Source organism: Prinia subflava, chromosome 7, assembly GCF_021018805.1.
Source record: "Prinia subflava isolate CZ2003 ecotype Zambia chromosome 7, Cam_Psub_1.2, whole genome shotgun sequence".
Taxonomy (NCBI): Eukaryota; Metazoa; Chordata; class Aves; order Passeriformes; family Cisticolidae; genus Prinia; species Prinia subflava.
In genome coordinates, this window is record NC_086253.1 from 4952057 (window position 1) to 5079096 (window position 127040).

At 45.5% G+C, this 127040-nt stretch overlaps 4 protein-coding genes across 4 annotated transcripts in view; 1 reads left to right on the forward strand and 3 right to left on the reverse strand.

Annotated features, from left to right (window-relative positions):
* The window catches only part of SUCLG1 (succinate-CoA ligase GDP/ADP-forming subunit alpha), a 16470-nt gene extending 15527 nt beyond the window's left edge, over nt 1–943 (reverse strand). Inside the window, exon 1 of the mRNA XM_063401391.1 lies at nt 796–943. Within this exon, the coding sequence (XP_063257461.1) occupies nt 796–847 (52 nt within the window). The 5' untranslated portion in view covers nt 848–943. The remainder of the gene's footprint in view (nt 1–795) is intronic.
* Nucleotides 944–19951: 19008 nt separating this feature from the next.
* Nucleotides 19952–37857, reverse strand: RPIA (ribose 5-phosphate isomerase A). Its single transcript, XM_063401393.1, has 9 exons — nt 37576–37857; nt 31881–31941; nt 29797–29852; nt 25973–26032; nt 25071–25135; nt 24676–24744; nt 24029–24170; nt 23418–23517; nt 19952–21162 (listed from the first exon to the last, which is right to left on the reverse strand). Exons 1-9 carry the CDS (start codon nt 37756–37758, stop codon nt 21065–21067), a joined length of 834 nt encoding a protein of 277 aa, XP_063257463.1. The 5' UTR covers nt 37759–37857; the 3' UTR covers nt 19952–21064.
* Nucleotides 37858–45125: 7268 nt separating this feature from the next.
* On the forward strand, nt 45126–87111 carry EIF2AK3 (eukaryotic translation initiation factor 2 alpha kinase 3). The gene is made up of 17 exons (XM_063401394.1): nt 45126–45538; nt 52278–52407; nt 66963–67157; nt 68722–68852; nt 70535–70769; nt 71022–71184; nt 72059–72196; nt 72717–72839; nt 73390–73610; nt 73941–74053; nt 75079–75201; nt 76426–76575; nt 77600–78368; nt 82298–82465; nt 83001–83102; nt 85325–85387; nt 86474–87111. The coding sequence occupies exons 1-17, from the start codon at nt 45276–45278 to the stop codon at nt 86648–86650; spliced, it is 3264 nt and encodes a 1087-aa protein (XP_063257464.1). The 5' UTR covers nt 45126–45275; the 3' UTR covers nt 86651–87111.
* A 3045-nt stretch (nt 87112–90156) lies between these two features.
* On the reverse strand, nt 90157–96075 carry LOC134552967 (probable G-protein coupled receptor No9). Its single transcript, XM_063402199.1, has 4 exons — nt 96057–96075; nt 95668–95947; nt 92026–92202; nt 90157–90829 (listed from the first exon to the last, which is right to left on the reverse strand). Exons 1-4 carry the CDS (start codon nt 96073–96075, stop codon nt 90157–90159), a joined length of 1149 nt encoding a protein of 382 aa, XP_063258269.1.
* Between the last annotated feature and the right edge of the window lie 30965 nt (nt 96076–127040).

Below are 127040 nucleotides of genomic sequence, written 5' to 3' on the forward strand. Positions count from 1 at the left end.
CCTGGCCTTAAATATGTTCAGGGACGGGGCAGCCACAGCTTCTCTGGGAAACCTGTTCCAATTTCCTCACTGCAAAGAATTTCTTCCTAATATCCAATCTAAACTTACTCTCTTTCACTTCGAAGCCACTACCCTTGTTCTATCACTACAAGTCTCCTGTTCAAGAGGATGAAGCCAAAAAAGGAAAAAAAAAAAAAAAAGCACACTGGAAAGAAAAAAAAAGAAAAAAAAAAAGGCAGGAGAGAGAAAAGCAGTTTATTTTTCATTGTGATGTTCAGAACAACACATACTAAATGTTTGGGGCTGAAGTACTGGTCGTGTTCTCCGCAAAGGGAAGCCTGTAACCTTATTCTCGGCATCAAAAGAACTTCACCACGCTGTGCTGAAGCCACAGGGCAGTTCAAGGCCCTCCAGAGGCCTCCAGCCCCAGCCCCACGGGCTCCCTCGACCCTTGCCCTTCGGACTCTTTCCGGGGCTACAACGCCGAGAGCAGCCCTGCCGTGCCCCCACGCGTGCGGCCGCCCCCCTGCAGGGGAAAACTTCCCATTCCATTCACAAGGAGCTCGCTGCAGCCCGGCGTGCCCCTGCCCCGCTCGGAACGCCCGGAGCAGCGGCGGGGGCAGCGCGGGGCCCGCCGGGGCCGCCCCGAGTCCCGCCCCGCTGCCCGCGGGCCGAGCGCGCCCGGCCGCGCTCCGCCGTGACCTTGCCCGGCCCCCGCCCTGCCCGGCCCGGCCGGGCCCCGGCGCTGCCCGCGGCCCCCGCGGCGGGGCCGGGAGCGCTCGTCCCGGTACTCACGGCGGAGGAAGCGGCCGAGCAGGCGGGCGGCGGCGGGGCTGCAGCGAGACATCGTCCCGTCCGCAATGACGGCGGCGGCGGCCCCGAGCTCGGTCCGCCCCGGCGGCGGAAGCGGCTCCGCGGCGCCTTCTGGGCGTTGTAGGCGCGGGGGCCGTGAGGGCTCCGCGGGCACCGAGACCCGGCACCGCCGCGGGTCTGTCCTCAGCACCGCCGGGGACCGTGGCTGCGAGGAGCTGCTGACTGTGATCTTTCACTTACAGCCCCGCAGAGAGACCTCCACTGTGAAAAACGAGGTTCACTTAGTAAAATTTTAAAAGTTTAATAAAAAAAAAAATACAAATAGACAATCAGGAGACAGTAAGAACAAAAGTATTCTTTTACAGGCGCCTGGGTACCCTCACATGCGATTCACCATGTGGGTACCCCGTTTAATAGAAGACTCATCCCTTAAAAACACTGGTGTGTTGAATATTCATAGATTACATACAGATTCAAACATTCCTTTCAAATCGTAGGTGCTCCTGTTTAATCTCAATCTTCCCCTTCTCCCTTCCAGTCATAAATCTGGTCTTCTCATGACGCTGGAGCTATGTCATAAATCTTTTCTCAGAGCCTTTTTGGTCATTGCTGCTATCTCTTATCAAGCTAGGATACTGTGAAAAAGTTCTTTGGTTATCTTCTCTATTTCTAGAGCTAATTACAAAAGCATCTTTACATAACATAATTTCTATTTTACTATTATTCTATAACCTAAAAACTACATTTATCATATTACTAAAAGAAACTGTATGAACATAACACATAGGATATTCATTTTAATACGTGCAAAAAGCCAATTATATGCAATTTATAACATTATGCAATAGCCAATATGAATTTATAACATCCACAAATGAGAGCAGAGAGTGAGAGTTAAAAAACACACAAACCAAATTTGATTAACTGAAGAGGAGGAAAAACAGCAAGTTAGTCTCACTTTGAGAGTTTTATGTTAATGCACAAAACCACATTTGTATTTAGGTTTACAGGCCTGAAGTAGCTGTGGGAAGGAAGAGAGGGCTCTTTTCATTAAAATATTAATTGAAGCTTTATTTTAAAGAAGCTCTAGTTCTCTTCAAAACACAGCTCTGAGTGTGGTCTCCAGGTGGAGATGAAATCACATCTTATTGGTGTGATGGGGATGGAGGGACAGAAGGCACTGAATGCTCATAGAACACTGCAAGAACACATTTGCAGAGGAAAAGGTCTGTAATGCACATGGATTACTTTCTTTGGACACCAGAGCACCAAAAGCAAGATGAACCCATGTGCATCATTGAGTGAGGAGCCATAAAGTCAGCCCTGCTTTTATTCAGAGCTCTGAGATGCCCTTGGTCACCTCTTGGATGAGGACTGGAAGGGACACTGAGGAAGTTCCCAGATGATACAGACCTAGGAGGAGCTGTTCATTCCCTGGAAGGCACAAAGGCCCTGCAGAGAGACCCTCACAGATGAGAGGGCTGGGCAAGAGAAAAAGTATTGCTTCAGAACAAAAAAAAAGCCAAGTCATACTCTGATTTCTTCCTGATTTATTAATTAATCATGTCCCTAAACCTGAAGCCAGAGGGAGACTGTAATGAATGAAGCATCCAAATGTGTAGCTTCTTTATGAGGTATATATGATCCCCTTAGGAGGACACACATACACTGATTTTATAAGGAACGCCCTCACTACTAAAAGATTTATGCCTGGATCCATTTCTGAATCAATTTTTCCTTCAGGCTTTCACTAAGACTCTTGCGGAGATTATAGAATTTGAGTTAGATGCTAATGGATCGTCATTCTGTATTACAGAAACATTTTGCTGTTTTGGTGTTTTTAATAGGATTATGTAAGACGAGAGTAGGGGTTGTTGGTTTGCTGCTTTGTTATTTTTTAAACCTCAGTAGCAGAAACATCTCCTCAGTCCTTTGCATTGAAAACCTTACTGTGTATAGAATCTTTTGATTCTGTAATTAACATCAATGCAAGGCATCATCACTCTAACTGCTGAAGTTTCAGGGTATGCAAATGAGCTGTAGAATATCTAACTGGGCAGACATACATGGAATTGAGGAAAAATAAACTTATTTTCAATTGTTTTAATGCAGTGGTTTGGTTCCTGTTAGAGAACACTCTGTCCCACCAACATTAATTTTGCTGATTTATTCAACTGCTTAGAAAGAAACCATTCAGCCCAGGGAGAACAATGCAGCAATTATCAACACTCAGGTAGCAGTGACGGGGCTGCCTCACAAAGCTCAGGTCAGACCCAGTTCTAGTGGGGCAACCAAAGGACTGCAGCCCCTTATGCTACAAACATTGTGGTGAGCTTCTCACCAGGCAGAAATCCTTGGGGATAATCTTGTTGTCCAGAAAAGCTGTGAATTCCCCATCCCTGGAAGTGTTTGAGACCAGATTTGATGGGGTTCTGAGTTGTCGGAGTCCAGGACATCCCTCTGGCCACCCTGGAGGGTTTGGAGACCGGACAGGGGGTCTGGGATTTGCACAAGGGGCTCAGCCAGCCTCACACAGAGCCCAGGAGGACACTGCCTCTGATCCCTGTCCATGGGAGTGAATGCCCACATTGTGTGAAGAATCACAAGCTGAAAGAATTCAAAATAAAAAGTATTTCATTTATCACAGAATGTAAATGCAGAATCTAGGATTTTTAGTATATGGGTTTGAAGAGACAAGATGGAGGAACTGAGGAATGCCCCTGTCCTCCTTGTTCTTGTTCTCATTACCCATCTTCTGCTGAGTTGGATTTCAAGGATTGGTTTAGAGTAGAAATCACATGCTAACATAGGTAGTAAGTATGGGCAAAATTTTGTAAATAAAAAGTACGTTGTGGACAGTGGTTGGGTCAAGGGGACCATACATAAAGTCCGGCACCCTCTGATCTGCCCAGTCTGCTGCGTGTCCTGCTCTGATGGGGACACCTTGCAGAGCTGAGAAAGAACTGAGAGAAAACCTTATTAGCTCAGGGAACAGCAACCCCGAGGAGAATCTTGGGGAATGGCAACCCTGAGAGAAAGCCCTATATACCTTGTGGAACAGCAACCCCGAGGTGAATCTCAGGGAACAGCAACCCTGAGACTGAGTAGCCTGGTCTAGCAGGAGGTGTCCCTGCCTAAGGCAGGGGGTTGGACCTAGATGAGTTTTAATGTCCCTTCCAACACAAACCATTCCTGTAATTCTGTGGCAGGAGTCACACACTTGGTCCATACAATAAACTCAGACATATTAAAAAACTTAAGGTTGTGTTCAGCCTGCCATCTGTACAAACTGCACAGGTGGTGCAGCCATAAAATGGACTTTGTGGCAGGTGTTTAACAGCACCAAATATATCCCTGATTTCCCATTCAGAATCTGAAGCAGGTTTGTCTCCTGGTGCTGGCCAGAGCTAAAAGACATCCCATTGATAATTGTAGGTTCCAATAGAGAGGGTTTAGCAGGAAGGCCATCCTTGGAGGGAAAACCTGTATTTAGGGAATTGCTAAACCAGAGACAAGTTCTTGAGCTGGTTTAGCTCTTACTCACCTCAGTGATGACTCTGGACCTACATTTCTGGCATCAGCTGATGTCTGATTGCTGTCTCCTAATCCTACCCTCAATAAAACAACCCAGCAGCTTGAAATCCTCGTGACTCTTGTTAGTTGTAGTGGCATCATCATCTCCTATCACTGGAACTTAAGGATTTGCAAACAAATTGGTCATTCCCCACCATCTCCCTGGAATCAAGGCAAAAACCCAAGTGTGAAGATAAATCTTGATCTAACATCTATCCAGATTCCAGCAGCTAAGGGGAGCTGACCTTTCTAAAAACAGATAACTTTGTGGATTTCTATAATTTATAGGTTGTAAGTAAAAATAATCCCAGCATCTCAGCCCTGGAAAGTGACTGGGAGGAGCTGGACCACTGCTCTCCTTTCCTTTGAAAAAGCACAGAGAAATTCAGAGCTGAGGGTTCCTTCTGGAGGGACTAGCCACACTTGTGCTTTAACCTGCTTTATTTTTAACCTGCAGCCTGTGGTTTTCAGTAACAGAGCTATGGCTGAGAGCATCTGCTAAGGAATTAGTTACACATTGACTTGCTGGGATTTATGTAACTCCAGAGAGCAGAGATAAGGACCAGTGGAGAGTTATGGCAGGGAGGGTGTAGGTAAAGCAAGAAAAGGATCATCCAGCCTGCTCTTTTTCTGTGCAATCCCCATTATGCTTTCAGCGAACAAATTCTATATTTTGCATTTGAAAAATCCTGCAAACTTTTGTGGTGCTGCTATTAGTTATTTGGGGGTGGGGTTTCAGCATTATCAATGCCAAATGAAAATAAAGAAGCACACAAACACTACCCCTGGTCCCCTAAGCTGTGCAGGGGCTCGGTATTTCTACAGAGGCTGACATTTCCAAGGTGCTTCACAAACAGGAGGTCAGATTTCAGCTTGGCACCCCTGTGGTCACAACCTCAGCATCGGAAGCGCTTCAGTGGGAAGTCCCAAGGATGGACACCTGCAGCCTGCCAGCCCCAAAATTATCCTTTCAGGTCCATCATGGCTTGGATTTCTCCTGGAAGGAAGATGCTTGCCTAAGACCTGTGGTGATCTTCATCTAAACAGTGGGTTTTTTCCTTTGCTCTGTGATTTGAAGCAAGTCTGGCTCTGTCACAGACCAGGGGCTTATCGGAGCTTACTCATTTTATTCAGTAAATTTTGCCAGAAATGCTTCAGCAGCTCCAAGTCTTAGAGAAAAGCTTGACATTTGATGGGTTTTTGCTGCAGTTCACTGGGCTGCAGCTATACACCTCTCACTGCCTTTCTCCCTCCTGGAGAAGGGGTAGCCAAGCACAGCAATCTGGTTTATTAAAAACACAGGTGTCAGACCTGGGGCTGCCCCACAGTGCTGGGAAAGGTCACGTCCTGCAGACCTGCTCTTCCAGATCACCAGGTCGCACTGCTGGTCACGAGGAGTGGAGCAGACCTGAAGATGGGGGATGGTTCACAAAGGGAAAACAGCAGATTGGAATAAATTCTGTTCTCAGAGACCCTGCACGGGGTTTTCCTGGTGTTGGAGCAGGATACAGCATCTTGCAAAGCCTCTGCCACCTGGGAAGAAGCAGGAGTAAAATGGGATGTAAGTTCCTTGAAATGCATGTGCTAGAAAAGCCTCTGACCATAGCTTGTCCCCCTGCTGACAGGAATTGAGTTTGGCTGTTAATTCTTTCATAGAGTCATGGAATGGTTTGAGTTGGAAGGGATTTTAAAAGCCATTTCAATCCAACCCTGATTCTTTGCCCTGATAAAGACTCCACTGAATACCAATTAATCCCTGTGTGATAAATAAACTCAAGTCTTCTTCCCTGGAGGCCACATTGGGGTTTAAGGTTTCAGGATTGTGGGTGCATCTCAGCAGGAGTTAAAACTCTGACATCTGAGGGCCAGAATTGCAGCAGTGGAAGCAGGCACATTTCTTTTGACCTCAGCATCCCTGAAAGGCTGTGGTTTATGTGTCTCTGCATAATTACTCATGGAGCAGTGATTTTTTTTTACCCCTGTGGGGTTTAGGAAAGCCATATTTCTGAAAATCAGCATCAGAAAATAGGAGAGTGGTAAGGACTAGGAGCACCCAAAAGCCAAGGTCTCAACCTGGCTAAATGTAGCACAACCTATAACAGATCAGGTCTGGTGTGGTGTCCCCAGAAGTCACAAACACATGAACAATGTGTTCATCCTCACCATGGAGAGCAGTAAATCCAGCTACTTCCCTTTTGTCCTGTTCCCCCATCGTTGTCATCTGCTATTTCATAGGAGATTGGTGGGGCCACTGCAGGACAACTGGGCTGGCCACAGCAGGGCTCTGTGGTCCTGGAGCAGGAACTGGTGGCTTTTCTTAGTCCCAGGTGACAAACTTCTCCCTCCAGCAGTCCCCTGGGGCTATTCCCTTAGTTCCAGTGATGTTCCCCCACCTCTCCTGGAGACACACACAAAAGCACAAAGCGAAGCTCAGTTACAACTCATTTAATTCTGCATCACAGAGCCATAGAATGCTTTGGGTTGGAAGGAACATTTAAAGGTCCTCTAGACAACTTCCCTGTCATGAGCAGGGACACCTTGCACCAGATCAAATTTCTCAGAGCCCTGTCCAATCTGAATATATGTCAGTGCCTTAAGAAGTGCTGAGCTGACAAATTACACATTTTTACTCCCTTTTATTGGATGCCATCAGCTCATTTTCAGTGGTCAGACAGGTCACCTGCAGTCTGGAAATACCAAAGCTAGCCACAGCAGCTTCACAAACACATCTGCTGGAATTTTTTGCACTAAAATTGCTTTTCTTTTCAGGCACTGTGGGATTGATGAAGAGTAGAAGTTCTCTGGAATCCACCATTTCTTTGGAGGCTTAGCAGCCAAAAATTAAAATATGAATATAGGTTTATTCCATGGCAGGATTTGTCTTGCACCTCAAGAAAAAAAGAATTTTGCTCAAATTCGTTGTTACACTGAAGCCAGCTTTGTCCTTGCAAAAGTAACAGACAACATTGAAAGTATCCAGATTCTTTCTAAAGTGAAGAGTTTTGAGGTTTTAATCTTGCAGAAATCTTGCTGACACAGCAATGCCAGTGTGCAAAGTTCTGCAGGACAAAGTTAATGTTCCACTGAATTCCTTTGCTTTGGGACTAGTTCTTGAATGTCTACAAAATGTATACAAATGTCTAAACTAAATCCACAGGGGCTGATCCAATTTCACATCCTTGCAGTTAAAGTTGGAGCAGCAGTGGTGAAGGCACTGTAATGGCAGCATTTGAGACCTGGTGATCTCTGTGAGATCCCTCTGGCTCTTTTTCCCTTCAGGCACAAAATCAGCTTTCACTAAGTATATCTGGTTTTCATTTTCTGTATTATTTAGTATATATTTTTTCATTTGCCATAGAAGCTGTGGCTGCCCCATCCCTGGAATTGTTCAAGGACAAGGCTCTGACCAGCCTGGTCTAGTGGAAGGTGTCCCTGCCCATGGCAGGGGTTAGAACAAGTCTTTAAGGGGTCTTTAAGGTCCCTTGCAACCCAAACCATTCCACAATTCCCTGAATTTTTCCGTGCATTGTAACAAACACAAGCACCACTAGATGTCACAACTGCTTCACTGTTTGACTGCTCACTCCTTAACAGCCTTGGCTGAAGAACAACTTCTGCAGGTTTAACTGAGGAGCAAAATACAAAGACAATTAAGCAAAACCAAGGTTTGTCCTCAGGAAGTGCAGGGTGCTTTAGGACACACCTTTCATGAGGAAAAAAAAATCTTGTGTTTCTCAAATTCGCTTTTGTTTGGGCACAAAAAGGCTCTGCAGCTTGTTCAGTATGAAGGAAATTAATGGACTGGACCACCCTGAACCTTTGAAACTACAGCAAAAAAACTGGCGGGAAGAAGTTTGATGTGGGATACAAACAACTGTGCTGGAGGCAGGAAAGCAAAGTGACCACGGGATATTGTTTTTGCTTTTATTGTGGTAATTTCAGTGCTGGAAGTGACTTTCCTACACTTTCCCCAGTTAGAGCATATGGCATTTTTGTTGTCACTGTGGTTGTTGATGCTTGATGGTCCTGGAAGACACAAGCACCCGCCCACCTCCTCCTACTGAAACAGTGAAGAAATAGCAATAACATCAACATCAACATCAACTGAACTTAATTAGGCCAAACTCGAGGTGTTTTCTGTTGCAGGAGCTAATTTTAGATGCCAAACTGCCACAGAGGCTGGCTGTATCTCTGCCCTATTTTAGCAGCTCATGGCAGAGAGGCAAATGATTGGAAGGTGAAGGAGTGAGCACAGTTGCTTCAGCCCATGTGAAGGTCAGGGAAGAATATTCTTCCTCTGTTCCCAAGGCAATCTGATTTCTGTCTCTGCTGGTGTCATCCATAGGAACTTGTTCATCCTCAGGACTTGGCACTGAGGTTGCCACAAAAGAAAAATACACCGTTTTTGGAGGGAGGTTCAAAGTAATTATCTCCCACAGGCTTTTTAGAGTTTTTCTCCCTCCCCTAAACACACTGTAGTCAGTGCACCAGGCTGTGCTATCCTTATGTGCATGAAAATAATAGCAAAACTGAAGATAATTAATTCATTTATTCACTCTCTCATGACCAGTAATTGCTCCTGTGGATTCCTTTTTCACTCCAGTGACAACAATTATTGCAAACAAAACCAAAACTGAATTCCTGTGAAATTGCTGTTAAAGCATTCCCTGAAGGTGAAAAAAACAACAACAACAACAAAAAAATTCCACAACCGAAAAAAAACCCAAACCAAACCTAAACCAATAAAACAGTACAAAGAAAAAGAAAGCAAAAGTGATTGTCAGAACAACAGCACCTTACAAGTAGCAGTGAACAGCTTGGTGGGGTGTTCTCACTGCGCTGAACTGTGAAACATCATTGTGAGGGGAAGAGAAAGGGCAGACCCTGATCTCTGCTCTGTGCCCAGGGACAGAGGGAATGGCCTGAGGTTGTCAGGGGAGGTTTAGGTTGGATCTCAGGAAAAGGTTCTTCCCCCAGAGGGTGTGTGGGCACTGACCAGGCTCCCCAGGGCAGTGGTCACAGCACAGCCTGGCAGAGCCCAGGGAGTGTTTGGACAATGCTCTGGGGCACAGGGGTGGCTCTGGGGGATGGTGCTGTGCAGGGACAGGAGCTGCACTGGATGATCCTTGTGGGTCCCCTCCAACTCAGCTTGTTCTGTGATTCTGTGAAGAACCTAGTTAAACTTCATCCCTAAAATGGACACGAAATTGGAAAGTCCAGGAACTTCAGCTGGATTAGTTCATATCCCAGCTGTCCTTCTCTAAAAGCTGAGTGCATTTAACAGCAAAACAGATTTAAAATCCCACAGAAAAAAATGGCATTTTTACCTTGCGTGAGCTTTGAATCAGACCTGCAGTGGGTTCCAGAGAAACCCACTGGAGGTGCTCCCATCTCTCTGGGAGGTGTCCCTTCACAGGGCATTGGAAGCACAGGCAGGAGCCTGTTTTTCCTGAGCAAGAGGCATTTTCAGCTCAGTGGATTTCTGCTTGGTTACACCACTTCAGTGGGTACCACAGAGGAGTGTTAGCTGTCTGCTCTCACTCTCCACTGAAACACCCAGGCACATTTACCCTCTGAAAAAATGAAATATTTGCAGTGTTTAATTTCACTGGGGTTATTGACAGGTTTAGAATGAGACGAGCCCACGTCCTGTAGGAGACCACAGCGAAGCTCAACTTGTCATACACCTGTGTGTGACAAAATATGATTTTGATTTGATTTAGTTGTGCAGGACATGAAATATTTGAAAGGCAAGGTTTTAAATGGCTGATTCTGGCTGTGCTGCCTCCACTTTGGGGTGGACTGCAGAGGAGGGGCTGGGCCATGGCTTAGGACCCACATCTCTCCACTGTAGCAGGAACCCAGAGTGGCCTAAAGGTGTCTGAACGGCCTCAAGCTTGGGCAGAGGGTTCCCAGGCTGTCTACATTCACCTAATTTGCATGATTTGCTTGTCACAAGATTATTTATTACAGTGGCTTTAGTCAAATTCCTCTTCCTCACTTCAAAGCAATTCTTTGTCCATCCGACTTCAGATGCAGCCTAAAACCAACTGAGGCCAATGAGTCTGCTCAAGCTGGCAGGCTTTGCTAAATGAGCATCTCTGTTGGACTCAGTGGTGTTTTCTTTTGAGATAACACCAAATCACAGCTCACCCAAGCCTGATGCCAACTCCCTTCATGACTGGAGGGAAAGGAAACTTGGCCCATAATTTGCCTGGGAAGAAAAGAGGGAAAAGAGAGAAGAGAAATATTTCCCTCCCCCCTCCTATCCTCAGTATGTACCTCAGTTTTTTCTAAATCCACCTAATGAATCCTAGATGAAAACATTAATCACAGCTATAGATATATCCCCTCCTCTGCCCCATGTCAGCTGGGGAAGCTCCCTGTGAGACCCAGGGAGGCTTCCTCCCTTTGGTGAACTTCCCAAGCTGTGCCAATTGGACCAGCCCATCCTCAGAGCCTGGAGCTGTATCAGAGATGCCCCAGCTCATCATCCTCAACTCACCAAAGGTTCCTTGTGTGTTTTGCCTTGACTGCTTGGACTGACCTCCCCAAGCATTGCATGTGTTTGTCTGAAGAGGCCTTTGCCTGATTCTAGAAAAACAGGATGGTTTCAAACCATCTGTTTATCAGTAGGGGTGACAACTGCTATTGCCAGGTGAAAACTGAGAGCCCTCATCTCCTTTGTCTTCTTGGAACTGGGTTGCAAAACAAACAGCCCCATGGCTGGTCAGGTTTGGCCACAACCCAGAAATTCTCTTCAGCAACCTGGCTGTTGGCACCTGAGTGTGTTAAATCAGATCTGTGTGGGTGATGAAGGCAATGACAGGGCTGATACTGGATGTAGGGAGTGACTGGCTGCCTGACAAGCAGCCCCATCCCCAGCACAGCCACTTTCACCATCCCTCTGATGAGGAGGAAAACAACACAAATTTGAGTGTGTTGGCTTTGTCTCACTCTCCAAAAATCACCTGTTGTGTTTCTGCAGCGATCTGGCTGGTTCACAGAAACATCCCCCACTCCCACACAGGTTCCCTGGAATTTTTCAGCACATGAATCTCCACATCCTCCCCCTGATCTCACCTCTGTGTGAGAACAAGCCCAGTGAATATGTCCCATCAGGGATCTTTCTGTGAAACACCTTGATTTTAAAAACTGCATTTCAGTCAAACTTTCAAAACATCTTTCCTCTCCATCTGTGAATCCATCTGCAGCTGAGAGTGATTTCTGGTTCACTGCCTCACTGGAGCTGTTCCTGCTTGGTGTGGTGAGGAACACTCACCATGAGTTTTCACCCTCTCATCAGTGGAAGCCTTTTACCAGATCACATTTTCCTAGCAAGTGAGCAACAGCTTGGGCCAACATGAGGTGCTCTGTACACTTGAGTAGATCTGAAAAATTCTCTCTTCATCCTGCATTGAATATTCTGTGTCCAGCCGTGTCCCCTCAGTTCAGGAAGGACATTGAGGGCTGTGCCCAGCTCTGGCCCCTCAGTTTAGGAAGGACATTGAGGGCTGTGCCCAGCTCTGGCCCCTCAGTTTAGGAAGGACATTGAGACGCTTGAGCGTGTCCAGAGGAGGCAGCGAGGCTGGTGAGGGGCTGGGAACCCAAACCCTGTGAGGAAGGGCTGAGGGAGCTGGGGGTGTTCAGCCTGGAGAAAAGGAGACTCAGGGCTGACCTCATCACTCTCTACAACTCCCTGAAAGGTGGCTGTGTCAGCTGGGAGTTGGTCTCTTTCTCCAGGCAGTTCTGACAGAATGACAGGACACAGCCTCAGGCTGCATCAAGGGAAATATAGGTTGGATATTAGGAAGAAATTTTTGACAGAGAGAGTGATAAAGTACCGGAATGGCCTGCCTGGGGAGGTGGTGGAGTCCCCATCCCTGGATGTGTTTAAAAAAAGACTGGCTGTGGCCCTCAGAGCCATGGTTCAGTTGAGGTTTAGGACTGGGTTTGACTTGATGATCTTGGAGGTCTCTTCCAAACTAGTGATTCTGTGATTCTGTGAATTCAGGAAAATCTTATAGCAATCCTTTCCACTTCTTCATATCCCTGCTAGAACTGCATTTTCTGGTCTAAGCACTGCAGCACTTCCCTGAAGCATTTTCCTAGTTCTCTGGTGTTGAGAGACTTGTAGGCAGGAAGGGACGTGGGTTGCCCTTGTCTGGGGTGGGCACTCCCAGGAGGTGAGGGGTCCTGCCTAAAATAGATGGGATGAATCCATCTGGCTCTTTCCATAGGGCTCCAGGTTTGTCCAAGCTCATGTAGCTTTTTTTTTTTTTTTTTTTTTTTGAGTGGGAAGTTATGTGAGATAAATCCTATTACTGATGTGGGAAAACTAGGAGTAAGTTGGTCCTGGTCCTGCTCTACCCATCTGTTTGATCAGCAAAATGGGTGCAGAGATGGATCAATAAATAAATAAACGAATTATAGCAGACAGCATTTGTCTGTGCTTGGTCAGCCATCTGGCTAAATAGCAACATTGATCCTGTAAACAATGATATCCCTGAAATACCTCACTTACTCCTCAAGCAATGGATACAGGCCTTAGGGTGTGAATTTCTCCACTGAGTTTTTCTTGGGAAAGCAGCCATCCACCACAGACTAACAGCAACATGTGGATTCTCTCTCACACATTGGTTTTATCTTATCTATCTCTCGTAAATTAGGCAAATGAAGACTAGAAAGGCATCAGTTTGTTGGTTTTTTGGGGTTTTTTTTCTGTCTCATTTACTGAATATTCAGTTTGGAACTCTCAGTATTATTTAATCGAGACATGTTTGAGTTTTCTAAGCATTCATTGACCAGACAGAGCTTATTTTCCCCTTTATAACCAAGATGTTCCCAGACTGGATGACTGAAATAAGCTTCAAAAGCTCACATTAGGCACTTAGTGACTGCACTGCCTTTAGGCAGGCGAGTGTAAGAGCTGAGTTAAAACACTGAATACCTGTAGAAATGATCCCCTATGTGAGATGCCCCCTTCAAAGCTTGGAGAGAAATAAAGGCCCGAGGCCAAGTCAGTCCTGGTCCAGAGGGATCCAGAAGTCCAGAGAGAGGGTGTCAGGGGGGCTGTGTGAGAGGGGTGGCATGGGACCAGCCAGGGGCTCACAGGGGAGGGCAGGGGCTGTGCTGGGCACAGCCAGTTCCAGGTGTTCCGTGGTTGCTGGGGGTGCTGGGGTGTCCCTTTGTTCCAGGGCTCTTTGTGACACAGGGGCTGAGCTGTGCCCAGAGGCCACTGTGACCTCGGGGAGGTTTTTGGGACACAGAGCCGGGGATGCCACTGCCCAAGGGCACCTTTCTCAGGAGGCAGCTGCTGCCTGAGAGCCTCTGCAGGAAAGCATGACAGACACACCCAGGGGGGAGAAGGTGAATCTCCGATCCCTGAGAGCCTGAAGAGGCACAGGATGAGCAATGGGACAGGATAGAGAGGCTGGTGGTGGGACAAGGCCGAGCTTGAGGTGTGCCAGGACAGCCCCCTCCATCCCACACCTCCTCTATCCCACAGATGGATTTCGAGCAGCCACAGGTGGGCCACAGGCAGCCACGGAACAAGAAGCACTGCCCAAATGCTCCTCCTGAGGTACAAGCAAAGGCAGCAAAGGGCAAACAGGTGCCATCAGCAGGGGCACAGAGCCATGTCCCACCCCTGCAGAGCCCCTGCTCTGCCCCAGGCCCCTCATCTGCCCAGGGGGCAGCCCGGACCCTCAGCGGGCAATGGTCAGTGCTGGCAGCAGAGTCTGGGGAGGGGGCCTGGGCCAGCTACGAGGAAAACAGGGAAGTCTGCCATCCCCTTGAGCCGTGCCGAGGGGAAGACTACACAGAACAAGAGCTTTTCCAAGAGGAAGTCAACAGAATCCCGAAGCTGTCCCAAGGGGAAAACAACAGCAACAAAACATCAGCGCCTGAGAACTGGAGATGCCTCACGATCCGGAGCGTCTGGGTGAACCCCGAGTACCCGGAGCTCTGCCGGGAGCCCCTCCAGGAGGAGGCAAAGGCAGCAACTCCTTGTGCCTTGGACGAGCAGGTGCCAGCAGCAGGGACACAGAGCCCTTCCCTGGACAGCCCCTGCTGCTCTCCCTGCTCCTCACGGACTCAGCTGGCAGCGCAGACCCTCAGCGACCCGCAGGGTGTCAGCAGACAGCCCTCCAGCCCCCGGCGGGCTCTGCGGGCTCTCTGCACCCTGCTCTGGTGCTCCTGCACAGAGGTGCTGCTGCATAATTAGTGCCCTGCTGCTCAGGCTGCCAGGTCCAATTCAAAGCAGGTCACTTGGGCAGTGTAGACATCAATAAATGTTTTTATATTTGCAAAGAGCTCTGGAGGACCGTCGCTGTCCCTGTTACTGCTCAGAGACTCAAAGCAGCCAACACCAGTCCTGCAGGACACGGCAGTAGAAGGGGCTGATTTGACAGCAGTGCTCAGTGAGCCACCTCGGGACCCAGCTGGGTTCCAGCAGCACCAGAGTTCTGAAAATCAGTGGTTTCATGGTCATTGTGGCCAAGACAGTCACCAGTCACCACTTCACCCATGAGAGGCTCACTGGGAACAAGCAGCAAAGCACAGAGGGCATCTCTCCATTAGCTCCCCGAGGCCCTCTGCCAAGAAGTTGTCATCCAGATGTCTTGGGAGTCTCCTGGATCTGTCTTTTCCCAGTTAACATCTGGCCAGTGGAATTGTCCCACAAGGACAAGGGTGGTAGGGTTGGTGGTGTGCTGAGAGTCCTTAAAGAATAACTCCAATATGCCATGGCCTGGCTGGGTCCCACAATGCCAGTGAGCAATATCCTCTGACTAATGTCAATTCTGGGCACTTGAGGTGAAGAGATGTCACTTTGAGATAAAGGAGCTTGGATAAAATATTCCCTGCTGACCTGGCATGTGGGAGATGTAATCCACCTTACTTTCAGTTCACCGTGTCTAGAACATCCATGATTTTTAAGTCTCAGGTATTAGATTTACTCCACGGGAAAAAAATCCCAGCTAAGTAACCAGATGGGTTTTCCTCTTCACAATTTGACACAGATCAAGCTCAGCTGAAGAGAGGGAGCATGGAACTGTGCCTGCCTGTCTGGGAGCTTAAAAACACGTCCATCTGATTTTCAGAAAAAAAAATCCTACCCTTTTTATCTTTTATACATGACCCACAACCGATTCAGTTGAAAAACAGAAAAGGCAAGAAATTGTCCAGTCAGGATGGATTAAACGATACTGAATCTCTGAGTAATATTTTGATGGGATTGTGACTGTCACATGTGGCAAAACTTCCAGCTGTACAACCCAGTGAGAAGATTTTTCTGATAGTTCTGCAGCTGAGGATGTTCAATCTGCTAAAAGTTTCCTGCTGACTTGCTTCAAAAGTGATAAAAAGCTCTTGGCCAGCCTCACTGGTGCTGAGGCACCGGTGTTGGTGAGGCAGAGCATCCCAGGAACTGGAAATGAAGCCCATTGGGCATTTGTGGGCATCAGAGATTTGAATTACAGCAAAGCAACTCCTTGAGCAGCTTCCAAGGATCAGATGAGGGAGCAATAATGGCCTTGGGCTGCTGGGGAGCTCCTGGAAGGAGGCTGGAAAAGGCTGGTGATAGCCACAGCAGCAAATCCCCAGGAAAAACACAGAGCCCGAGCAAAAATACTCAGTGCAGCCCCCAGAGCCCCAGCCAGGGTCAGCAAAGGCTGCTTGAGCTCTCAAATAAGAATGAAAGAAACTTTTCATAAATGATAAAGCACAGCCCACAGCTGACCTGCAGAGAAACCTGCAAGTACCCTGTCCAAAAAGTGGTGGTCTGTGGCAAAGAGGCAGTTTTCCCAAGGTGCTCATATGCAGTGGAGCATTCCCTGAAAACCCTCTCAGTATAAAGTGTGATTATCTGCTTGCTCTTCAATTACACAAGATTTTGGTACATATGAGCTGTGGGATTTACTCTTCACTTATCTGGTCCAGCTCTCACTAAGTTACATATGAAAGTAAACGAAAGAATTATAGTCTCCTCTTAAAAAAAAAAAAAAAAAAAAACCAAACTCATTTAAGGGTTAGAGGAAGGCAGGACTGTGTTGGGGTTTTTTTTCTAGCAATAAATTAAGATAATAAGAAAAGCATCCCAGTGTACCATCTAGATTTACAGCAGGGATTTTCAATTCATTTGTCATTGCCAAATACATTACACTGGGATTAAACTGTACAGGTTATTAAATACTGATTACAAGAAGACAGCGTGCTGTGGCAGGCAAATAAAACTTGCAGGTTACTGAAATCAAGGCTTTGAAAATGTTTTAAAGGAATTAATGTTTAATTAGAGATTTTGATCTATAAGGCATTCCAGTAAAAGCTTCAACAGGAGATTACATAAACCTGTGAGACATTTATAAGTAGAAAGGGTACTTGATGTAGTATTTTCTTTAATTAATCCTGCACTGGAAGGGAATTTAGAGTTTGTTGCACAACAAAAAAAGACCATTCCAGTCAGGAGGCATTTCAGCCTCTGTGAGGTATTTTTCACATTATCAAATTCACATGCACGTATTTTCAACAATACGGCATGAGATGAACTTTGAATTTAGTGTGATTGAGAATATTCCTAACTCAACATCCCCAGGTGAACTTGGATATTGAAGTATTGGGAGGTTTACAGATCTGAGGTATTTGGCTTAATTGTCACTTTCTTCCTTCTGCTGAATTTCATCCTTCTATTCTTGACTTCCAGAAACAACATAAACCATCAAAAGCATTTTGTTTTCCAGCATAACTGATGGTTTTATCTTTCACTCAGACATTCTTGTACAAAGTCTTCTGTTTTCACTAAAAAAAGCAGTTTATGTAATTTCCTGTAGGCAAACCAAGTGACTGATCCTTTACTGTTCTGCTCACTACATTTAACATCCATGGTCTGACATGAGTTTCACGTGGCTAGAAGTGTCATTAAGTGTAAGAGGTGTTTGTGTTGGTAGGTGTAAAAATACAAACAGAAAAGTCTCACTCTCTGATCAAAAAACCTCCTGGTCCCAGCAACCAAGGTTATGGAGTTGCAGGAATGATAAAATTCCCATTAAAGTTACTGGAAGGGGGAATGAATAAACTTCACAAGTTTTTAGTACAAAAACCCAGCAGTTTTAGGTCTTTAAATTCATTTTTAATCTGAAATGCATCACCTTTCTGCTGATGTATTGAGTGAAATGAAGCTGCAAAGACATTTTTGAGGATTCAAAAGGCTTGATAAATTTGAAAAATCACTTTGAAAATGATGACATCTTTCCTTTTCCTCCTCCTTTCCTGGTGCAGCTGGCCCACAGACAGTGTCGCTACACAATTTTTTGTTAAATCCACACACTTAAAAAAATTGATCTGGCCTTATATTTGAAACATATTAATACATATTACAGCTTGCTAATATTCCTCACAGCTAATTTTTATCACTGGTTCTGCTATGCTGATTTTCTCCTCATCACTTTAGCTGTATTTTTTTTGTTTAATACCCAGAGCACATATCCTCTATGCTGCCTCCTTAATTATTTTCACCTCTTTTTATGCCACATTTCTCAGATCAGTAATTATGTCAGATCATAAATCCCATCCTACACTGACTATAATAACTTGACAGATAGTAATACTTTCTATACAACATGGAACAAGGTGAGTTGGTTTAACAAAACACATAATTTCTTTCTCGTTGGTTTAATTAATTAATTTTAATTATTTAACCTATTAACCACTGGTTAATTAAATTGAATCTGATGCACTCTCTTACTATATTTATATTGCCTTTTTTTTTTTTTCCTGAATGGGACTAGTGTTTCATTACCTCTGTTGCTCATTAATTTTAGTGCTGCTGTTGCTCTTTCTTGAAACGTTTGTTTCCTCCAGGGCCAAGTTAATCCATAATTCAGTGCTAATGGTAAATCTCAGTGCATTACCCACCACACACAACCCAAAGGCAATGGGGGGGGACTGGATCACATCAGGTAACAGAACCCACTGCAGGAATGCACTCTAAATAGCCACAGCCAGCCTGCCTTGGGCATAAAAGGACACCTCCTTCCACCTGCTTTTGATAGCATTTTTTTCCCTATGCCATCTGCTAAAAATATCTAAAAATATCTAAAAATCCCTGCATTTCTTCCCAGGGTGCAAGACAGCAGGGTGGGATAGAGGTGGCCGCTGATTTCTAAAGGCTTCTGGAGGCTCTTTTGAGGAACATCTTGAAAGATGAAAGCCCAGAGCAAATGCCACAGTGAAACCAGCCAAAGGTGGTGAAATCAAATCCAACAAACTCAGACTCGGGAGCTCTCAGGAGCAGCTGCACTGCTTCTACCCAAGGAAGTGACAGGGAGCTGCAGTGCCTGCCCTCAGCTGGACATCTACCACAGCATGCTCATCTTCCAACTGTTACCTCTCCAGAAACATTTGTAATAATGGTGATAGCCTAGAAAAGCAAGGACCAGGGACTAGAAGTACCTCTGGTGCCTGTACACTTCACTTTCTCCAAACGTGCTTGTGGCAAGGCAGCTGAGCATCAGAGTGAGTGGGCTGTGCTGGTGACAGGGCAGAGCCAGGGCACAAAGCCACCCCAGGAGGGGACAGACTCCCTGCAGCACACCTGAGTGTGCTGGCAGATGAGGATGAGGGTGGTCATGACACATGAGGGAGCCTGGCAGCCTCCAAGGGAAAGGACATGACCATTGCCAAGAGCCCCTTAAGTCAAACCCATCTACTGATTCTGCAAATGTCAGCTTGGGGATTCAGATGCTAAATTTTCTCCAGGGATTTTAATTCCACACAAACATTTTAATTCCAGCTGTGTGGCACAGTGCACACCTTGCCCATAACCCCCAGCCTGAAACCCACTCAAAGTCCCACCCCAGCAGGGGAATCTGCTGCCAAAGCCCCTGGGGATCCACCTCAGCACCCAGAGCAGCTCAGGAATCAGACCTGCCCATCTTCAGGCTAAGGAGCCCCTGCTAGGCACAAAGCTGAATGAGATCACGGCTGGTGCAGGGCCAGACAGTAATGGTGCAGTAATGGGTTTATTGGCTTTTTGAGAAGGAGCTGTTTGATTTCAGACAGAGGAGAGTCAACAGCAGCATTCGCTCCAGCTAATCTCATTTCCAGCACACGCTGAGTGAGAAGGCACTTGGGCACAAAGCTGTGCTCGATTGCTCTCTGTTTGTCCAGGATTACATTAGCAGCCCAAGAGCATCTGAAAACAGCCCCCAGCCAGAGCCAGGGCTTTGCAAATGGCTCCTGCAGCGCCAGGCTTGAGGGAAAAGAAACCCCAGTGTCTCCAGCAAGCTGCTGGCATTTGCTCAGTACAAGAGCTGGATTTGGATGCACAGGTTTTAGATGTGTAAATTGAAGACAGTGTCTGTTGAGGAAAGTACTGCAGATAACAAGTGTTGACCAGATAATTTGGTTCATTTTAAATAATTCATTTACCTTAAGCAAAAAGAAATCAAAAGCAGAAGGGTTGTTTGGCCGGAGTGCTTGCCAGGGGGAAGTTAGCAGAAGTTGGCCTGACCATGATCTACCCCATTATCCACAAAATAAATCACTCTGAGAAAAAATTACCACCAAGTCTTGTATAACAGCTCTTTATTTCAGTGTCTAAAACACAGAGAGGGCTTGCATTTCGACATCAGAACCATGCAAAGCACCTATACACCAAAAATGAGATTTTGAACGAGTGTCTCTCTCCTGCTACACGTGGAAAATTTAGGCAGGAAGACTCCACTTTCCTGTGTGTTCTGCTCTATCCTTCCACAAATCAACCAGCCGTGAGGGGGGATGATTAACCTTTATTCCAAACCAAATTATTTGCCACTGAACACTATTCCATACTGCCCTAAGCTGCTAAAATATGCTCCTGTAAACTTCATCAAGCACCCAGTTCTGCTCTTGGTCTACAAGGACGAAGTCCCAAACATCTCCAGCTACAGGACAGACTTTAATCAGAGGTACTGAATTAAATAAGAGCAGAGTTTGGCTCAAAGGATGAATGTCTCCTCCATTCAGAAGCCCAGAAAAGGCCCTTATTAATGTCCCAGAAAGGGAGATGTAGAACCACCCTAGGCTCAGAGAATTGTCATGGTGCACAGAGGACAACCAGACATCCTGAACTATTAAAAAACAGTGGTATAGAAAAATAAAAGGCATAAAATACTGAACCAAAAAGGTTCCAAATAAGGCATCAGCAGGTCCCAACTGGATGTGCTCCTGTTACATACATCACCCTCCCAGCCAGGATAGTTAGGAATGATGCATTAGGATTGTATTTCTGACTTCCATCATTAAGCACTATGAGCAACCAGAAGGGTTCAAGTTCTCTTTGAAAAAAAAAGAAAAAAAAAAACAACAACCCTCCAAACACAAAACCAGGGAGTAATGTTTTGGTAAGTATTTCTTAGAAAAGAAAATAAAAACGTTAAAGCAATTCGTTGAAACGACTCATTAAAAAAAGACGACATTCCTGTAAAGTAAAAATATATATATATATAAATAGAATCTATTTTCTGTTTGTTTCTTTGTTCACGTGGTTTGTTTGTTTGTTTAAAAAAAGAAGACATTCAGTATCACGCCAGCGGGCTGCGATGGGCGCTCCCGCGGGTCTCCTGCGACAGCCGCCGCTCCTTAAGGCAAAACGTCGGGGTTGGCACAGTCAGGATGGCCGAGTGCCCATGGCAGGGCCCTGTCAGCAGGGCTGCCTCTCCCTGAGGCTGACAGAGCCGTCCTCCATCCCAAAATACACCACCTGTGCCATGTCGATGAACAGCCCCGTCTCCACCACGCCTGCAAACGAGAGAGCGCTGGTTACTGCCACGGCCGACCCCGTGCTGTGGTATTTTTGGGGCTTAGAGACTCCAGCCTGCTGGGAGCTGCTGACTCCTTTCCCAAGGGAAAAGTTTCTTAGGAAAGCTTCTTCCCAAAGCAATCTTCCTTTCCCCAAAGCAATCTTCCTTTCCCCAAAGCAATCTTCCTTTCCCCAAAACAATCTTCCTTTCCCCAAAACAATCTTCCTTTCCCCAAAACAATCTTCCTTTCCCCAAAACAATCTTCCTTTCCCCAAAACAATCTTCCTTTCCCCAAAACAATCATTCTCCAGGTGGTGTTTTGCCTTTCTGTTACATTCTATTGTGGCTGTTTCTCTAGCTTGACCAATGGGATTGGGGAGGTGTCATTCCTGCTCACCAATTGTGTTAAGTCTTTGTTGGAACACCTTATAAAATCAGATAAATTAAGGTTTTTTGTGCCTTTTGCTTTCTGAAATACTTGGAGTCTTTCATCTTTTGTTTGTGTCCTATAGCAACTGTGCTCCTGCCCTCTGCTCTGCCTGTGCTTTTGCACCAGTGGCTCCACCAGAGGTTTGGAGAAGTGTCCAACCTGTATCGGCCACACAGGAGCTTCTGGGAAATCTTTTCCATGCAAAACTCTGCAAAAACTCTGCAGAGACTGAGAAGCAACTCCCAAAGCTCCCATGCTGCCCCAGCCACGCTGCTGCACCAACACAATCATGAGAACAGCATTTTCTGCCATCTGATGACCCGTGTGAGCAAGAGGAAGCTACACACTCTCACAGGACTGGGGATCATCTGCAAGACTATCCTGTAAGGGATCAGCTGGCTAACACTTGTTCAAATGTTAAAACTCAGCACCTCTGGTGATACCTCTGCAATTTGTGGCCCATTTGTAAATGTACTTTTGATTGCATTTAATTATGGGGTGCTCCTAACTTCCCAGTGATCACTGAGACACAGCCAGAGGCCAGGAGGGTGGATAGAAACAGAGGACAAGGGCTACCACAAGCACAGGGTGGCCAAAACCCTTCTCCCAGCATTGCATTCAGGCTTTAACAGTCTCACATTTAGGCTCCACTTCTGGGTAGGGAAGAAGCTCCTCTTCCCTTAGCAGGTACATTTCTGAGCAGAAAACAGTGCTGAGACCACACCCACAGGGTGGGACAGGTCCCATTATTTACTGTTCCTTTCTCAACCAAAAAGAAATGCAGGGAAGAAGTTCCTGCTGTGCAGAGCAACCAGGCACTGTCTCTTGCACAGACACAACTCTGGGGATACAGAGATTTGTACAGCCACAGGCACCAACTGGAGTAGGATGCACCAGAGGCAGCCCAGACCAGCAGTGGGGAACCTTCCAAGCCCAACAATTCTGTGACAAGAACTACTGAGGGAAGCAAAACCACTGACCAGAAACAGCCAGAAGTTACTGCCACTCTTCACCCAGCCTACACCCACAGCCTCTGCCTGGTCTGGTGTTTCAGCTGCAGAGCCAGGACAGTATATGGCTGCTTTGTGAGGATGCTGGCGTTTGTGCAACAAGATCCCAAAGTGCTCCTGCATGTTCTGGCAGTGAAGGCAGGGCTTCAGGGATTATCAGGCTTTGCCAAGACATCCAGAGGCTGCTTCCCTGAAGACTCAGAGCCTTCCCTGAGTGCCAGTGCCCCTGGGCAGACCTGGATGATCCAGAGGCAGCTCTTGCCTGGGCAGCAGGTCTCATGCAAGGCAGGAGTCCTTGCAAACAGGTTGTTTTGTTTGCAAACAGAGCACTCAGCCACTGCTGCTCGAGCCCAGCAAGAGCTTGGGCACACTTTATCCTCACAGCAAGGCCAGCAGGGTGGGCTTCCCAATGGGAATGGGATGCAGAGCTGTAAGCAGCTCCTGGAAAATAGCATAATACAGTGCAAGCCCTCCCTCCAGAGTGCACTGGTGTTTCCACTGGAAGTCCCTCTCTAAATGGGCACAAGGAGAGTAAGGAAGAGGACAGGACTGTTGTGCCTAATGGGAAATAGTGTCAACATCAACCAGCATCATTCCAGGTTTTCACCACCACGTGGAGAAAGCCACATGGGCACAACTGCACCAATTGAGCTGACTCTCTCTTGAGTAGAGACAAATACAGGGACCTGCAGGAGGGCAGCCAATACACACACACATTTCCTCATATCCAGGAGGGAGCTGCCACAGTCCAAGTTAATTATCACACACCAAGCCTCAGCCAGCTTTTGTAGTTTTTAAAAACTCAGGCATCACCTGGTATCATCTTTATAGCGGTGTTCACTTCACGCCACTCGTGGACCTTGTCAAACTTCCAGTCCAGGATGAAGTTCCCGTTGTCGGTCACCACAGGGCCCTGGAAGCACACCCAGTTGTCATGGCATGAGCCCTGTGTCCCCTGATCCCAGCCAGGGACTGTCACAGCCCTCACTGGGACCAGCTGTCCCCACTGCAGTGGTTTGGAGCCATCGTTCAAGTAAATTTGGGCCGTTCCCACAACAAACCTGTCAGTGAAACCATCACCCCCAACTCGAGACCTTCTGTGGCAGCTCAGAGTGCCCTGCAGCCCCCCAGCACCCCCCAGCACCCCCAGGGCAACAGGTCAGACCCCAGCTGGCAATCCCTCTGCTCCCTGCTCCGGGATGCTTCTTTAGGAGTCACAGCCAGAGAGGCTTTGTTCAGTGAGCAGCCCCAACACCTAAATACGCAATTCAGTAACCAAAGTGTAATAAGGAGGAATTACACCAGATGTCACTTGTGGGAGTGCAAGCCCAGATTTCACTAGATGAAGGGCCAGACCTCTGGCCCTCCCTTTGCCCAGGTTCAGGAGGTTCCTCAGGGGATGCAGGGCTTCCAGGGACACTCACTGCTTTGTTAACAGCCATCCGCAGCTCCACGACACCGCCGAATTTCTTGGTCAGGGCCCTGGTGACAGGGACATAAGCCATGGGGATGACCTCGATTGGAACTCCCTTCTTCCACTGCTCCCCGAGGCTGTCAGATTTTTTCCTGAGGGCACAGTTTGAGGTGGGATTAATGCTGGACATCACACTGCTGACACCATTAACATCACCCCAGGCCCCTTGCAAACCCCTCAGGCACAAGGCTCGGGAGGAGATAGGGTCAGTCCATGAGTGCCCTGCTGCAGCAAGAGCCACTTCAGTTCACAATGCTCTATCCACTCACAAGCCCTGTTTTGACATGCTTTGGACAAGCAGAACAGGAGTTGTTTTTTCCACAGCCCCATGGCTGGAAAATTTATCCCATGCTGACAATCACTGGGCTCAGAGAGCAGAACTGCCACTTCCCCACAAGCTCTGCTGACTCCCAAGCAGGCCTGCTGAGTTGAAAATTAAGAAAAAAGATAAATTGAATTGCTGAATACGGGGAGCCAGGTTCATTTCCACCCATTCCTGCTTTCCTGTAACCATTGGAATGACAATAATGGCCTAACACAGCACCATCTGAAACCTCCCATGGAGGAGAAAGGTATTATGAACAGTAATATCTTCACCTGTAATCAGCAATAACAATGAAGCACTTTGCAAATCCTGCAACTATCTTCTCCTGTGTCAAGCAGCCACTGCAAGGGGGAAAAAAAATAAAAACAAAACCAGAAAACATCAGACTGCTCCTCACTGTGCCTAATGGCCTTGAAGTCCAGTCCCCTCCAATATGTCCTTGCTGGTTTTAGTGCTGGCATTGCCCCACTTATCCTCCTCATCCTCACCCCTCACTTTGTGTCCTTGTCCCTGGCAGCCTTGGCAGGAGCGATCTCCCACTGTGTGTGCACACACAGCCCTGCACAGGATCCTCTCCAGCCCACCCCAGACACCCACAGCCACCCAGGGGTGCTCAGAGCCCCCCACCAGCACTGGGACAGACAGACAGAGGGACAGCAAGGCTCACCCGCCACCTTTGATAAGGTTGAGGTCAGAATCCACCTCGTCTGCTCCATCAATGGCAACATCAAGCTGTGGGAAGAGGAGAAAAAGGATGTGGAAACCCCTCGTGTGCAGCATCCAGGCCCTGCTCCTGGTGCAGCTCCAGGGGTGGAGCATCCCAAGCAGCAGTCACAAATGTCACCAGAGCTGGGACACCTCGATGCCAGCCTGGCCAGAGACAAGTGTCTCATGGGCCACCCAAGGATACCCTGAGAGCACCCAGGCTCCCCTAACAAGCACAGGCATGTGAGAGGAAGAGAAACCCAAAGCAGCTGCTGGCCTGCAAGGCACATCTCGTTTAAGGACCAGAGTGCAAGATTTTCTCAGGAAAAATCTTTGACAGCTCGGCAATATCCCTGTCTCAAGCCTCATCCTGGGAGAGATGCCAAGCACCTGGAGGCAACACAACTCAGCAGCCTTCCTGCCATCTACAGGGACAAGAACTAAGACAGAACTTGGGGGAAAAATAAACTAAACCTGTTAAAATCATAGAATCATTAAGGTTAGAAAAGACCTATAAGATCATTGAGTCCAACCATTCAGCAGACACTGCCAGGTCCCCACTAAACCATGTCCTTCAACATCAAATCTACATGTTTTTGAACACTTCCAGGGATGCTGATTCCACCACTGCCCTGGGCAGCCTACTCTGGTGCTTAACCAACCTTTCAGTGAAGAAATTTCTCCTAATATCCAACCTGAACCTCCTGTGGCACAACTTGAGGCTGTTTCCTGTTGTCCCAACTCAAGTTCTGCAATGTGGCTGTCCAAACTCAGCCTCAGGGGAGGACTAAGGAGCCTGGATGCTTTCTGAAGGACCAGGTGAGAGGAGGGCCAGGTGAGATCTCCCCTCCAGGTCCCACTTACCTCTGGATTTCGGTCCAAGTCACTCAGTGGTAAGCCATTCTGCAGGATCAGCTGACGGGCCTGTGCACCAAGAAAATAAACACCATTTACCAGTGGCAGGAAAGGAAAAGAGACTCTTGGTGAATTCATTCCCTGGCTGCAGCAAGGATGGAGCCTCCCTGGGAGAGCTCCACTGCTCCCCTCTGAGCTCGTGCAGAGGCTGCAGCAGGAACACGCAGCAAGGAGAAAATGATGTTTCCAGACCAGAGCAGTTTAATCAAAAGAAAATCCTGCTGCTGATTTGAACTGAAATGCTCATGTGGTGCAACAGGACTCCTGGGTTTGGGCCTCTCCATACTAAATAGCAGGAGGCCTCATCAGCTTGGTGGGAATCTCTTGTATCTAAGCACTAACGCAGATACAGAATTTTTAAATCCTGTGTTGTTTCAGCTTGGACATCATTCTCCCTCACACCCATCCAGCCCTTCTTATCTCCTTTGCCTGAAAAATGGAAGCAAGAAAATTAAATATTTACACCACAGTAATGTGGAACTAACAGAGAAAATATTCTTCATATTGGAAACGAGCTAAAAAGTAAACAACAAATGCACAATTCGTGGGAAAAGTGTGGGAAGCTGCTGAAACGGCTGCTTGGTGGCTCTGATCCTCGTTTCCTGCGGTGGCCGTGTGTTTCCCTCTAGTGGCAACACAACACAGGGCATCCAGAGCTGCCCTTGGCTCGGCCCCTCAGCTGAAACAGGGAATCACTGAATTGTTTAGCCGGCTTTACCAACACCAAGTCCAGCTCTTAACCCAGCACTGCCCAGGCCACCACTAAACCATGTCCCCACCAAGTGCCACATGTACCTGGCTTCTACATCCCTCCAGGGATGGTGACTCCACCACTGCCCTGGGCAGCCTGTTTAGTGCTTGACCACCTTCTCAGAGAAGAAATTTTCCCTAATACCCAATCTAAACCTCTCCTGGCACAACCTGGGGCCATTTCCTCTTGTCCTGTTATTTGTTACTTTGGGGAAGAGACCAACCTCGACGTGGCTGCCCCTCCTGTCAGGGAGTTGTGGAGAGTGAGAAGGTCCCCTCTGAGATTCCTGTTCTCCAGGCTGAGCCCTCCAGCCCCTCCTCATCACACCCGTGCTCAACTTCCTCCTCTGGACACGCTCCAGCCCCTCTGTGCCTTTCCTGTCATGAGGCACAAACCTGAGCACCAGGATTTGAGGTGCAGCCTCACCAGTGCCCAGCACAGGGGGACAATCCCTGCCCTGGTCCTGCTGGCCACACCACTGCTGATCCAGGCATTGGCCTCCTTGGCCACCTGGGCACATTTTGGCTCCTGTTCAGCCACTGTCACCAGCACCCCCAGGGCCTTTTCCTCTGGGCCACTCTCCATCCACTCAGCCTCTGGCCTGGAGTCCTGCAGGCGTTGTTGTGGCCAAAGTGCAGACCCAGAACTTGTTGAACTGGCCTTGGTCTGTCCATCCAGCCTGCCCAAATCCCCTGCAGGGCTTTCCTGCCCTCCTGCAGACCAACACTCCCACCCAGCTTGGTGTCCTCTGCTGAATCTCTAACTGGTTGAATATTCCATGTTACAAATCATCATTCGAGTGAGATTCCCTCCTTGCACAGACTCTGCTTGAGTCAAAACTTGTTACCATGCTGCAGCTAGATCAAGAAACCCCAGTGCAATAGCCTGCATCAGCTGATTCCTCTGAATTCTACCCACTAACAGAGTGCATCAGTCACAGGTACTGGCATCCCACAGGCATTAGAATTAGCAGGTGGCACTCCTGGCAATGAGATTTGATTTGAAGAGTTTATCACGGCATTTCAGAGCATGCAGTTTTAACACTCACGGCCTGTGGGGCCCCTAAGGACTCACAAAATGAAAGGAATAAAAATCAGTGGGTGGGCATTCATCACAAGGTGTCCACAAAAGGAGATTCCAGGGATCTGGGGAATTGAAAGCATTGAAAAACACTGTGCTGCACATGCAGGCCAGACCCTGAACAGGCTTAAAGTCCGCGGTGTGGCAACGAGGTGGCTTGGCTCTCTCCAGGCTCTGCAGGGCAATGGGAGCAGGGGGAACCAAAAGCAGAGCTCCACAACTGAGGGGAAGTGGTGGTAACTGCACAGCACTGGCAGGAGCAGCCCCACTCCGTGCTCTCAGTGAAAAGAGACAACGCAACGGGGACAGATACTTACCCTGCTCTAGCTTTACTGATGGTGATGGATTAATGACCTGACAACAGGGAAGGGAGGAGTATAAAAACCCACTGAAACCAACTCTTCCTTGCCAGTGACTCAGGCAGCCATCTACACCTGTGCACAGTGAAAATAAAACACTGTTTTGCTGACCTGGGAGTGCTCCACTTGGAATCTGGTTGATGTCTAAAGGACTGCAAGAGATACAAGGCAGCCCCGTGCTGGGAATTTTGGCTCCTGCAGGTGTACAGTCTCTCTCTTCCCTTTAACAGCAACTTTTTTGTTTTATTGGTAAGAAACTCGGTGTTAAATGAATTATGACAACATTTCAAGGCAGGACAGGCTCCAGCCCACGCTCACCACAAGAGCTCCATCAATATTTTCTTTAAGAACTAATGACTGGACTCAGAGCACTTCTCCTAGATTCAAAGGGGACATGACATTTCAGGGTGGGAATCCTTTGAGACAGATCAAAGACAGACCCACCACAGTCTACATAAGCAACAGAGGTACTGATATAGGTTAATTTTATTTTGTTTTTTAATTTATTTTCTGGCCTTTGCAGCACCCTGCATTATACCCCAGTTGTTTGCAACAGCTGGGAAGAGAGAGCCCTGTCACCCCCACACCTAAACAACTGCAGGGTAAGACAGGTTAGATTTTCCTAAGATTTTAGGATAGTTCAGGTTGGTCTCTATCCAACCTCCAGGTCAAAGCAGGGTCAGCTCCAGGTTGCTCAGGGCTTTACCCACCCAGTCCCTGAAAACCTCCCAGGACAGGCTCTGCCCTGACTGCCCTCACGGTGACAAGGGGGTGACAAAAGTACAGTCCCCAGGCCCACACCAGGACCATGAGAAGGACACATGTCCAATTTCCTGACGGGGGTATTGCCACCCAGCCTTGAAAACCCCTCAGGTGGTCCCCATCTTGTCACCTCTGCCTGCCCAAAAGGAGGTTCCCACTTCAGGGAACAGAGGCAAAGACATCAAACCTAGTTGCCAAAGGCATGGGAGATGCCCAGAAGTTTCCCTAGCAGATCTGTATTCCACCACCAAGCCATGTTCTCCCTCTCCCCCCAGCCCTCTCAACATCTAGCTTGGTATGAACCAATTCCTGCAAAGGCTGCACAGCAAATGAGAGATTAAGCCATTTTCTTTTCTGCAATTTCTTATGAAATCCAGCTGGCTGCATTTGAAGTTCCTGCTGAAAACACAAGAGCTTGCTATTATTCTTTACAGCTGTCAGGGCTGATACAGACTCCAAGGAGACAAAGTGTCTCCAGTGAGCTTTGCACTACGAGTCTGGTTCACCACTAAGCAGCATTTTCCTGCCAGTGGGACCCAGAGGAAGCCACACACCAACCCTGACACATGCAGCCTCACCACACTGGCTGCAAACACACCTCCCAGCCCTGAGCTCAGGTCAGGGCAACACAGCACCACCACCTTCCTTGTGAGCTCTTCCTGTAGGCTGCACCACGACTGCTTTCAGTGGTGCTTTTGGTTCATTCACACCACTTTGGTTCATTCCTTGCCCCAGAGAAGGGCAAGGTGGCCTCCCACAGCCCAGGGGGATCCCTGCAGGAGTGTTTGGACTGGCAGAAAGCAAAGGAGGAAAGCACTCACCTGAAAGGATGTAGGGATGCAGACAATTGTCAGGTTCTCCTCCTTAACTCGCTCAGCTGCAGGAAAAAAGCAGAAGCCTTGGTTTGTTCACTGCACAAGGCAAAAACACAGCAACCTTCACTTTAAGAAACCTCAGTTCAGTGCTGCAGCCCCTCTGATTCACTGCAATTACTTGCTTGGCTTGCAAATAACTCAGTCACACTCTAAATGCAAACAGGTGCCCCCTCCATAGGCTGAGGCTCAGTTTCAACAGTCAGAAATGTTTAAACACCCACTCTGGCCCAGCCCAAGCCACCAGGAGCCATTAACCTTTATGTCTCCAGCAGCAGAGGAGCCCCATCATCAAATCCTCACCTGGGAAATAGGCCCCATCCCCTCTCTCACTCCATTAGACAGGTTTTTGCTGCTCTCCATGTAAACACAGAGCTCCAGCAGCTGTCTGAAAGGTTTGCTGGCTTGTTGCCCTGGGGACATCACATGAATTTATTATAGAACATTTAAATATATAGCGGGGAAAGAACTAATAAAGTACAGTATTCCATTAAATGGAAGGAAATATTTCCTCCCCCAGGCTAACCTCAAATGACTAAAATCTATTACTAAGATATCATTATGGACAAAATGTTATTTTAGTAATTACAATAGTCAGGCACAAGCCAACAGCCCGAGAGCCAGCAGGAGCTCGAGCACCAGAGCAAGCACATGAACTCCATGCTCCAAGGTAATGCTGCTGCTGGAAGGATTGCACATGCAATACACGAGGCTGGATGTTGTTACAAGCCACATCCCAGTTCTAAAGCAATCAGGAGACATGAAAAGCCAGAATTTGCAGCCTGGAACAGCCACTCCTCTTCAAATACAATAGCCATTTATTTAGAGACTGATTCTGTGCCCAAGGAGGGAGTGGTTGCAGTACTGAGCCAAGCCCAGAAGGCTGAGCAGCAGCTCCCAGACAATGAAGTGCATCACAGAGTGGGGAAATGGGTGACAAGGGACAGCCCCAGCCCTGCTGTGACCCTGCACAGTGAAGGGCTGGGCTGTGCTCAGAACTCAGCCTGCTCTAGGCTCTGCCCAAGGGAGCTGGGGGTCACCAGGGGACTCCCCAGACAGGCAGAGCCACCCAGGTGGGACACACTGAACTGTGCTGCCCAGGGAAGTGGTGGAATCTTCATACTGCAAGTGTGGATGTAACACTTGGGAGTATGGTTTGGTGGTGAACACAGTGATGCTGCGTTAGATTTGAGGCTCTTGGAGGTGTTTTCCAACTTTTATGATTCTGTGTTTCCTCCTCTGTATTCAAGCAAGACCCCCAAGAACAACAGGGCTGATCCTACACTCCCAACCCACCATGGCCCCCACAGCAGCTCTGCTCTGCATCCAAGGACATCCAAAGTTCAGCACCTCCACAAGCAGATCTAGGGCTGAGAGTGCCCTGCAAAGGAACTTTAAACCTCTGCAGCCTCTGTAATGAGCCGTGACAGTAATTACCCTCACACTCACTTTGCAAAACTGCATTTGCCTCACTTGAATATTTGGCTGAAATTTTCTGAATCACGCCCTGAGCAAACCCCTGCACCTGGAGCAAGCAGGTAAACCTGGCTGCGGGGTACATAAATAAAATGCAGCAGGATTTCACATTCCTCATTTTCATTACACCACAGCAGGCCCTCAGTGTGAACCGTGGGGAGCAAAACGAGCCACAGGCAAACGGGTTAAAGGAAGCAGAGCAGCTGCATGGCCCCGAGCCACACAGCAAGGCAGCACTGGGCAGAGCTGGGCAAAGCTGGAACCAGACCAAGGAGCTCAGCTCCAGTTTGTGGTGGGTGCCAGTGGAGAGCTTTTCCTGGCGGTGTGGGGAGAACAGGTGGCAAATCATTACCTCCTCAGGACTCTCAGGCAAGAAATTAGGAGCCCAATGCCCAGTTTTAACCTTCAGCCTCAAGCAGGACACAGCAGCCGGTGAATAGACCCAAGGCACCAGCTCTAAGTCAGCATGCAGATGATTTAGGGTGTCTTTCAAGCAGCTGGGGCAGGTGGAAAAGGGACTTTTTGTGGTGGGAGGGACAGGAAGGGGAGCATCCTACCTAATCGTTGCACCGCGTGTACAATCGTAGATCCGCTCCCGATCCCAAGAACTTGATTGTTCTGCAAATCAAAGAGAGACACACGAATGCTCTTACTGGAGGCTCCAGATTTTTGTCCACTTTCCCCAGCAGAACTGGCATTATAAACACATGCAAGAGGAGCCTTGTCCAGGGCTGCACGTGGACACAGCATCTCAGCACTCTGCAGGCAAGGGAAGGAACACACTGTGCCAGCGAGGGCACGGCCATGCTCTGCGGCCAAGGGATTTTAATCAACTCTCCCTCTCATTAAAGGACATGTGCTTGCTAATTACCAGCACAGCCCGATCTCAGGGTGTTCAATGCACACTCACTGGTGGTTGCTGGCATTCCATGAAAGCTCTCCTGCCGGAAAGCTGTGAATTTCAGACAATACCACAGAGGAAGAAGGGGAAACAACCTCAAGATAAAATCTCCCAAGGAAGCCACACAGTAAAAGGCTGGTTTTGCTGCCAACCCCATCGTTTGTAAACAGCACAGATGCACCAGCAGCCAAAGCAGAGAGCACAGCAGCTGTTCCTGTGAATAATAAAAAATGTTTTCCAAAACAGAGTGTAAAGCTGCCTATAGGAGAGTCCAGCAAAACTTGGGAGGTGGGCGAGCCTGGCAGCATGTGCTGAAGAGGATGAAATTTTAACCACAGCTCCATCCTGGCCTTTCTCTGCACGTTGCCTGATTTAAGAAGGATCACTGCCCTGTCATCCATAACACAGATACACTCCTAAAAAGTGCTGCAGGCTGAGGGTGGATGGGTGCACTTGTGTTACTTCTGCAAGACATATTCTCTGCCATGTCAGTCTCTGTTTATTATCAGCTCAGTTTCCCACCCCCTGTAAGTGACCTGCAGCCTTCTGCACTTCCCATTTTCAGTGTATTTCATTTTCTTTGGACAGGATCCAAAACTTAAATTGACTTAAAGAGGCCCAGTATCACCACAGAGACTTCAGATGAGGAAGATATGAAGACAACCAGAGATGCAGGCACAGAGCTGTTGTGCATTATCTCTTGGACATTAGACAGATCTGGAGCTCTTTCCTCACGGGCAGCAAATGCAGATTTCGGCAGCTGTGGAAAAAGCCACACCTGCAGCACTTCAACCAGCTAAAATCTTGCTGTCACGCAAGTTTACCTGAAAAGGTGGAGTCCAACACAGGTCACACTCCCCTAGGATTAGTCATTTCTCCTGCTTCTGCAAGTTAAAAGCTTAAAGAAAACAGAAGTTCTCCAAAACCAGAGGCTCAGCCTACATCCCAGCCCTCTCTGAGCACCGTGACTTTGCAAAAGCTGGGCAGAGCAACAGGTCAGTGCTGCACCCCTGCAAGGTGGCCAGCAGAAACCCAGCAGCTCCTGAGGTTCCCAGGGTCACCCACCCAGCAGGCAGAGCCAAGCAAGGCCAGCCAAGGAAGGGGCAAGCAAAGCTGTGCAGAGGCTGGCAGGACATGGGCAGTACCAGTGCTCCCACAAGACTTGTTTTGACCTGGGGAGAGGCAGTTTCTTCTCTTTGCCCTCATTTCTGTAGGGTGGGACAGCTTCTTGGAGCAGCTGGGTACCCTAAAGGGATGGGGAAAGCCTCAGCATCGGTGACTCCACTGTAATGAAGCAGGAAGAGCTCACAAGGTCCCAGCCCATCCATTTATCAGCGATTAGAGCTGAAGCAGCACTTTAAATCAGTCTGAACTGGTGCTGTCACAGACCCTGCCGTACTGTGACTCCCCCCTCTCCCTCCTCAGCTCCAACCCCAGCCAGACCAGGGGCAAAACCAACCACAAAACATCCACTTCTAAAAACAGGGGCAGGGCAAACATGGTGAGAAGCAGAGCACCGAGGAGCAGCACCTCATGCAAAAATACTACACTTCAAGTTGTTCACTAAAAGCCCACCAAACGAAACCAAGGCACTGAGCCACAGCAGAGCTGAGGACTCTCATATGGGTGAAGTGGGCAGTGACCACAGCATTTTGTCAGCCAAGCCAAGGGCCTAAAGTCACTGCCCAGCATTACACAAGCCAACAAGGCAACACAAATGGAGCAGGATCAGCAGCACACAGGCACTGGCCAGTCCAACCTGAGATTCCAAGGTCAGAGAACAAAGAGGTCCAGCTAAAAGCAGCAGATAAATACAGAGCAAAGCCCAAAGTTTGCTCAGTCCTCTCTGGGGCAGCAGGACACAGGGCAGTACCTGCGTTTTCATTTCTAAGGGAGGCGTTGGCAGGGCCCGCCTTCAGAGGTGTTGTGTAAACACAAAGCCAGCTCTCCCCAAGCAGCTTACAGCTCTAAAGCCCCAATCCCCGTGCCAGCCCTGCTCCCCCAGGCTGTCACAGCCCCCCAGTCCACGGCCTCTGAGGCTGGTCATCCCAGTGCCCACTCCAGAACCGGGGAACTCTGCTCCTGCAACTACCCCGGGACAAGTGCTGTGGGTAAACACACCAATCTAGCTTGAAAAAAGAAAAAAAAAAGAGAGAGAAGCAATTTTTCCTCTCCTAATCCTCCCTCCCACAGCCAGGTTTACCTCGGCCACACAAGGAGCTGCTGTCCTAGCAAGGCAGGGATGGGTGTGAAGGTGGATGCCAAGTGAGGAGCCTCATCCAGTCCCAGTCCCAAGCCCCCAGTGCCACAGATTTATGGCACAGTTAAGCAAGAGAGATTTGTCCAGCAGAACCAAAACCTGGTATCTCCCACACATCCCTGTTGTGCAAAGGAAGCCTTAGCTCATTCAGAGATGAAGTTGCTCCCTCCTGAGAGCTCTAACAAGCAAACACAAAGGTATCCATTACAAACAGCAGTGCCCCCTGACAGTGCAAACTGACAGCTGAGACCATCCAGCTCCTGGGCAGTGACTCTGAGCTCCTCCACCTTTTCTTGAAACCAGCATGCACAAGCACTGGGGTATTACCCCAGACACTGCCTTATTTACTTAACCAGCATCACAAGCTGGACGTTGAACTTTAATCAACTGGAACACAGCCAGAAACATTATCCTAAGTTTGCCTGGCCATAAAACAGCACAAAGGCCAGCTATTTCATTATAAAAGTCCAAAAGTACTGGTTTTACCCCAAATCAAAGGAGCCCCCATTTATGATAACTCACAGCAACAGTGGTGTCTTGGCTCCACGCCTTGTGAGACGAGTCCTTCCTCCTATGACCCCTTAGTGCACATTTTTGGGCTTGATTTGGGTAAGAAAGGGGATTTTTAAGCAGCTGCCAGAGCCCCCAGGTTCCCCCATCTCACAAACTGATCACTTTTGATGGTGTTGGCCCGGCAGGGGCTGGGTCTCACGCAGCATGTGGCTGTGCTCTCTCAGCCAGGTAGACTGAGAAGGGGGCTGCAGAACAAGCCAAGCTTTCATGGGACATAAGGGAAACCATCAGCAACTGAACTTTAAAGCACTAACTCAGTGAGGGGGGAGCAGGAAGGAAAAGGGATATTTTTTTTTCCTCCCCTAACTGCTCATATCGACTTTGTTAGCAGCAGCTCCTCACCCCGATTTCACCACCGCTATTGCGAAAGGGCTGGCACCGATAAACCCTGCGTGACTGTAACCGTCGATCCTCAAATCGTGCCAAACTTCAGGCAGCTCCAGCCCTATCTGACATTCAAGGGGCTGATTCGAGCCCCTGGCTGCATTTCTCTCCCTGCAGAGGACAAGACAGAACGCCCTGGTCAGGGACTGTTGCTCCTTGCTTGGGTGATCAGAAATGGGGTGCAACAGCAGCGCATCCTTGGACTGGAGAAAGGAGCAGTACATGGCATTAGCCTGAACTCCCACCACAGCCCAGCTCATAGGAGGGTGCACACAGAAAGTTTGGAGGTGCAAGACATTACCCCAAATTTGGCATACACAGTGCTGAGAAGCAGTTTTTTCTCCCTTCGCTGCAGCCAAAGCGAGTGAAGTCCAAAGCGAAGGAGAAAGAGGCTCAGCAGGACCCGTCCGTGCACCCCAGGGTCCCCCTTTGCACCCAGGACTGTTCATGCTCCGAGTGAGAGGGGTATTCTCAGTGCCCCCCACTGCACCCATGAACCTCAAGGCTGCTCTATGCCCATGGCAGGAGTCCGTGCCACCTGAAGCCCATTCACGCCCTGGGAAGTTCAGTACATTCCATGGCCATGCCATACACTGGGGAGTCCCGGCACTCCACAGCCTGTCCCTGCACCGGGAGCTGCCTCGCACAGCCCTGGGTCTGTCCTTGCACTGGAAGGCTCTGTGCACTCCTGTGTTTTGTGGGGTCCTGGCACCACAGCACTGCTCTGTGCACCCCAGGGTCCATCCATGCACCAGAGATTCTGTGTACCCCACAGCCTCTCTGTGCATTGTGGGGTCCCAGCACCCCAAAGCCTGTCCCTGCACCCGGAGCCGCTCCATGAACCGCAGGGTCCATCCGTGCTCTGGGAGAGTCCGTGGCTGCTCTGTGCTTTGGGGTGTCCCTGCATCCCAGAATCGCTCCATGCATCCCAGGGTCCGTCTGTGCACCGGGGGACTCTGCACACCCTGTGGCCGCTTCGTGCTTTGGGGAGTCCCGGCACCCCAGAGCCACTCTGTGTGCTGGGGGATCCCGGACCTGTCCATGCACTGGGAAGCTCCGTGTATTTCACTGCCACTCCGAGCACTGGGGGGTCCCGGCACCCCAGAGCCTGTCCCTGCAATCCAGAGCCGCTCCATGCATGCATGGAAAGATCCGCGCACCCCCTGGCCGCTCTGTGCTTTGTGCAGTCCCGGCATCCCGGAGTCGCTCCGTGCACCGGGGGACTCCGTGCAACTCTCAGCACTTGGTGCTTTCAGAGTCCCACCGAGCACCTAGAGCCTGTCCCTGCGCCCGGAGCCGCCCCACGCAGCCCGGGACCCGTCCGTGCCTCTGAGGCTCCGACCGGGCACTGCGAGACTCCAGGCACCCCGTGGCCACTCGTGCATTGAGGGGTCCCGGCACCGCGGAGCCTGTCCCTGCACTCGGGGATCCCTCTGTGTACTGGGGGCTCCGTGCACTCCAGAGCCGCTCCATGCGCTGCGAAGCTCCGTGCACTCCACGGCCGCTCAGTGTTCTGGGGGTCCCGGCACACCAGATCTAGTACCAGCACCCCGGAGCCGCTCCCTGCACTCCATTGCCACTGCACGCCTTGGGGGACCCCAGCACCCTGCAGCCACTCTGTGCTTTGGGGGTCCCTGCACCCCGGAGTTTCTCAGTGCTTTGGGGGTCCCCGCACCCCGGAGTTTCTCAGTGCTTTGGGGGTCCCCGCACCCCGGAGTGTCTCTGTGCTTAGGGGGTCCCTGCACCCCGGAGTTTCTCCGTGCTTTGGTGGTCCCTGCACCCCGGAGTGTCTCCGTGCTTTGCGGGTCCCTGCACCCCGGAGTGTCTCCGTGCTTTGCGGGTCCCTGCACCCCGGAGTGTCTCTGTTCTTTGGGGGTCCCTGCACCCCGGAGTGTCTCTGTTCTTTGGGGGTCCCTGCACCCCGGAGTGTCTCTGTTCTTTGGGGGTCCCTGCACCCCGGAGTGTCTCTGTGCTTTGGGGGTCCCTGCACCCCGGAGTTTCTCTGTGCTTTGGGAGTCCCTGCAGCCCGGAGCCCCTCCGCGCACTCCGGGTCCGTCCGTGCTCCCGGAGGCTCCGCGCACCCCGCGGCCGCCCCGCGGCTCCGAGCCCCCCGCAGCCCCCCGGGCTGCCTCACCTGGACGTGCTTGTCCACGGCGGCGAAGGCGGCCCGCTTCTTGGCCTCCTCTGCCATGGTGCCGCCGAGCCGCCCGCGGGAGAAGCCGCGCCGCGCCGCCGCCCGCCCCGTTCGGAGCCTCCCTGGCGGCCGGGCAGCCAGGGGCGTGCTGCGGAGCAGGGCGAGCCGGCCGGGGAGCCGCATGCCGGCGCGGCCCGCCCCCGGGGGGCTCTTCCTCACGGGCTGCAGGCCTGGGCCGTGCCGGCTCCTCTCCTCCTCCGCCTCCTCCTCCTCCTCCTCTTTCTCCTCCGCCGGGAGGCTGGGACTTGTAGTGCTGCGAGCGGCGAACTACAGCTCCCACAATGCCCGACAGTCCCCGGAGCAACTTGTTGAATCGATGTATGTACATGTAAAAGTACCGAGAGACCGGGTTTGGCAGGGCTGGAAGGGTTCAGGCATGTCCGCAAAGAGCAGAGGGATGCGGGGTGTCCCACCGGGAGTGCTGGGCGAGGAGAGGGGATGGCGGGGGGAGCCCCTGCAGGCGGCCAGGCAATGCACTGAGCTCGGGGAGTTACTGAGCTCCGGCCAGGCTGCCACAGGTTTTGAGCCTTTCTCGGACTTTCACTCAAACTTTGTGGCACGATCTCCCTGGAAGTAGCAACGTGGACATGAAAAACGCCAGGAGTCCTCTGAGCACACGGTATCAACCAGCACTTAGTCCTTTACCCCACCCTGCAGGAGGTTCAGGACAAAACCCCATGGAGATCTCCTGTCCTGAAGCACAGAGCTTTTTATTTCCCATACTTTTTCCCTCTACCCTGGGTTGACATCTGATGAAGTTGTTTCTGAACATATTAGAGAGGAAAAGCAACCTTGAAGTCCCTCTACAGCAGCATTTTCACTCCTGTGAGCCACATTAGGACCATTCACAGGCACCTCAGTTCCTCTCCAGCTGCAGTCCCACAAAGGTGGATGAGAATTGCAGGTATTTATTTACCCCTTACTACTCACTCCAAGGTCAGGCCACAATTCGTAGAGAATAATCTTTTTATTCGCTCAACAGAAAAGCTTACACTGACTTCTCTTTTTTAATTCTGTGTATGACTGGCTTGCTTTGCTGCCAACCTCTGCGATTCTGCTGTGATTTTCAAGGACTAGAAACATTTCCTTTTGTTCTCCCTGGGCCGGCACATCAGTCCTTGAACAATGGAGTGGGATTTCAACAAAGACTCTTTTATCATTGCCCGGGCTTATCTCAGCTCGGTGAGGCTTTACCTTTCTGTACAGAGCCAGTGACTCGCGGTTAAGAGCAGCACGTGGTTCTATGCAGTGGTTTCTGCCAGCTGGTAATGATTTTTCCTGCAAGTTACCCATTTTAAAGAGTAAATACACACATCTAGTGGGATATATATTCAGAGGGAATCAGACCCAAGCACTGTGTTCTTCCTGGTGCAAGAAGGATAAAACTGAAGGAGCAGCTGCCTCAGCTTTGGGAGACATTACAAGAGCATGTAGTGACAGGACAAGCGGGAATGGCTTCAAACTGAGAGTAGGTTTAGATTAAATATTAAGAAAAAAACTTACTCTGGGCGTGGTGGAGCACTGGAACAGGTTGCCCGGAGAAGCTGTGACTGCCCAAGAGTTGAAAGCCAGGTTGTGAGGGAGCTCTGGGCAACCTGGTCTAGTGGAAGGCATCTCTGCCCATGGCAGGGGGTTGAAACGAGATGATCTTTAAGGTCTTTTCCAACCCAGGCCACTCTATGATTCTACGTATTCTGTTCAGCATCCTAAGTATTTGACTGAAATTAAGAACAGTCACTAGGGTTTTATGCTGACTCTCTCAAATCCCACTGTTGTGGGGAGTGTCAGTGCAGAAGTGTGGGGTGATAAACCTGTTGTACCCTCACAGCAGCGGCTGCTAGCTTTGGCTTGACACACATCTTGCAGTGCCTAGGGAAACACAAACATTTCCACTTCTAGATGATGAACTTTCTGTTAGCAATTTATCTCAATCTGTTGGTGAGCTACAGCTCCAGTGAAAGCAGAAAATCTTTCATTTATGCTGTGCTGAGCCTTGCCTGTGCACAAAAAATTGGTATTGGACATTTTAGAAATGGATCTTCTGTGAATTTCAGCAGCAACCAGCTCTGTTTGCAAACAGCTCAAAGTCCTTTTGTACAAGCCTGATTTTGTCCCATGCCAAAACCTCTACAGGAGGCAGCTCTCACCCTCTGTGCTTCAGTGTGAGGAGGTGTTTGAACCTGCTTTGAACAGACATCCTGCCTGTCAAACTGTGAGGTGTGACCCCAACAAAAACCACGCTGAGACACGGAGCAGCTCAGCCCTTTCAGACCGTCAGGGCGACTGCGTGACTCCGGGTGCCGAATTCTGCATCTGAGGCTGAAATTACACGGTAGGAAAATTACATGGTAGCTGAGATAACAGCTTGCTGTTGACAAAAAGGGAAGAGCCTGCTCTTCACTCCCTTCAGCCACCATCCACACGCAGCCTGGGTACAGAGTTTATGCTGGTGCTGGCATTCCCATGGCCTGTGCTGATCCACCTTTTGCCATGCAGGGTAAGAAAAGGCAGTTTTTTCTTGCCAGGTGAGTGAGGTTGGACTGGGTGAGCCAAACTTAACATATCTCTCTGAAAGGAGAGAGAAATTCTAAAATTTTGTAACTGGCTTGAGCTGCCCTGGTCTAAGACAGGAAAAAAAAGAAAAAAAAAGGAGCATTCCCACCTTTCCCACCTTAGGTTCCATTGCTTGCCAAGTTTTACTGCTACTTCCACATGTGTTGGCAGAGAGCTGCTCTTTCTGAAAAGCAAAAGCAACCAAAAAATCCAGGTCAGTTTTCCTTGACCTTTCCTGAGGAAGGCAGCAAGATCTGTCTGTTGGGAGAGGAAGGCTGTGACACCATCTTCCATGGCAGGCTTAACCCAGCCTAAACCTAAACAGCTGGAAAAGTGCATTCTAAAAAGTGCATTTCTGGGTGAAATCCTGGTGAAGGCACAGCCCCTCTGGGTGGCAGGTGTGTTGATCCAATTATCAGTACTCCTCTCTCATTGCTTAGGCATGAAACAGCTAAAATCTAAGACCCATGAAAGTAAAACTTCACCAACACACTGGTGAAACCAAGTGGAAGATTGAGAACTTCCCAGACAAACTCTTTCTGGTTGGCAGCAGCACTCTGGGCCTGTCACGTCTGCATTTACATTCCTGAGATCTCATTTTTTATCCTGCAAACTCCAGTTTGGTGACATTTCCTCTGAATAACACCTGCCTCCCTGCTTGTCTCTGGTTTGATCTGTCGGGTGAATTCGGTTTTATTCTGCTTGTGAGAAGGCAGCAGCAGGGGTGCCGGTGTAATAAAAGCCAATCACTCGCTTTGTGATTTTTGGAAATCTAATAAAAATAAAAAAGGTTATATAAAAAAATTAGTAATACACATACAATAATAAAAGTTAAACAATTTAGAGTGGGACAATTTATGAGACAATAAGAGCAAAGAAGGTAGCCCGGGACTACTGTCCCCCCTCCCTTCTAGACAAAGGCTAGGAAGGAGAAGGGCCCAGAACAGAGAGAAGTCTTCCTTTTTAAGCCTTCGTTTTATGACTATTCATATCTTACGTAAAACAAGTAATTTTAAGCTGTTTCTTGTCACAAAAGCTTTCTGTTAATTAAAAAAAAACGCATGAGAGTATAAGTCCTTGAGAAAGTTAGGTTCTGTGGATAAATTCTTCTTCACTAGAACGTTTAGGGGCCCCTGTGAATGTTATCTCTGTGCTGAGGAATTTTTCTTCTTGAGCAAAAAAATATCATACACATACACAGCTTCTATTTTACTACAACTTATTGTTAATTACAAAACTACATTCACTGTATTATTCAAATGTTAATACAGCATAACTTTTCTACCTAGCATATTACATATAGTAAATATCTGCGTAGAGCCACACAATATGACTTTTTCACACCGGTATGCTGATTTCAACACACGCAGCTTTTGGAAGGTCTGGACTCTCCTGGAAAAGGGAGGCCCTGGGAACGGCCCTGGGCACAGGGCAGCCACGAGGTGGCACACGGGGCTTTCACTGCCGCGCCTCGCTCTTCCAGGGAAGTTATCCGGGGAACGCAGGCGGATCTTCAGTGGAATTATGTAAAACACCGTTCCTGTTAACATCCATCCATCCTGCAAGAACAGGCTTTGATTTCCACAGAAGTGGCTAGTCAGATTCAAAGTTATTGTCATATGACTGAAATAGATCTCTTATGTCAGTCAGGCAAAACAGAATGGAGGATGTGAGTCATGCTTTGCAAAAAGCAGGAAGTTTGGTTTTGTTGGCACAAATTTTTTTAATACAGAAAGAAAATGATAGGGCTGTATTGCCATGTTTGTCATAAGGATTCGAGAATAACGTTGTCCATCCCTTGGAGAAATGTTTCCAAAACAAGAAAAATGAGAGCTTTTGCATTCTGATTATTCATTATTCCTCGGTGCCACGGACTCTAGGAGCAGTGTAGAAGAAAACGTGCACTCTGGTGAAAAGGGCCAGATCCTCCCCAAAATGAAAGGCTGCAATTGGAAGGCTGCTGATCTGGGGCGGGGGCTGGGAGGGGACACGAGAAAATGAGGTCATGCCCATGGCTCTGAGAGGGACACTTGCACCCGGTGGTTGTTGCTTTGCCTGAGGCGTGATAAACCTTCAGGACCCAGCACAGAGGTGGAATTGCAAGTCTAGTCGTGACATATCCCGATATTCTGGAACTTTCTGGGGTCTGTGGTTGTGCCTCTGAGTCCCTCAAATATCTGGTGGGACAGGAGATACTGTAAAAAGCATGGCAAGGAGATAGCTTTTCTTCATTGTCTAGAAATATAATGGAGTATTAAATTTAATTAAATTTACCCTTCAATGTGACTGTTCAAAAATCACCATGCAAGAAAAATGAATTTAAATGGACACAGATCCAGAGGAGGGCAACTTAGAGCAGAGACCCAAATGTGTAAAGGAAGAATAAAAGCCTTTGGCTTGATTTGCCTAGAGAAACAAGGAATTTGATTACTCTATAAACATATGAACGGGTAGACACTCAAGAGATAGCAGTTATCTAAATTAAGAAAATAGTAGCACAAGACCATATGGGTACAGTAATAAAATGTCATTTAAGTTACTAAAAATGACAGGCACCATTTGGCATATGGCACAAGGTAAATTCTTTTGGACTTTGTTATAATGAAGGAAGTAAAAAAACCCAAACAGATTCCTGGATTGGAATTCAGTGGTTGGCTGGGGAGCAGTGTTTGTGACCTGAGTTTGCATACACTTGGTGCTCTAAAGGAGCTGTATTTCCAAATCATCAGAAACTAAGCGTGCAAGGAGGAAAAACAAAAATAGGTAGAAGTCTAAAAGTGACAATTATGAGCTCTTTTTAAAGAATTCACTGGGCGATCAAAGAGCCACAGCTTCAAAATAAAGAGAGAAAAAAAACCTCATTTTGTTTTATTAATGGACTGGAGAGTGTGAGTAAAATTAAAAAAGAAATTGCCGACATGGAGAAAGAAAGAAATCAGAAAGTGTTGGTATAAATGAGAAGCTGTGAGAAGCAGAGTAGTTATTGGAAGTGAAGCACATAAAGGAAATCCATAGCTGGCAAGGCTAAATCCCAGAAAACCCTAGAAGTGAATAGCCCAGGCCCATTACTAGATGGACAAGATTAAAATGTCAATAACAATGCAGAAGTGTTCATTTATGATCTATGTTTGTAAAGAAGCAGGAGGATACATGGTGGGGGGGTGTCTTGACAGTGATGTGATTAATTTCAGTGCATTAGTGACCAATGGAGCTCTTGTCTTCCAGGGATAACTGCAGGAGGTTGGAAACAGCTGGAAACAGCTGGAAACAGCTGACTGCAGAGACCCCTGGTGTCTTCACGTTCTTCTTTAGTGAACCTTAATAGACCAGGGCAATTCTAGGAGGCTAAAGAAGTGCCAGGTGGGTGCCTGTCTTCAGGAAAGGAGGCTGCATGATATGGAGTAAATGCAGATTTAATAACATCAGATCTGTGGATGATGTTCTGGATAAATACCAAAAAAGGGTGTTCTGTCACTCATTAAAGAATTAGTAATGTTGGTCAGAGGTCTAATAGAAATCTCATTTTGTGCTTTTAAAAGACAACAAAGAATTCAATTTCCTCCAAAAGGTGTAATAAACTTTTAAAAACATTTTTACTTGGAACTGCAACATATTTTAATTAAACAGGGTAATAAAGCATCAGTGAAGAATACATTAAACACTGGTTACAGACATTATTTTTTTATAAGTGATTATAAATCACTATTGAATAAGGCTCCTTTAATAGGACCCTCCAGGATCATATGTGCTGTACTACACACATACCTAATCAATATTTTCATTAGTCATTTGGAAGTAAATACAAAATCAGCCCTAATCCAATTTGCAGACGACAGCCTCATCAGTTGGGTGGTACCATCACAATGACAAGGACTGTTCTTGAAAATATGGTAAACTGGGTCTGGAAAAAAAACTGGGGGAAAACCAACCCTGAAGGGGTCAAATATGTATCACATATATCATTTATATCAAGTACACCATAAACAGAGACTCACAGAATAACTCGGGCTGGAAGGGACCTCAAAGACCATCTCTGGCAGGGACACGTTCCACTAGCCCAGGTTCCTCAGAGCCCAATCCAACCTGGCCTGGAACACTTCCAGGGACATTCACAATTTCCCAGGACACATCTAAGAATAAATACATGGAGGGAACACGAGGTTAAGGTACCACAGGGCCTTCCTGGGGCTGCTACGACACCTGGCCAAAGTGCTGGGGCTGACAGTCATGGGCCTGTGTATGCAGGGGTGGGTGGGCACAGAAAGCTCACAGAAATGTGGAGTCACCTGAGGTGAGTTCACTTGGGGTCAGCACAGGGCCGATTTCGGTATCGAGGTAGGGTTACCTGTACGGCCCAGAACAGCCCGGGCGGGCACCCCCCGGGTGGCAGAATCAATTGACAGAATCAATTCGGCTGGACAAGACCTCTGAGCTGACCGAGTGTCACCTCTGTCCGAACACCCCCGCAGCACTCAGTGCCATTGCCGCTCTGCCCTCCATCCCCGGGCGCTCACTCCCTCACGGCCCGCTTCCCGCCCGACGAGTCCATTCCGCTCCGGGATGGGGGGAGACACTTTCTGCGCCCCCCCCCCCCCCGCGCCGGGTGGTGCGCGCCGCTGGCCCCGCCCTGCCGGCGCCGAGGAACAGCCACGTCTCCAGCCGGCCGAGGAAGGGGCGGGGCCGCACCGCCCGCGCGCCAGCCGGCATCCAATCGGCGAGCGGGCCGGTGAATCATGCGCTCCACGATTGGTCGGCGCGGCGGGAGAGGAGGGGGAGAGAGCGGCGTGGCTCCGATTGGCCCGGCGGGCTCTGTTGACAAACACCCAGCTCCTCCCCGCCTCTCGCCGCCTGGTGCGCCAATCAGAAGGAAGCGGCGGTCTGAGCGGCGTTGCGACGAACCAATAGGATGCGTGTCCGCCTCGGCGGGGCGGGTGCGCGCGGGGTGCCGGTACGTGGCGGGCGGGCGTGGCGCGGCGGGCAGGGCTGCGCGCGCGGCGGGCGCCCATTCTGTGGCGGCGACAGCGGGGACAGCGACAGCGGCGTTCATGTCCTAACGGGTGGCAGCGGCGGGCGAGCCGGGCCCCTCCATGCGGGGGCCGTGGGGCCGCAGCGCTCTGGCCGCCTTCGCGTTGCTGGTGCTGCTGGGGGTGGCGGCGGGCGGCCCGGAGCCGCCGCCGAGCGATGTCGCGGATGTGGAGGCCGCGTTCGGGCTGGGGGCGGCCGCCGCTCCCGCCGCTCTGCCCGCTGGTTCCGCGGACGTGACAGTGGAGGACGATGAGGGCGGTGTGGCCCCCGCGGCGCCCGGAGAGCAGGAGGCTGAGGGCAGCGGGGAGGCCCGGACCGGCAGCAGGTGACCGGGGAAAGGCGGTGACTGGGGTGGGGATCAGTGCCTGGGGCTAAAGGGGGCGTTCAGTGCCTGGGTGAGAGCGTGGGGTCGGTGTCCGGGGTGAGGGTCATGCCGGGACTGGTGGGGGAGAGTGGCGGTGACTGGGACGGCTCTCGGGGACTGTTTTCCTGAGGGGGGTCGGTGACTGGGTGGGGGCTCGGTGTGGGGCGGCTGAGATGGGGTCAGTGCCTGGGGACGCTGAGGGGTGTCGGGAATCGGTGTGTGGGTCTGGTTGAGGGCAGTATCAGTGGTTGGGATGGGGTTCCGTGTCTGGGACTCTTGAAGGGTGTCTGTGACCGGGGTGGGGGTCAGTGGTCTCTGCGTGGAGGTGCCGGGGAGGGGGCTCGGGTCCGGTGTGGGGGTGCTGGGCGGGGGTCAGAGCCTCAGGGGAGAAGGGAGCTGTGTCCAGGGTGGCTGTCTGGGGGTGCTGCGGCGGACACGACTGTGTCTAGGCTGGGAATCACCAACTGGGGGTGTTGGGGACGGGGCAGTGCATGGGGAAAGGGCTGCAGCGTCCCGGGGGTCGTGTGTGGTGAAGGGACCGTGCAGGAGTGGGCTTGGACGGGAATAGCGCTGGGATGGGTCGGGAGGGTTGGAGTGGGAAGAATGGAGAGGGGAGGAGGAGGGAGAGTTGCGCTTTGGGGTTATCGTAGATGGAATGGTGCTTGGGAAAGCGGTGAAATAAGGGTGTCGCAGGCTGGTGCGTGGGGCTGGGCTGCGGGACACTCAGCGAAGTGCCCCAGGGCCGGAGGAGAGGTGCAGGGAGAAGGGGTGGGAGGGATGAGTCCCGTGGTGGGGCTGGAGTAGCGCTGCAGGGATGGACAGGCTGGACCGAGCGGCAGGCGGTGACAATGACGAGAAGGAACTTGGGGACCAGCGCTGAGGTGCTTGTTCTTCACGCGGTTGTTAGCAAGGAGAAAAGGGTGTCTTAGCTCTTAGACAAACAAGCTGCCGGATGTCGCGCTGTGTGACATCTGGCCCGTCTGCTTACCCTGGTAATTCCGCGGCTCGATCCCTTCCCTGCCTTGGTCCCAGGTGGCAGCTCTGTGCCTGCGGGAAGGACACCCTAAAGCATCTGTAGTGGAAACTCTTCCCAATCCCCGCAGCTCACAGTTGTTCAGAGCGCGCTGCCCCTTTCTGTCGTGGTTTTGTTTTAAAGAAAATGCAGTTCCCCCGCTACTTAATTGTCTGTTCAGCACAGACACTGGGGTGTGCCTGAGGGGAAGCCAAACATGCAAGGCGAATTGAGGAACAAGTTTCAGAATGTAACAAGGGGAAATAAAATACTTAATAACGGCATGTGGCAAGAAGCTCCGGCAAAAGGAAGACTTAGATGAATGACTCAAGTGCAGAAATGTTAGTGAGCTGATTCTGGTCTGTTTCTGAATTGGCTGAGAATGATGAGGTGATAAGCCACAGCCGGAGTTTAAAGGAAAAACAGCATAACTAAATGCCTGCTGTATTTGAAAAATGTGAAAATGAATAGCCCAAAGCTTGTTGTTAGTATGCCCAAGCTTCACTTAAAAGAAGAAACTGGCTGATAACTTGGCACCTTGTTTTCTTGGAGCACAGTCTCTCTACTTAGCAACAGGATCATTGTTTTGTGTATCAGGTGATCAAAATATCTCCTGGTTTATTACAATTCTGCTGTATTCGGTTTTTGATAGGATCCTTGTTTATTTAGCCTGGAAAATTTTTAAAAATACATTTTCTGTTTGCCTTCTAGAGCTAAGCAGAATACACTAAAGATGTTCAATGTAGTAAATTAAGCCTGAGATTAAATGTAGCTGCTCTGTAATTGATTACTATGTAGGAACAGATTTGCTGTCATCAAATAAAAATAGAATGGCTGCCTGGCCATAGTGTTTGCCTGCATTTCTTTATTTTTTTAATCTGTGTTTCTGAGATCTCCACTCATCTCAGCTAATTGTTCTTCACCAATACAGAGGGTAATATTATATATATATATATATATATATAAATATATATATATATAAAGAATGCAACCAAAACCTCAACTGTCTTTGCTGTAGGCAAATGAATATAATTATCTTGGTTTGAAGATTTTTTTTGTTTTTCTAGAAGAAAATAGGAGGGTTAGTGATTTGCTGTGCTCTTAACATACAAATATGCAGGGTTTGCTGTTGGAATAGCTGCTTAGAGTTCAAGTTTAACAAACAGCCATATTTGCAGTCCCAGTGGAGTGGTGAGGTTTGGTGATTCTTCTAAACTGAAACAGGAACAGTGGTAAATGTACCAAGATGACAATAAGTTCTGCTTTGTTTTTCTAACAAAAAACAACTTACTTGAATAAATGCAAAGTTTGATGCAGGGAAGTTGTGTAGGTGAACTACAGAAGTTCCTCCTCTGTCCTGTTTACAGCTTCCCTTGCTATCTTCCCTTTTGTTTGTAGGTAAATCATACTTACACTTCTGTAAGGTAGAACAGTTCTGTGCTAAGGCCTCTTGAGCTCAGAAAGTGGGCTGTGTTCATTATGAGACACTAACAAAGGTTTTAAGGCCCAGGACTGGCCTTTTTTCAATGTATATGGAAGTTTGCAGTAGGTATTTTGCATAATTTCAAAGGGGAACATTTATCACTGCCCTTGAATAACAAGTTCCTGTCTGTGAGTGAAAGAGGATAGGAACTGGTAAGAAAACATCTTCATTCAGCCACAGAGGCTGTTTGTAGATGGCTGGGGCCAGGGAAGTGTGTCCAGATATGCTTTCATAGTGACAAAGTGCAAATAAGATCCAACTATACAGCATCAGCTTGTTCTCTGCCAGCTGCTCCAATTACTGATACCCCTGTATGCTCCATGAACTGTCCCCTTGCTTTAGTCCTGCCATCTGTAAGGGCCCAGAAGGGATTTTTGTCCCCTCCATCCCTTGGTCCACAATATATTCTGCACCAGCAACTCAAGGCAGGAAGTGCAGGTCTTCATTTTACTGATGTTTATTTTCAGGTGATGGATCCTGGGGTTTAAGTGACTGCCTTATATCAAGTAATTTCTTTTTGTATCTTTTGTGTTCTGGTCCAGGCTTGTGAAGATTATTGAATTATGATTTTGTGGTATTGGTCATTGGGTTTTTTTCTCCTTCTCTTGTATCCCTGTGATGTGATTCACTCCCTAGTATAGTCTGTAATTTACTGTCAACAAGTATTGACACGGCCTTATGCTGTTTGTATCTATCCTCCTCACTTCCTTGGTGTTATAGTGGTGACTTTTGACCTTAAGCTGGGTAATGCTTTGTGTTTTCCCTTCTCAGAAGGGAATCTGATTTGGTAGTGTTCACAGAAAACCTGTGTGTTCCTGGCTGGCTTCTTTGGTCAAGGCAGTCTTTCAGCTTTACTCCAGTCAGGAAGTGATGTTGAGAAAGACAGTGATAAATTGTTTTTCAGAGACTAAAAGAGTTTCTTAGGCTGACTCAAAATAGAAATTGAGTCAGAAATTCCTTTTACTTTCAGTTTGTCAATCAGTTGGCCCAAAGATGCATCAAAAATACTGCTTTTTCAGTTTAATGTAATGGAATTACAGGAGTTGCAGCCCTGACATTTTGAGCCAGCAAAGGCTGGCAAACAGGTGGCTGAAAGGAATCCCTTTATTCTGCAACTGTGGCTGTATTCTGCTCTTATTTCTAAGAATTTGATGTAAGAATGGGCATAAAACACTGCAGTAGACCCACAGTGGCACTCAGGGGTGACAAAAAGTAAGTCACCTGCCTGTTTGTTTTGTCTGAAATATTTTCTTGAAGCAGTTGCCTAAATTGCTTTTATCATAATGTGTTAATTTAGTACTTGATTAGACTACCTGAGCAACAGGAGCATCTCTTGTCACCACTTCATGCTTCCAGTACACAAAGCTGCAAGCACTGGAATCTCACAGAGAAAGGGAAGGGAAAATCTGACAGTGAGAAAGTGTAACACTAGAGAGAGTCTTGGGCACAAATCTCAGCTCTTACACCATGCAGAGTTCAAGTGACAGAGTTTTAACTTAGTGGAGCCCATCAGACAAGAGGAGAGCAGGTATTAAGGTTTTAACTCCTAGACAAATAGAGTAAGGAATGAAGGATTTTAGCAGAAGAGTAGGGAGTGATAGCTTTGGTTTTTTTCCTGGTATGTGGTATTGCTGAAGAGCAAGATGAAGTTGGAACCAGAAATGTGGCTATTTAGTTGAAAATTCATCACTTATTAAAAAAGCAGAGAGAAATGGATGTTTTTCTTACACCTGGTCCTAGTTCTAAAGGTAGCCACACCTAAAATTTAGATCGAGTTGGGCTGATTCTGTCCCTCTGTCTCATGGAAGTGTTTGCTCAGTAGGTGAAACAAAGTCCGTTCTACAGCTGGGGACAAACCCTGAGTGCCACTGCACCCAGGAAAAGCCGGGGTTTTTACAGTGTGCAGAAGTGCTTGGTTAAACCAGTTCTCCCAAGTATGTGCTGCTGGCACAAAGGTTCCCCACACTCCCCTCCTCTTTCCTAATCAGCTAAACTGGAAACTGGAGTGTGGTTAGAGCACAATTTGGGTGGCTGGAGGTCAAGGTGCAGGGACAGATTCCAAAACCGCCACCTTGAGTGGCAGTGGAGAGGCTTAAATAGTGAGGTAACTCCTAGGGAAGGCTGAGGTTTGCATCTGGTGGGGAAAGATAATGCAGAAATTTAAGATACAAAGGCGTGAAACATTTGTTAGTTGAGAGAGAAGTCAAAACAGGAAGAATTAGATAAAGGAAAACAATGGGAGTACACGGCAAGAAAACATTTCACAGCATGATTTTAGGATTTGTCTTCTCCGCAGTATGGCTGCCAAAATTCCCTTCATTCTAACTGCATTTCTACCTCTTTTTATAACCTAGTTGTCAGGAGGATCAACATAAAATTTAAGTAGACCCACTTGCAATAATATTTTTTATGCAGTGCTAGAGGGTTTCAGATCTATTACTTTACCATAAAACAAACAGATTGTGTTAAATATGTGTCCAAGGCCGTGTGTGAGTACTTGTTTACAGTACTTGAAAATAGTCAATCTCCTGCAATCTGGTTTATTATTAACCCAGTCTTCGTTTCTCTGCAGTTGGAAAAAGTGTTTGTAATCAGCTTATAAAAACTTATGTCTTCTACTGTACAAATATTTGCACAATTGGTATTTTCCTAACACTTTCTTAAACTTAGCTTTTGGAGGAATGTGATGCTTGAACACCTTCAGAGGTAGAAGCTGCTATGGCATTTTTGGAACAGGTTAAAGATATCTTTATTTTTCTCTTTATTAGTAGTGTTGTGCAATAAGCATTATAAAACCCTATAAATTGTGTGGGTTACTTAAATATGTAAAATAGCTATGTTTTACATGACCTTTGTTAGAGGTGATGTAATGAGCCACTCTCCCTGAACATGTTTTCAGATCATGATTTCAGTTTTTCCATCCTTAAAGCAAACTAACAACCCCCATAATTTCCTCCCTAAAGTCCTTGTTACTACACCAATAACTTTGGACAAGTGAATATATTTGGCCAGAGTCCTACACAATAATTCATTGTCCCTTATTGTTTAAATAAAGATTAATATACATGTCTGTGTGTGCACTACCAGCCCCCTGCCCTTTCACCCTCACCCGAAACTGCTTAATCTCCCCATCAGTTTATTTGCACAGTTCCTTATTCTCATTGAAACCAGTGACTCTAAAGGTCCTTCTGGGTCACTGGATCCAGCCCCCCTCAGTGCAAGCAGCCTGTAAAGTGATCAAGTTCTACTCCCTCTGCCTTTGAAGATTGGTGAGCTGCTGCAAGCCAAACTGACAACACAATCCCAGCTTTTTCAGGTCACAGAGAAACAATCTTCAAGGAAAAAAAAAAAAAAAGGCCTTTCAGAAATGCCTTGTCAGTGCTTTGTCTCTGATGTGTTGTTTATTTTGTTTGTTTGTTTATTTTAATGCAGGAGCTCTAGCACAACCAGAAATGTTTATTCTAATTGTACAGCTCTGTAAGAAATAAGATTTACTGAAACTGAGGCGCTTCAGGCACTGTAGAAATCAGCAGCCAGGCTGCCATGGCCCTGTAGCCCTAGACCTCAGGGTACTTAAAGCCTAAGCTGCAAAACCCTGTTTGGTTTCTTTGTGGTCTGCAGGCGTTGGAGGTTGGTTGTAATGCCCTGTGTGTGCCTTTGGAGGGACTTGTTTTATTCAGAGACTTATGAAATATCCCAGAAATATTCAAAAGTTCGATGTTTCATCCAAAATCCTTGAAAACTTAGTTGCAACATAGTGTTCCTTCCATCCTTATTGGCTGGGTTGGTAGTTTTGGGTTGAGGTTGTTTTGAAAGGATGTATTAAAGATCAGTTTGGAAGGGACTGGAAGAAGTGGAATCCATACTGTTTGTATAAATATCTCAAAAAGATGATCTCATTCAGTATTGTAGTGGGAACATCTGCATGCAAGAGCAAAAAGTCAACTGCCTTGCCCTGAACCACAATGCTGAAAGTGTCTTACAGCATAGAAATTAGCTTGTGACATCCAGCCAGAGACTTCAGCTCTTCTACTCTATTGTTGGTCTGGGTAGAGCTACCCAGTTGAATTGCTTTTCTGCAGAATATAGAGACTTAACTTAAGGATTGGATCCAACTTGGATTGGATTTTATTGGGCATAATAGGAAGTGAATAGGTGAAGTCTGTCCTGTTGTAGTTTTGACTGTGAGCATTTCCAACCTGCAGATCTCTAGTAATTATCAGCACTTTGGATGGACGAATTGCTGCGCTGGATCCGGAGAACAGTGGGAGAAAACAGTGGGATCTGGATGTGGGATCAGGTTCTCTTGTGTCATCCAGCCTCAGTAAACCAGAGGTAAGGCTTAATTTCTTTCCTGACTAAATCTTGAAAAATTGTTAAGAGTTGGAGTTGTCTGTAATAAAAGAAATGCAGCTGCCTCCCTGTTTGGTAGATGTTAAATAATGGAGCAAACACCTATAAAACTTTGTCAGTACTGTTCTCAAACTTTTTTTTTTTTTTGAGTGCTTACATCATGTTGCCATTTCCAACTGGAGTGTGTCAGCATTTCAGCCTTGGGATTGACGTATTTGATAACTATCAAACTAGATGATGTAACTGAGTTGGGGAATTGTATGTAATTGCTGATTGAAAACAAGTTACTTGTAATTTCAAGCAAATGAAAGGATCATCTGCTTTGTATTACTAGACTATGTCTTGGCAAGTACTGGCTTTTTTTTTTCCCTCAAGAAAAGCAAAAGTCCTTGTGACTTAATAAATGAACAAAGGATTGTTTTGGGTGTTTTATACTAGATAAGCAGGCTGCCTGTGAAATAGAATGTGTTAGCAATTAAACAGAGTGCTGAAGGTCACCCTGAAGAACTCAGTGGTAAAGGGTTGCATCACTTCTTGCTGATGAACTGAAAGAAAAAAATCTAGAGTTCAGTTTCTTGTTTGGTGCTATTGGCCACCATCAGTTTCAGTAAACTGGGCTAAAAATTAGAGGGAAGTTTTTTCCTTTTTTTGCTTTTCCTACAGTGGGGAGGTCTTCGATTCCTGCTCTCCTAGAATTAGGAGGAATAAAAACACTGACAAAGAGGTAATTTGTGATGATAACACACCACAGAAGTACACAGTCCTTCCTTGTCAGGGACTGTTGGATTTGATGACCAGTCCTGTATCACGCTTTTGCACAATGAGCATCAGAGAATGAAAGTTGAGTTCAGGATTATTCAGATTGCATGACTTCCTTGCTTGTGGTTCTTTGTTGCTATCTGTGGACATGACCTCTGTTGCAGTGTAAAGAAGTCAAAGGAAAGATGTGGTCTGTTGCTGTGGTAGTGTAAGTATGAGAGCTGCTAATGAGTATCTCAGGTTGCAGAAGTAATGTGAATGTTTACTCACATTCCTTTGTTTCTGAGACAGAATTTTATTTATGGATGCAGCTTTGTGAGATTTGTTCAGGTGTATTCTTGTGGTTTAGAAAAAACACTGCTGGAAAGAAGAACTTTCCCCCAAAATATGTTTAAGAGCACAACTGAAAAGAATACAGAAGAGAGACCTGTAAAGAGCTCTGTGAGGTGGAAGGTGGCAGTGGCAGTGTAATCCTTAACAAATGTTCTCAGTAGTAGATGCATGAAATACTGATCTGCTACCTGTTGCTGCAAATAGTTTGATGACCACATGAAAATAGAACCAGTGGTTATAAAAATCACACATCTGAAATCTGTGCAAATATAAAATTTAATTTTTCACTACACATTAAGTCACAATCCCAGGTTTTTAAAGATTTAGGAGTGCAAGCATTTCCAATGGTAAATATGTTTTTTGCAATACAGATTCTGTCACTCAACTGTCTGTCCAGAGTTCTGATATTTTTCCAGTGTGTTAGGACTGTAAAAACAAAAGATCGGGGTTTAGACAACAAAAATTGTAGTTTGTCCATATGATATTTAGTTCCCTTCTGTGATTACAAGTCAGTAGGTTGTGGCAGTCATAAAAATATGTTTTTAAAGAGTGTTTGTTATGGATAGAGGAAATTGGACTTTCAGATGGGCTTTCAAATTGTTTAATTTCTACAGCTGTGGCCAAAGACACTGAGGGATTTTGGCAGTTAAGATGCAGAGCCGATGAGATAACTAATTTTGGAAGGAAAAGGTGATTTTAGCCTTTCAGAAACTGTTAAGCATTATGAATATGGGCCTTTTTATACTTCTTACTGTCATGTAAACAAATGCTGTTAAGACAGAATTTAACAAGAAACATGATGAAAAGTGATGAATACTCTGAATAAACTGCATTTAAATATTTAAATGTTTAATCTGCTGTCAGTAATCAGCTGAAAGAATTCATGCAGTGACTCTAGATACTTACTTAAGTGAGTAATTCACCTCATTAAAATTGCTGGGAAAATTCTGGTTTGGGTCAAAATGGTGTGGGCATATGACCTGTTGAGTTTTATTCTCTCAAACTGAGTCTTGAGGCTTTTCCTTCCTCTTCCAGCATTTTTGAAATAACAAAGGTTTCTGTGCTAGCAACCACAATATTCATCATAAAGCAGTAACATTATATAAGCTGTTACATTACATCTTCTTGCAAGAAATGGCAGATGAGAAACTCTGTTACACTTGCAGCAACAAAGATTTGTGTTCTTTCAGTGCAAGGAAAGTGTGTGCTGCTGGGTCTTTATTGTTTTGATGAGGATTTTTTTAACTATCTGAAGTGTGAGTATAATGAACTGCAGTTCCAAGTCCTGGTGCAAAGACATGAATTTAATTTCCAAGTGCCTTTTAAGAATAGACATTAGATCTTCAAACTTTCAGTGTTTAACAGAACTGTAGTTAACTTCCTTTGCCTAAGTGTAAAATGTCAACCTGGTTGTCTGGAGTGCCTGTGTTAATTAGGAAAGTGAGGCAATGAAATTTCAAATGTTCCAGCAGCTCTGTCAAACGCTTCAGATCTTGAAACTACTGCTTAAGACACTGACAAGTGAGATGTTCATCATTTGTCATGTGAACAGATCAATTAGAAAGGAAAGGCTGCTGAAGTATTAATTGTGTGTCTGGGTAACTGAAACACTAAAATTCTTTCCTTGGCTCTAAGCTCCAACATAAACAAATCACGGTTGGGGTGCCAATGCTGAAAAGTTGACTCTGCAGTTCAGGCCTGTGTGTGAGAATTTTAAAACTCTGTTTCCCTATCCATTGTTTTAAAATGGAAAACCTTTCTCTATAAAAGCCTGGTTACAACTCCAGGTTTTCCTGTTACCTGCACGTAAAGATGAAGTTTACATAAAATCATTGAATGACAACTTTTCTAAAAGACAGCTTAATTTTAATAAAAACACTTCACTCTTTAAAATTTGGGTTGGTAATTAATGCACTGTCCATACTTAAAAAAGAATACCTTTGGGAGCAGCAGAGTGTTGAAATAATGATGCTTAATTATAGTGGAAGTGGAGAACTGCTTCAGAAGCAGTGGGAAAGGTTCATAGCACATCGTTTGCTGATGAGGATGATTCATTCTTTTACCTGCAAGCTTTATACTAAATTACTTAATGGGCACCAGTCACAGTTGTTTCAGTGCTCTGGGCAGAGGCTACACTGGGATGGACTCGATAAAATACCTGGTAGGCTTGGGCTGTTACAGACTAATCCCTAAGTAAGCATCTTATTTCCTTATTTGAGACACTGAAGATCATGGGACAAAATCAGTTTCAGCTCACAAGGCTGACATTTATAGCAGTCAGAGTAAACATACCACTGTATCCTGGAAAAATGGAGTAATTTGATTATGCCATGTCACCAAATCTGTCAACATCCTTATTCCAATAAAGACTCTCATGACCTTTGTATTGCATTGTGTGTATGTATATTTGTATGTATATAAACATAAATATATCTTTTTATTGTGACAGCCACTTAAAATCAACTTTTCTACAAACTTAGACATCTGTGTCATCTTTTTTGGGACGTAGAAGTGGCATATTTTTACAGAATAGCCTAGTGTTGCATTTTTTTTTGTCAGAGAAATATGCAGAGGTGAAGAAGTTGTACACTGAAGTCATCTGAGAATTCACTACATTGTTGAAGTGAACTCCATAGAGACTTTGAGCAGATCGTTCCTTTTTTGCTTAGAGCAATGAGTTGGAAAAGGATTTTGAAATCTCAGAAAACTCCACTAGTGACTAGATTTAATGTACAGTGTATCTTCTTTCTTTTTCCTTCACTTTATCTGCCTCATAAACCCTTCCAAATTTTCAGTGCTTTGGTTTCCCAAAAGAAATACAGAATTCTGCTGTGAAGTGTCCAGACACCTGGGATTCACTTTGAGATGCTGACTTGTCTGCACCTTGCTGTGCTTTGGATAAGGCAAACTCTGTGCCCAGATAAGCCAGAGGAGAGCCCAAATCTGTCTTGGGTTGCTTTGGGAACACAGGAGGAAACTCAGCAATTCCCATCCTTTGACCTCTTACACTCTGGAATAGTAGAAAATGCAAAATCTGCATTTAAGTGGGTCAGGGCAAGGCAAGAGGTCAAAATGCCCTTTGAGGGGCTTGAATTCTGTTATGTGCTCTCACACCCAAGGTTCAGGGAGAGTAAATAATTTAACAGTGTCTTTGAAGAATTAGAAAAGTCTCACCCACCACTTATGGCACTGCTGCAGCAGTATTTTATTAGTTTGAGTAAAACTTACATGTTTGTTTGGTTCACAGCTTTCTATTATAGTTATTTTTCAGTTGAGTCACTGTCTGTAAATATCATCCAAGGAGAAGCTGATCGTGTTTGTCTTGGATATAGGTGGGGAACACTTAAGACTGTCAGACACTTGAGTGTTTTCACCGAAAATGTTATTATAGCAGCTGTTAAATGCAGTGATGAATATTAGAAATTTATAGTAATCCTGCATAAAATTGTCCTGATTCTGCTAACATGCACTGGCCAAACACAAAGGAGATTCTTTTCAAACTACACTGACATTCTGAGAAAATACCTTAGTTCTGAATTCTGCTTAAAAATGAATGCCTCTGTCAAAGTTCGCTGTTAGTAATTTTAACTCTTAATCTTGGGTGCATCTTAAAACATCTGGAATGGGACACACCAGCAACAGAAACAATCTTTCCTGCTTAGCACTTAGAAGAGTCTCTGTGCCATCCAGGCAGCTCGCAGACTTTCATATACAGAGAATATCAAGTTGGTTCTCTTGAGATGTTTGAGTGTGTACATAAGGTTTTTAAAGGACAGTTTTACTCAGCTAAGAATAAAATTTTAAAAATATCTCTTCATGCTGTAAAGTTACTTTCTGGCTGTAATATGTTGTGAGCAGATGTAAAGGACTGAGTTGCCCCTCTTTTCAAGCAGGCAGAGTGTAAATCACTGCTCTGGTTATTGAAGTGATTAAACCAGGGAAAATACATTTCCTTGTAGGTAAACTGGTACAATTTTAGTTGTCTGAAAGCGTATTCTAGTGTCCTGTAGTGACCTTTATTTTTGTGTACTACTGAGACGTGTAGAACCACCAGATGCTGAGATAGTTGGAGGTGTCATTCCTGTAGAGAAAGACTGGCACATCAGCTGGTTCTCAGTCACACAGGTTTTCTATAACAGACATGAAATTAAACTGTGCTAAATGAAATACAAGATGTGGGGATTGATAACAGTGGTTTTGTTGTTGAAGGTTGGAGATAACCAGTTTAAAACTGAGAAAACTGTGTGCAAAGATATCCCGTGACAGGTTATCAGCTGCCATCTCCATTCCACTGCAGGGGAAGGAAATGTGATTCTTCCTTGCCTGCGGGTAGAGAGAGAGAGAGAGACAGATTAGTGTCTTAAATGGTCCTGGAAAAGCTCATAATGAATAAGAAGTGAGTGTCCAGAATTGTACTTCAAAGGAAGATAAATTCTAATTGCAATTGAGGCAGAGAAGGCTTATTAGGGCTATCAAGGGGAGTGGAGCCTGTGTTTTGCAGGAAGAGAATGGATGTGACTACTCTTTAACTACATGGATGCATTAGCATTCCTGATGGCACAAGTGGTTCTTTTGAATTCTGTTACTGGAAACACACACATGTGCATGAAGAGGGGACAGGCAACAACTTCACTAGAGAGACCTGTGGATTTCTGAGTGCAGATTTTTATTTCTTTCTTGGTGAAACTAAAACATAATTTACAATTCTCCTGAAAATAAACTTATAGTGTTGTTTAGTGGACAAAAAACTACAGCAAAGGACTACCAATTGTTTTAAAGTACCCTGATAGCTGGCAGCATGCTTTTATAGGAAACACAACCAACTTTTTTAGCCGAAATGATAAACTTGATGAAAAGGGGAATTGCTGACAGCTACCTGAGCTGAGTTGGTGCTTAGTGTGATGCAGCACCATCATACCATCATCACACGTTGCTTAGGCAAGTGGTGTTATGTATTTATCAAAACTTCACATCTTCAGTCCTCTCAGTTTGTTGTCCTGTTAATTTAAAAAGCCCAAAAGACCTCGGTGGCTGCCTTGCTGACACTTGCAGTTAGCACCAGTGAAGCCTGAGGAGCTGCTGACACGTGTCCTTTCACTGTGCTTTAAGGACATTTTGGAGGATGACGACTTCCTTTAGGGGACACATGAGCAGCTACAGAACAGGATATTGTGGCTTGTGTGATACCAAAGCTCTCAAGACCAGTTCTCAGCTGATGCTCTGCCTTGAACAGAGCCAGGAAAGTCTCTAAGAGTTGCTCTGTGAACAACCAGCTTTCATCTCATGCTGACAGCCACAGTCAAAATGCTCCAAATATTGGAAAGGCTTTTTATTATCCCCAGTGTCTCTGGGTTTTTATTCTTTTTATAGTAGAGTATCAGAATGGTTTAGGTTGGGATAAACCTCTAAGATTACCGAATTACCAAGTCCAAGTGTTAACCCTACACTGCCAAGATCACCACTAAACCACGTCCACAAGGCTTTTACATCTCCCCAGGGATGGTGACTCCACCACTGCCCTGGGCAGCCTGTTCCAGTGCTTGACCATCTTTTCAGTGAACAAAGTTTTCCTTACAGCCAATCTCAACCTTCCCTGATGGAACTTGAGCCCATTCCCTCTTATCCTATTGCTTGTTTCTTGGGAAAAGAGATTGACTCCTCTCACCTGGTTAAAACTTTTGTTCAGGTAATTGTAGAGAGCTATGAGGTCTTCCCTGAACCTCTTTTTTTTTTTTCCAGGCTAACTAACTGCAGCTCCTGCAGCCATTTCTTGCAAATCTTGTGGTCTGGACCCTTCACCTCCTGGGTTGAGATAAAGGCAGGAAGAGAGCTTGTTATTTAATTGTGTATGGCCCACTGCATGTTTTGTATTGGCTGTTTAGCAGTTTTGGTGTTTTCAGATATCAAAATGGATAACTCTAGTTCCTAGACAAATACCAGTTTCAGGTAATGGATGACTGGTTGGAATTCAGCTGCCCAATACACAAAAAAGTAATTTATTCTGTCCTAGAACTTTTTTTAAATTTCAGGCTATATCTTTATCTCTATAAAGAAGGGCCCATTTCAAGGGTTAAGCATTTTAGACAGTTTAGCAAATCATTCCTCTAGCAGCACAGCCACTGACATCTCATTTCCGAATTTCTTCTGGACTTTGTTCTCCATAAGGAGATAACTATTAATCTTTGTCAGACTCACTGCATGTTTCGTGCACTCTTTTCTTTGCATCCCTGAAAGAGGAGACAGTGATTTGCCATGTTCTGTTCTCCTCCTGTATCGGGCTCTTTTCCTATAGGAGTTGCTGTGTGACTTAGTTTTTCACATGGACTCTGTGTCTGTATCTGCAAAACCACCATGTCTGTGCAGGGCCAGGGGAGGAAACACACAGGGTCCAGCAGAGATCAGTTTAAATCTTGGTCTCCTGAAGTACCACGAGCTTCTGCTGTTGTCCCTGCATGGATGCCAGGTGCTCACCAAAGCCACTATGTTATGCCCCTCCCCAGCTGCACAGGGGAGAGGAAAATCTATTGAAAAGGCTCACGGGTCAAGATCAGGGCAGAGAGAGATCATTGACCAGGCTCTGTCATGGGCAAAGCAAACTTGACCCAGGGAAACCAGTTTTAATACCAATAAAACCAGAGTAGGATAAGGAGAAATAAAACCATATCTGAAGAGCACCTTCCTCCACCCCTCCCTACTTCCCAGGTAACTTCACCCTGATTTTCTCTCCCTCCACCCCAGAGTGGCATAGGGGGGGATGGGGCATGGAGACTGCAGTGAGTTCAGCACAGGTTGTCTCTGCCACTTCTTCCTCCTCAGGGGACGACCCCTCACACTTTTCCCCTGCTCCAGGGTAGAGTTCTTCCCACACCTGTAGCCCCCCACGCCTGTGCCATGCAAACCAAATACAAGTACCAATTTTGCCATGGTGGCTGATGAACTTCTGTGTAGGGCCTGTTTCTGGAAAGGCAAGGCTTGGGGTAATTTTTTTTTTCCACTAGTCCCCTCTCGTATGTGCTGTTAGTTTCAAGGAGCTCAGGGATGGGCTCAGTAGCAGCAACACCACTACCACTTTTTGTCTCAGAAAGCACTGCTCTTAAGTTTCGGAAGACTTGCAGTCTTATTAATAAAACTTGCCGTGTAAAAGAGGGGGATGGAATAATGTCAAAATAAAGTCTTTCTTAAAGCACCGTGCAGTTGGCTTTTTTTATTATTATTATTAAGGAGAACAGTTTTTAAAAGTCTGTTACCATGGCAGCAGAGCAGGCTGGCATCTCTATCTCAAAGCCTCAAGTCTTGTTTGACTATGATTAAAGGAATGGTGGTATTCAGTTTGCTTGTCTTGAGAGGAAGGGTCTGTGTGATTGCACAGCAAACAGTGTTGGGTTCCTGATCTCTTTGGAAGCTGGGGTGGTCTAGTTAGCACACTGCAGATTTCCTGTATGGCCCTGCATGTAAGGGCAGAGCAGCAATAATTCTTTTAAGGGCAAACTCAAGATGAACAAGGTACTGTGCCCCTGATGCTGGAAAGGAGAGTATAAGTCTCAAGCTGCTGTGCTGCTGTCATCTGTTGCTTTTTAAACTGTGTAAGACAGTTGTGTTGGGACCCTGGTGCTTACATCTGATCAAATTTTAAGATCTGAAGTGTAGAATCATGACAGAGATACCAGCTCTAGTCCATTAAAGTTGTTGGGAGGATGTTGCAGGTGTTGCTTTGAAGAGAGAGAAGAAAGAGGTTTTGAAATGAGTTCTCTAGTACTCATCCAGGGACAAGGTTACAGCGTCACTTCACACACTCATCACACAGAAAATACAGGCCCACAGAAGTTGAATTTATTACTCTTTGCCATGTATTCATAAAAAAATTAAATAGAAACTACCAACTTGTGGAGTATGGGGGACGAAGGTAGGAGAAGAAAGACTGTAATAGATATAAACTTGTGTCATAAGGTATTTAATGTAGGCAGGGGCCAGGTTTGGTCACTTGATAGATGCTGTGAACTATTGCTGGGTGAGCCGTACAGCCTGATGGTACAAATCAGGCTGAACTTTGAGAAACATCCCTGCTTGCTGTTGCTGTGCAGACCTGGTGTGCTCTTTCAGGCTCTCACACCCCAGCTGAGATGAAACCTATTTCCATGGCTTCTCTGTGTGCCACTCTGGCTCTGCTGGCTCTCACCTCTGCAGAAGAGGGAAGGCCACCTAATCCCACCTCTGTAAACAGCTCAATAAAACACTGATTATCTCGTGTCCAGGTGCAGCCCTTCTCACAGTCCTGGTTTCAAAGATGGTGTGGCATGTTCAGTGCTTAACAGGCACAGGAGGTGGTCAGGACAGGTATGCACTTTGTAAATAAATGTAGTGCTGAGATCAGGAGCAGTGGTACTCACAAGAAGAAAAGACTTTCTAGACAAACAGCCACCTGCCCATGGTATTTCCTGCCTCAGCTTCCTCATTGCCCTTGAACATGTCTCAAGTTGTTTCACTGATGTAAATCATGGACTTCCCTCCTTAGTCAATTTTCTTTTTCCTGGCTGGTTGAGCAGCCCTGTATGTTTTGAATAATACTTTGCTCTTTTACAAATGCTTTAGGCAATAGCTCAACAACCTCTGTTTTTCAAAAGATTGTGCTTGTGTCTTTGTTCTCCTAGGGAAGTGGGGATGTTGTGGGCCTTGGAGAAGTTTGAAGACTGGTTGGCCCCTTCATCCCAGTGTGCTGCTGTTTGATCAGGGCTTGCCTGTTAGTAATAGTACACTGTCCTCCTTGTAGTGCCCTGTGCTTCAAGATTTCTGCAGGTAGCTGGAGGCAAAACAGATGAATCAGCATCCTGAAATCAAAGGTGAAGAGGAGAAATAACCTCTTCTATTGGAAGGAAGTCATAAACCCATGGCTGTGTGCAGATAACCTTCCTGCATGCTTAACAAAAAAGAGCAGACAATAAATCAGCTCCAGACCAGCCCAAACTAGGGACATCTCAAAAACTGTGTGTATATCTGTATATATCTATATCTATATATCTATATATCTATATCTATAGATATACATATCCATATCTGTATTACCTGATAAATCCGTAAATATCTACAGTAGAGATACCTGTGTTACCGTCTGTCTATGGGTTTGTGTTTTTAATTTGTTTGTTTTTTTAATGTGGAGCATACCAGCTTACCTTTACTTCCCCAGATTTCTTTGTGCAGACTCTTGTTTCTACCCTTCAGAATAAAGATGCCATATGTGATTTTTAATATGTTGCCTAAATTAAATTTAAAGATACTTAAAAGACATAGTTCTTGGTGAGAAGTATTTTTCTTAAGAGCGTGCTCGATGTTGGCTTTGATCCTGTTTGTTACAGTGACCCTATTGAAGGGATGATCATAGAGGGGAAAAAAACCTGGTACCCTTATCATTTAAGATCATGTAGGTTGGTCTTAGTTAATTAGTAACCAGAATGAAGCTCTTGCAGCTTACAGTAACAGTAAGATTCGAGAACTACAAGCAGAAGTGTTAGAAAAACATAACGACATAAAATCCTATTTTAAGGAAAATATTTCACTAGTGCGTGGTTATTTCCTTGGAGTTAGTAGATGGTCCAGCCCATCTGTAAACAATAATATTGACTGTTTTGGCACCCAGACTTGGCTCAGATGTGTCTGCACGTGAGCAGGCTTGGTTTTTGTTTCAGAAGATAAGGAGTGTTAGGAAGGGGGTACAATGTCACGCTTGCTGTTAAACAGCTCCTGGAAGCTTTAGTACTTCAGCTTGTTTTGATCTCTGTTTACACAGTTTTTCTTTTTCTTTCTTTTTCTCTTCTCTCCCCCGCTATAAATCAGCGGCTTCCTGCGCCTATCAACCTGCCGTGGCACCTGGCGTACGGTGCCCTCCTTTCCAGTAAAGAGTCTAGACAGCAAATTCCCTGGAAGCGTGTGCCATTCCGGATCGTTATGCCTTTTTTTTTTGCTTTTTTGTGGAGGCTTTTTAGAAACTGCATTACCTCACCCGTCGGCCTGGAGATTGCGCAGCCCGCGCCGCTGATAGGGCTGCAGAGCCCCGCGCAGAGCCAATCGAGAACTTGGGCTGCAAACTCTTAATGAGCAAAAGAGCAGCGGCTCATTTAGGGCTCCACAGTTAATGTGGGGGCTTTTTTTAAGTGTTACTTCTGAAAGACAAGCCACTTAACAATTATGTGCCATATTGCTGACCAGTGAAGCTGAACAAATAGCTATTTACATTGACAGATCAGAGGAATGTGTAAGTGCATCGTGGTAACCTACATTTTCTGTGCCAAGAGATTTGCAGCTGACTGCCTGGGTGACTCACTCCTTGGATTAGGAGATGAGGTAATGCTTTTGAGATACAGGGTGATGTCATTCCTTTACCTGAGCTGCATGCCGATGCTAGTTGCTAGTACTTTCAAGGAAAGTCCCTTTTCTGCTTCTCGTGTACTAGAGAATGAGCTGCATAATTCAGATAGTTGTTGTTATTCATGTCCTTCCAAAGCCTCTGGCTGAACTGCTCCTTTGAGAACAGATGTCACTACAAGTGGCCACAAATGCCTTTTGTTACACATGTATGTGGGCACCTGCAAGTGGCACATTTGCATACCTGCCCAATCCTTCAAATAAAACTGTTTTGTTAAAAGAAGACCTTCGTGGTAATCAGGTGCTGTCTCTTGTCAGCGTTATGTCATGTAATCCATTTACAGATAGAGTCATCTTAAAAGAAAGTGATTTTTTTCCCCCTGTTCTGTCTCTGTGGTGAAATAGCTCATTTGTGATGGTTAGTAACCCAAATGTCTCACTTGCACTTAGGGTCAGTTATCACTTATCCACTCCTGCTCTGGCATTGTCCTTCACTGCAACAGCTCTTCCTGCTGCCTGTGCTCCCTTTCCTGATGTATCCATGGACAGCTGCTGTGTCTTTTCTCAGCTTTTCCCTCCCAATGTCACCCAGGACGTGCTGCTACTGTGGATCCCCTCAAGACTGGGAGCACAGACAGGTGATCAGCAGAGCTGACCAACAGTGTCATGTGTCCTCTGCAGCTCCTGGGGACCGAGGTTTTAGCAGCTGAGCAGGCAGAGAGCCACTGTCAGGGAATTTTCAAAGCCATAACCCGATTTGATCCATATATTGGGAGTATACAGTTGTGTGTTGCTGAATCAGTTTCATTCGTCTTGGAAATTCAGGTGTAGTTCCTAGAAATGTGTTGTTTGCTGGTGGAAAATTTCCTACTCAGGCTCTGGAGCGAGAGTTTTGGCACAGGAAAGCACTTAAGGTGACATCTGTCACGTTGTCCCCAGAGCTTGCAGCTGCCCACAAAGTCTTCCTTCCTCAGCAGTTCCCACCACTGTCCCCATTCTTCACAAACCATGGAAGCCATCTCCATGCTCCAGCCCTTGGAGCAGAGTATCTCATACTGGCATGGGCCTTCAGACTACTTGCATGCGTATGGATCATGTGCAGATCCATTCAGAAGATTTGTTAATGCAAAGTAACAGCTGCACAGGCTAAAAGTTGTCATCAAAATTATTATGGGCTTCTGAAAGAATGTATTACAGAAACATTTTGTGGTATTACTCCTCTGAGTGTTGAATGTTTTAACAAGATACTTCCACCGTGGTTACAGCTGCAATTTTGGCTCTGGCATTTTGGCTTTAAAAAGGTGTTTTCCAAATCTTCCCAGTCTTCTATTTCTCAAGACAACAAGGTCACTCTTGAATATGAACATTTATATAAACCTTATTTGTTTGTTTTATTTGTCCACTGATCAGGTGATCTCTAGAAATGACATCCCTCACCCTCCACCAGAATATTTTCTTTTTTGTTGGTTTGTTTCTCTGTGTGTATATAGGGCTGTGTGTGTTTATTTTTCCTTCCCAATAGCATGCCATAATACAGCATTTGCGTATAACATGCAATGTCTTTTCCAGGATGTTTGGCCTTTATTGCCATAAGGTAAATATCTGAGAGGGAAAGAACACACCTAGTTTTGCTTTGTAAAGAGCGTCACAGCTAATCTCAGGGGTTTATTTTTATCATCTCTCCAATTACACATTGCGCTCCTGAGAGGAGTTTTTATTTCAATTGCCTGTCATCATGAGGCTTTTCAAAGCTGGAAAGCAGTGGTGTTGGATCCTTTAGGGATGCTAAATACCAGCAATGTGGGGTAACTCACCTGAATTTTCCCTTTAAATGAGGTGTGTTGAACAATGCATGAGGAGATATTAGTCATGACATGCACACCTCTACAACATCTGTCTTTCCCTTCCTGTTCAGGTGAATCCCAACTTTGCTTAATGCCGTTTGCTCAACTCTGACCCAGTTAGAGGAATAAAAAGTTCTTGTTATATGGAATTTGAATCATGCAGAAGATGTGGTTTCAGATCCTCACAGTGGCTCCAGAAATAACAACAAGAAACCTTCTGCATTTTTTGTACCACTTTGTAATAACACATCTGTACCTTGGAGTCTGAGCAGGAATATTTTTTTCCAACTGACTCAGAAGCAGTCTTTAATTCCTAATGTGTCGAGTATCCGAATTTAATGTAATTATGTTGTAGGGGACTGCCCAAATGGACAGAGGTTCTGAAAAAGCACTAAAACCTCCCGTGTTAACCCATATTCTCAGAAGCTAAGATTACGTGGATTACAGTTTCTCACTGTTCATGATGGGCACAGCCACTGTGGCTCCACAGCATTAGTTATGGTCCATCATGCTGATAATGAGTTTCTTAATAAGTCCCTTAGTACTCCCTGACAATGACTCATACTTCCGAACTAGGATCTCCTTGAAAATCTCTGTGTAATGGGTGAAATGTTGCGTCCCAGTGAAGATGTTTTTTCTTACTTGTGTGGTTAGGAAAAAGCCTGGCAATTTGTAAAGGAGCAGTATTGTTTAAAGATAAGAAATTCTGAGGAGCAGTCAGATTTAACTGTCTGGAGAGGCAAAGGTGAAATGTGAGCTCTGATCTCAGTGATAATTGTTCTCTCTGCTTTACAGAAAGTTGGATATTCTGTAATAGACATTAATCGTGAAAACAGTCTCAGTTGTACTTTTAAAATTACTCTGTCTTGAAACTATCACAAATAATATGCAAAACTTTGCACTTTAACCAGTGCCTGTCTCTTGGAGAATGCTTCAACCCACATCATATTTTCTGCCGTTTGGATGAAACCTGTCAACTCATCGAGCTTTCAAATATTTTGAAGAAGTGTCACACACTGAAGTGTTTTTTAACTAAGAATAGTGAAATATGGATCTGATTTGAATGCCTGAAAGTTTTCTGTCTTCAGTATAACTTTGAAAAATAGGACTCTGAGATACAAAACAATTAGGACACTGGAGCATAATGCAGTGGACTTAGACAGCATTTCTGTTGCCATTTGTGGTCTGTGTGTTTCGGTAAAATTATGGTTAAATCATAGCTAACCTTGAATTCAATTCTTGTAGGTGTTTGGAAACAAGATGATTATCCCTTCCTTGGATGGGGACCTCTTCCAGTGGGATCGGGATCGAGAGAGCATGGAAGCCGTTCCTTTCACTGTCGAATCTCTTCTGGAGTCATCCTACAAATTCGGCGAGGACGTTGTCTTAGTTGGGGGAAAGTCTTTGACCACCTATGGGCTGAGCTCCTATTCAGGGAAGGTAAGAGCCTGAAAAGGTGTTTTGTGTCTGTGTGTTTTGAGCTCTGCCTTGCAAACAGGTGACTCCTGAGGTTTAAACTGTGGTGCAGCTCAAGCGTTTAACTGCAGGGCACAAAAGGGCAGATGGTGGGCTGCAGTACGGTAGGTACTGCAATCTCCTGCTGCCTGGGAGCTCCTGCTCTGCCCCCTGTGCTGGCTTTAACCCTTGTCTCACCATTGCTAGCCCTGAACAGAGCACTGTTCCCTTTTTACTCGATTAGTTTTGTGCTGGGTTAGCTGTAGCAGGAGACTGGGGAGTGGCAGAGCCAGCAAAGAGAGGGGACAGGGGGTTTGTCACCAGAGCCTAGTGAGAGGATTAGAGGGATGACCCCTTCTGTGTGTGGAGTTCAGCTTTATCATCTGGCTCTGCTTGAAGCAGACTTTGCAGTTCAGCTCACTATGTATCAATTAATGCTTTAGGTGACATCTATTCAGATTTTTCAGAACTAATGAGAACAGAAAAAATTCAACATAAGTTAAGGACTTTTAGTTGTCAGTGTGTTTACTATCAGAAGTAGTTCTCCTTATATTTTAAAGTCATATTTAAAAATTAAGTTAAATGTCAGTTGTCATTGAAGTGTATGTAGATGCTTTGTGCAGTGAAGAACAGACATTTGTGATTCAGAAATATTGCATTTTCAAACAAGTTAAAAAATAAATTCAGTTTAAAAAAATTAAATTTCCCAGTGTTTGTTTTCAGCAAAATCAGGGTGTTGGTGCTTTTTTTTCATTTTCACCATACATTTTAATTTCAAACACCTCTGTGGTGTGGAATCATCACTAATGATAAAGACCCCAGAACCCAAACCAGAGTTCATGTTCATGATTTCCTTTTGATATCCTCACTGGTAGCAGAAGGTTCTGTGCACCAACAGGCTCTTCCTCCTCCAGTGCTCAGAAGAGGAAATTTTCGTTTCTGTTTCGATTCCTGTCTTATGCTCACAGTAGCAAAGTGGCCTCTTAGAGAAACAGTGCCTGACTCTTCCTTCCTATGAGTTTGGGCAGTTTCATCTCTCTGGCATTGAGATTGTTGGAAACTGTGTCACTGTGAGAGTTCATTAATGTTCTCTTTTCATTTTAATAGCTGACAAGGCAAAGGGGGAGGGCTTTGTGGTATTTCATATAAATCAATAGGACTTCATTTGAAGCTGATAGAGTTATGCTGAGACAAATATGACATGAAAGCAGAATTATGCTGTGGGTCTTGCAGGAATGTTCTTTTGATGTCCATAGAAATAGTGGGAAAAGAGAGAGCTCAGATTTCTTTGTGTTAGAAGTACATGTAAAGTATAATCAAATGGTAGTCAAAATACCACAGACTGTAAACTTTCTCGAATCCTTTGAAAGTTTTCTTTGTGAAAAGCCGTTATCTCTTAAACCAGGCTTTTCAACATCCCTCCAGTCGAACATCTAAAGTCATGGAGCTCCAAATTGCCTGCCAGCCAAGAACAGGCTGTGAGGATTGCTAGCTTTGAATAGTGCAGTTAATTCTGTTTGTTTTGAAGTGAGCCTGCCTTGTCCCTCAGGTGAAGTACATCTGCTCAGCCGTGGGCTGCCGCCGCTGGGACGACGAGGAGACAGAGCAGGAGGAGACGCTGCTGCTGCACCGCACCCAGAAAACCGTCCGGGCTGTGGGGCCACGCAGTGGCAACGAAAAGTGAGTCTGGGAACTGTTCAGAACAGCCCCGTAGAGATGGGAGACAGAAAAGACAGGAATCAGAGCACAGTTGCTTCCCTTGTCCTTGCTCACCTCGGAAAATTTGTCACTGCTGTACTGCACAAGGCAAATGTCACTGTAATGTGTGTTTTAACTGATGCTTTTGTACAAGAGGAGACAGTTTAGAAGTCTTCTTATAATCTACTCACATTAAGGTTCTTTACCTGCTGATGACAACTGTCACTGGGCAGGTGGGTTCTACATGATGTCTCAAGCTTTCATTTAAAGTTGATGTTTTAAATAATTCTTGAATTTATGTCATTCATTCCATGATGTAGGTGGTCTGTTCTTTCTAAGCTGTAGAAACTGGCTTGATCTGTGATTTTTCTAACACTGTCACATTGAAGTTTTAGTACATCAAGATTTCTTTAAATTACAGGCATGTATTTTCTGGGAAAAAAAAAACCCAAACTCACTTCATAAAACACAGATTTTAAAAGCTGAGTTCTGTACATAAGTACAAGTAACTACCCAGCAACACAGTGGAGAACCAGTCGTTCCCTGTTCCCCTGCTCCCTCTTCTGTTTGCAGCAGGGTGTGACAGGTTGTGAATTTGTAGATTTGTAGAGAACCCAATGGGAGCTCAGTAGATTAACAGATCAGATGTTGGAGAGGATAAGTCTTGGTTTCTATGTTTCTTGGAGACAGCTATTAGCCAGGAGACATATGTCAAAACCAGAGTATTTAGTCTTGTGTCCCAGAATTCTCCTGTCTGTGGGAAGCAGAGGTGCTTTCCTGGTGACATGGAATGGGTAGGAAACATCTGGGGTTTTAATCCAGAGAAAGTAACATCTTTAATAAATCTACTGAGTGTATAAAATAGGCCAAACTTTTACCATAAAGATGTAAATTCTTTGAAGAGCCAGTTTGGGCGCCTGGTGGTTTCCAGACTGATTCTTTAGGTACCCAAATATACTATTCAAGAAGTACCCCTTCATGCTGTCCAAGACACAAACATGCCATGCTTTTCCCATCTGTATCTTTGTAGGTTCACAAGAATTGAAGAGGTTTTTGCTGTGCAAGAAAACTGTGCTCCTCACACTTTTTATTACACATCTGTCTTTTTTTTTGCTGTTAACCTATGGGACATGAGCAGTCCTGTTTCATGAAGTGCCTGTCAAGGGATCTGGGTTAGGTTGTATGTGGGGTTTAACAAAAAAAGCATTGGCCCTTTCTCAATTTGAAAAATCTTATGTTTCCAATTAAATTCACCTAAACAGTGAAGGAAAAAATGGCTTGTTAGAATGCTGCTTCCTAAGAGCTTCGTACTTACTGCTTTCATCAGCTACAGAATGTTTTCTTACTAAGCAAACCCAGCTGTAGTACTTGATGATTTTAATTTCTCCCTTCATACACTAAAATTTTAATGCCATTGGCCCTGCTTTACCAACTTTTTTCTCAGTTCATCCATCTTGTTGGGCATTTCTCAGCTTGTTTGATTTGTGTTCTGGATTAGCACTCCCCTCCTGGTACAGTTTTGCTCGTTTGACAATCTGAGAGTTTACTGTGAAATTATAGGCCAAATACAGGTAATTCAGTTTAGAAATCTTCTGCACAGAGGACTAGGGGCTTCCTTGGAAAATAAAAGCTGGTTCTACAAAGGTTTTCTCTTTTTCTTTGAGGTGGAATTTCAGTGTTGGTCACTTTGAGCTGCGCTATGTCCCAGATATTGAAACTAGAGCAGGCTACATTGAGAGCAATTTTAAACCAAATATGAACAAAGAAGAAACAAAAATTATTTCAGATGTGGAGGAGCAGGAAGCTATGATGAAAGACACAGTAATAAAGGTCTCTGTGGCTGACTGGAAGGTGATGGCTTTCAACAGACGAGGAGGACATCTGGAATGGGAATACCAGGTATGGGGAAAGAGAATATTAAATATCACAAAAGTAGATGTTTTGAAGATGTCTTTCATCTTTGGTTTCAGGCACTGTCTTTGTAAAGGAGCACACATCTGCTTGTAATTTTTTTAACTGAAGTTCTGATTTTGAGCTGCTGCATCTGTTAAAAAATTTAAACAAGAAATTTAAGCACTTTGGTTTTTATTATTCTTATTTAATAGCTCATTAATACCACATTAATTTTCCAATTACTTCTCTCCCCTTCAGTTTTGCACTCCAATTGCTTCTGCATGGCTGCTTAAAGATGGCAAAGTAATTCCAATCAGTCTGTTTGATGACACGAGTTACACAGCAAATAATGAGGTACTGGAAGATGAAGAAGATCTTGTGGAAGCTGCCAGAGGGGCCACAGAATCCAGTGTCTATTTGGGTGAGACACCAACTGCAGCATTTTCTGTAGTAAACATCATTCATTTCTCTGTTGAGGTTGTAGTTAAGCAAATCTTTCTGTACTGGTAGATTTCAAACCCATAAATCTTTTCCATTTTGATTCTGAAATATTCATTACTTTGTAGTTTCAGTACATTGGAGATGACTAAAAGTCTTGAAACTTTAGAAGACAGGTTGAGAGCTAACAAAGCAGCCTTATTGCCCATTAATCTGTACACTGATGGCAGTAGCTTACTGTGAAGAAAATTCAGATGAGATTTTACATGGCTTAGTTTTCATCCAGCTGTCAGGATTCCTTGGATGTGGTTTGTGACAATTTGAAATAGAGTGGCTCGAGGTCCTCCTCCTCAGCTGTCTCTGGGAAGTAAATGTGCTTTAGTTTTCTAAGAATTGGTTTGCCTTTGCCTTTTTCTCTTAAGCCTTTGCACCTTGTAGCTTTCCAATTAATGGTTAGAATAACAGATAAAGAATACCACTAGGAAGAAGCCAGATTGTTCCAGCCTTCCTGGAATGGCTGTTTCGTGCAGCATTAACAAGGGTAGGAGGTTTGAATGAGGTCTTACTTCTGCCAATCCCAAACTCCTTTACAGCTCTTAAAAATTGCTGGCATTTTCCTGTAGCACCATCTTTCCAGCAGCAAAAATAAGATGTCCTGTCTTGCTTTCCTGGAACAGAGGGAAGATATTACTTGATTTCATCCAGCCTAGCAGTCAAAGTCAGTATCTCAGGCTCTCAGAATATGAAGGAATATTTTTAAAAATGTTTTTAACCATGTATTTTGACTAGACAGTTTTATTCCAGGGGTGAAGGGAACCAAATCTAAAGACTAATATTCATCCTTCTTTATTACGTAGGTATGTTCAGGGGCCAGTTGTATCTTCAATCATCAGTCAGAATTTCTGAGAAATTCCCAACCAACCCAAAGGCTCTGGAGTCCAGGAACGATAATGCAATGATTCCTCTTCCCAAAATCAAATGGAAACCTTTAATCCGTAAGTAACAATTGAGAGTTTCGTTTATTACCTAAGCTCAGAAAAGACAGGATATCTTTCTGGTTTCCATTATGTTTCAAGTTAGTGTGGTATTTCCAACTGTAAGCTACTTTAGGAATATCTCTGTGCTTTATTAAATGTTTATTTTTTTCTAATGTTTAATGTCTTGTTTTCTTTTACTATGGGTTTGACAGGGTCTTTATTAGTAATGAAATGTTGGGTCCTCCTAATCAAATTTTTCAACAAAAAGAGGAAGAAGATTTTAAGTAACTGTTACCTTAGAGTACCTTTCTTGATGTTTGCTTCTATGAAATTTACTACTCATGGCCTGATTCAAGAGGCATTTTGTAAGATTATGCAATTGACATTCTCTTTAAATTAATGTGAGAACAGAATTTTACAAACAATTGACATTTTATATACTCTGCAGAATAAGCAGCCTGTACTTGAAATAAAGCTCAGAAATTTTTGTTTATTTTCTATTAAATTTCTATTTCTAAAATTTATTTTCTATGCTTAGATTCTCCTTCCAGGACTCCAGTGTTGGTGGGCTCTGATGAGTTTGATAAGTGTCTCAGCAATGACAAGTATTCTCACGAGGAATACAGCAATGGAGCACTGTCAGTTCTGCAGTACCCATATGGTAGGTGAAGCGCCAGACTTTGAAGTGTTTCAAATACCCAGGTTTTATTTTCTGTGAATTTCAATTAAATGACCATTTGTTTGACCTTAAATATGTGCATTTTTTTTTATATTTAACGAACTAGGAAATTATTGCCCAAACTAGGATTTCCAGATTGTGATGTAGATACAATTAGTGCCACATAAAGCACAACAAAATGCCACTAATTACTACTGAAGAGCTGTTGAATGTGCTACTGTTGCCACTGAGAGTTGTTTGGAGTGGAAAAATCTTGGGAATGACTTTTTTCAGAATTTACTAACAGTGCTGGAGACTCAGGATGCTTGTCACAAGTTTTGCATATGGAAGCTATTCTGGTTTAAAGCTAGGGAGACATAGCTGCTGTCCACAGCCTTAATTAACTGAATTTGCTTGTGTGCCATTTAAAATCATGCATAATGGAAATAAAAACACTCCATGTCTGTTGAGGAGACTTATTAATGAGAAGCCAAAGATGTTTGGTAGGTACCTGCAAGTAAACCTGTGTTCTCTTTGTGTGTTTTATACACAGATAATGGTTATTACTTACCCTACTACAAGAGGGAGAGAAATAAACGTAGCAACCAGATCACGGTTAGATTTTTTGATGACACAAATTACAAGAACATTCGCAAAAAGGATCCTGTTCTTCTGCTTCACTGGTGGAAGGAAATTGTTGGCACCATTGTGTTTTGTATCGTGGCCACAACCTTTATTGTGCGCAAACTCTTCCATCCCCACCCTTACAGCAGAGTAAGTTTTGTTTTCTCAATCCCAAATACAGAAGGAATTATTGTAGCTGTTTCTCTCAGATTGGACTCTGCAATGAGTAATATTAATAAGTTAATAACTAATGAGATAACAAAATCAAAAGCTTAAATTTATTGTTTAATCTGTGTGTGAAGGCTGCCAGCTGCCACATACAATTTGCTTAACTGCTTCAGCAAGCAGATTAGACTGCTTCTGACGTGTCTGGAGATATTTATTTAATGCCATGTCTAGGATACAAACCAGTCTCAGGCACTCAAGGAGTTGATTTTGTTTGTTTGTTTGTTTTGTTCTTGTTTTGGAAATCCTTGTTAGCTGCGGAAGGAGTCTGAAACACAATGTCAGACTGATTGTAAGTATGAGCCCACTTGTGGAGACATTAAAGACAACAGCTGGAGTGATGCCAAGAACTCTGGATATGTGTCAAGGTGAGGTCTGTTCAACACAACATAAACAGGGTGTTTAATCACTGTGGCTGCTAATACTATCTGGAGATAGAAAGAGTAGGTGTTCACCTGTTCTTACCTAGGAACTCCCAGTCCTCTGACATTGCAGGATAATCTAACTGGCACAAAGGACTCTGTGACCCCATTACTCATGGGACATTGCACTTCTGGGTAGTCTCAGAAATTCCAGAGAGTCAACAGGTTACATGTGATCAGAAGTATTGCTCTCATACTTCTTGCTGATATGCAAAATGGGAGATTGATCCTTGTAGGTCTTAATCAGTGTTTACTCCATCTGTTCCTGTGTTTATGGTGTAAGGCAGAGAAAGGCAGTTGCAGATGGAAGCAAATGACATTTTATTTACTCTGCAGAGTAAGCAGTCTAAACTTGAAATAAAACCTTTATTAGTTTTACAAAGGAGTTGGTTAAGACAAAAGACTCAATAGGGTCATGCCATTATGCTCCAGAGGAGTAAACATGACCATTTCCTGTACACTTGGAACTCAATGAAAATAAAAACTGGTGTGTTTAAAATGAGGAAGAGTAAGAAAAGTAGTGATATTTAAGAACAGCGATATTTTGGATATGTTTAGGACTAGTTGCAGAAACAGTTATTTGGGGTATGGTTAAAGGTAAATCATGATTTAGAAAATACTCAGGCATAGAAATGTGGGCTGTATACTCAGGATCCAGTAGGAATGCAAGCTGGTGATCTGAAAAACCTCTTCAGTTTGTCCAGTGCATGCAGAATGGATCCTGCTGGCCTGTGATAAACCCTGCATAAATACATATTTAGCAACTGTCCATTTCATAGATAGGGAATTGCTCACAGTGAGTGAGCAGGGAAAAATAAGAAATTCTGCAAGTCCTTCAGCATGTTTTGCCTGTACAGAACTACTTCAGGCATGGTCATAAATGACTTTCTCTTTCTATCTATACTAATGCATTTTTTTCCTCTGTCCTCCCTCCCTTCTTCTGTCCCTTCTTCACACCCCTCTGTTCCCAGATATCTGACAGATTTTGAACCAATTCAGTGTCTGGGTCGTGGAGGTTTTGGAGTGGTTTTTGAAGCCAGAAATAAAGTAGATGACTGCAACTATGCCATCAAGAGGATCCGATTGCCCAACAGGTAATGAATGGCTTTGCTGGGACACAGAATAATGAATGAGTGGTGGGATCCTATCCTACACAGAACCATCTGCTCCTGAACTGATTTCCCAGATATTTCATCAGGATGAATGACATACCTTTTAAACGGGGGGCTGACTTAGTTTTGGCACACAGAATTTGGCATATGCAATCCCAGCAGAGGTGACCTGCTTGGCTAAAACACTTACATAGCAGATCCCTTTGCGGGGATGCTGCTCCATGGGGATTTCCTTGATGAATGGAGCCTTTGCTAACAGGACCAGTTATTGCAGTGCTTTTAATGTGCTTCTCTCCTTCCTCTCCTTGCCTTTCCAATTCCACCTCCTCTTCCTTTTCCTTCTCCCTCACCTACTTTTTTGACTCCCATTTGCCCATTTGTTTCATTTTCCGGTCCCACAACCCCTACCTTTTCTCTCAGTCATAGGTGGTCAAGCCATGCTGCTGAATTACCCTACCCAGAGCTTGCAGCACTTCCTTTTAGTGGGAGATGGGAGACACTGCTTCTGGAAATCTCAAGTTAGAACAGCAAGAGGGAGGGGGTAAAGCTATGAAATCCAGAATTACTATTTTTTTGAATGTGGTAAATAAGCGTGACTATTTAAGATTAAAGGTTTTGTTCTGAGATTTAAGGTAGCCTAAATTCTTCTTTTCCAAGCATATTCAAAGCTATTAAATAAAACCATCAGACTTTATTTGGTCCAGTTACAGTCTTATTAAGAGAGATAAATTCCTTCAGTAAGACAGGAGGCTGCCTGTTTTCCTCTCCACAGAACAGAAATAGTCTTTATGCAACCTCCTTACATATTGCCAATTAAAAAACAAATTCTAAGGTATTGCTGTCTGTCTTTTGTGTCAGTGTCTTCTACATCCCTGTAGAATATTGCTGTTTAAAATCTTTTTCTCTATCCTTGAGAACAGTTCAGAGGAAGATGAACTTTTTCTTCTTGTTTTTGCTGCCTGTAATTATGTGAAAAGGGAAGACTAAATATTGAGCCATTAGGAGCCATTCTGCTCCTTTACAATTCTAAGCTAAAAGAGTTACTCTGGGGAATTTACAACGTATTTTTGTTTTGATGTGAAAAGCAATGCTACTGGCCTGATGTATACTGGGGCAGCTTTGATTAAATTCCTTTGCAGAAAGTTTTTGTGCTGTGCTGTTGCTTTTTGTGACCAGGTCTCTTTTTCTCCTCACCCCAAACCACAGGGAGCTGGCTCGTGAAAAGGTGATGAGGGAAGTCAAGGCTTTGGCTAAGCTCGAGCACCCAGGGATTGTTCGGTATTTCAATGCATGGCTGGAGGCTCCCCCTGAGAGATGGCAGGAAAAGATGGATGAGCAGTGGTTAAAAGATGAAAGGTAACTCACGGGGCTCTTTTTAACAACTGAATGTGAGATTGTATGTCAAGAGAACCAGAAAACTGGTAGAGGATTTGGGAAGATGGAGAGATTACCTAGGAGAGAGGTGGTTGTTAACTTAGCCTGCCAACTTTTCAATTGAACAGGTAAAAATATATCACCTTTCTGCATAAAGTTCCTGATTTATGGGTCCTCTCTTGTGTTAAGGTCCTTCTTTCAGCCTAGGAAACATCTCATAATTCTTAATTGAGTTTGTGTAACTGAATCTTGTAGTGATTGGAAGGTTGGAGCATTGCTGCTGTGATTCAGTTTCAAACTTAGGCATCTCTGCCTTCTCTGTTCCTTTCTACTGCTTTCTTCCTCTTCATTGTCTCCAGTGAGATGAACCTGATGCAGTACTCAATGAATTTATTTCAGCAGAAATACGTGAGGGATAACCAGACTGACAGTTTGTGAAGTTTGGTAGAAGTAAGTTAAAAACGGAAAATTAGATAAAGGAGTTACAGAATCTGAAGAGAGAGGAAAAAGTGGGTGTATGTTGGCATTTATAGAATGAGGCCTAATACAAGACTGCTGGGTGGTTTCATAATAACATCTTAACATGCCTGACAATTTTTAGAATACAGCGACCTTTATATTTCAGGCATCAAATTAACATTTCACAGCTGTAATTCTTCCAAGGCACTTTAAATAGTCCTTGCAATGCGTGTTCCAAAGGGGTGGGTTTTTTCAAACTGAAGATGAGCCTGATTGCACATTAGGAATCCAGGCAGTAGAGCTTGATAAATATTCCTTTATCAACACTTTTGTCTCAGTGAGAAAACATTATCCTTGCTAAGACACAGATGCTAAATCCTGCTTATTAGTGATTCCCACACTTGGGTAGTCATTCCGTGTTGCAGTATGATACAGGTGTCAGGGGTAGCAGTTGTTAAAATCTGGGCTTTTGGAAGTGCATTTCTAGTGGAATGATTGGAATCTGCTACAATTTTTCTAGTATTGATCTCTCAATTTTGTCTTCCAGCACTGATTGGCCCCTCAGTTCTCCCAGCCCAATGGATGTCCCATCATTTAAGATCACAACAGAGCCATTTTCAACAAAGGAACACATTGAAGTTACTGCAGCTTCATCGGAGAGGGTGAGGTCTGTGGGGATACCCTGTGGTCAGTCAGATTCATCTGGAAGCCAGTTTTCCCCTCTGGAATTTTCTGACACAGAAAACAGGGACTTGCAGCACTCAGAAGATCCACTGTTAAACCTTCAGGACAGTGTCCTTACAGGCTGTGATGTAGAAGACAGCACTATCAACAGTAATGAGCTGGGACACTCCTTGGAAATGTGTTCTTCAGCTGTTCCTGTTGTACATCTGAAGGAAGGGACCTCCTCCTCTATTGTGTTTGAGGATTCTGGCTGTGGAAATGCCTCTAGTAAGGAAGAGAAAGTTGATGTTTCACATAATGAGGGTCCTTCTGAGGATAAAGTGAAAAGTACAAAGGAATCTGATAACAAGAAATCTGCTTCAGGAAGTCCCCTTTCTGTTTCTCCTCCAAGGCCAACAAGTTTAAGCCTGGACCTTTCTAAAAACACTGCAGAAAAGGTCAAGCCCACCTCTCCAAAGGTGTACCTGTACATCCAGATGCAGCTCTGCCGGAAGGAGAACCTTAAAGACTGGATGAGCAGAAGATGTGCCATAGAGGAGAGGGAAAGGACAGAGTGTCTGCAGATCTTTCTGCAGATTGCTGAAGCTGTTGACTTTCTGCACAGCAAAGGATTAATGCACAGGGATCTCAAGGTTTGTATCAAGGTTGCTGTATGTGGGAGGAGTGTGGCACTGGAGACAAAGCCTGCCAAAATAGCTGACTCCTGTCAGTGACCTCAGCATGGGTGTTAAAAAAGTTGAATCAATGTCTCTACAATAATCTGGAGGTGCCGTGCTCCAGGAAATAAACATTCATCACTTGTTACTGCAATTAAAGTCTTACAGCAAGACTTCTTGTTCCTGGCAAAGATCAGTGGCATTTGTCCTATGGTATTTTTAATTCATGTTCTTTGTACAGGGTTATTCAGTGCTGAGCTGTGTGACAAAGCTATTTTGGATCCTGTTCTACTATTTCAAGTGAAGCAGATAATTGGCAGTGTGGAGCTTGCAGTTGGACTTGATCTTAAAAGTCTTTTCCAACCTAAATAATTCTGTGATTCTAATTTTGGTATTTTCCTTCATTCTATAGCAATAACAGCCTAAAAGGAGCAGTGTTACTCTTGGTTAGAGAAAGTAAAAATTAAGTATTACTGCTCTGGGATTGAAATGTAAACTGTCCTGGAGCAGAACTGTGAGCCAATGCCAGCAATCACAGTGAAGCTTTCTGAAGGATTCCCAGTATTTTTAATGTCTCATAGCATTCAGACTGTGAGGACTGGAAGAGGTGGTTTGCACCTGTGGTGTAACTGAATTCAGGAGTAACTTGTACCTTTTCTTTCATTTTGTTCATGATCCTCCTATGCTAGTGCCTAATTTTGCTGCCACTTAAGGCACTGGAAGTGTCAGTATGTGTTACCAAATAAACAAGTTTAATTGAAGAGCCCTGAAATTAGTTTTATTAGGCCAGACTCTGAGAAATGTATCCCTTTTGCCAAATGTGGACAACTCTGTTTCTCTTAGCCTGCTTGAGGAGGCATTAATACCCTTCCTCAGTGGAATAATTACTGAAAGGATTGTGGCTTCTCAGATGGTGATTTGGTATCACCAGACATAAAAGCTAAAAAATGCCATCTCAGATGTGGCAGTAAAAGGAGGTTCAAATGCAGTAATCCTCAAAGGATATGTCAAGAGTTAGAAAAACTCATGAGCCCTTCCAAGTATTTTCTTTTCCCATCAGCATTAGGCAATTACCTTGAACCAGTTATCTGACAAATCTTTAGAGCTTGAGAAGCTGACCATAAAAGTAATTAAATTCCTGTACTAATATGTTGCTAGACATGTTAATTAATAACCTTAACAATACTGTCAGTTGTAGCCCTCTGCAGTCTTCACTGAGCTCACTGCTCAGTAAACCTTACATAGGTCTCCACTTAAAACTGTGTTAATCTTAATCAGCAGGTGTGGAGTGTTTTGTTGGAACATCTTAAAAGTTCAGTGCTGGCAGCAGTTTGAACACGAGATTTAACTTTGTTTACTTGGTGTAACCAACTTGGAAATGGTCTCCCTAGAGGAACAGCTTCCCCCTTCAGGAAACTTTCTATGCTTGTATAGATGTTATTCTTGGATCCCAATGTTTATTTGTCTGTTATGTGTTAATTTGGTCAAAACAACAGCCAGTTTATTTAATTATTTTCTATACTTTTCAGAAGCTCCTAGGAAGAGATCTCATCTAATTTTGTAATTTGTCCAAGAGATTGGTCATGCAGCCCTGAGTTGGTGCCAGCACTAACAAGTGAATAACCTGCAAAGTTGCTTTGGCTGGGCTGCAGGCAGAGCTCAGTGATGGCAGAGGCCAATTCTTGCTCCCATAGGCACCAACAAAAGCTGGTAGATCTGTGTGAAAATAAATTTCTGTGTGGGCATATTAAAAGATGCAAGAAGTAATCTAAATATTTAAATTAACAGTGCACATTAAAGTGCATTAATTAGGCTCCTCCTAATCAAAGATACTGTCATGACAAGATGGCAGGAATTTATGCGGGCAAGCAAAGAGGTCAGAGTTCAAATTCTTTTGAAGAAAATGACCTGCAGAAACAACAGTCTGTCTGTCAAGTGAATTTACTGTTATTCCTAGGATAAGCTGTCGGTCATGCTTGGCAGCTCAAAAGAAATTATCAGTTTCACAGAACTGCAAGAACAGTCTTGGATACATTTTGCAGCATTAATTGAATTAAACAGAGTATTCCAGATGTGTGAGAAGCTTATTCATGTCTGTGAAAAAATGAGAATTCTTGGGCTGACTGAAGAATATGGATAGAAATTTCTTTGTGCAGGTGGCAAGATAATTAAACTAGAGGCTGGTTATATTTGATTGTACTCTCCTGACGATTTAAATCAAAACTGTGTGCTTCGGCCTTAGGCTACTTTTTCTCCCAAATGTGATCTTGATAGTTTATTTTTGCTGGTATTTTGCAATAGCAGAGAGTCCATTCCCCTTATTTGTAGAAACTGTGTCCCAGCCTGTTCAGAGACAGTCAGAGAAGTATTGAAATAAACTTCCTGTTACGAGGAGTTTTTCCCCAGGAAGCAAGACAAATCTTGACTTGCATGTTTGTTGAAGGAGAATGGAGATCAAAGGAGTGGGATACAAACTCCATCCTGATGGAGATGTTTGTTCCTTGAGCATTAAAATTACCATATCAAGACTTTTGACCATGTGGATGTGCACAGAGGGGTGGGTGCTCTGTAAATGCTTCAGCCAGAGCCTGGAGTGGGTTTACAGGGCAGTGCCTTTTGTGCCCTGAATGCACTGTGACTCCAAAGGGCTGGAGGTTCATTACAGGGAAATACAGTGGGAGGTAAGACCTGGCTCAGAATGCAGTTTCAGAGGCAGGATGTGGGCACTGTGGAACTGTTTCTCTAGTGCTTCCCTCAGAGCTGGCCATTGCCTAAAAACAAAAATGAAGCCTTTTCTCTGTCTTGTTTCTCGTGCACACATGGGTTTTTCTTTAACTGAGGAAGTCAGATGGACTTTGAAATAGGTCAGCTTAGTGGTTCTTTATCCTGTGGAAAAGTATTGCCTTCTGTCTGTCTGTCTGCCTGCTTCTGTCAGCAAAGCACAGACCATGTTCTCCCAGCCCTGAGGGTCCAGGAGCTCTGAGAGGAGCTTGCCCAGCACCACCTGCCCCTTCATAGCTTGGCTTTGTACACCATCCTGCTGCTTCCTTCCCCTTGCAGGATCACTGTGTTCCTCCCCAAAACTCTGTGTCTGTATTTGTAACCCAGCTGGAGTGGTTATATTTCAAGGGAATAATCATTCTTTTGGTGGGTGCTGTTCTATCAGCCAGGAAGCAAATTTCCTGGAAAGCTGTCTGGGATGTGGACCACTGGCAAAGGGACATCTCTGTTCCAGTCTCTTTTATCAGTAGGCTAAGCCAAGGATGGTGGTGTGTGGCAAACAAGCTAAAGGAGAGTCAAGCCAGATCAACACTGTTGTTGTCTTTATAAAATGCAAAGTTCTTAAGCTTCTATCAAAAATAAACTTCTAATTCTGTTATGGAAACAGCTGTTTCCACGTTAAACTGCACAGTTACACTGAAAAGCAGACCTTGTTCCTGTTGCATCTATAATTTAACACTAAGAGGATGTGCTATGTGCTGGTTAATAATACAGCAAACGACTTTAGCACTTAGGGATTAAAATACCAAAGCCCAGGAGATGGAACTGCAGCATGTGGTGTGAAAGTGTCATGTGATGGGGAGCTGGAGAACTTACCTGTGCTGTTCCCTGCACTGTTGTCTCTGTGTTTTCCTCAGCACAGAGGAACAGCAGACCTGTGTGCTGCTTGTGAACCTCTGCTGAATGACAAGAAATGAGCAGTCTGAGTTTCAGGAAGAGACAATAGTTAATGCAGGAGTAATTCCTTTTTCCTGAATAGTTGCAATCTTTAACTGCTATCCTTCAGCAGTTCAGTGAGTGTTTTTAACCCTGCCAGCTTCTGAGTTAGAACCAATGTTGTAACTACTGAAACACAGACACTTGTTTGTTACTTACTTTTTCTTTTCACCTCTTTGTTTTCTCAGCCTTCCAATATATTTTTCACAATGGATGACGTAGTAAAGGTTGGGGATTTTGGACTGGTGACTGCTATGGACCAAGATGAGGAGGAGGAATCAGTTCTGACCCCAATGCCAGATTATGCCAGGCACACAGGACAAGTAGGGACCAAACTCTACATGAGCCCGGAACAGGTTTGTGCTCTCTTCTCCAAAGCTGTATTTGGCAGTGCCTGGAAGAGCCCTGAATTTTTGGGAGCTCTGAGATCAGGCACTCCTAGTAAACCATTGCAATCAAGTCACTTAAAATTCTTTCTCATCAAAACAGAGTTTTGAGCTAAATGGAATTCCAAAATGTATATATAAATATATGTTTGTTATAGCAAAAATAGTGGGTAATTAGTCAGACTGGATGCATTCATTTTTCTTGCTTTTAATGCAATATAGGGAGGTAACTGTAAAAGATTCCACTTAATTGAGGAAGAACACACTCTTGTGCATGAGGTTTAAGTAAGGTGAAACATTCTGCTTTGCAGAACAGAGGACCTGAGGATCAGGACCTTGCTCCCTGGTGCTCATTGCTGAAGTTTGCCAACATTCCTGTGCTGCCGCTTTCAGCTCTGCACAGGGCTGGTGATTTCCACAGATGGACTTGCAGAGTTGCTTTCTTTGTAGATAATTGCATCCAGTGAGTAGCTTGATTGCCCTGACCCTGATTTTGCCTTCTCAGATCTGTGGCAACACCTATTCGCATAAGGTGGATATCTTTTCTCTGGGACTGATTCTCTTTGAGCTGCTCTACCCCTTCAGCACACAGATGGAGAGGGTCAAGGTATGTGTGATGTTGGCATATCTTCAGTTTGAGCATTTGTTTAAAGCAGCTATTTGCTTGGTGAAACACTGGCAAGAGGTTTCTGTCCTGATTTCTTTGGAGAAAAGCATTGCAGCTAGGAGCACAACTTCTTTATCAGCCTTGTGCAGACCCCCTGAATCACTGAAAATAAACTGCAGTCTTCCTAATGTGTGCAGTTGAATTGAGGCTTTAATTTCTTTACAAAGCTCCTCTGTTGTCAAGCCAAGTAAGAGAAACTACTGAACTGCGATATCCAAGAACTCAAGCAACAAATATAGCTTGTGACTTTAAGCCTACCAGCTTGGTTTTCATTCAAGAATTGGAACCATGCTGTGCATTTTGATTATTTTTCCCTTCATTTGTATCTGCAGTGCTTTTTCACCCAGATCACTTGGTGAAACATGGCTGTTCCTTTTCCTGTAGTGAGTCTTAGCTGTGAGTTTCTCTCAGCTTCAATCACAGTCTTTCCATAACTGATGACATTCATTGCACCCAATGTGAATTTGGGATGTTTGATGATGCATTACAGCTCTTGCTTGCTGTTAAAATGTGAGATCCATCTTGCTCAGGAACAAGTCCATGGAGAACAGGGACTACAGCCAGAAAGGTCTCCCCTCTGTGACAACCAGTGACCTGTGCAGGAAAGAAAGAGTCATTAAAACTCGTATTTATCATCTGAATGTGCTTGAGGGTGTTACATTCTCAGATGCAGATGGGTTTAGCAGAGAGGTAAGAAACAGCTTGAACAGCAGCCTGACCAAGTGCTTAATCTGTTGCATTCTCTTGATTAAAATGCTCTGCCTTTTAATGGCTCAAAAAGTATAGTCTAGAAGGGGAATTGGTGTTTCATTTGAACCCCTGGAAGTGAAACCACTTTCAATTTCTCTGAATCAGTTTTACTGAAACAAAATACCCAGGAAAGAGCCATCCTGGATTCTCAGATCTCCTGCAGCTGTGATTACAGGCTTTGCCCTTCCAGTTTCTCTCCTAAGAATAGAAGCAAAGAAAGTAATCAGAATGAAACCTAAATTCCATCTAATTCATTTTTTTTTACTTCAAGAGAGTGTTAAAAGAATGCCCTGACTTTCTAGGATTTTCACTGTCATTTCACTCTTTTTGCTAAAAAGAAACCCCTGCCTGCCCTTTGACTGCCAGGTTCTGGAATTTGGTTACTTCAATAGTTGTTTTTGAGTTGTTACACTGAGGTTTTCATTGGCATCAGCCAAGCATTAGCACTGCTTGCTGAAGCAAAACATGCTCTGCCTGACCAAGTAACCCAGCAAATTCTAGGAATTTGTGACAGCTGGCTGGGAAAATCCCCAGAAGTGGAGCGTGAGAGCTGCCTCTGTCTCAAGCTGCGAGCAGTTAGTCACTAGCCGTGCAATTTATTTCCAAATGACATGCTGGAAAACAGATCACTACATGCAGACTGAACTGACAAAAGAAGAAAAGTTTTCTGAAGCATTTTAATATTATCAAACCCAGTTCTCTTGAACTGAGGAGTTTGGCTGTTACCCATCACTATTAACTGGTCACTTTATATGTCCAGTGGAGTAATAGTGAAATGCATTTTGATTTAACTTTAGAACTCTTGTATTTTGTGCTCAAACTTTTGTAAAAGGAGATCCTTCAAAAAAATTGAAGGGCTAAATACTGTGCTTCTGGCTGAACATGGGAAAAACACTGTCACTAGATGGAGCCAGTGGCCTTTGTATGAAAGAAGCACAGAATTACCCAACACAACTGCTTTCCAAGCTGCTGATAAATCTTCTCATTCCTCCCTAAATGTTAAACAAAGACTGGTGCTTACATTGGTAATGCAGACACAGTCATTTCATGTGTCTTAATAGTGGTGTAGGCCATCCTGGGAGTTAGGGGTGGTGCACAGATTTGCTGGGTTTGTTCAGCTAAAGTGAGAAAATACAAGTTTGTGTATCTGACTGATTTAAAACTGCAGGGATCAGTTCTTGTAGCACAACTCCTGTTGCAGGCTCAATACCTGGGAAAGCAGCAACTCAACTGTTCAACTAGGTTGTGATTTTTAGTAATTTTTAACCACTGAAGCAACTCTTTAAAACAAAGGCTTTTCTTTCCAGCACACTGATTTCTTTGCATAATTTGCATAATTGTGAAGGACAGGGTAATATTACTAAAGAATAATATTTTGGAAAAGTTACATGTCATTCTTCATATTTTTGCAGACCTTAAGTGACGTTAGAAATTTGAATTTTCCACCACTGTTCACTCAGAAATACGCACAAGAGGTAGGTTCATCTGATGCTATTGATTGTAGCCTTTTCATTAATAATTGCAGCTTTTTTTCTTTGCTCTCCAATTGCTTTGCAGGTAATGGAGAAACCAGGTTGCTTTCATGTTTAAGATTCATTTCTCTATCCTAGTACTTCTCTATCTTTCAAAGCTATAACATTGCAATCATGGGCACGATGACACTTTTGTCACAGCTTTTCTCAGGAATACATTTTTACCTGGCTTCCCTTTGTCACTTACAGTCATTCCTTTGTCACTTGCAGTCATTCATTTCACATACATCCTGTCATGATTTCCCACAACAAATCCATCTTCCCAAAAAAGAAAGTGCAGAGTTTCAGACAGGTAAAGGAGAGGCTCTAGGCAGCACCGTGGCTGCATGGGATCCCCTCAGAACTGGACCTCCCAAGAGGGAAATCATACGAGCAAATTGTGCTGTGTTCTCATTAGTCAGGTCTGTAAGGTGATGTGGGTGCAGGTAAAGAGGAGGTGATGTACAAAACCTCCCCAGTAAAAAGCTGAAGTGTTCAGGGTAGCTTCAGACCAGAGGCCAAATGAGGCCAGCCTTTCATATTTTACAGCTGAAGGCTGCCTAGGAGAAGGGGCTGTACTGTGCTCAGCTGGAGCAGGACACTAATTCTGATTAAATTTGAAACAAATATTCAAAGTGCTTGTATATTTAAAGGAAAAATTCTAATTTGCCACAAGAAAAATTCAGTGTGGCTAAATATGTGATGGCTTAAACATGAATCTAAAAATTATGTATAAATTATGTATCATATATTTAATTTTGATTGCAAATAATGTGAAGTTTTTTATAACTCTATTAAACCTTGAGTCTGATTTGGTTTGAAAAATTGTTTTCAATCCTTGACAGTAAAGACACTTTCAAAGATGCACAGTGATATATTTTAAAATATTTAATGCATTTCTAACTACTGAGCCAAAGCACTAACACCCAAATAACTCAGAAAGCAGCTTGGGGGTATTTTCTACTTGTTCACACAGCCACAGCTGAAGCCAGGACATGAAATAAGAGTTTATGGATTGGTTCATGTGATATGTCTTGTGTTTTCTTTCAGTACAACATGGTGAAGGACATGCTCTCTCCAAGTCCCACTGAACGACCAGAGGCTGCAGCAATCATTGAAAATCCTGTCTTTGAAGACTTGGAGCTCCCACCCAAACCCGTGCTCAGGCAGAGGTCACGGACAATGAGCCTATCAGGAAATAAACATTCCAGACAACCAAGCAAATAACTATCCTCAGGATCACTTCTTCCACTCGGCAGGTTTCACAGGGATTGCTCAGCAGAAGGATCCTATGATGCAGAATGTTTATCTTGGGAATAGTTTACTTCAGCTTTTTTTGCCATGTTTAATGTATAAGACGTGTTGGACAGATTTTTGTTTACTTTGACAGCCAATGAAGCCCAGTAACCAAACCTTTCACATTCCATTTTCCTTACCTTTGCTCTCCTAAGCGGATGGGTCCAGCTGCTGTGCTTGCCAATGTTGTGCTCCATTATCCTTTTTTGGGGGGTTTCTTGGGTTTTTTTGAAGCTTGTAAAAGTCAGCTTGCTGGGTGAGTGAGAGATCTGTAACATGTAAATAGAATTAAAATACTGTATTTTTATAGAGCAAATTACAGTCTCTAAGCCTAGTGAGTGTCTATATGGATCACTTGCTCTCTGGTGAAATGAAGATGATTTTGAAATGAACTTTGACTCCATTTTTGTCCCTGGTGGGTAAACTGGGAATCTGCACTATTTTTAAAGCAAAAAACTACCACAGTTGTACATATTGTCACTGTCCATGGCCTGTCATTAGAGGAAATCATTTCATACTTCTGCACTACAGTAGATCTTAGGGAATGCATCTTACACGGATGAAGCTGTAGAGAAGGAAAAAGAGCTTTTTGCCATTTAATGGGGGGTTTTATAGGCAGTGGTTGGAAGAGCCATAGTCAAAATGATGTACAAAATGTTGTGATTCTGAAAATTTAAACCTAATTAAGTCATACGTGTCGTATGTAATCTTGTAGATTTGTACTTTTTAAAAAATCAACTGGTAGGCATTTGTGTAATCTGCTAATTTAACTGCCTAATGCCATGCTTTTATTTCTCACTGTAAATATGTTAATTTTTATTTATAAAATACAGAATCAATCCATTTGGGTTGGTGGTGTACAGGATGCACTTGCTGTAATTGTGGAGTGCATTGATTACTGTGACTTCTTTCAAGTCTAAATGATGTAATAAACTTTTTTTTATTTATAAGACAAAATAGTAGTTGCTTCTGTTGGAAGCCTGCATCCGTGTGTGCTGCAGATGGCAGCCTTGTGCAGTGGGAACAGGATGGGCTCTGCATTCCTGAAACTTCCTTTGCTTCCCTGTCTCACACTGGCCACAGCGTGTGTGATGACGCAGAGCTGAATGCGCTGCTTGGAAGTGAGATAGGACCTGCAGAAAGCAGGGAGCTGAGTTCTTAACTCCCTGGATTATGGAGGTAATCTCTCACCAGAGGGGAGAAGGGCTAATTCTAACAGCTGTTAGAACTGTTCTTGTACAATTGTATTCTTCTGTTTTACAGACTTAAATTTGTTAAAGTCTCTGAGATCAGTTTCCTAAAAGGATACTGGATTCAAATCCTTGTGGGGATTACTGCAGTGTGGTGTGACACTGTGGCCAGCAATTGAACCAGCTGACAACCCTGCAGCTTCATGATAAGGCAGAAGTAAATTACAATGATTGTCTTCTGTGTCCTCTTGGATAACTCTCCTCCATACTGGTGTGTCCAGGTGAAACCAGAATGCTGCAGTGAATATCTGATCAGGAACAGACTTTATCTTTAGCTGAGTTAAAGCAGGAGAGTTAACTGTGTCCTCTTCCCTTGGATGTCCCTGTTTGCATCAGCTACAGCTGCCCAGTGAAATGGCCACATGTGGAGCCTCCTTGCCTTCCCTGCCAGCTCAGTGATTACAGGTGGAGCACAGGAAATGAGGAATAAGGTATTTTTGACTTGCTGTGTATCTGGATGGGGATAGCTGTCTATTCCAGGGGCCCTGCAGCATTTCAGTACCAGAACTGGCATATGTGTTCACACCAGGTGTGTCTGCATATTCTGGGATGTTACACCTGTCCTCAAAGGCATGGATGCATGGATGAGTCCTCCCCTGTGGGGTTCCTGCCCAGCCACAAAAGCATCTGGCCATGCTCAGCCCTGAACTGCCTGGTCAGTCTTTGCTTCTCTAAGCACTCGAGTGTGTTGTCCCTGTCTTTGTCCCTTATTGCTCCAGGGTTTGACAGAGAAAAGCTCTTCTCTAATCTGAGAGGTTTTCCTACAGATGTGTACTTTCCTGCCAGCTGTTTTGTGGAAAAACACCCAAACTACGATGGCTGTGAGCTCACAGCCCTGCAAAAGGGGCTTTGGCCTGGGCTTCTGTGCAGCATCAGAGTCCTGCCCTATTTTTTCACAGGATGTTGCCTATCCCTCAGCTTCCTTCCTCCCCCATAGCTCTTGGGAATGAAACCCCATTCCTTGTCCTGTTTTATCAAAATGCCCTGGATGGCAGCAGCAGGGTTCCTGCTCAGTCCACCCTTGTGGCCACAGGATGCTTCCCCCAGAATAAGGTGTAGTTACTTACCACTCCCATGTTGTTGCTGGAGTCGTAGGGTCTGGGACACCTCACCTCTCCCTGAGAGTCATTTCACTGGAGAGCCACTGTTGAGCCCCAGGTCAGCGCTGGTTTTTCTACCAGGCTCTTGAGAGACAACTCCTGATCCTTGTGCTGGCATCTTTAGTAGCTCAGCTGTTCCAGGCAGGTCCAACTGCATTTTGCTACCTCTGAGGACAGTACCCTGCTGTGTTTTCAGAGTAACCCTTCAGTGAGGCACTTGTGGCTTTCCTCAGGGACCCAGTGCTGTTGGAAGTCCAGACAAGCACTTGGGAGTAGTAAAAATAATCATTTCCATGTATCATGATTTTTTAATGTCTCTGGTAGATACCACAGTGTACACACAAGTAATAATTCCTGTTCACATCCCATCTTTGGGTGGTGTCAGCCACCTGTAGCTTTGAAACCACGGTGCTCCTGGTCTGACAGCAAGTCTTTGTCATCTCCTGGGCTCTGCCACATGGACTGTCCCCTTCCAGAATTAACAATGAAACCCACAGATAATTCACAGAAAGCCACGGAAAGCTCTGAATATCCAGATGCTGCAGAAGCCAGTGAGCTGAACCCTTAGCAACAGCCCAGGCTGCAGAGTGGTGCCTCTTTAGGAAGTGAGCTCTGTTTTTTGGCCACATCCCTCCTCTGATTCCCATACACAGACTGGCACACGTGGAGTTATTAAAACTGGTCAAATCTGTAACAAAACTTCAAGATGAGGAGCTACAGTGGCTTGAAAAGAAACTATCCCACCTGACACAGATCACCAGGATGTGCACAAATGTAAGGTCACATTATACCATACTGGTTTGGGATTTTTTACCCAACATGAAGGTTGAATTTGTCTTGGGAAATGCTCATTAGAAAAATAATAATCCAGGAATTAATTAGTTCCATTAAAATGACAAATTGCCCCAAAATATCTGAGTTCCTCATTATTGAAACTGTGGAAAGTGACAAAATGCATCTTTGTTGTATTGTCCCCAGCTGTAATATTCCAGCCCCTCCTTCCCCTATTTTCCTACCCTTTGTTTTCCCAGTGGGATGTGCTCCAGCACTTTCTCCATCACGTCCTCCAGTGACTGATCCTGAATCCCTAGGACTTGGGTTTGCCCTTGGGGGCACCGTTGGGCGCCGTCACGCTGTACTCCAGGTCCGGAGCAGTCTTGGCAAACGTGGCTATGGAAACCATGTCTTCCCCAGCGTCCACCTGAGACCTGCGCCTGCAGACCAGCAGCTTCTTGAGGGCGTGCTGGAAGTCCCTGTTGAGGAAGGCGTAGAGCAGGGGGTTGATGGTGGAGTTGCAGTACCCCAGCCAGGTGATGATCTTGAAGGTGCCCAGCAGCACCGTGCTGGTGGAGTCGGTGCCTCTGGCCGCCAGCCAGACGTTCAGCACGAAGTAGGGCAGCCAGCACAGCACGAACACGGAGATGATGATGCTGATGGTCCTCGTGGCCTTGTTCTCCAGCTGCAGGTGGTTCTGCCTCTTGCTGTTGGGGTGGTAGTGGATCTCCAGCGTCTGGGACATGATGCGGGTGGCCTTGAGGCGGGAGGCGCGGTAGATGAAGAAATACATGCTGCACATGACCATGAAGGGAAGGAAGAAGGCCAGGGCGGAAGCCACGATGGCAAAAACCCAGTTGGTGACAAAGATGCATTCTCTGCCCGCATCAAAGTCCACCCCGGGGATCTCATTCCAGCCTTGCATGACAGGAAGGAAGGAAATGAGGGAGGAATATACCCAGACCGTGCAGGTCATCACGATGCATCTGCAAAAGGAAAGAGATGTGGAGGGGAGAGAGGGTCTGAGTAATTTTGAGTTGAGAACATCCAGTACGATTCAATCCCCATGGTAACCTGTGTGGGATATCGCTGCTGAGCAGTCCAGCAGGGCGTGGAGAAGGGGAAAAGCTGGAGTACAACAAGTCCAGACGTGCATATCTCTAACAATTGGGTAATTGGTCTGTGGTTGACAGAATTGGGGTCAGCTTGAGGAGTGCTCAGAGCTGGCTGAGAAAAGATGAGGAAAGGTTCTACAGAAGATGTTTGTTAGTATTTGAAACAACAGCATGTAGATGTTTTTGCTTTCAGCTTTAGTATCTGGCCATTGTCTCACCCTCTGGGGCCTGATGGGGGTGGAGCTGATGGACACCAGACAGCAGAATCTGCAAGGGGGGCCACACAGCCCCCTCCTCTCTTTGTGATCCACAAATCACAGCAAGAGTGACAGTGGGAAAAGCATGCCTAGAAGAGCCTGAACCCACCCTGTAAAGCCCCCCACTGCTGCAGTGTCCTCTCTGCCCACCCTCAGGTGACTTTGCCCACCTTGCAGTCCTCATTTCAGCCTTTGACATGAAACCTCATGGCAGCTCAGAAACTCTCTCTGAATTTTTCCTGAATATCACTTCAGAAAAGATGGTGAGTTTAAGAGAGGGAAGACTACTGCTACATGCATCCTTCTGGGTGTCCTTTCACCTAGTCCTTGGAAGTTCTTCAAAGTTCTTCCCCATCTCTGAAAGAGTTTAAGGCCAAGGCTTGAGCAACCTGGTCTAGTGGAAGGTGTCCCTGCTCACAGCAGGGGGATGGAAAAAGATAATCTTTAAGGTCCCTTCCAAGCCAAGCCTTTCTGTGATTCTATGAAATGCCTGTGAAATGACTGCACAGGGAAAAACCTGCAGGTCAAACTCAGCCCACATCATTGGTTTCTACCCCATTTTGCAACCCTTGCTTAGCTCAACAAATATTCTCCCAGCACCACCACCCAACCCCCCTCAGCTGCATCCTCCTTGTCCTCTCCTGCACCACATGAAGCATTTCCTGCAGTTTGAAATGGTGAAAGCTCCTTTCAGCACATCACTCTGCTTCTGGGCAGCACCTGTCAGCAGCTCATTCAGCCCCAGATCAACGTGAGCCACAGCCAAGTGACAACCTGGAGGGCCCCAAAATGAGGAGAAGCTGCACTCACCTGCCACGGGACATCCTTCTGGAGTAGTGGTAGGGGGTGACCACGGAGCAGTACCTGTCCAGGCTGATGAAGCACAGCGTGACAATGGAGGCAGTGCAGAACATGACATCGAAGGAGATCCAGACTTTGCAGAACAGCTTCCCAAACAGCCACATCCCCGTCACCTCGTAAATGATGCTGTGAGACAAAACTGCTGCAAGTCAGAGCTGGAAGGGCTCTTTGTGCAGGCCATGGATGTGCATAAGGCCAGGCTGGGTGAGGCTCTGAGCAGTCAGGTCTAGTGGGAGATCTTTAAGGATCTTCAAGGTTCCTTCCAACCCAAACCATTCTGTGATTATTTCTTTCTGACTGTGCTGAGGTAATGCTGTATTTTATCACACAGGTACTAAAGATGGGCACACAGCTCAGACAGCAGGGATTCATCCTCAGAGCACAGCCCAAGAAAGGAGCACCTCATAGCTGGAGTGTGGCTGAACAAGAGCAAACTCATGATTCTTGGAGCCTAAGTGCCTTGAGAGAGGTGCTTTGCCCCACAGAGCTCCCCAAATTTACATCTGCACAGCTTTGTTTATCACAGCATTTTCCCAGTGCCTGACACAGCACAGCCTTCTATGATTTCTCCCCAATTCCTGGGGCGTGGGACATCTCCAAGAAACTCACATCCAATCGAATCGAAAAGCAGAAAGGATTTCCACTCTTGGTTAAAAAAAATACAAAACAACAACATCCTAGGAGGAAGCCCACGTAGTTTGTACATTATGTGGCTCATAAATGCCTCAGCAAGGTAAACACACCAGCAAAAAGCAGACATAGTACCAAAAATACTTCTAAAAACATCAAGAGGGGCCTGTGAGAAGTGAGCAATGAAGGAAGGAGCATATGGCAGCTGTAGGAAGGCTGATGCATGTTTCTATAGATTCAGTGAGATGCCATTTGCTTCTCCTTTCTTTCTCCAGCTTTCTGCAGCTCCCGAGGCTGCTGAAATTACCATTGTGAGTGAATTTGATGAGTAACTCCCTAGTCCTGCAAAGCTTTAATTATCCTGTATCTTCCCAGCTTGCTGGTGAAATACAGTGAGATCAGGGCTGCTGAGCTGCAGCGCTCAGGTGTCCAGCAAGGGAGAAAGATTCCACCTGATGTCACAAAACAACGCCTGCTCTGCATCTCATCAGCACCAGTTCACTAAATCCACTCGTGAAGGTCCTTCCAGAGCACAGCAACCCACTGCAGGTGGGTGCAGTGCTGCTGAAGGGTCCCAGCCCTCAGCAGCTCTTTGTTCTGTGGGATTCCATGCAAAAATCCAAGCAAACTACAGCACAGCCTGTCCCTGCACCGTGGAGGATCCCACAGCACACACACGGAAAGGTTTCATGGCTCTTTTACAGAGGGGAAATCAGGCACTAGAACTGGAGCATGGGTTCAGTTCTGGACTTGGGTGCTGTTTTGCCATTCCTCAGAGCCCTCCTTATCCCCAGAGATGCTGCAGAGCCTGTGGTGTGCCCTGGCCCCCAGGAGGAGATGTGCTGCTCTCAGGACTCCCTTGCACACCGATCCCAGGTGAGCAGGGGCAGTTCTCACCTGCACAAGTTCCCACAGCAAGGGGTAGTGGATACCTGACCCCTCTTCTCTGAGGTGATAAATCTCTGCAGCTTGGAAATTATGCTGGATAAGAAAGAGTAGTAAAAGCCCAAAAAACCCACATCCCTGCCTTGCCCTTTTGCTTGCAGAGGAAAAGAATAGCTGGAAATATTCAGCCTGGAAATGACAGACTGACTGGAGTACTCAGACAACGAGCTAAGCTCAGCTGAACCACTCCTGCAAACCAGCCAAGCCAGGAACAAAACAAAAGCCTTACTCTTATGAAATTAAGACACCAAGTGACAAATTTGTTTTTCCCTTCTGTCACATTTTCCTGAGCCAAACTGCCTCCTAAGATAATTTCTTTTCCTTCCCTTTGGCTTGGAATAACCTGCCAACTGAGGAGCAAACTGAAACCCCAAAGAGCAAACACAGGTGTGAAGCCAGAACAGTGGGAAAGTGTGAAACAGGGCTAGGCACTGCTGATGGAGCCAGCAGGGTCCACTCCTCACCAGTGGCCCACCAGGAGCTGGCAGGACAGGACATTCAGGAGGGGCACAAAGCACCAACCATGCTCTGATCTGTGCTCCCCTCTGTAAGTTTTGTTGTCTAAGTAAAACATCACTAAATTAGATTTAAAATAGATAGGAGGAAGAAATATTTTATAGTGAGGATGCCCAGAGATGCTGTGGCTGCCCCATCTTTGGAAGTGTTCAATGCCAGGTTGGATGGAGCTCTGAACATCCTGGGTGTCCCTGCTCAGTGCAGGGGTTGGACTAGATGGCCCCTGAAGGTCCCTGCCAACCCAAACCACACTATGGTTCTGTGATAATTTCAGAACTTGAACTGAAAATTCATCGAGCACAGAGTTTAAGTTAGCAGTAACATTTTTTTAAAAGAGCATCATTAACTGCTTTTTTTCACCTGGTACCATAAACCTCTAACTCAGTTTGTAATTGCTTGTTGGGGCAATATTCTTCAGTGCCAAATTCAAAGGAATAAGCAGCCCCATGAGAACTGAAGCAGAGCACATGAGAAGAGTTCAGCTTCCTCATGTTGCCCCATGAACTCAAAACAGGGTGCAGTTCCCTGAATTACACAAACCTATGGATGCTGTGCAGGACAAGACAGCCAGGATCACAAGTCAGCTGCTTTCTGGTTGTTTCACTGTTTTAGCCAGGTAGTGAAGCTCCCATAAATATAAACCTCATGCAGGACACCTGCCCTCTCAAGTGCCTCTTCCTCCATGAACTATAGGGGAAGCCTAAATTACTCTGCTTATCCCGAATGAGGTCCTTACACTCCATATGCAGGGCTAGTCCTGGAAGAGGGAGCTCAACACCTGGAGTTCCTTGTGCAAATCTGGAAACCAAGTTCAGATCAGCAGCCAGGGTCCCTGTGTGGCCAACAGGAAAAATACCCTTGGGAATTGTGTCTGCATGAACTACAAGGGGATCCATAACACAGAGCAGAGACAGGGAAGGACATACAGCCCCCAACCCACAGTTCAGCCCTTTGGAGAGCCCAGCCCTTGTTGGAGTCCTGGAAATTTTGGATTTGGAGTTTTAGTGTGTAGTAATACATATGAGTTAAGATGGAGAATTTGGGGTGTTGTCTTTTCCTTCTTCTTCACTTACTTCTTCCTCTTTCTCAGGTTTGGGTGCTCTTTTTTGCTTGGCTAGTGGAAGCCTGCATTGCGGACATTGAGTGATCTTTAATTGGGCTATAAATAAAAATAACTTAGGTTGGGTGTTGGGTTTTAATCGGTTTTGCTTATTGTTTAAAAATCCTTGAAACAAATTAGAAGTGGCCATTATCTTGCCTTCTTAGATACGGCTCACACCTCATGAAATTGTAACTTAGATAAGAAATTATAAACATTTCGAGACTCAGCTCAACCTCTGCATTTCCCGTGTGTCTTTACCCTGACCTGGGAGCGGGACAGAGACAAGAACTCCAACAAGCCTTGAGTGAATCCCAGCTCCAAGAGGGGATGCAGAGCTGGGAGGAAGGGGAGGAAGGACACTTGTCCTCCTCTGCTCACCCCCCAGGGACACTCCTCACCTGAAGGGCATCACCAGGCAGGCCACCAGCAAGTCTGCCATGGCCAGGGACATGATGAACATGTAGGTGACGGTGCGCAGCCTCCTCTCCACCACGGGGCAGAGGAACACGATGGTGTTTCCCAGGAGGGTGACCACGTCGATGAGGGTGAGGACAAGCCCGATGAGCACCTCCTGCAGCCCCACTCCTCCCCTTGCAGAGGAGGAGGAGGAGGCAGCAGAGGAGAAATTAGAGAGCCAGGTTTCATTCCTGTCCATCAGCATCTTCCCGCCGCTAAAATCTGAGCGAGGCAAAAGAAGAGAAGCAGAATTACTTTAATGACGATTTGTAGGTGAGTGAAAGGGAGGACGGAAATAATGCTTCATTTGCTTCAGGAAAAATCCACACACCCTGCTGTGCCTGTGCCATCCTGCCTGTCCCGTGGTTAGCAGCCCATTAGAAGTGTCTGAAACCCTGAGGGTGAGGATAAATATACAGCATTGACTGAAGTCCTTCACGGCAATTAAAAGCCCTCCTGTGAGTGAAAATGCATCATCAGATGAAGCATGAGACCAGGAAAAAAAATACAAATGTACTGAGAGCAGAGAGAGGAAAAGAAAACAACTGAAATAAAAAAAAAATTATAGCAGCTGGGCTAAATCCCACTGAACAGCATGCCAAGTCCACATAATGTGGGGGCTGGAACTAGATGATCTTTAAGGTCCTTTCCAACCTAAACCATTCTGTGGTTCTATATTCTCATTATCATCTTTGCCACCCCCAGAGTGGGGGCTGCTTGCCCAGGCTGGCTGCTTCCATAACCCCTCTGTTCAGTCTGGGCTATGCCCTGGGTTGTCCTGGTGCTTTTTCAGACTCTAAGTTTAGAGGTTTTTACTACCACAGTGGGCAGCTCCATCCTGCAGTCTGAATGGCCAAGCAGGGCTGCCAGCAGCTACACAGGGAGCAGAGTCCTGGATCACAGAATGATTTGGGTTGGAGGTTCATCAAATTGAGGTGTCTCAGCAGCTTCTGAGGTCTCAGGTGCAGCCCTGACCCCAGACTTGTGTTCCCTCTGTGCCTAGATGGGACCTGAGGCTCCCAGCTCCTTAACTGGGGACTTTTCTGTTGAGGAAATCCACATTTTTGTGTCCACTGTTCAGTTCCCGGACTTTGTGTCACAGATAGATGGGAAGGTAGGAATGATGCCTTGCAAAAACTCCAGCAGCTCAAAGCTCACTGGTGTAGCTGAGGGAACACACAGACAAAACTTATGGGGAAAAGGGAATTATAGAAATATTTCCAGATGACAAATCGTTATATTTAAATATCATTGCTTCTCCTGTGACCAGGATCTGCTTCCACAGTACCCTCAGGCCAATCCCACATCTCCAGGGCATCCTATGAGTGCAGGTGGGCCTGGATAACATCCCTGTAGCCCAACTTACCTCATCTCACAGGAGCCAAACTTTGTCTTAGGAGGAGTGTAAGAGCAAGGCAGCAAAATGTTCCCAACGTCTCTTTGTGCTTCCTGCAGCCTCTGATCCAGAATTACCTCTTAAGATAAAAATTTTCCTGCTTCCCCTCTGGCCCAGCAAACTTTTAGCATCCATGACCTCCTACAGCAAGAACTTCCAGAGCTCAGCTGTGTGTCCTGCAAAGAGCCACCTCTCTGTGCTTGTTCTGAGCCTGTCCCCAGCCAGCTTCATTCTCTGGTCCTTGCGTTGGAGGAGGAATCACACAGCCCATCCCCATCCATTCCCTCAGGGCCACTGGTGGGCTCTGCAACCCCTGCCAGCTCCCTCCTCATCTGCCAGCCTGCTCATTCCTCAGAGGGAAACAGCAGGGGAGTCCTGCCCATCCTTCCTGCTCTTCTGAGCCTCTGAGAAGGACCAAAACTCCAAGCAGTCTCCAAGAGGTGAATGCTCTGTGGATTTACCTAAGGGCATGATCTCTGTTCTGTCCTGCTCCCCTTTCCCCACCACCCCTGACATGATTTGCTGATTTGGGTGGCACTGAGCTGACCCTTCCACTGGGCTGTGGCCATCCAAAGGTCTCATTCCTGGGCAGCAACAGGAGCTCAGAGTCCACTGCTTTAGATAGGAAAATAGCATGAAATCAGGAAATTAAGTTCTCTCCATCTTTTCAAAACCCCATCACTTCACAGCTGAATTCTTTCTTCCACTGTAATGCTCAATGAGTCTCATAAAAACGTTTTTTCACTTCATTAAGTCAGACATTATCCTTCATGCCCTGGTTAAACTTTCTTTTGTCCGTAAATATCACCACTTCATGATTCAGGATTTCCTCAGCTGAAGATTTCTAGAACCCCACACATCCCAACCCCTATCCCTGTAAAGAGCATCACTGACCTCTCTGTAACTCACCATGCACTTACCCCTCCTGCATTCACCCTTCAGAAAAGTGTTTTTTCACACAGGGAACTTCCTTCTTACCTCAGGTCTATTACATTTCCTTAAAAGCCTCCCACCATGAGGGACTATATTAAAAACCTTTCAGAATTCCAAGCAGCCTACACCACCCAGGTGTTTGTTTTCCACCTGCTGACTTCTTCCAAGCATTCCTGTACAACTGTGAGGCTGGGCTGCATTTTCTGGAACAACAGTGACCTTGTCCTTGGATGTAATCCTGTGTTCATGCACCTACTCATCCTTCAAAATCCTCAGCTCAGTCCCCTGACTTCTGTTTATTTGCTGGATTTAGTGGTTTCTTGTCTTTCAAGTTAAAAATAAAAAAAATGAAAAACAAAATTAAGAGAAAACTCAAGCTGTTTAGAAAAAAAAAAAAATAAAGAAAGAAGGAAAGCTCTTTGTCACTGGAGCTGGGAGTCACTGACTGAGACCTGAAGCTCTCCTGCTCCTCCAGCACTGAGAACAAGCAATTTTGGACAGCACTAGGCCAGCACTGCTAAAAGTCTGTAGGGTGTCTTAAGTGCCTCAGTCCTAGTAAAAATGTTCCTGGAACAACACTGCACATCCTGGTAACAAACACCCCATAAAAATAAAATAAAAAATCCAGTCTCCAGCTCTCCCATAATCGACAGGAAAGAGGATAATCTGTGCCATTCTTTCTGACAGCTCCACTGAGGATGTCATCAGAGTGGATGAGCTCCTGGGGAACAGTTGGATTTCAGAGCAGTCACATTTCCTGGCAGAAATAACTGCTCAGACCCTTCTCCTCCCTGCGTGTTCCACCCTGACAGCTCAGGGACAGCCAGCTGGGAAAACCACATGGACCACTTTAAACACTTGAGTAGCACCCAGTTTCTCCCAGGAGAGCACACAGCATTGGGATGGGCTCCTAAGACATGAACAGCAAAAAATCAGGTTTGGTGAAAAATCAATGTTTAAATAAAAAACATCTATGTCGATTTTTAAGGTTTAAAACTTTCAGTCTTCAGGTTTTTAAAAAATCACTGTCAAATTTTTGTTCATGGGTAGAGGAGAATGATAGATGAGAATTCTGGAGTAATTATTTGGGGTTTTTTAGATGTAACACTGAGACAAGAAGGTTCTGAAGTCGCACCTTCCTGCAAAGAAAGACTGTTCCCACACACTTGTTAAATTTGTATCAGCATTAGAGCGACTCTAATGAAGGCAGATCATTACTCACTCTCAAACTTTGAGCAGAATTAGGACACGGTTATTAGAACTCCTCTTTGTAAGTTGTCAGTGCTCCTGAGGTGCCATCTCAGCCACCAGCCTGGGTTAAAAGGTCTTCTCCAGTGAGAAACTCACAGCAGGCTCCTTAATGCAGGATACATCCAGGAGTATGACAGTGCACAAAAACAGCAGGCAGATGTGCCCACACTCACAGAACACTAGAGAAACTCTCTTTTGTCATAGTTTTTTTCTTTTTATCAACACAAAGGCTTAGGGACTGGAAATAAGGCTGTAATGATTTGACATCATTACTCCAACAGCAAAAACAAGGGATGGTGGATTCTTGGAACTACAGGTTTGAACCTTGAACTCTAATTCAGGGTACAGACAACAGGATCCTGCTGCTCCTGATCCGTTTTAAGAATCCCCAGGCAGAATCTCTGGAAGCTCATCCACAGTCCCTGTCACAGCCCGGGGTGGATGTCTGGATCCTTTTGCCTCTGACTGAGAGGCCAACCCTTGTCCAAAGTGTGCTAAATTAAGTAAGTTAACTAAGAAGTGCTGCTCTCAAACCACCTGGACAATTGTTAACACAGGAAAGCAAGGGATGACACCATCTTAACCTCTCTGTGGAAATTATTGGGACCAAGCAGGATATGCCATCTTTCCCAGGGATTCATTTCCTCAGCTTAAAATATTGGAACTTTTAAATACTCCTGTGAGCTGCAGCAGCCCGTATGGTTACACTGCTGTGCTAGCCCAGAGTCTTTCTACAACATCAATCTTTCAGTCTTTCCTGTAAAACCAAAGGGATAAATGCCCATGATGTGGGATCTTCCCAGGTTTTCTGGGGATCTAAGATGCCTTAGGGTTTGCCTTGTTCTTATCTGGGCATTATAGCTTTGCTTCCCTGCAAAATCTGATGGTTGTATTCTGCTCTGAGGCTGCCTGAGCAAAGCAACTCCACCATTTCAGTTCTGCTTTCATATCCAGAAAGTTTGGCCTAATTTATTCAGCAGACAAATCCCAAGCTAAAGGTTAATTTCATCAGTAAAAGGCAGGTTGTGATGGCAAGGGAAGGGAAAAAAAAAAAGAAAAGCTCTGCAATCTCAAGGCTGACTGCACTTTAAAATCTTAGAGGAATGATGAAAACTGAAAATATATTCCTGGGAATACATTTGTGGCAGGCTCTGCTGCTCTGCCGGATCAGGTACAAACCAGCACATGGCAGGAGGAACAACACCTGCCCCAGGACCTCACACCCCTGTCCCTCCTCTCCCCACGAGAAAACTGCGACAGCTCAGAGACTGCCAAACAATGAGAGCGAGTGTTGAGCTGTGGAAGGCTGTGGGTGGTGATAAAGGAGGGGGAGAGTGCCTGGGGATGCTTCCAGCGGTACAACGCGCACTCGAGGAGGCTGAGCAGCGAGTGAGCCTCGGCACTGCCTTCCCTTCTCTCCCTTCCCTTCTCCCGTCGGAAGAACAGCATTTCTCAGGGCATCATTTCTTTCCACCCCCAAACCAGCACAGAACGACTCCTACAGCCTCTCTGACAGCCCCGGGGCTGGGAACACAGTAAAACGGGACATCCTCACCTTTGGAACCGATGGCTGAAGAAGCTCAGCGGTGTCCCCGAGCGCTTTCCCGGCTGCGGGGTCCCAGCGGCTCGGAGCTCCCTGAAATCCAGGATCCCTCCCCTCGGAGCCGCTCCCAGCCTGAAGATGCTGGCTCCTGCCCCGAAGCAGGACACGGACTGCTCACCCACAGCCGGCACAGAGGTTTGGGATCTCCCCTCGGCAGAGGTGAACGCTGCTCCACAGACACAGAAAGTGTCAGCACAGACACAGAAAGTCTCCGGCAGCCGCTGCCTGCTCCGGGGGGAGAGGAGAGAGCGGAGCGACATCACAGCAGTGAAACTCCCGGCGAAGTTAAACCCGCGCTGCGAACGCTGGGGTGCTCACTGAACTGAGCCGGGGGGCCAAAACCCAAACCCTGGAGAGGCAAAACCCTCAACCTCTGGGGAGCAAAAACCCCCAAGTCCTGGGGTGCAAAAACCCCCAAGTCCTGGGGTGCAAAAACCCCCAAGTCCTGGGGTGCAAAGACACTTCTACCCCCGGGGTGCCAAATCCACAGCCCCGGGGTGCCAAATCCACCCTTCCTGGGGTCAAACCCCCCGAAGCTCTGAGGGTTAAAGCCCCCAGCCCCAGGCAGGGCCAAACGCCGAGGATGCTGCGGAGCGCATCTGCATCAGCCCGGGGCAGCGGGGATCAGCCCGGGGAGGGGCTGCGGGTCCTGCCCGCACAGGGGATCTCCCTTGGAGGTGGGGAAGAAGAGGGGGGACCTTTCCCGAGGGGGAGACAGTGTTTGAAGGGGGTGTCCTTTGGGCAGAGGGCTCAGGACGTGCCTCGGGGGAGCCTGCGATAGAGGGGGGTCCCACCCGGAGCGGGGAGCAGCAGCCGTGCCCGGGGGAGCCCTGCCCGGGAAGGGGTGTCAGGATGAGCCCGGGGATGGGGATGGGGATGAGGATTCCGCCGGCGGCACTTACCGAGGCAGGCGGAGGAGCCGCCTCCCTCTCTCCTCCGCCCCGCAGCGCCCGCTCCTCCCCGCTCCAGCCGGGAAACCTTCCTCCCCGCCGGGGAAACCTTCCTCCCCGCCGGGGAAACCTTCCTTCCCGCCGGGGAAACCTTCCTTCCTTCCTCCCCGCCGGGGAAACCTTCCTCCCCGCCGGGGAAACCTTCCTCCCCGTACAAGCCGTGCTCTCGCTCCTCCTGCTTTCAAACCAGCCCTTCTCACGCCCCCTCGGCAGCTACTGGCACACGGGGACCAGAAGCATGAAAATAGCAATAAAAAATAAGAGGCGTTCCGTGGGCTTGGCTCCCCTGATGCCAAACAGGGCGTTTTGTTCACAAACTAAACCGAAAAATCCGAAAAAAATCCCGGGCTGGAAGAGGGACCTGTGTGTGGCACGAGGTTGGTGAGATGTCACCTGCCCAGCCCCTCTCTGCCTTGTCCCCGAGTGGGGATGGGATGGTGGGTGCTGGATTTGGGGTTCTTTAGACGTGTCTGTGGGAGAGCCTGGCTGGACTGGCTGGTGGAAAGGACCATTCCCTCTTCCCACCTGCAGGTCCAGGCTCAGGGAGTGACCAGCACCCTCTGGGAGCCACTCAGTTGGCAGAAAAGGAACTTGGCAAGAAAAAGTGTAAAAATGTGGTTCTTTGAGTGCTGGGGTGAATGTCACACACAAAGATGGGCATGTGTGACCCTCCTGTCCTAAAATGACCCCCAAATCACGCTCGAAGGCATCAGCTCTTCACACTGAATTGCTGCCACCAGCATGTGGGTCTCCTTTTCCATTTATTTTCCAAAGACTGTTGCAAAGGTTTTGAACCCTGGCTTCACCCACCACCAAAAATGACACTGGAGAATTTTATCAATGGGTGAGGAGAGGAAATCTTTTGATCAGGGTTAGTGCAAAGTAGAGAAACTCAGATTTACTGTCCTCTCCCTGGAACAGCTCAGCTCGTGGCTGGCAATTGGCCTCTCAGGTTTCAGGCTTGTCTTTGACATTAAAAACCAAACTGTGATGGAAGAGCGTGTTTGGATCATTTTGTGTCATAGTTATTGCTTCAGAAATAGCAGGTTGCTCTTTGAACATAAAATCTACTTTAAATTATGGATTTTCCACTCCAGGAATGGAAGGAAGGAAAAAAGAGCGAAAGAGTGAGAAAGAGAGAAAGAAAAAGAGAGAAAAAGAGAGAAAATTAGTTATGGCACAGCCCAACACAACATCATCCCTGTATTTTCCTTTAATAAGAACAAAATATTTTCTATAAAGCAGGAGAAATAAATAATGTGTGGACCAGAGCTTTCTGTGAATTTAGATTGATTCCATTACTTTAGTCAATGTAAACTTCCATGTTTTTCTGAAAAAATCAGCTTTGACAACTTCAATGTAAAATATTTCAAATTATTTTGTTCGAAGTTATCTTCTAATTTACATTTAATTTTAAATAAAACTTGAAATCTGAGCAAAATATTTTATTTCTGATCAAAAAGAACAATTTTCAAACCTGAAGAAAAGGTTCACCAGCCTCTTTGCAAGCTGAACTCCTGAAGCCAATTTCTGATCTCCTTCCTCACTCCATTGATGCCACTGAGCCAAAAAGGAGCATCTGACCAGGAAAGATAAGCAAAGAGAAGTTTTATTTAAAAGCTTGTACCAAGCTCTTTTATTTCCCCATTTGCTGACAAACAAGCATCAACAAATAGAATTAAATTATATATATTACATACACATTTTATATCAATTATATTTCGTATCACATGAACATATTAAAAGCATAATAAATACATTAAATTGCAGAAACAAGAAAAAACTTGTGATTTTTAATAATATGTAGTTTATGGTGTGGTGGGTTTTTCTGGTTGGTTTTTTGGTGGTTTAGGGGGGTTTTGTGTGGTTGTTTGGTTTGGGTTTTGGTGGGGTTTTTTGTTTGGGGTTTGGTTGGGGTTTTTTGTTTTGCTGTTTTTTTGGTCTTTTGGTTTTTTGTGGGGTTTTTGGTTTTTGTTTTGTTTTGGCTTTTTTTGACAAAGCCTTCCTAAAACATACTTTTTCACAGACTCATAGAATTACAGAAGGGATCTTTCAAGGTCAGGTAGTTCCAATCCCCCTGGCATGGACAGGGACCCCCAATCCTTTTTCTCAGGGCTGCTCTCTGTCTGTTCATCCCCCAGCCTGGGGTGATAATGGGTTCAGTACCAACACCTGACCCTGCCAAAACCCCCATCTCCTCCTCTGTTTCCCTTGGATACTACAAAAACAGTCCAAAAACCCCAAGGGGAGCTGCCTCTTTCCCTAATTAGCGCTAATTGCCTATTCCTGGGGGCTGGGAGGGGCCTGTGCCACTCTCTGTGGTACCAGAGGGTCGCACAGCTGGGTCCTGGCTTTCCTTTTGCTGGGCCCTTCTTTGTCCTCCTGGGTTCCAGGAAGGCTGTCAGACTCCAGCAATTGAATTTTTATGGAGTAGAGAATAATAGCCAAGGCCTGCAGCTCTTCCAAAGCACCAGTCTCAAAAGAAATGACAAAGGAGAGAGATAACAGCAAAAAGAAAAGGTCTGGACAGAGTGCTGCAAATGCTGTGTCAGCCACCCATGTGAAGGTCATCTGTGATCATTTCACCTGCAAGCATGTCACAAACCATAAAAACAACAAGAAAAAAACAACAAGAAAAAACAACAAGAAAAAACAACAAGAGGCGAAATATAACATTTACTGGAAATTCAAAGGTATTGTCAAGCAGGGATTCCTGGGATGTTGTCTCATGGGTTGCTGGTGTTCTGGTTTTACATTATATTTTCAATGCTACCTGGAAAGGGAGGAATGAGGGAAAATGGAGTTTGTTTACCTTTCTGACCTTTACAACAAGGAGGGTAATAGGAAATGTACATTTCAGAGCCTTTTCTGTATCTAAAGCTGCTTGATCTTAAAAAATTTGAGAAGTAGCAGAGTTGTTTAATGCAGACATCGAGGTACAGCTCCTTAAACTGGCAAATAAGGTGGTGCAGGGGCTGGAATACTCAGGAATGGTTTGAGGTTTTGTCTTGGTTTGGAAAGACAGGTATCTGTCAGGGAAAGCTGGAGCTCCCCTTGGAATGGAGAATGTAAACCCGCTCCCTCCAAATTGTTGTAATTTTGAAATTAGGCGCTTTCAGGCTAAAATATGGGAATAGGAATAACAGTTCTTTACTAAGAATATTAAAAACACAAATGCAGTAGTACAAAAAAAAAAAAAAACAAACAAAAAAAAAACCACCAAAAAAACCACAAGCAAACAAACAAAGTCCTAGAAAACCCTGATGGAGTCAAAAAATACGACCTGACACCCTGTTGTCAGGGTGTTGGAAGCGGTCCAAATAAATCCTCCTGGAGTAACAGATGTGGTTCTGTGGAGTAGAGATGATCCTGTAGAAAGGGTCCAGTGCTGGCAAGATGTATCTGGTCTTCCTCCAGGACTTTAGTAGGAAACAGGCTGCCTGGTGATCCTGCATCTCAGTTTTTATCTGGGTAGGGAATGGTTGGCTCCTCCCCACTGGGTGCAGCATCTCCCAATGGATGATGGAATGTGTCAGTCACTGGTGAGCCTCAATGGCCCATGAACAGAAGATATCACCCGAGGGTGGGCAGTGGTGACAGAGATCAGAAACACTGCCCCACCTGGTTTAACAGCTGGGCTGTTATCAGAAGGCATCCACCCTCCTCCCCCTGGAGTTACAAGAGATAAAGAAAAACATCTCCCCAACTGCTTTCAACAGATGAAGTAGAATACACTTTTTTTGTTTGTTTGTTTGTTTTTTCATAACCCAAGACAGGTTTCCTTTACACCTGGTAGCCAGTAGCCACTTGGGAAGTATTGTTAAATCCCTTGGGAGGGAGGGAAGGAGCTCAGACCAATGTGTTGCATTGCCAAGAAGAAGGATACAAGGAAACCTGGTGGGTTTTAGACCTCATGGTTCAGCAATAGAGATGCTGCCGTGGAAGATGATAACCCCACCATGCACAGAGATTTACAAAATGCACAGAGATTATTAGATAAACAAGGCCTGTAAATCACATGGCACTGTGCAAACAGGCCCCTAGGAGTGGCACTTTTGGTGTTTTCCTTTGGCTCTTGAGGGGGTGCCTGTCCTGACAGCACTGCTCTTATCCAGCCCCTTCTTAAGGCAGCAGCACGAGAAGAAGGAATAAAGGAGCATTTGCTTTCCTGTCGGATTTAGCCAGGTGTGAAACTGTGCAAACACTTGTCTGGACTGTTGGACAACTCTTTCCTAGCCCTGCTGACTGACAGGGTTTCTGAGCAGAAGCCTCTGGAGGTGCTTGCTGGCCACTTCTGTGGCAGCCCCAGGGCCCAGAGGCAGCTGCCTGCGAGATGTGCTCTGTGTCAGGCTGCTCTGGCACGCTGCACTTGATCCCAGAGGAAGTGCTTTAGTCATCAGCCCAGGCAGGGAAGCTCCTTGGACACACAATCCCTGCTGTGCTCCCTGATTGTGCTTTTTCAATATCTTATGTGCTTTTAAAAGAAAAAATAAAAAGTGCTTTTTCAATATCTTATGCGCTGCAGCGTCTGCAGCGTTTCTTGTGCTTGACAATTCTACCTGACAATTTCTCCCTTCTTCATCGGGCCCCAGATATTTATATTTTCTTTTTCAGGTGGGATTTGTAATCTTTCTACTTTGACATAATCACTCCTGAAATGAGGGATTGCTCCCGTTGCCTGTGGCAGGCTCAGCTGTTCTGTGCTGCTTCCACTTGCCCCTCTGACCTCAAAAGTGGTCTCCCTTTTTTGAAATGGATATGTAGAGGGTATACATTCCTAATTTTTGCTGTTTTAACAGTATGCAATTTATATTCTGGAAATAAATTGTCCAGGTATTCCCACTACATTCCAGCAGTGTTTATGCTGATACACTTTTAACCCTGCAAATACCTCCGTGCCTCTGGGTGTGCCTCAGCTGAACTGCAGCCTGTGTCACACTGCTGATAAATCAGGATCCTTCCCATTATCAAGGGAACTAGAGAGACCAAAAACATTCTTGGTGAAATCCATGGGAATTACCAAAGCTTGAGACAGTTTAGTAGACACTTATTATTATCACACTCATATACAGTTATAGAATTATAGAAAAAATAAAAGAAAACCAATCCTCAAAATGAAACTGGCTCATGACAGCTGGTGTTTGTACATATGAGGAATTTTGTTTGGATATGTTCAGGGGTCCTTTGGTCATTGGATCTATCCCACTTGGAAAGGAAGAAGAGCAATCACACTTTAAATCTTCAAACCCTAAAATGCTGTAGGCAACTCTCAGCCAAGTGTGGATCCAGCCCAGTCTTTCCTTTCTTGCTCAGGATGCAGATGTGCCCTGGCACAGAGCAGGACTGGCCAGCTGTGACAGATCAGGGCAGTGCAGGGGGCTGCTCTGCAGGGCTGAGGAACAGCCTGTCACTCCTTTGAAGCTCTTGATGATGAAAATGAGTTCCAAAATCTTTTTTCTGTCATTCTCCATGACTTTCACATTGGTACAAACCAGCCAGGTGGGTTTGCCAGAGGGACTTCTGGTCACTGTCCCCAGAACTCTGCTGACAACATCTTAACTGCAGGGCTGTAGGTACTGGAGTGAGTTAATTAGAATGTGAAGATTTGTGTCCAAATTCTGCTCTGTCTTGGATTTTCCCTTGAGCTAGAGAAGAGTTTGAGGCTCATAAGCTCTAAAAACACATTCAGACAAAGAAATGGCCCAGCTCTGCCTTGAGACTTGCAATGGCGACAGCTCCTGGGTGCTCTTGAATGTTTGAGTTGTTCTTTGCAGCTTCATTTCAGCCACACCCTGGTGTCACTCCACACAGGAATGAGGAATTCCAGCTGAACCTTCCTCACTGCTTGGGGAGACCTTGGGCGTTTTGATGCCTTAAGTTTTAGCTTTCATGTTTTTCAGGTTCTGTGCTGCCCAGGGGTGCAGTTCTGAGCTCACATTCAGTGTCAGTCATCTCTTCACAGAGCAGGGAGACAAAACAAATCCTTTCCTGCTGGACACCAAAGACAACTTTCATGCCCAGTGGACTGAAAAGAGAGTCAAGAAGGATGAGCCCTCACAACCTGAAGCTGCAATTGGACAATTAAACCCCAACATGCAAATGGACCAAAACTTGTAAAAGTGAGACCTCATGACCAGTTGCCCATTTTGTGACCATTTTGGGTCCATCTTGGGTACAGCCCTGGTCAGGCCCTGTCCTGCCCAAGGTGTTTCCTAAAGGCCTTTCAATAAATATCTGCTTTATTCTCCAGCTCTGTCCAGTCTCTGTTTCAGGTCAGGCTTCCCAAAGCATCAATTTCATCCCATAGAGGGATAACAGATCTGACACTGCCAGATCACTGTCCTCTCACACCAGCAGATAATCCAACAGAGACATCCCATAATGCAGGCAAAGGTGTCCAAGGCCAGCAGGGAACTATCCCTGACTTTACCTGAAAGCAATAATGATTTTTACAGTAGGACCAGACATCAGGAGGCTCTCTGGGAACTCTGAATAACTTGCACTGGAGCGTGCCCACATCTGCTGCGTTCTCTCATGGAATTTTCTGCTCACATCTCTGAAGTGGCTTCTTTATCTCCCTGTGGCTGCTGGGCAGATGACTTTTATTTGTGTGGGAGATCTCCCCAGAAATTTGATGGCACTTCTAAGCAAAATGTTTTTCCCTGCACAGGGCACATCCCAGTTATCAGATGGTCGGGGTTTCACCATGGCCACACTCCTTGCCATGTTTGCACCACGGCACTTTCACCTGAGGCTCACCATGTTGTGCAAACAGAAACCCTTTGTCCAGAAGGAACCTTGGTATTTTTACACTTAAACTGAAACCCAGTGGAGCAGCATTCTCCAAAGTGCCCTCTAGTTATGGGCTCCTCCATTCCTAATCCCCCAGATTGGGCTGGGCTTGCAGCAGGGTTGTACAACTGAGCTTGGTGTGTGCTTTGAGTTCTCAAACAACATCAGAAAATCCAAGCCCAAGAGGTATGAAAATGCTCCAACTGAGTCATCAGAAATGAGTGGACATTTTTCAAGCCTTCCCTGCCTGCCAAAAGCTGCACAATGACTCAATGTCATGGTCTGAAGCACAACCTCTGGTTCTGTGTGGTATCTATTAGACCGTGTCGGATGCAGAGGATGGAGAAAATTATAAATCTAGTCAGAAATGCCACTGAGTAGAGACCACAGATCTGTTGCAGAGACCACCAAGGGGAGTTGCAAAGGCTTTTGGTGATCTTGGAAGAAAAGACACCACTGATACACAAAACAGCGTCCTGAGAGAGAGGAGAGCACTAAACACCCCCAGACAAAACCACTGGAGGAAAAAACTCAGGATATCCTACATGCTGTATCAGGACACAGAATCTATTTGAATAGCTGCCATACTTTAATTGCTTCCAACAATCCTGCTTCTTGGCTCTGTTGTGTATTTCTAGTAACAGTGCTGAAATATTGTATAACTGAGAAGAAAAAGAGAAATGGATCATCAAAACCACTTGTCAGGCTGAAATAAGTTGCCAAAGACAATTTTCTTTATCCTTTTTATTGTTCTCCTGACAAACTGGACAGGGGCTCTTTTCTCTTGTGCTGCAAAAATCTAATTATATACATACATAAAAAATAGACAGCACTAACCATTTGTCTCTCATGACTCACCACTCTCTTTGCAAATGTCATAAATGCTGGCAAGCTCACTACAATCACACATTAGTGTCTCACAGGGCTGCCTGGCTCGATTACAGGCTGGCAAGGACTAGGCTGAGTAATTGGGAGAAGATGGGAGGAAGATTTCACTGGACATCTGGGATTATTGTCTGCTGGAAGCACAGCAGGAGACAAACCACTAAAAGACAAACCACTAAAAGACAAACCAGTGCTTCAATGGCAATCCCTGTTGCAGGTTGATACCATTTGTACAGCCCAGAAGAGATGAAGAAACAGAGCCTTTATTTTAAATAAAGGGCTATGAAACCCTTTATTCATCATATTCAAGTCCAGAGGAGGCCCTGGAGATGCTCTGAGGGCTCTCAGCTCTGGACTCAGGCTGGTGGAGCTGGGGGTGCTCAGCTGGAGAGGAGAAGGCTCTGGGAAAACCTTAGAACCTCTTCCAGTGCCTAAAGGGGCTACAGGAGAGCTGGAGATGACAAGGCCATGGAGTGACAGGACAAGGGGAAATGGCTCCAAACTGAGAGAGGGTTAGACTGGATATCAGGAAGAAATTCTTTCCTGTGAGGGTGGTGAGGCCCTGGCACAGGTTTACTGGAGGTGTTATGCCTGTCCCAACCCTGGGAGTGTTCAGGATCTGGTTGGATGATGCTCTGAGCAACCTGCTTCAGTGGAAGGTGTCCCTGCCCATGGCAGGGGTGTTGAAACTGTCTGGTCTTTAAAGTCCCCTGCAACCCAAACCATTTTATGGTTCTGTGATTCTGTGTGTGTCAGGGCAGACCAGAGCCACAGAGGAGTGCCCAGGGCTGAGCAGAAGATGAGATCATGAGGGTCAGGCTCAGTCTCAGAACATCAGACATGATGGATCTCCTATAGATAGGCTTCAAGAAGTAGATAACTCTTTTAAAGGTCAAAGTTCCTTCTGAAACCCTGGAGAACTGAAGAAACTCATTCTTTCACAGTGAGATGGGCAGGGAATTTGTGAAACACAGTTTCCTAAATGCTCTTCCTCAGCTTCCATGACCCTGATGCCAGGACCTGTCCCAACAAGAGCCAGTCTCATTTAAATTTTGCAATCCCGTTTGAAAATGCATCCCCCAGCTGTTTAATCCCTGAAGCACAACACTCACATTCACATGCACAGCATTTCCTGGCCTGGCTGGGGCAGGGACAGCTCCTGAGCTGTGAAATGTTTGAAATATATGAAATGTGTGCAATGTGTGAAATGAACTGTGTGCATTCCCCACTCCTTCAACGTGCCTGGAGCACAGATTTTATCTCTCTGGGTGACATCAGGGCAGCGATGCCTGATCCTTTGAGAAGTTTCACAGTGAAAAATGAAAAATCAGGAAGAAATACTTGTGTGGGATATTTTGGACAGGAAAAGAACTATGCTCTGACTGTTTAAATGTGAGGCCATCCTATGTTCAGTTGGGAAATTGTGCTCTTTGCTACAAAACATTGTGTCTTTTTTTTTTTTTCCATTTGACAAGTGTATCTGTGGTTTATTTTTAGCTTTAATTAGGTATTCTTTCAAATCTTACCACTGCTCACCCAGAGCAAGTGGAGTAGCATAAATACAGACACGATGTAGAGTACCTAATGCTGAATGCACAGCAACAGCAAATTAATAATCTTTTCTTTTTCCCAGGCATTTCTTCTTGAATCCAGGAGAGGACTTGTTTACTGATTGATTCATTAGTTGAAGAATAAAATGTTGCCTGGCAAGGTTAGTATTTTGGATTTTATTACGTATTTTCACTTGAGGATCTGAAAATTATTTACAAGACTTGAAGCTTGAACTAAACACTTTTATTTTTGCAGCAAAATGTGGCTGCCCTACCCCTGGCAGTACTCAAGGCCAGGTTGGATGGGGCTTTATGTAACTTGGTCTAGTGGAAGATTTTTTTTTTTTAGAGCATGATTTCACTTTTCCCATACTCCCCATTACTTTACCTATCAAAAATTTTACAAACAAAATCATAATTACAGTTACAAAATACTTTAGAGCTGTATAACAAAACATCCCTTGCCACTACACTTCTACTAAGTTAAGCAACATGCATTTGCATGTAAAAAACATCTCATTTCTTATCTTTTTAAACTTAACCAAAGCTGCAAAAATACCTCACAGCTCCAGGAGTGGAAAGCTGATCAGAGCAGCCAAAGCCTTGCTGCTCCAGTGGGAATGGTGGGATAATTGCCCACGGTTGTGCTGAGGGTACACGCCTGATGTGAATTCCTATGGCAGTGTTTGCAGCAAGGAGGATGAGTTTGAACGGCAGGAGGAGGAGCGTGCTGCTCCTCTGTGATGGGAAATCACTCTCTGGAAACGGTGCTGTGCTCCCAAGCAAGCCCCAGGGAGATTAAAGAAGCGTGTGTTGGAAATTAGGTCTCACTCTCCAAGGATCTTTCCTTTGGCATGATGTGTGAATATTGCTTGGGCATTAAATCTGGATGGCAAGAGGAGGGAGAGAATATGGAAGCAAGGCCAAGGAAGGCAGATGAAAAAATGGAACAGTTTGGGGGGCAGCAAGAATGGCTGCATATATTGATAGGTTGTTGAGGGCACAGGTTCATGCTGGCACCTCTGCTGGGGATGCCCAGCTGTGCCCAGCTGTGCCCTCTGCCACCCCACAACTGCATCTGCTGGGTCTCAGAAAGAGCAGGAGAGAGGGAAATTCATTTGGTGGGTTATGATATAGAAGAGGCTGAAGAGAGGAACATGCATCTTGTCTGCAGTGATGATGAACTCCTTAGAGCTGGGTTACACAGCTCTTCAGGGGCAGGACAAAAATCCATCTCATCAAAACCTCATCTTTTCCAGGAACAGATATAAAGAAAGTGGGAAAGGGAATGAAAATCCTCATCTTTGTTGAGGACAACAGAAATTGGGGTGGGGGGTGAGAGTGTGTGCACATTGCCCTGCCAGACAACCATGCCCACCCAGCAGACCCCTGTATCATCTCACTGCTCTTTCATATTTGCTTTTTTGCCCCTTTTCCCCTGTTCTTCCAGGGAGAGAATTCAGTAATTCTTTCCCAGGAATTCACATAAAATGGTGCACCAGGAGCTGTCCCTAGCCAACAGCTTAGAAACAAAATCCAAAAATGTATTTCTGTTGACAACTGTGTCAGACTGATTCCTGAGGACCACCAAACCCCTCCTCTCCCAATAATAATCTGTCTGCTTTCCACTGCCTGCTCTGTAATACCAAAACTCATTTTTGGTTGCTCTGTTTTTCATGTCTGGCTTCACACAAGCCAGGCTATGTTTGTTTATTTGACACTGACTTGTGCTAGATAAATATGACCTATGCCAGATAAATATAGGTTGGATTCAAAGAATTGATATCCAGGCTGTTTATGTTAGCAGCTTGGCTGAACCAGTTTTAATCAAAACAAAGGAATAAAATCTGAATATAGAAAAGGAACCAGGTAATAAACAAGAGCACAGGTGATAAGCTGCTTTCATGTATTTTTTTCTCTTTGCAAAACTATCTTTTCCTGACCTTTATGATGAAGTTGCCACTCATCCCCTTTAGATCTGACACCATCCATAGGCACAAAGCTGGCATTTCCAAGATCAGGGACATCCACAAAAGCAGATGAAGGTCAGAGTGACCTTCAGGCTCACCTGGGGGAGGCACTGTCATGTTTGGGTCTGACTGTGAGCAGTACCTGCAGCAAAGCTTTTCTCCCTGCTTCTGATCACTCAGGCTGTGCAACTCTCCCCTTCCAAAATCAGGAGAAGCAGCCCAAAGAAATTACAGCTGCCAGAGCATCTCCAGGAATCTTTGGGCAATGAGCTGGAAGTGGCTGCATTTCACAGAAATTTACAGTCAAAAATCAGTGCTTAGCTATTAAAACTGTGGCTGAAGCAGTCCTTTGGCTCTGAAGGCTGAATCCCACATTATTCCAGGAATAAAATGAGGAAAACAACCTGATCTGAGGCCATCAGCACAGACAGCAAAGCCTTCCCCAAGCAGCATAACCAGGGTGCTGCCAGTTTCAGGTCTGATGCTCTCAGTGATGGGCACACCCCGGGGAGGATCTGAGCACTGCTCGTGGGAGACTGAATTTAAAGCATTTTTACATTCTCTGCTACATTAACTCTGAGGGATAAATACCTTCCTGCAGCTTGGGGGTGAGGCTGCAGAGGCAGACAGGGTGATGGGTGATGTGTGAAGGCAGGGATGCCTTCCACTCCCCCAGCTTGCTCCAAAACCCATCCAACCTGTCCTTGGACACTTCCAGGATTGGGGAAGCCACAACTCTGAAAAAATGAATCAGATTTTATGTAGATTATTGCAGTAGATTAAGATGCACATGAAGTATTTTTTTCTGATAATTTGATTGTTTGGGGTTTATATATATATATATATATATATATTTCATGTTGCACAGAGAACTGATGGAGAGTAGTATACCCTGTCCCTTTTTTAATGAATCAGGGTGTGCCAAAAGGCTGCTCTAATTAGAGCAATTTTAGTGCTTTCCAGTGAGGCCGCTGCTTGGGAAATGCTACTCCATTTAACAGAACCAAAAAAAAAAAAAATCACATAGAACCACACCCACCCCCCCAAAAAACCCAAACAAAATATAAAAACTGGGGAACAGAAGACAAAACAGTTTCTGGCAAGAGAAAAGACCCTCATGCAAGATCAGATTCCTCACCACTGCCCAGTTCAGACTTTGGCCTGTTGGTACTACATGGTGTTCTGTTAAAAGCCTTTATTTTTTGGTAAAAGGAAATCCTGCTTTTCTGGCTTGTGCTTGTCATGACAGCCCCAAGCAAGCTTTAAATATTCATTTATTTTACCAGAGTTCAGAAATACTCAGCTCAAACCAATTAAGTTTTTAATTAAAATGCATTAGAAGGACAACCTTGCATATTAAATTTCTGTCTTTTTTTTTTTTTAAGAGCCACAGCAATCAGTAGAGTTTGGCAGCCCCTGCATTACAAGTTGAAGCCCAAGAACATTTTTTAACCTTCACTTGTGAATTGCATGACTCAGAGAACTGAAGCTCACGGAGCAGAACCTTGCAACTCCATTTCCTTCTCCCAACGTGCTGATTTATGCATTGACCATATTCCCCAGCTTCCTGAGACAGAAATGCTGTCATTTTAAAAACAAACAGCGTTTTCATCTGCGGGCATCGTGCTTCAGTGGATTGCAAGGCCAATATCTGCAATTCTGTTAATGTAGGAGCTGCTGCAGTAATTGATCTGTGCCAGCAGCCACCGCCACTTGAATGATAAATCCATGTTTTAAACAAACTGGTTGTCTTGGGTTATGTAACTAAAAAAAAAAAAAAGTGTATTCTATTTCATCTCTAAGAAGCAGCTGGGAGAAGGTTTCTTTTTTTCTTTATCTCTTGTAACTCCAGGGGGAGGAGGGTGGATGCCTTCTGATAACAGCCCAGCTGTTAAACCAGGTGGGGCAGGGTTTCTTATCTCTGTCACCACTGCCCACCCTCGGGGGATATCTTCTGTTAATGGGCCATTGAGGCTCACCAGTGCCTGACACATTCCATCATCCATTGGGAGATGCTCCACCCAGGGGGGAGGAGCCAACCATTCCCTACCCAGATAAAAATGGGGACACAGGGACCCCAGGCATCCTCTTTTCCACTGGATTCTCAGAGGAAGACTGGACCCATCTCACCATCACTGGACCCCTTTTTCTACAGGATCATCTCTACTCCAGCAGAACCACATCTGTCACTCCAGGAGGATTTATCTGGACTGCTTCCAACACCCTGACAACAGGGTGCCAGGCCGTATTCCTGACTCTGTCAGGGTTTTCTAGGACTTTTGTTTGCTTGCTTGCTTGCTTGTTTTGTTGTTGTTGTTGTTTTGGCTTTTTGTTACTGCATTTGTATTTTTTAATATCCTTAGTAAAGAACTGTTATTCCTATTCCCATATTTTTGCCTGAAAGCTCCTAATTGTAATAATTTGGAGGGAGGGGGTTTTACATTCTCCATTCCAAGGGAAACTCCTGTCTTTCCAAACCAAGACACTGGTCTAAAAAACTACAGTGAGCCCAGCAAAAACAAATTGCCTGGAGAGAGCCAATAAAGGAAGATACGATAAAATAAACTGTTACAGAGCCTCCTCTGTGCAATGTCTTGGGAGGGGACTCAGGTGTGGGGTGACTAGAAGAGGAGACTGATGATGTTGGCTTTAAACAAAATGAATCTTCAGTCTTCTTACTGTTTTGTGTTTACCCAAAACACACGAAATCCCATACCACTGGGACAGCAGGATACAGAAAACATTGCCATTAGTGAGATGAGTCTGAAATCCAGTTCTTCATGCTTGTTAGTAGAGAGAGGAAAACTTATTTGCAGTCTTCATAAACTTGATTTCGTGTAAGGCTGCTGAGGTATTTTGATAGAAATTGAAAAAACGCCACTAAAACACAAAAATGCTTTTAGTTTGGTTGGAAAACAAATTGTGTGCAGTGAAAACAACCATCTCCAAAGTAAAGATGGGAATATTTTATAAAGGTACATTAATCTCAGGTGAATCTTGAGTGAAATTGCTTTTCTGTAAGGTCAGAACTATAAGAACAAAAATAAGAGGAAAATCAGGGCTCATATCTTCTCAAAGGAGAAAAATGTCTGTATTTGAACATTTTCTTCTCAGATGGAGGCACCTGGCAGCATCTCTTCACTGGCTCATGGTGTAACATAAAATAAGGAAAATACATCCCTGCAGAGGCAGAAGTGTGCCCTGAGAGGTGGGGAACGGGCAGCAGAGCCAATGCCCACCCCAAACACCACCCCAGGGGCCCAGGAGAGCCTGTGAACTTCCATCAAAACAGAAAATGTATGGATTGGCTTCGAGCCTAGGGTTAAACAAGCAGCAATCCTGCATGTATAATTTGTAGGTTACAGTGACAGTGTCACCCCTGGCTGTTCCCTCTGAAGTGGCATCCTTCTGCCATGATTCACCCTCATCCTTGTCAGGAATAAATGTGGAATAAAAAAAACTGGTGAGAGGCAATCTGTATTTTTCATGTCATACTCTGACACATGAAACAGAGCATGTTCCAGCTCAGTGCTTGGGTTTTAAATTTACCCTTCCAGCTCAGTGTTTAGGAAAAAAAACCCTTTGCTTTTTAAATATTTCATTTCCTGTTGTTCACCATCCTTTGTCCCTTTAAATGGGGACCCACTGGCATCTTTCTCAAGTTGGCAAGAACACTGGGAAATAGAAAACTCAAAGAAATTTTTATTTCTAAATTGAGAAACACATTTTAATTATTTTTTTATCTGATAGCAGCTAGAAACTTTGGTTTGGTGAACAAATGAACAGAGTTAACTTTTCAGGTGCTCTTCCACAACTATCCAAGTGTCATCTCCTCCCAGACCTGGCCTTCACCACCAGATCCCAGCATCAGGCATCAGCCCTGGCTGAGCTACATGGAAAAGGGGATGAACAGAACAAGAAATTTCCTCATGCCTATGAAAATTGGAGCAGCTGCCTGATTTCCCGGGGAAGAGCTGAGCTCAGCATCACCCTGTGGGGATGTTCTGCTGTTTCCTCTTCCCACTGTGCCTGGATCACATTTCCAACATGCCCAATTCTCCCTTTGCCTTGTGGTGAGATTGAAGGCACCAAACCCATGCAGACGAGTGCCTAAAAGGCAACGCTGCTGTTGGAGAATGCTCTGGGCATTTCTGGCCATCTTTCCCACAGAGCTCACAGCTGCCACACTCAGCAGTTTTCCAGGGCCCCAGCAGCCCCTGCCAGCCCTGGATTGTGGTGGGAACTCAGCATGAAGAGGAGCAGAAGGGTTTGGAGAGCATCCCTTATCCAAGCCTGGTTCCCAGACTCTGGTCAAGGCCAGGTCCTGTTTGGAAGGTCATCACTTCCAAATGTGAATTCTAGATGGAATGAGGTCATCACTGAAGAACAATCAGAATCCTCTTTCTTTGTCGGATGATCAGCTCCTGTAAAACCCTACCAAATCCACAGGGAATACATGGATTTCCAAGCCATAATTTGGATTTGTATACTTAAATCCCTTTATGGCATAAAGGACATAAATCCCAGGGACACTTTGGAAAGACACCCGCATTCGAAAAACACATTTTCAATGATTAAAAAAAAAGAAAAAATAAATAAAAGTTTTGTTTGTTTATTTATTTGTTTGTTTGTTTTTCCTGCAGGAATCCTTTAGCAAATGCATCTGACATTTCCTGCCAAGCGTGGTCAGCCAGGGACGAACAAACACAGGGGAGAAAACTCCTGGAGCCTGCAGGGCTCCTGTAGGCACTCAGAGAGCTGTCCATAATAAAACAACAGGAAATTGTACAGCAGGACTGACCTGCAGCTCTCTGACCCCACTCCTCTGTGGCACTTAGGGTCTGCCTGTGTAATTGGCACATCCTTATATATATGTGTGTATTTAATATGTATATTGTATACACATATTTTATATTTAGATAGATGGACATAGGTTTTGTTTGTTTATTTTGAGGTTTTTTGTTTGGTTGGGTTTTTTTGGGTTTTTTTTCCCAGCCATAAACTGGCTGAAGCACCCACTGCATCTCAGAAATACCCAGAGGAAACAAGCCACGAGTCTGAGTAGGGATGCATCAAGCTTTTAAACCTTCCTACACTGCTCTCACCTGTCCTGAAGGTGTTCTTGAAACTCCTGCCAGGAGCCAAAGTCCCCAGTGAAATCCCTGGCCCTGCTGGTCCTTACCCTGTGCCCCACAGCACCTGCTGTGCCAAATTCTATCCATTGCACAGCACAATCCTGAGAAAGCAAAACCCTTCCAGCAGTGAAACACACCTTTGCTGGTGGCCATCAGTGGTCCACACTTGCAACAAGTGCCTCTGCAGTAAGAAATTGGCCTGAAGGACAGAAAAAGCCTGAGGATAAAGTGTCTGAGCTGCACTGGAGTTCCCAGATGAAACCACTGACATAGGGCAGCCTCACAAAACAACCCCAGACCTGCTGAGTTTAATATTTTATGCTCAATGTGGAAAACTGGAGCTTCATCTTGCCCTTGGCACAATAAATGGACTGACTGCAGAAAGTGCTTTCTAACTGCAGAGTGCCCAGTGACCCATAAGAGGCTTCTGCAGCCTCCGAGTGCTGTCCCTGGACACGGAATGGGAGGGAAAATGCAGATTTCACAAGCTGCCAGTGGAGATTTCTGCTCAGCTGGTTAAATCTCTGAGCTTTCCTCACCAGAAAAGTGCTGCTCGTTGTCACAGCGTGCTGTGCTGTGTGGCCAAGGCTGGCAAAGCAATTACTGCTGACCTGGAGGTGAAGGGCAGGCACTGCCAGGATGCTTCTGGCATTAATGGACCTCACCACTCCCCATTTGGGAATCCAGCAGTCAAATATGCTCCATCCCAGGCTGTGTCAACCTGTGATTGTCCTTTCTCAGCTCTCTGCAGGCTCTGCTGCCAGAAAAGCTCCACGGTGATGGCGCCTGACGCTGGCTGGAAGAGACGGATGTTTATTATTGTTAAATATCCCTGAATAAATGTCTGGAGTGTATCATAAGATGAGCAGAGGTTGTCTCACAGTAAGAGGCACTGTACAGAATAAAGTGTGCAGCCAGAATGTTCTAGCTATTAAAACCTGAACTCCCAAAGCAGAGAGCTCCCAGGAGCTTGCTTGGGTGTTAAGCAAGGAGGTAAAAAACTTGAATTAATGAACAATTTGTGATGGAAGAATGGCTGATGGTGGCAGGGTGCAGAAGGTGTGGTGTGATGCACAAGGGATTGATGAGGAAGAGCTGTCCCTAGGGATGCATTTCTGGCATGTGGGGTGCATGAGCTGTTTTTCCTGCAAACACAGAGCTGTGCCTGTGATCACACACAGAGGTACATCCATGCAGTGCTAAATAAAAAATGCTCAAACCCAAGCCCTGGCCACAAGGCTGGGCAGCCAGGTCTGGCTTTCATCCACAGGAATTGTCACTAATCCTCTGCAGCAGCTTTGTCTTGGTGAGTCATGGGCTAAGCACGAATTCTGTTACACGGACCACCCTGTTCCAGTGCTTCAGCTGATTTCCCTGGCCCTCTGATTTAGCATCATAGAAATGCCTTCAGGATTCCTTTCAAACCTTGGTTTTTCCATGGTCTGGTTAAATATGGAAACAATACAATAAATAAAGTCAATTTAAAAAACAAACCAAACAAAATAAAACAAAAAATCCCAACACAAAACAACCCCCCCAAAACCAGCTTTCAGTGCTACCCCACAGACAAGACTACTTATTATTCATATTGGTCAAAATTTTGAGTGAACAGGGGATGAAGGAGTGGGTTACTGCCTACTCTGAGGGGAAAACAGCCCAACAAACAGTGTTTGAATAGGAAAACATCTATTACAAGGATGTGCAGTGACCATGGAAAATATGAATCCAGGAGCAGCTTTATGAGGAGTGACTCAGACATTGGTCATCCCCCGAAGAGCAGGGAAAGCACTGAGGAAGAGTGACAGGAGAGCACCTGCATTGCAGAGCTGCCGTGACTCAGGCCAGAGTTTCCCCCCAGCCCCGCAGATTTCTGTCCTGTCCTGCAAGTCCCATCCCCAGGAGCATCCCAAATCCATCCAGTCTGTCTTTCCCTACCAGCTGCAGCCCTGGGAGTTTGGGGCTCACACACTCAGGAACTTTTCCTTTCCTTCCCAGAGGTGAATTTTGTGGGAAGAGAGGGTCCCCTTCAATGCAATTTTGATTCAGAGTGAAAAACTGTTTTTGCCACAGAACTCTATGAAAATTCAGGTGGGTTTCACCAAACACCCCCTGCCACCAGGGTTAGGGTTATTCATTAAAGGGAGCTGAGTCTGTCCTGAAAAAGGTGGATAATCAAATTAGGTCAAAAATGATAAATGGGTTACAATTCTCTAAAAGCCCAAGTATTGTATTTTTCCAGTTCCTCTGTTTCTCAATCTTCTTCTTCAAAACCTACAAATGTGCCAGTGAAAGGGAAAGGTCTGATTCCAGTTCAGAGACTATTCCCACACTTCTTTTAACCTAGAGCAACTTGCTCCTGAAACCACAAAGCACCCCAAGCTTGCCCTCCCCTGACACCCCACACCTCACTCCCAGCCAGGATGGGCTGGTTCCCTCTGCCTGGGCATCTCCAAGTTATTCTCCATCCCACAGAGCCACAGCACCAATGGTCTTCCTGTCTCACCAGGGTGACCTCAGAGAGGATTGAAGTTAAATAATTTCCAGAGAAATTAGAAATGCTGCTTGGATTTTTTTTTTTTCCCTGCAAACACGATACTGGGATCAGAAAGAATCGTATGAAAAACCAAACCATCAGAGCTGGCATTTCTCCATCTGGCTTGCACAGCTCCATTTGCATTTAAAAAGCCAATTTATTTTGTATTAGGCAAACGGGAAACCAGTACAAAGCAACACTGGGTGCCTACCACTTTTATATGTGCACTGGCTGGGTTTCAAGGCAGCAGTGGACAGGCACAGGCTCAGAGGGCACATAATTCCCCAAGCACCTCAGCTGCTGCTCAACTCTTCTCCTTCTGCTTTGCATCACCTCTTGATTTCTTTGCTAGTCTTGAAGCAATTTTTCCCACCTTTCTCAGTAAGCTGTGCAAAGGTTTGGGGCTCTGTTTGGAGCCACTGCTCCAATTTTTGAGGGTTCTGTTACTGTGCCACCTTTACTGCACCAGTCTGGGCATCCTGTGAGCAAGCCTAACTCAGCAGCAGCACCTTGCAAAGCCAGGGAAAGGCAGAGTTAAAACCTGCAGGCTGGTATTTGTAGCAGCAAGATTGGGTTTATTGATTTTATTGCAGTGACCACTGCCAGAAGCAGTGCAGGGGATGCAATGGGGAAAGTGAGCACTTTCAGCTGTGGGACTGCAAAGAGTCACATCAGCGATCTCCTCTTTGATTTTTATTAAATTTACTTCTATTTTTTTTTCCTTATTTATTTTTTACAAAGTTTGAGCCTCTTGAAATATGTGGAAAACTTTCCAGGGAACTCAATATCCTTTGGATGGAGTTTTCAGGGTGTGTGGACCCACCACCACAGTAAGAAATGCAATGGGATTTTGGGATTTGGGGAGCCCTGTCACCTGCAGTGCAATACAGCTGATCTGGCTCTCCAGGTAAGGCAGTTTTTTGCCACAGCTGAATTGAAGAAGGTGTAGGTGACTGTAAAGCTGTCACATAATCACAGCCTGTATCTGCTTTTGAGGCAGTTTGATTGAAATTAAACTCTGCAGTGCCTGTTTTAACTTTTTGTCATTATTTATGTCTTTCATTCACGCATTCCTTGGATAAATACAGTGAAATCTCTCAGTGTGAACCGTGATGGAAAGCAGGAGCAGCTGGCAGAGGAAGGAGCAGCTCCCAGGCTGGAAGACCCTCATGTGTTGATTAGAGCAGGAGCTTCCTGATGGGACTGTTTGCCCTGCTGACCTGCTTAATTAATTGACTCATTATCAGCAACTCACCCACGAGCCATCAAACATCACCCATGGGAATATTTGCCCTTGATATCCATCCCATAGAGAAATAAAATCCATTTATTTTTCTTATATTTCTCTGGTATATAATTTTCCTGCTGAGTAACACACACAGCTGGATGTTTCCATCTGGCCACAGAAGGATGAGAATTGAATTTGCAAATATTACAGCAGGTTTCCATTTAACAATCTTTTTTTTTAAAGGGAAATATTCTATATTTAGGCTTTGTTCAATGCAAGACTGGCCCCTCCTAAGGGGGATAGGCCTGGCTGGATAGTACCACTGTTCACAGGGAAAGCAGCAAAAGGTCTACAAAGGCCACAGGATCCCAGAACACCTGAGATGTGCCCTCTGCACCAAGAATGCCCTGCAAGGCAGAGGAAAGGCTCAGGCCACCCAAAAGACAATTTTTTCAAGGTTCAGCAACCAAGGAGATGAAGAGGAAATTAAAATGTGTGGGTCAGCATGACCCTGGGTCAAAATGTTTTGGTTTGAACTCATGGGAACTGAAAAATATGGGCAAAATCAAAACACATTACAGAATACGTTGCTTGTAATTTTAAAATAAAAATAAAGTAGTACCAATGGGAAATTCTAACAGTTTTACCAGCATAGTTTATATTTGATGGAGGCAAATCCATTAAGCAGCTTTCAAGGTGACCACAGGATCACAGAACAAGCTGAGTTGAAAGGGACCCACAAGGATCATCCAGTGCAGCTCCTGTCCCTGCACAGCACCATCCCCCAGAGCCACCCCTGTGCCCCAGAGCATTGTCCAAACACTCCCTGGGCTCTGCCAGGCTGTGCTGTGACCACTGCCCTGGGGAGCCTGGGCAGTGCCCACACACCCTCTGGGGGAAGAACCTTTTCCTGAGATCCAACCTAAACCTCCCCTGACACAACCTCAGGCCATTCCTTCAGGTCCTGAGAGCAGGCTGTGTGTTTCCTTCCAGAAGGAGGAGATCTTGGAAAAGCTCTTGGAACCCATCTCTGAGCTGAGCACAGGCCAGGCAGGTGCATGCAGAGGACTTGTCACCTTCATGTAGTCATTTATAGCTGCAGTCATTTATAGCTGCAGTCATTTATAGCTGTAAACTCCCTTTTACCCTGCAGCAGCATCAGACAGACCTGTACACCATATCTGGAGTCATCACATCTCAGCAATACATCCACTTTCATTTTCTATTGCATGATTCATGCAGCTTTTAACAGAGCCACAGAAACCCTGTCCATCTAAGCGAGCTCAAATAAAGGCAGTGAAGAACTTCTCAGTGTTTATGAATTTCTATGAAGGTTGTGTCCCACGTTCAAGCCCAGCAGACTGTTCCCAAATACTAAAAGCACCTGAGCTGCCACAGAAACAGCATAGAAACAACATGGAAACAGGCATGAGGCCAGCTGAGTCTGGTTGGAAAGCAAAAGACCTGATTTTAGGGAAATTTGGGGGAGTGGCTGGCAATTGCTTTTGTTCTGGACTGCCAAGCCATCACAACAAACCTTTCACGCTTCTCTCTGTTTCTCTCCCTCTGTTTTGAATTCCACCACTTGCCCAAAAAAGGGCCATTAAAACTATACCACTCAAAAAGAGCTGTTTGGCCACCATCCCTTGACAAAAATCAGTTTGGCAAAACATGTTAATTGGCAAGTCTTTGCTTATAATTCCTGCTCAGGTTGGTGGCTGAGCTAAGGGCAGGGCTGACCTGGCTGCAGTAGATGATGGATTTGCATCATCAACTCTTGCTCTGTTAACATTAAGCATTTGCTGAATGATTTATTGCACAATTGTGACTTGGGTGGTGGCCATGGGAAGAGTTTTGTCCAAAACAGGAGGAAAAGCTGATTGCTCAGTGATGGGGCTGAGGATCAGCCCTCAATGTCCTTGCAGCCTTCAAAGATGTGGTGGCATCCATGGGCATTCATTCTGCTGTTTGCAGAGCAGTGAAGGTGTCCAAGCACTCACTGCAGGTGCTTCTCTTTTATAAATGTCTCACCACACCACTGAAATCCCAACCACCAAGGTTTTGTTCTGCTGGGTTAAATCAATCCTCTAATTACATTTGGAAAAACACCTCTGAAAATTTGTGCCTGTTATGACACAGATCAGCAGTTCTTCCCACGAATGCTCTTCCAAGGAAGCTGTTGTGGGATTTCTGCCTGTTCCCATGCAAGGTGCAGGCAGCATCAAACATATTTGAGGGTTCAGTCATTCCCTGGTGAAGTCGGTGCTCTGTAGTGGTGGCCAGAATGACCACAGACATATTTTAGCCTGTGCCTTTCAGCACAGTGAAATTCATCTAGCCATTCAATAAGGGTGTTTTGCACCTCTGAAGTGCAATGAGATAATTTGTGGAGAGTTCTAGAAAGACTCAAAGTAGAGAAAGTCATCAATGGATTAACCCATGATAATTTTGAATTAATTTTTCCAAAAAGGACGAATGAAGTAAGCTTAGAAAGTCAATGCTTCTGTGCTGGGAAATAGAAAAGACAAAATTAAAGATGGAAAATGCTACTTCAAAATTGGTGATGAAGATGAGGGGTGAACCCAGAGCATCCTTTTCCCTGAACAGACACCTCCATCCCAAGGAGGACAGTTCTTTAGCATCTCAGCAGGACCAGGCAGAGTGTGGGATCCTGATGCCAATCAAGATTCCAATGACTGAACTGCCAAGGGTGTCCACACCAAGTGTTCCACTTCCAAAATGAGAATTTCTCCTTCTACCCAGGAAAGGGCACTAAGGCATTCAGGCAAAAAGCATCACTTCAGCCTTAATAAAAACCTGTTTTTTTCTGAAGTTGTACACTGGGGGGGAAAAGCTACAAGTTTTACATTCACTGGGTTGTGCTTCTTGTGATGAGTGCCCTGGGAGGGAACATCTTTCTGATTGTCCTTCTAATGGCTCCAGTGAGCTCTCATAGAGCAGAGCAGCCTCCAGCCAGGGATCTTCCTCTGTTTTGGACACAGGGAAGCACCAAATACTCTGAAGAATTATGCCTGTGGCTCAACCATAGCAGTAACGAGGCAACAGGATCCTGGAAAACATCTCCTAATCCCTACTAGCCACTTCCTGACTCATGCCCAGCTTGTTTCTCTGTGTTGTTTCAGGGGTTTTCTCTTGGACTTTGTTACTAATATAAAACTTGGTTGCATCCCATTTTGAACCCTGTTGAGCTCGTGGCTGGTGTCACCTTGGTGCTGCAGGAAAAGGACTGAGAATGGATGGTGTTGAGGTAAAGCCAGTATCATCTGGAGCTTCTCACCTCTTCTTGACCCCACTGCTCACCCTGTGTCACTCACATGAGCAGGCTGGATCCCCTGAAAAGCCAGAGCATGGCTGGAGGCACCAGGGGAACTGAAAACCTGTTTCTGTGTCTGCTCTCCTCTGCCATCTGGATATATGACAGCCTGAACATCCCCTGCATGCAGCAGTGACTCCTGGAGAGGTGTGAGAGCCTTTGGGTGTGTTTAAACTGCCTTGGGCACAATTTCCATTCCCAGGGAGCTGGGATGGGGGAAAAGCTCTAACAGCAATCACTGCCATGTGTCATGTGCCATGACACACAGACCCGTGTTTGGAAGGGGCAATCAGGGCTGGAGAAACAAAGGTTTGAAAGCAAATTTTGGGAAGAGAAATGGCAGGAGCTGGGGATGCAACAGGCTGGATCCTGGGTGGGGGCTGACCAGTGCAGCAGAGCCAATGCCCACCCCAAACACCACCCCAGGGGCCCAGGAGAGCCTGTGAACTTCCATCAAAACAGAAAATGTATGGATTGGCTTCGAGCCTAGGGTTAAACAAGCAGCAATCCTGCATGTATAATTTGTAGGTTACAGTGACAGTGTCACCCCTGGCTGTTCCCTCTGAAGTGGCATCCTTCTGCCGTGATTCACCCTCATCCCTGTCAGGAATAAATGTGGAATAAAAAAAAACTGGTGAGAGGCAATCTGTATTTGTCATTTCATACTCTGACACATGAAACAGAGCATGTTCCAACTCAGTGCTTGGGTTTTAAATTTACCCTTCCAGCTCAGTGTTTAGGCAAAAAAACCTTTGCTTTTTAAATATTTAGTCTCCTGTTGTTCACCATCCTTTGTCCCTTTAAATGGGGACCCATTGGCATCTTTCTCAAGTTGGCAAGAACACTGGGAAATGGAAAACGCAAAGAAATTTTTATTTCTAAATTGAGAAACACGTTTTAATTATTTTTTTATCTGATAGCAGCTAGAAATTTTGTTTGGTGAACAAATGAACAGAGTTAACTTTTCATGTGCTCTTCCAAACTATCCAAGTGTTCAAAAGCTGCATCTCTAAGCCTGGTCTCCAAATCTGGGAAGGGCCTGAGCAAGGATGCTGCCAGAAAAACCAGGAAAAACATTTACCTCCAACATCAGCAGCTTCCTTCCTTCTCCCTGGCACAAACTTAAGGACCCCTTTAGCAAACTCAGCATCCACCTGCTTGATTGAATATCCTCATTAGTGCTCCTGACAGGGTGCAGCACAAACCCAAGATTCTTATCCAGGCATTTTTCTCCCCATGATTGTGATTAGAATTTAGCAATATGCTTTTTCCAATGATATTACCTTGTATATGTGCTCCAAGAACTCACTCAGGCACAGCCCCCATCAGTGCAGCAAAACACAGCAGAGCAGTGTGGAAATCAGTTTGAGAAGCCCAAATCCAGCACAGGGAGACAGGAAAATGATGCTTTTTCCACAGGAGAAAATTATCAGTAAGACCAGGGGGTTAATTTTAATTGGTGTAAATGCATGTATTTCCCTTAAGGGCATCTCAATTCTCATGGTCTCCTTTTCCTCAAAGAACTCAAAATCTGTCTCCTCCCTGATGTAATCAAGCATTTCTCCCTAATTTTTAAGTTAAACGTAGTTTCACTGTTTCTGTCCTCTAAAATTGGCTCTACTCCACTCCACTTAGCTGCAGTGGAAATCCCAAATTCTGCATGAGCTGTGGTCAGTGATGCCCCACACCAGAGCAGCTTTACATAAACACTGGCCCATTCTAGTTTTCTGTATCATCTGCTTGGAGCTTGGCCCT

Coding starts and splice junctions, on each gene's coding strand:
- LOC134552967 (XM_063402199.1), bottom strand. Junction 92,203..95,667: donor TGCCTGGTGATGCCCTTCAG/GTGAGGAGTGTC, acceptor TTTGTCTCACAG/CATCATTTACGAGGTGACGG. Junction 90,830..92,025: donor AGAAGGATGTCCCGTGGCAG/GTGAGTGCAGCT, acceptor TTCCTTTTGCAG/ATGCATCGTGATGACCTGCA.
- EIF2AK3 (XM_063401394.1), top strand. CDS start 45,276: ATGCGGGGGCCGTGGGGCCGCAGCGCTCTGGCCGCCTTCGCGTTGCTG. Junction 75,202..76,425: donor AGGATCCGATTGCCCAACAG/GTAATGAATGGC, acceptor CCCAAACCACAG/GGAGCTGGCTCGTGAAAAGG. Junction 85,388..86,473: donor CTCAGAAATACGCACAAGAG/GTAGGTTCATCT, acceptor GTTTTCTTTCAG/TACAACATGGTGAAGGACAT.
- RPIA (XM_063401393.1), bottom strand. CDS start 37,758: ATGCGGCTCCCCGGCCGGCTCGCCCTGCTCCGCAGCACGCCCCTGGCT. Junction 24,745..25,070: donor AACCTTATCAAAGGTGGCGG/GTGAGCCTTGCT, acceptor TCCCCCTTGCAG/TGGCTGCTTGACACAGGAGA. Junction 23,518..24,028: donor GGATGGCTGTTAACAAAGCA/GTGAGTGTCCCT, acceptor GTGTGCTTCCAG/GGCCCTGTGGTGACCGACAA.